The 144,179-nt window shown below is 38.5% G+C and overlaps 1 protein-coding gene, 1 long non-coding RNA gene and 1 other non-coding gene across 3 annotated transcripts; 1 reads left to right on the top strand and 2 right to left on the bottom strand.

The window, feature by feature from the left end:
* Nucleotides 1–39,012: 39,012 nt before the first annotated feature.
* MOXD1 (monooxygenase DBH like 1) lies at nucleotides 39,013–121,942 on the bottom strand. The gene is made up of 12 exons (XM_004263819.4): nucleotides 121,053–121,942; nucleotides 96,543–96,689; nucleotides 94,740–94,907; nucleotides 94,535–94,618; nucleotides 60,580–60,759; nucleotides 59,837–59,939; nucleotides 58,201–58,367; nucleotides 56,912–57,103; nucleotides 55,299–55,358; nucleotides 51,316–51,458; nucleotides 41,009–41,177; nucleotides 39,013–40,475 (listed from the first exon to the last, which is right to left on the bottom strand). Exons 1-12 carry the CDS (start codon nucleotides 121,539–121,541, stop codon nucleotides 40,314–40,316), a joined length of 2,064 nt encoding a protein of 687 aa, XP_004263867.2. The 5' UTR covers nucleotides 121,542–121,942; the 3' UTR covers nucleotides 39,013–40,313.
* On the top strand, nucleotides 109,823–143,368 carry LOC125960722 (uncharacterized). Its single transcript, XR_007470693.1, has 3 exons — nucleotides 109,823–109,885; nucleotides 119,975–120,128; nucleotides 143,359–143,368. It is a non-coding gene; the product is annotated as an uncharacterized LOC125960722 (long non-coding RNA).
* Nucleotides 127,931–128,093, bottom strand: LOC117197195 (U1 spliceosomal RNA). Its single transcript, XR_004477734.1, has one exon. It is a non-coding gene; the product is annotated as a U1 spliceosomal RNA (small nuclear RNA).
* Nucleotides 143,369–144,179: the final 811 nt, after the last annotated feature.

Raw genomic sequence — 144,179 nt, 5'->3', positions numbered from 1 at the left:
CCCTGCTATGGACAAGTACTAGTTTCCCAAGTACATTGACCGAGCATGAGAAGCCAACACCACGGGAAGTCATTCTGCGCCTACACTCCATGGGACATCTTCATCCTGTAATCCTTTTGATTTTATTAAATTACATCTTTTTTTTTTTTAAACATCTTTATTGGAGTATAATTGCTTTACAATGGTATGTTAGTTTCAGCTTCACAACAAAATGAATCAGTTATATATATACATATGTTCCCATATCTCTTCCCGCTTGCGTCTCCCTCCCTCCCACCCTCCCTATCCCACCCCTCCAGGCGGTCACAAAGCACCGAGCTGATCTCCCTGTGCTATGCGGCTGCTTCCCACTAGCTATCTACCTTATGTTTGGTAGTGTATATATGTTCATGCCTCTTTATCGCTTTGTCACCGTTTACCCTTCCCCCTCCCCATAGCCTCAAGTCCATTCTCTAGTAAGTCTGTGTTTTTATTCCTGTTTCACCCCTAGGTTTTTCATGACATTTTTTTTTTCTTAAATTCCATATATATGTGTTAGCATACGGTATTTGTCTCTCTCTTTCTGACTTACTTCACTCTGTATGACAGACTCTAGGTCTATCCACCTCATCTTATACGGCTTGTTTTGGTATCACAGAAGACTTCAAGAAAGAAGAGACACGATGGTCCAGAGTACATGGGATAAGAGGCAAGAAAGTCAGTCAACGAGGGGATGGAGTAGGGCAGGTAGAGTAGCCAGCAGGACAGGAGAGAGCTGTGTGTAGGTGGTTCATTGGAGAGGTTCTGCAGAGAAGAGGAGAAAGTGTCCAAATTCCATGGTGATTTGTATGGTAGATTCTTCCCAAAGGGAGAGATGCCAGTATTTCTTTGTCACTAGCTTGTTGAATATAACGAGAATCAGACACAGGCAACAGTGCAATAATAAGAAAACCAAGAATGTGCAGTATCCTGGAGCCCAACTGAAGAAAGTCTAAAGGGACGATCATTCATGTCAAATGCTGGTGATAGGTCCGATGGGATGTAGCCTGAGTGGTAGCCTGAGATTTATAGCTGCTATATTTAAATAAAGCCAATTCATAATTAATATAAACATCTGTTTTATGCCCAGAGAGTGCTAGGCACTCAGGCACCTAATGAAGACCATAACTTGTACTTGATATTTTTCCCTCTCTTAATTGTGACTGGGGGTGGCAATGAACCAAACTTTCACTTTCACTTGTATTATTCACTCACTCCCACCCTATTACTCCTCACCTCATGGAGGATCTACTCCGATCGCTCTTTGCTTTTTTCCAAACAATTCCCTCACGTGTAATTTTCTACTTCGTGCTCCTCTGTCGTCACCCTTGTCCACCTAGCCATTCTTCAACCAAACTCAAGTGTCTCTTCCTCGACTGGAATAGCCCTCTTCTTTCTTGATTTTTGGCTGACATTTATTAGAGGCAACTCTATGCTGGTACTGAGCTCTCATTTTCTATGCATGGTCTCATTTAATGCTCAAAACAACCCAAGGAGGAAGGTCCTGTTATTATTCCCATGTTACAGGAAAGGCACATTGAAGATAAACAATTTGCTTAAGGTTCCCTTACTAGGAAGTCATAAGGCTAGGTTTACAATCCAGGTCTGCTGGCTGAATTCAGAACTGGGGATCTTACTTCTATATCACCCTCCCCTCCCATTGTCCCCTTGTTCCCCTCCCTCCCCACTTCCTGCCCAGAGAGCCACTTGCTTCCTCTCCATGTACCTGAGCTCCTTCTTTCCTGGCAGTAGGGTACCTGTAGTTACTTCCTGTGTTGTTAGGCAGTTGAACACGTATCTGACTCACTGGACTCCGAACCTACACCTTTTCTCTTTTCCTCACTAGTGTATTCTCTGTGCATGGTGTAGGGTTGTATATATAGTAGGATCTACAGTAGGGCCTTAGTGTTTGTTGATATCTTTCCCTTCTCCAGAGAAGAAAAACCTTCTATGTATTCTAGACTTAATACTCAGCTTAACAGCAAAGTTTTTTGGTTGTCACATTAAAAACAAATATATTAATAAGAAGTTTCTTCCTAATTCTAATTTTACCACATAAGCTCCCCAGGGTGACATCATTTAACTGTTGTGTTTCTTTTTTTTAACTGGAGAGTTATGATAGCAAAAAGCAGAAGAAAACAGATTTTTGATGGGTATTTTGATGCAATTGATGCTGTTTATAAAGAAGTGCTCATTTTCCAAAACCTGAGTGTTCAGAGTATGTGAAATAAAGCTGAATATTAAGGGAATGTTTTTCACATGTTTGCTTCCTATGTCATAGTAGATACACTACTAAAAGCATCAGTTCTATACTAGGATAGTGGTTTTTAAAGTAATGAAGAGAAAGGTGCTTGTATATTTTTGCTTCTCAGGCTGAGACCTCTAGTCCATTATTAAGACAGTCAGCATTTTAATGAAAACTTTATCAGGTGTTGGCAAGACAGGTCTGAACTCTGAGTCTTAAACCAAAGAATAAGTTATGCACATTTGTTTGCTAATATGTGAATCACATTCATTTTTTTTTTTTTTACATCTATCATGGTAAATAAACTACTTTGAAGTCCTGTAGACAGAAATGCCACCTCCCATCAGCCCTGCCTCCTGACTGGATCTTCAAAGCTGGTCTTACCCTAAAAGGTCTCTTCCTGCTGGCAGCCCCACGCTGTGAGATGGCCCTCCGTGCCCAGCAGGCACCAGCTCTACCCGTGCAAGGTCATGATGCTCAGGCCCTTTGTTTCAGGAGGTTTGCTATCTTACAGAAGTGAAAAATGCAATCAACCTTCACCACATGGACCCTGCAGGGAACGTTGCTGTGGATAGATGTGCTTTGGTTCTAGCAGGGTATTTACTCCCTGAAATATTATATGTCAGTTGCAAAAGTAACTAATTTGAATAGAAGTCTTTCTCAACAGCTTTTTATGTTTTCTTCTTCTTGAACCAGTAATCAAATGTCACTTGAGATTTTCTTCATCACTTAGTATCACCCACAGGGACATTTCTTAATGAGCTCTGTTGCAAGGATATGATGGTTCTGGGGTTTATTAAAATTGATAAGGATTTGGACCCTTACACGAAACTTATAAACATGTTTTTTTTTTTTCCATTTAGCTCTTTTCTCATCATTTCCTGTGAACTCACTCTCTTCTGTGAATATAGAAGTCAACGACTGCAGATCTGAATTGCCTTGGATTTGGAAACAATTTACATCTATAGTAACCATAAATAAGTTGTGTGATATGGTAATAATTGTGATGTATGTGTGATGATAGTAAATACAGTTGAAGTGAGGCCAGCTATGCCCACCCAAGGATATGGTAACTGTGCCTTAGTGCCTTGATTGAGTGTGTTTTTAGCAGCTCGCAGCTGCTGTATTTTTTTTATTCCTGGTTTGCAATTATACTCCAAATATATAAGGTTGCCAAGTCGATGGGTTCCTTAACAGACCAGGTACTAAAGCAGTGAGCTCATTTCTCTCATTCCTGTACTATTATGTTCATCTGTAGAGTTCAAAACAGAGCTTGTACCATGTGGTGGGTAAGAGACTGGGCTCTGTAACCTGGCCTGGCAGCTTGCATATCCTTTCTCAACCACTTATCAGCTGTGTGACTTTAGGCAGGTTGTTTAACTTTTCTGTGCCACGATTGTCTTCTTATAAAATAAAGGTAATGAAAGTGCCTAACTAAGGGGCTAGTGTGAAGAATAAATATGTGGCATCCATAGCGCCATGCTCGGTACATAGTAAGCATTCAGTGAATGCTGGCTTTTGTTAACATTGTTATGGCAAACCGGACCTGTAGATACTTGGTATTTCCTTGAGTCACTACAGGTGCTCCATATACATGATCCATCTTTAATTCTACTTCCTGCAAAGACATTTTCCAAGTGTAACAGACCCTGTCTTTAAAATACCAGGGGAACTTTGATCTGCTTTTCTTTTGGTGCTTATCTTGCTGTACCTGCCATTGCAGTTATGGAAAAAAGCTCAGAAGAGAGCAAGAACCACTCTATTGATCACCAGGACCTAAAGCACCCAAGACCGATCAAATACTAATTTTGAACTGACAATAGACATATATTTATATATCAGGCAGCTCTTTCACTCAACAGTCATATATCAATTACTTCTTGAGGAATATCCCCAATTAATAATATTCCCACAGAGGAACACTTGCCTTGAGGGTGAGTAATGTTTACCAGAAAAATAAAATTTTCCAAGTGCTTTTTTGGGCTGCTAAATCTCAGCTACGCACATCAGTAGAAAAACCAACCACCTCAAAGAATGCGATTCAATAATAGCAACAGGACTTTCCTCTCATGCCCAGACCTTTTGCTGGGAAAAGGAAAACCAATACCCCACAGGGAATCCTCCAGGTTGACTTCCTCCGGGGTTGCCCTGCTCTGCCAATGTGAGTGGACAGCCCAGATGGAACATGTTGAAACACCTGGATGCTCTTCCAACAACGTCAAGCTGAAGCCTGCGGAACATCTCTCTGATATAACTACCCTTTCACATACTCTCCCAGTTCCCTCAAGTGAAGAGGGAGGAATGTGGATTAAAGGCATGACACCTGATCAGTGGTAACTAGTCTCTCTGGATCATTGGTTATAGGTTACAGTACCGGGCAGTTCACAGTCTATGAAAATATTCATGGACTCCACTCAAAAATGTGTTATGACTAAAGAAGAAAAGTTGCGCTCCATAGGGTATATATTATATGTGGTCACTTCTAAAGACAAAAATCATCTTTGAGGGAGGTTTAGAAAGAAAAAGAGAGATTCATGTTAGTTAGGAGGTGACCTGAAGAGAAGCATGACTGTCCTGAGAAGAGGGGGGAACTCGGCCTCGGGAGAAAGCACTACAGGCAGGACCCAAGTTTCCTGATTTGCAAATAAACTTACCACCACTTCCCCCCGCCCACTCCAACACCAGCACCCCCAGTTCCAGCTGCTCCACTGCCCTGCTTTACCTCTTCTGAGGGGGACTCTTTCCCCCTTTAACCTCCCTTAGCCTCTCCTTGCTGCAAGACAACCAGGCTAGACTGGACTCTTTACACCATCTTCTGGCAACACCTAAAAACGTTTTAAAAGGGTGTGTTTTTGTTTCTTTTACTCAGAAGTATTCCCAAAGGTTTCACTTAGCTCTTCCTTTCCTAATTAAATAAGCTTTAAAAAAGAAAAAAAACATTTAAGATAACTAGAAATTGGTTTCATATTATTAAATAGTGTAACATATACTATTTTGTACTCTAGTAGCATAAGCTGTTGTTAAGGATCCTTTATTACCATTCTTATTTGTGTATTCTTAGTTTTGTGCTACTGATTAGCAATGAACTTCTATGATGTAAGCTTCTTTTTTTCAGTTGAAAAAAAGCAGAACTACCACTGAAACAATGAAGCAATAGTAATATGAAATATATGAAATAAAAATAATAAATAAAATTTTAATGTCAGGAAGGATATAGGGACAGAATCATATTCCGGTCTTGGTGAGCTCTGTTGAGGGTTTCAGAACTTCATTCTCAGATGTCACTGAGAAGCACGAGATAACTGGCTGCACTTCTGCTTTCCCAAGCAAAGCCCTCCTCAAATCGTCTACAACAATCATAGACTGCTATTATTCCCCTCCCTTCCAATAAAATCTCTACAAATTATTGCTATCTCTCAGACCCTCCTTTGTTCCCAAAGTTCAGTAACTTGGAAAATACATGGTGTGCCCTACTTAAAGACTAAAGCTTCCATACAAGAGAACGGCTGAATTTGAAGAAGCCTCATTAGAGTGTTTGGATTGTTCAAGATAGAAGGGATGTGAACAAATAGCTAAAGTCACGGAGGTGTCCATGGATGAAAAGAAATGTCGACATAAAAGAAAGTAACAAAAAAGAGGGTTTTAGATTTAGAAAGAAATTTCCAAACTCTCATTCATTGGCTGGAGAAATAAAGAGACATAACCAAGGTCATACATGGCTTACTGGTAGCCGTGTGGGACAAGAGCCAAGAATCTCTGATTCCAGCTCATTGGACCTTCCTACAACAGAGAAGGAGATTCGGGCCATGTTGAAGTAATGCCAGTGAAGCTAAACAGGACAGTGACAGCAGTGGTCCCCGTCTCAATCTAGACTTATCTGGATGCATTGTTCTAGGCTGCAAGCAATATACAGAATTCTATGTAGAAGAAGGGGAAGATCTAATCATAATTGGATGTACATCAAACCGCCTTGCCCACAGTTTTGGATAACTCCATGAATAAAGAGACAAGGCCTTTTATCTCTTCTTCTTAAAGTTTGATATATATACACAATGGAATATTACTCAGCCATAAAAAAGAATGAAATATTGCCATTTGCAGCAACAGGCTGGACCTAGAGATTATCATACTGAGTGAAGTAAGTCAGATAAAGACAAATATTGTATGATATCACTTATATGTGGAATCTAAAAAAATAATACAAATGAATCTATTTACAAAACAGAAACAGACTCACAGACATAGAAAACAAACTTATGGTGACCAAAAGGGAAAGGGGGAGGATAAATTAGGGGTATAGGATTAACGGATACACTACTGTATATAAAATGGACAAGCAACAAGGATTTACTGTATAATACAGGGAATAATATTCAATATTGTATAATAACCTATAATAGAAAATAATCTGAAAATAATATATATATATATATACAACCGAATCACTTTGCTGTATATCTGAAACTAACACAATACTGTAATCAACTATACTTCAATTAAAAAAAAAGAAACAAGGGCTACTTTTGGACTTCTTGCCAATCACAGAAACAGATTTCAGCAGGTTGTTACACTAAACGTTAATTAGGTGAATTCTGAAGCTGTTTTACTCTTGGACATGTAGCAGCTGCAGACATGGTCCTCCAGTTTGCACAAGGAACCTCTGGTGCAGGCTTCAAATGAGGCAGCTGATGGGTAACATCCCTCTTGCATATCTCAGTTCCAGCAAAGCCAAACTTCTGTGTAACCGTTGTCTGTTCTAATCTCTCTCAGGCAAGGATTTCGATGAAAGTTCTCCTTCTGTAAATAGGAAAACATCACATCTGATTTTTATCATATTGAGCTAAGGAGAATTTCCTTCTTGTAATGGTTCTCTCATTAAAACTAGGACACTCTTACTATTTTTCAAATGACTTTTGCATCTGCACTTGAGGAGTAAGCGAGGAGGAAGACCCATGGCTGTCTGGAATCCAGCATGCTTCCCCAGCATAGAAGGTACTGTGCTCAATGGTACTCTTGTTGAACACATTAGAGGCAGACATGCTGGGACATCCTCAGTCGTGTGAAGTCAAAGAAGCGTTTGCTGCAGGATTTGGCTTGACAAGCTTTGAAACATTCCCCAGCTTTTCGGAGGTATTATTATATTCTCCACACTTAATGGATCCACTTTTTTATGCTGCCAAAATGTGGTATCTGGGAAGGACAAGATGGAAAGTTGCCTATGTTTACAGAATTCTAGTTACTGTATGTTTCTGTGATCTACACACACAAGTTAGGACCTGGGCTCAGTCAGGAGAGCAATTACCGCTGACATATCACATTACTGAGCCACTAATTGGTATATGAAATGGGGTATCTAGGCATTCAGAGAACAAAGCATAAGTAGTACAAAATAGTGGCTAAGTATGTGACCTCAGACGCATTGTTGCCAACATATGAAATAGAACATTTATCCTTTGGATTTGTTGCGAGTATTAAATGGTATAATGCAAGTACAGCAGTACAGGTGCGGTATTCTAAAAATGTTACCTACCATCAGCATTACATGATGCTAGAATCCTGGGTTGAAAGTGGGAACAAGACATTAATCCAGACTTTATTTAAATGATTAGGAATATGAAAATATTTGAAATCATTTGATCAACTGATCTTTTAAAGATTTGAAATACCACTGGCTTATCCTTAAATTGCCTTCTTTAAAGAGTTCATTTCACAGCAGTGCCTAGCATAGTGTTTTGCATGTAGTATTGGTACAATAATTGTCTGTCAAATAAATGACTTTTAAAATGAATGAACAAATGTATTGTTATCCATCACATAGTATATGATTTGTTCTTTCATGAAAAAGTTGTGTAGAAATTTATCTTTACCCTCCATTTGTCTGAGCATATATGAGAGCTGTAGAAAGATTTGAATACAAGTCCATGAATTTCTGGCCCTCATTTATATGAATATGTTCATTTCTAGCGATAATATGTTAGTCATAATAATAATATCTTACTATTGTAGGGTAACTCAACAGTTTTCAAAGCACTCTCACATAGACTTCATGGGAGAAGTAGATGGGGATCATTGTCATTATTTTACAGAAAATAAAAAATGTTCAACCAGATTGTAAATTAAATGAGTAAATGAAAGAAAGGGAAGAGTGTCCGCACATGACTAGCTCTCAATACATGTTTCTTGGATGGATGGAATACATCTTTCACCATAACAAAGCCAGTTATACACATTCTAAACCTACTGCTTTTTCTACTACATCAAAACAAAGAGATTAAAGAACTATATCTTAGTGCTTGTATCTATTTCTAATTTTAACATCTTTTTATAAGTTTATGGCAAAATTATTTACCATATTTGAAAAGCAAGTTAATCCGTGCACAAATAATTATCAGTACCTACTAAGTATTAGATATTGGTGATATAAATGTGGAAAGGAAGAACTTCTTCAAGGAGTTCATATTCTATTTGGGAGTTGGAGAACACTGACGGGAAACACTACAACAGAAGCATAAATGTAACCTTTTCCATTATTGCTAATTTATGGAGAAGATAAAATGGAATAATATGATAGAGTCTAGAATATAGGACACGGTGTTGGGGAAGGTTAATGTTTTGCACAGTTAATTGAGAAGTCTTTTCTGAAGAGGCGAATGGGAAGAAGGCTGTTGTGAAGATGTTGCGAAAGAGTATTAGTTTTTCTTTCAATAAACCTTTGTTTGTAAATGGCTTTAAGATATCTATATTTATATACTTCTTCATATATTATTCAACATGATTACAGAAGCCTATTAATGTATAAAATCTTCATACCTTATTATTATTACTTATAAGCATTCTATATTAATTTTTAAAACACTGCTAATTCTCAGTACTTTTAAAGCTACTTAATAATTATATTTTACAGTGAGATTGTTTATGCATATATTTTAAAATCTCTTTTGTCTCTTTCTATTTCTTGCTCTAATTGGATTAAGTCAAATTTTAGGAACTAAAATTTCCTTTTCTCCTTTTTAAAAAATTCCATTCGGATCAAAACAGTCTGATAAAAATATTGGTACCAAACGATTTCAGACCAGCTGGAGTAAGATAAGATCAGGAAGGCAGGAACAAATGACTGTGCCTTTTTTCCAAGATTTTGATTGGATACTCTTTATTAGTTTTTTTTGTTGTTTTTTGGTTTTTTTTTTTTTGCGGTACGCGGGTCTCTCACTGCTGTGGCCTCTCCCATTGCGGAGCACAGGCTCCAGACGCACAGGCTCAGCGGCCATGGCTCACGGGCCCAGCCGCTCCGCGGCATGTGGGATCTTCCCGGACCAGGGCACGAACCCGTGTCCCCTGCATTGTCAGGCGGACTCCCAACCACTGTGTCACCAGGGAAGCCCCTCGTTATTAGTTTTGATGTAAATAATGGTTAGTGAAATCATGATTCAAGCAAAGCTCAAGAGATCTGGCATCTTTCACCACAACAAGACTATATAGTAAATCTGAAATAGAACCCCAAGGAAAGTCTTACAAAGAGCCTGTAATTTTACAGTTGTTGAAGATTTTTGCAATGAAAATAACACAAAACAAAACAAATTGTAGCAGGGGATCGTCTCCTGACCAGCTTGATGCCCCTCGGTGGATGCATCATGATGGCAAGTTAGGGGACAGAATCCGTGGCCTGCTATCTGCTGTGTATTTCAGGCAGAGGAGCAACCTGCAGACGAGAGAACCCAGTCTGTCCAGTCCACTGATTCAATGGCAAATTTTAAGAATTCTGTTTGCAATATTCAAACATACATACAATATAATGCCTAAATTGACAGTAAAAACTTAAACTATGGTGTTTCTGTGTTCAGGAATAAACAAGGTAAAAAATATACAACAAGGATAATAAGAAGTGATAAAAGCAGCATGGTGGGAGTGGGGGGTAGGGGCTGTGAAGATACAGACATTTATTCACTATATAACTTGAGAATTTTAAGCCACCAAACTCAGTCTTCTCAAAGGCATTTAATGCAATTCAACTCAATTCAATATAATATTGAGCGTTTAGTATGTGCCAGAACTTGGATGCAGGTCAATTTTAGCCATACCTCCAAAACCAAGCCTAATGCCTAGTATATGCACCGTAAATACTTCTGAATAAATGAAAGAATGAGTGAATAAAACTGCATGGCCCATTCAAGGATCTGATTCCAAAACTAAAATCAACCATGCTTTTTTTTTTTTTTATCTGATTCCGTCTTTTATGTTCACTATCTCACTTAAAGATGGTCGTATGTTTCCAGTCACCCAAGTTGACTTTAGCTATTTCCTCACCTGGATTGGTTTTCCCATTACTGTTACAACACTTGACCACAAACTTATTGGCTTATAACAAAACCCATCTATTATTCCACTGTTCTGTAGGTCAAAAGTCCCAGTGAGCTCATCTGAATTCTCAGCTCAGGGTCTCGCAAGGTTGAAATCAAGGTACTCGCTGGGTCGACTCTTTTTGGAGGTTCTGGGTGAAGAATCGCCGTCCAACCTCATTCAAGTTGTTGGCTGAATTTCGTTGCTTACAGCTGCAGGATAGAGGTCGTCATTCTCTTGCTGGCTGATAGCTGGGAGTCACTTGCAGCTTCTAGAGGCAGTCTCAGCTCTGCCATTCCATCATCAACCAGCAGTGACCAGTCATCCAGTCCTTCTCATGGGTGACTTGAGTGCTTCTCATTCTTTAAATCTTTCTGCCTTTCTCCTCTGCTCCCAGGCAGAGAAAACTGTTTTTCAAGGGCTTATGTGATTAGACTAGCCCTATCTGGACAATCTCCCCTTTGTCTTACAGCAAGACATAATCACAGGAACAGTATCAGGGGGTGAGGGTTGTGAAGGCCATCCTGAAATTCTGCTTACTATACTCCCTATAACTTCTCACTTTGAATTGTCAAGCGTTACAGATTCTCACATTCAATTCCTTGCGTTACTACTACGTACAAATGAAGGAAGTGGTCTCATGTATTTGCCAGGAAGTGGTAGGAACTAAAGAACAGATGTCTCCCCTAAGCAGTAGCCCAATGTTAGGTTTTAACTAAAAGCCTAAAAATCAAAATTTGGAGAGAAAAGTATCTATTTTAGCTATATCAATAGAATTTTTAAAATCTATACAGATCAAAACAAACATTTTTGCTGGCTCTATCTAACCCTGGTTTATCATGTTATAATTTCCACACTAGACTCTGCACAGATTTTTAGCGCTTCTCAAAACAGGGGCTGTAAATGCATATCTCCAACATCTGGAATTTCTCTGACACCTGTTAGGTGCTCAATTAATGTGTATTCAATGAATTAATGGCAACGTTAATCTTTTAGTTAAAATAGGGTAATGGTGTATGTCATCTGCCTCTCTCACAGGAATGTAATGAGAATCAGATATTTTTTTATCTCCTTAGATAATAGACACTGCACCTGATTTACGATCACAAGAGTTATTTTAATAAATGAGGAGTATGGTGTGTTTCAATGTACAACTCTACCACTGAAATTGAGATTGCTCAAGAAAATTAATTAGGCCTTTGACAATATTTATATCCACATTATTTAGAGATTGCCCAAAAGCATTTATTCTGTGTATGAAGCCATACTTTAAATACCCACAACCCCCAAGCTAGTTTATTGGATACTTTACAAATGGTCTTTTTACTCTACCTGAGGCCCAGCGTTTTGAGTACGTTATCAATCCCTGCTACACCAAGAATTTCTCACATGGCTCTTTCCCAGTGTAATAGTCTTACCTAATATTATATTTAGCAGCAACTTTGATGTCTCTTCCAAAATTGAAATGTTATGTTTTCAAAAAATAAAACAGCCCAAATGATTGAGTGGGTGCTGGGTAGGAAAGGATTAAGAGCATGAACGAGGACTTCACTGAGCTATCTCAGTCAATGACATAGATAAAAGGTCCATCAACAAAGCAACATGCAATAAATTTTGAACTCCTGGGACAATTATCATGCTTCATTTCCTTGGACCCTCATGCTATTTGTTTCCATAGCAAAGAAAACGCATCGTTGAGCTCAGAAGCTATCAACGAGGAAAGGTAGAAGAACTGCCAATGTTATTGCTACTGTTCAAAGATTAATGGCATCTGCTGGATTAGCCTGAAAATTAACTCGGAGCTAGAATGTTGTCACAGTGTCACTTACTGTCAAAATTAAAGTATATGGGCTTAGATAAAAGACTAAAAACAAAAGCTTGCTCTGGGTTCATCAATAAATATGTGGTTTCACAGATGTTGTCTCCCAGCAGATACATAAAAGTGTTATTATTCTCTCTTTAATACCCAAATAGTACGTTCCAAAGGGGCAAGGCACTGGATTCAGATAAATCATTAGCCATTTTCAGTAGGCAAGTCTTAATTTTTCATTTGAAGTTTTATGTGCTTTATGAAAAGAATGACATCTATAAACTGAAAGGAAACCTGGCATTCTTAAAAATTGTGGAGAAAGTTAACCTATACTTTGAAATAGAACATTCTGATTTTTCTTTTATGATTACCTGTACAAAACTAAATTTAGTTATCCCACCAATAATGTCTAGTATGCTATGCCAATTGAATTAATACTGAGTTCTCAGAAAAATTAATGAAACGAAATGTGTTATTTTAAGGGAAATAAATCTCAATCATATAAGATAGCTGCTTTTCAAATAATATCAGTTGGAATTTTAATAAAACTTATGAGAATTTTGTTTTCTTCCTTTTGGAGTGGATGTTTTAAGTCAAATATAGTAACCAAAATCTACAGTTTGGCTTTCTTCCCTCCAGGCATTCTTATGTTCAATTCCCACTATTTTTAGCTTTCGGCAGTTGTTCCAAGAACATACCTTTTCTCAGAAAGCAATATTTTCTCCATTGAACGAGAAAAATTCAGGAGAAGTTCAGAAAATGCAGACGCCCTAAAAATGTACTTGGCCTGCTTCTTCTTAGAAATGAAAAACAATTGGGTCTCTTCAGTTCAGCCTCCCTAAAGAACAAAGGCAACAGCAGAATTTGTTGTAACTAACTTGACCAACGATAATCTATTAAACTTAGACTTCAATACCTTCAAACCACTTATGTCCCCTACTGTTAGCTGACTTACCTTATTGTCACTGATTCTGACAGTCAAGACTGGTCTTGATAGTCTACAACATTTTAGCCCAAAAGGCTCCACTGCCTTTTTAGTTTTTCTGTTTAAGAAAATTGGGAGCTTGGCAGTATAATCATATCTGACTACCATGTGATGATCAGGCAGGGTACGCAGTAATTACATTTATATCTTATTGTAGGGATGTGACATAATGATATATTATAGAGATGTGATATAACATGGTATGTGCTATAATGAATAACAAATAAACAAGAACAGGTGATACTAGTATAAAAATACCTAGAAAAGTATGAGGTCGGGTGTCAAGTATAATTCATAGGAATGAAAATGATTAAAAATGAAAACTGGTGATTTCTACTTTCTAGGGGGTAGAGTAGTTGTTTGGATAATTAATAGTGAAAAAATAAATTTCTATTCTGTTCCCTTCCACGTACAGAAGCTGTTGCAGGGCCATGGGTGGGGGAGTGGGGGAACGTTTTAAAGCCTCCACTGTATGATGATGTGGTTAGGTGGATCTTTGTTGATTGCTGTGTATCAGTGAGTCCTTTGGAGGTAAGAGGAGGCTCAGAGGTGAGTGGATCATGGAGGGTTAACTTGAAAGACACTATAAGGTGTTGGGCCAAAAAACAAAGGAGTAGAGTGTGGTAGGGGAGACCTTAAGAAAGGGATGGATCTAAGTACCATGACTACAGTAGTAAAGGCAACCAGAAGACTTAAGAACAGGGATGGGCAATAATTAATTTTGAGTTACATGCATTCCACAGCGGTAAAAAAGTCACTGTGTCGTACATAAACTTGGGTACAATCTGAACTAAACACAGTGCCACCAGTCTGGTGAATGCAATCATTTTCAAGCATTAGCTCAAACGTCATTCTCTCTTTGTGACTTCACCTGACCCACCCATCTCCTGGGAAGTCCATCAGAGAAAATTAACTGTTTCTCTTTTTTTTAATCAATGTTCATTGAAATATAGTTCATTTACAATGTTGTGTTTAGTTTCAGGTGTACAGCAAAGTGATTCAGTTATATATATTCTTTCTTAGGTTCTTTTCCATTATAGGTTATTACAAGATATTGAGTATGGTTCCCTGTGCTATACAGTAGGTCCTTGTTGCTTATCTGTTTTATATATAGCAGTGTTTATATTTTAGTCCCAAACTCCTAATTTATCCCTCCCTCACCCCCTTTCCCCTTTGGTAACCACAAGTTTGTTTCTACGTTTGTGAGTCTATTTCTGTTTTGTAAATAAGTTCTTTGGTATCATGTTTTAGATTCCACATATAAGAGATATCATATGATACTTGTCTTTCTCTGGCTGACTTACTTCACTTAGTATGATAGATCTCTAAGTCCATCCATGTTGCTGCAAATGGCATTATTCTTTCCTTTTTATGGCTGAGTAATATTCCTTTGTATATAGGTGCCACATCTTCTTTATCCATTCCTCTGTTGCTGGACACTTAGGTTGCTTCTATGTCCTGGCTACTGTAAATAGTGCTGCTGTGAACATTGGAGTGCATGTATCTTTTTGAATTAGAGTTTTCTCTGAAAAGTAACCTTTTCTTGCTCTGTGTTCTCATAGTACCTCATCCATAACTTCTAGAACTTACCTGCCTGAATTATATGGTATTGCTTTGAAAATCTGTCTCATCCATAATACCATGAACTATTTTAAGTCAGGGGCCCTTTCTAGTCATCTGTGTAACCCTGAAATCCTAGCACTATGCCTGGCTGGCACATAATAACCATCCAACACATCGTGGCAATCTTCTACAAGTGAACTTTTTAAAAAGAGAGAAAAGGTAAAAAATAAAAATCTTCAAAAACCACTTATTGGGCTTCCCTGGTGGCGCAGTGGTTGAGAGTCCGCCTGCCGACACAGGGCACACGGGTTCGTGCCCCGGTCCGGGAAGATCCCACATGCTGCGGAGCGACTGGGCCCGTGAGCCACGCTGAGCCTGCGTGTCCGGAGCCTGTGCTCCGCAACGGGAGAGGCCACAACAGTGAGAGGTCCGCGTACCGCAAAAACAAAAAAAACCAAATAAAACAAAACAAAGAAAACCCACTTATTGATCAGATAGATAAATTAGCTTAAAAAGAGAGAGAGAGATAAAAATTGTATTGTATTGTATTGGTACTTTAATTGTATTAAAGTACCAATTAGTGTGGACCTCTAATGTTTGGCAGGTCATTGTCTAGGACACATGTCACTTTGTACATGAGTCCCTTGTAGTATTTAGAAGGTTGTATTGCTACTAATTGTTTTCAAATCTTTCACTAGACTGTAAACCCTGTTGATGCCAAGACTGTTTTATATACCTGTATACATCCCCAGCAGCACAGTACCTGACATATATAATAAGGGTCTAGAAAAGTTTGAGAAAGGAAGAAGGAAAGGGAAGAAAGAAAAGGGAAACGTTTAAAAGGGTGGGGAAAAAAAAGACAAAGAGTGAACCCTTAAAACTGTAGTACAAAAATATTACAAAAGAATTTTTTGCCAGGTTGGGGGTGTCTAGGCCAAATAAGGCTCTCAGACATGTAAGAGATTCCAAGTTGACAGTGACTGAGCCAAAAGAAAATCTGATTCTTTCCCGTCTCCTCTTTGTTCCTCAGGTGCCACATGTGTATCTGACAAACGTCAAAACAGAAAGCTGGACTCCTTGTACAAAAATGTGCTGGCGAGCCATCCAGTGACCTTTAAGAATCAATCATTGCAAACGAGCATCGGAGCAAGAGGAAATGATCTTCAGCTGGGCCATTTCTCTTCTGCACACACTGGCTGGCGAAGAGGCAAGCATACAGTTGCAAGGAGCACAACTTTTGTTTTCAAACTGCCTGCCCAAACCTTCCAGTATTTTCCATAGCTTTACTGCAAAAAATAACACAAGTCTAACAGGATGTGAAAACTCCCTCCATGTCTTGAGACAATTCCCCTCCCCTCAGCTCAGCCTACTGGCCTCTTCTTAGCCAGTGTGATCTGCGTCAATTGTTTTAGCAGCCAGATACTGAGAACAAATATTGGCCTTTCTCCTTCCTGTGTCCCTGAGTTCTCCCTTTATCCACGTGCACCTGGCAATTCCCCAGAGTCAGGAGGTATTGCCTAGTTCGTATTTGCTAGCTCAGTGTGGATAAACACAGCTCATCAGTAGCTACCAGCCCTACTTCCTTCCTCAACCCTCCTCTTTCTTTCCCAGTGTAGGGTCCAGCTGCCTACCTGAAGCTCTTACCTGGGCCTCTTTTTAAAATAACTTGTAGAGTGGGATGGTAGGCTCATACCTTTCCAGACCTCTAAAAACAGGTAGAAAATATTGTTTGTAGAATAATATTACGCCTTTGACGTTTGTCAAAGTTCTGGCTCACAAGCTTATACATTGTTTGCCATTGAATAGTTAATGGGAATCGTCAGTTCCTGTTATTCTTCTAATGAAGACACAAGTGCGTGCAGGAAATGTGTTTTGTTTATTTCTTTGTTTCTCTGTTGTTTGCTTTTGAAACAGAAGGAGGAGGTGAGGAAAGGAAGTTGCTTTGTTTTTTAGAATACATTCTTTTAAGGTTAAAAAAACTCTGGTACATCAGCTTTCAAAAATCATACTGTATCAGTCAGAACTTTGGATATAGGTCATTTTTTCCTAAAAGATAAATTTCTAGTTTAAGGAGGTCAATCAGAAATGAAGGTAAGCTGCTTCTGCTACTGCTAACATTTAAGAAGCAATGTTATATTAGAATAATTCGACTTTGGATATAAGATTTTGTCAACAGCTGATGATAAGTAACTGCCTACCTGAAGAAGTTTACATGATGTTCAGAAGTGAATCTAATATTGTAGGCACAATACTGTTGATTAAAACTATTTTTCCATTTTGAACAAATCTGTAGACTATAGTACTTGTAATAGTCACTGTATATCTAGCTGTGAATAAAATGTGAAGATGTAAATGCTTGTGAAAAAAATTCGTATTATATCCCCTGCTAAAAAACTTTACTAGCGTTGTCTTCTCTTTTTCAGATATCATATGGGAATACATTTCAAAATCTCTTCATCTTTGTCCTCCGCTGTTCTTATTTCTTCTTAGAAATTTTCTGGGAATGCGTCTTTTGAGCTTTAAGAATGCATTCCTATGAGCTCAAAGCCTACCTAAGCAGAGGCAGAGGCTTCTTTTCAACAAGCTGGTATAAAACTAGGTTTGTCCTACGATACAGTTGACATCATTCCACTGGTAGGAGACATCATTAATTAAGGAAGCTACTTTCTCCTGCAGAGTACAGATGAGACTCAACCCTGCCAAATACAGAGCTCACACAGCTAAGGAAACCTAGCCCCTGGACTGGTTATAGAGCTGGAGGAGGTCAGTTCGATTCTCTAAATTCCTTCTTAATGCCTTATACCAGCATATTTTGTTTTATTCCACTTCACGGATACTGCATTTTTACAAATTGAAGGTTTGTGGCAACACAGCAAAGCTATTCAGCACCATTTTCCCAACAGCATTATTTATTTATTTATTTATTTCCATTGAGATGAGACAAGCTCTTTATTATGACTCGTGTACAAGCTCATATATTTATATTTCCACACTGTGAGCAGATCTGAATACTTCAGAAAATCAAAGAGGGAATAATAAACCCAAGATTAAAGTATTGAAATCTAATAAAATTAATTTTTTCACAGTTTGTACACGCACGGAAGATTTTGAATACTTAAAGTCTAAGTACATTAAGCTAAGCAGGATGGGTTTACACATCAATTTATATTTTTGAATGTTGATGTTGAATTCAGTGGCGCTGTATTACTGAAATACAATATCATATATCCCACATAAAAGAGACTGAGAATCACATGGCAATATATGCTTGTGATCTTCATGACCCCATTACATGATGTTGCTAGATGGCAAATGGCATATGTCTATACTCTATTTTCTTTTTTTAATTAATTAATTTATTTTTAACATCTTTATTGGAGTATAACTGCTTTACAATGGTGTGTTAGTTTCTGCTTTATAACAAAGTGAATCAGTTATACATATACATATATCCTCATATCTCCTCCCTCTTGCATCTCCCTCACATCCTAATTATCCCACCCCTCTAGGTGGACACAAAGCACCGAGCTGATCTCCCTGTGCAATGCAGCTGCTTCCCACTAGCTATCTGTTTTACATTTGGTAGTGTATATATGTCCATGCCACTCTCTCACTTCGTCCCAGCTTACCCTTCCCCCTCCCCATGTCCTCAAGTCCATTCTCTAGTAGGTCTGCGTCTTTATTCCTGTCCTGTGCCTAGGTTCTTCAGAACCATTTTTTTTTCTAGATTCCATATATATGTGTTAGCACACGGTATTTGTTTTCCTCTTTCTGACTTACTTCATTCTGTATGACAGACTCTAGGTCCATCCACCTCACTACAAATAACTCAATTTCATCTCTTTTTATGGATGAGTAATATTCCATTGTATATATGTGCCACATCTTCTTTATCCATTCATCTGTAGATGGACACTTAGTTTGCTTCCACGTCCTGGCTATTGTAAATAGTGCTGCAATGAACATTGTGGTACATGACTCTTTTTGAATTATGGTTTTCTCAGGGTATATGCCCAGTAGTGGGATTGCTGGGTCATACGATAATTCTATTTTTAGTATTTTAAGGAACCTCCATACTGTTCTCCATAGTGACTGTATCAATTTACATTCCCACCAACAGTGCAAGAGGGTTCCCTTTTCTCCACACCCTCTCCAGCATTTGTTGTTTGTAGATGTTTTGATGATGGCCATTCTGACCAATGTGAGGTGATACCTCATTGTAGTTTTGATTTGCATTTCTCTAATGATTAGTGACATTGAGGATCCTTTCAGGTGTTTGTTGGCAATCTGTATATCTTCTTTGGAGAAATGTCTGTTTAGGTCTTCTGCCCATTTTTGGATTGGGTTGTTTGTTTTATTTATATTGACCTGCATGAGCTGCTTGTAAATTTTGGAGATTAATCCTTTGCCAGTTGCTTCATTTACAAATATTTTCTCCCATCCTGAAGGTTGTCTTTTCATCATGTTTATGGTTTCCTTTGCTGTGCAAAAGATTTCAGTTTCATTAGGTCCATTTGTTTATTTTTGTTTTTATTTCTATTTCTCTAGGAGGTGGGTCAAAAAGGATCTTGCTGTGATTTATGTCATAGAGTGTTCTGCCTATGTTTTCCTTTAAGAGTTTTATAGTGTCTGGCCTTACATTTAGGTCTTTAATCCATTTTGAGTTTATTTTTCTGTATGGTGTTAGAGAGTGTTCTAATTTCATTCTGTTACATGTATCTGTCCAGTTTACCCAGCACCACTTAATGAAGAGGCTGTCTTTTCTCCACTGTATATTCTTGCCTCATTTATCAAAAATAAGGTGACCATATGTGCGTGGGTTTATCTCTGGGCTTTCTATCCTGTTCCATTGATCTATATTTCTGTTTTTGTGCCAGTACCATACTGTCTTGATTACTGTAGCTTTGTAGTATAGTCTGAATTCCGGGAGCCTGATTGCTCTGGCTCCATTTTTCTTTCTCAAGATTGCTTTGGCTATTCGGGGTCTTTTATGTTTCCATACAAATTGTGCAACTTTTTGTTCTAGTTCTGTGAAAAATGCGATTGGTAGTTTGATAAGGATTGCATTGAATCTGTAGATCGTTTTGGGTAGTATAGTCATTTTCACAATGTTGATTCTTCCAATCCCAGAACATGGTATATCTCTCCGTCTGTTTGTATCATCTTTAATTTCTTTCATCAGTGTCTTATAGTTTTCTGCATAAGGAGTCTTTTGTCTCCTTAGGTACGTTTATTCCTAGGTATTTTATTCTTTTTGTTGCAGTGGTAAATGAGAGTCTTTCTTTAATTTGTCTTTCAGATTTTTCATCATTAGTGTATAGGAATGCAAGAGATTTCCCAACAGCATTATTTTTTAATTAAAGTGTATGCATCGTGTTGTTAGACATAATACTATCACACACTTAACAGACTACAGTATAGTGTCAACAGAGCTTTTATATACATTGGGAAGCCAAAAATTTGGTGTGACTCCTACTATATTTAAATATGTAACCAATAAAGACCTACTCTATAGCTTAGGGAACTCTGCTTAATATTCTGTAATAACCTAAATGGGAAAAGAATTTTAAAAAGAATAAATACTTGTATATGTATACCTGAATCACTTTGCTCTACACCTGAAACTAACCCAACATTGCTAATCAGCTATACTCTAACATAAAATTAAAATTTTCAGGGCTTCCCTGGTGGCGCAGTGGTTGCGAGTCCCCCTGCCGATGCACAGGACGCGGGTTCGTGCCCCGGTCCGGGAGGATCCCACGTGCCGCGGAGCAGCTGGGCCCGTGAGCCATGGCAGCTGAGCCTGCGCATCCGGAGCCTGTGCTCCGCAACGGGAGAGGCCACAACAGTGAAAGACCCGCGTAACGCAAAAAAAAAAAAAAATTAAAACTTTCAAATAAAATAAAAAGCAAAGAATATAAATAAACCACAAAAGAATTGATGTGACTCACTTTACTGTGATATCTGCTTTATTGCGGTGATCTGGAACCAAACCCATGATGTCTCCAAGGTCTGCCTGTTATTGTGGTTTCTTATCTCTTACAATCACTCTGGGCATTCCTCATGGCCAATTTGAGAAATATGGTCATATTATGATTACCTACAGCTTTTCTACAGTACTGTAATGGATAGAAAAGGGTTTCTGACCTCTCCAGTGTTACGAGTCAGAGAACTTTCCAGAATATTAATAATGCTAGACAAGACCTTCTCCTGGAGCAGCAAATGCCACGACAGGAGGGTCCTGCAGCTGTGGAAGGAGCACATTCCGTTCCTTTCCTTGATCAGCCAGATTAAACTAGAGCAGGGCTCCCCTCATCTCTGCAACTGCGTTCCAGCGTGGACTGGAGAGGTGCCCCTGACACACGGTGTTTCCAACTAAGAAATGTGCTAAAATTACCCAGAAGTTCCTCAAGTCCTGGCTCAGAGGATGCCACACAATCAGCATCACTTCCTTCTCCTCTTCAGCACTGTTTTCCTTGCTATTTCTGGAGCAAGTTACCTTTGGCATTTTGGAGGATTTATCATTGTTGGTCTTAAACTTGGAACTCTCCAGTAATGACCAAATAGTGGAAATTTCAGTGAACACAATTTTTGACTATATGAATTCCAGACATGAGCTGCTGGATTCTGTTTGTGGATTTTTCCTCCACAGGCCCTACCTGGCGTTTGAAGCCTGAGTCCAAGGAAACCTCATGAAATAAAAGCTCCTGCTGGTCACATGTGTTATCTATTGGGCCACCCCTTTAGTATTGTCTCTTTGGGACAAAGGTGCCATTCTTTCTAATAAACCATCTGGGGGTGAGGGGTGAGGGGGTCTGCTCCTCTAAGACCAAGTCAGAGGCATCACACACAACATGGCCTCATGCAGCTGAGGCAGGGAGCCTGCTCCCTGTGAGAGCAGCCACGCTTGTGCCAGCCCCCAAGCCCTCCAAGTGAATGTTACCTAGTCTCCTTGTTACTGAGTCTAAGCCCTTACCCCACAACAGGCCAATCAATGGAGAGACAAGGTGTGGAGGCAAGGAATGGCAACTTTATTCAGAAAGCCACCAGACCTAGAAGATGGTGGACTAATGTCCTAAAGAACCATCTTGCCTGGGTTTGGATACTACTTTCTTTTATGATACAGAAAGACGGAAGTAAGGAGGTAAAGTAAAAAAGGCCATAAGTTGCTGCAGCTATTTCCTGGTTCTGGCCAGACTCCAGAGGGAATGTGTTAAAATTCTTCTTTCCTGCAGTTCTTCGCAGGTGGACCTGGTCAGGATGTTTCCTGTGAGCTAAACAAAGGCATTTTAGCTTAACATTCAGGCATGGTGGGCAGGGTTCCCAGAGATGGATTATTACGTATGTTTTAAGCTACAGGCAAACTTTCTTCAGGGATTCACTTGCAGCAAAGGCAATAGAAAACAAAGGCTGAAGTCAAAGCAACAGATCTAATATGGAGTCAGATTTGCTGTTTCCTATTATAGCCTCATGGAGGTGGTCCAGGCCAAGGGAGACAGCTGAGGGCTTCCCCTACCTATCCCAGGCTGACTCCACACCCCAACACAAACACTTGTTGGATTGCTCACCCCACCCCCTCTAGCTCTCACTTCGGCCTGACGTTTCTTCCCACCCTCCACTCCAGCCTGCTTGGTGCCCTCACCTCGCCATGACTAGCTTCTCTTCTGTGTCCCTCACAGACCTACAGTCCTGCCTTCCTGCTAACAAGATAGACCTCTGTTCCAGGGCCCTTTCTCTCCAGGTCTCTAGTGTCTGTCTGGAACCTTCAAATCAAGATTCTGCTTCCCAGAAAGCAGGAAGTTGGGACAGAGCCCAGAAGAATGGCTGCTCGTGGGGTGAGGGGCAAGGGAGGAGTATGGTGCTGGGTGATGAGCACAGCCTGGAGAGCATGAACTCCTTGGCTCCCAACCGTATGCAGGTCTCTTACCTGCTCTGCGGCTTGGCTTTTACATCCTAAAAACGTGACCTTACTAACAGGCAAGGATGAATTAAACAATCTCTTCAAAGCCTTGAGTCCTGGCTTGGTACATGGTGCCTCTCCGAATTAGTTTTTATTATTACAGGGGTATTTACCAATGCATCTCCTAAAGAAAGCAGTCTTCTGATTGGCCACACCAAAACATGTTCCAAGTTCAAATATGCCTGGGAAATGGTATGAACTGAAACTTACCCAAGGTCAAGGGAGATTTGTAAACTTCAGAGTCAGTTCTTCCACAGAGGAGCCTGGATAAGTTTCTTAACTGCTCTGCTTCCATAAAACGGGGCCAGTAATAGTCTCTTCTTCCTATTATTTTGTTAGCATGAAATCAGGGGCCATATATTAAACATTTAGCAAAATACTTGACAAATCATATGTGCTCAATACATGTTAACAGGGAATATTAAAATTATTACTATTACTACAACTATTTAATGATACTGAGAATTCCTCAAGTTAAAAAAAAACAAAACAACTTGTATATGTTGTTGAACCAAGTGTTTCCCAAACTTACTTGACCACATGGATCTTCTTTCTGGTGACAAGTAGAAAACACAGGCTAAAGAACTGAACCCTTTAGACATGTGTGGTTTTCAACAAGAACCTCTGGACCCAAAGAACATTTCAGGCTACAGTAATATTCACTGAACTCTTCTTGGCATGGATGGTTCATGCTGCAGAAGGAGAAATGTTGAAGAGGGCACAGTAGTGGCAAAATTATGAGCTTCAGAGCCCAGATGTGAGAGCATCCCAGCAGAGTGCCAGGAGCATGAGCCTATGACTCAGCTGGAACTGACTCTAAATCCTCAGTGAGCCATTTTTTATTCTTTTGGGGGTAATAAAGGGGAATTACTTAATCTCCCTAAACTTCAGTTTTCTCACCTGCAAAATAAGAATGATTGTGCCTACTTCACAGACCTGTTATCTAGTATAATAAATGATATATAACTGAACCTCAAAAAAACTATATCTTCGGCTTCCCTGGTGGTGCAGTGGTTAAGAATCCACCTGCCAATGCAGGGGACACGGGTTCGAGCCCTGGTCGGGGAAAATCCCACATGCTGCGGAGCAACTAAGCCCGCGAGCCACAACTACTGAGCCCGTGTGCCCCAACTACTGAAGCTTGCATGCCTAGAGCCCGTGCTCTGCAACAAGAGAAGCCACCGCAATGAGAAGCCCGTGCACCACAATGAAGAGTAGCCCCGCTCGCCACAACTAGAGAAAGCCTGGGCTCAGCAACAAAGACCCAACAGCCAAAAATAAATAAAATAGAGTAAATAAATGTATTAAAAAAAACACAACTATATCTTCTTGTTATAAAAATTGTATTATTTTTATCTTTGTTATTTGTACCCCAGGTTCTCTACAGAGCTAGTGTATGACCTTTGGCATGAAATATTTTTGTTAGGGAACCATTCACCGAAACTGCCTGCCTTGGCCAGGCATGATGATAACGACTTGCCTGAGTTGTCTCACAGCAGGAGGTCCTGAGAAGGAACATGGTGCTGCCGAAAACTAATCAGGAGATTTCAGGAGTGGCCAAAAGGAGAGAGGAGACACCAGCCCATAATATGTCCTACCAACCTCCCAGAACCCTTCGCACTGGAATCCATCTTGTCTGAGAGATGCATGTGCCACTGGGAAGGACCCTAAGTCAGACCAAATATGGGCCAAGCAGGATGACTGGCCAGAGACAACCCAGAAACTAACCTCATCACCATAAAACCTGAGACTGCAAGCCACGAGGCAGAGCAGCTCTCCTGGGTTCCCTTACTTTGCTGCTCTCAGCCATGGGCACCCCTTCCCAATAAAGTCTTTTGCTTTGTCAGTATGTGTGTCTCCTCAGACATTTCATTTCCAAGTGTTAGACAAGAGCCCACTCTCTTGGTCCCCCTTTCTATAACACTTTTATGTGTTGACTTTTGAGGGTTAAGTGAGAAAATGTGCATGAAGACGGTGGCACTGGGAAAGTACTGACTATAACTCTGATCCTTCCCCCTGCCTGTACCTTCCTGTGACACTGATTTTCATTTTCTGCTGGTCTCCATTGTTTCTTTTCTTTTTTTTTTTGCGGTACTCGGGCCTCTCGCTGTTGTGGCCTCTCCCGTTGCTGAGCACAGGCTCCGGACGCGCAGGCTCAGCGGCCATGGCTCACAGCCCTAGCCGCTCCGCGGCATGTGGGATCTTCCCGGACCGGGACACGAACCCGTGTCCCCTGAATCGGCAGGGAGACTCTCAACCACTGCGCCACCAGGGAAGCCCCCCATTTTTTCTTATATTGAGACTTTTTTTTTTTGGACCAGACTATAGATCCTGAAAAGCAAATTGTAAATTCTCTCCCCTCACTCTACTCTTTTCTAAGTGCTTAGAATGTGCTAAGCATATAGGAAAGTGTCTGTGATTCTCTGTGTGAAAGGAATAATGGAATGTCAGGCATTAGACCAGACCAGTGTGGAAGAATTTTTCAAAGTAGCATCTTTTTAGAACACTGCAAATCAAAACCAAGGAGAAAATACCTTTTCTAGTTTTGTGTTCCAAAGTGAACAGGCATCACCTCTCCTGTGGAAAAGAGCAAACATAACTCTTGGTGTACTTTATTCTTCCTGAATTAAAGTATTATTATGTTGGATATGCCTTAAGTTCAGTCGCAGAGTCCCCAAGTTGAGAGAAAAAAAATCTGATAAGCATTTTATTCCGCAGAATCCTACCTTCCCAGAACTAGTCTGCTCATTTCCAGGCCTTCTGCAGCTTCCAGAAAGCTGCAGAATGGTTACCCCTAGGGTAGGGTCAGTGGCCCCTACTTTGTTCTGAAGGGTTTGTGCTAAGGTAATTATATGGAAAAGGGAAACTCTTCTATCTGAATGTCTTGTGATCTCAAGTTTCTGTGTTCTATAACTATTCAAAAGGCAAGAATGGGCCTTGTTCATTTTATGTGTCAACGTGACTGGGCTAAGGGATATCCAGACAGCTGGTAAAACATTTTGTACTTCTGGGCGTGTCCGTGAGGGTGTGTAGGGAGGAGATTAGCATTTGAATCGGTGAACTGAGCAAAGCAAGTTTTCTTCACCAATGCTGCAGGTCATCCAATCCACTGAGGGCCTGAATAGAACAAAAAGGCAAAGGAAGGATGAACTTGATCTCTGTCTATGTCTCTGTCTCTCTTTATGTCTGTCTCTCTCTGTTCCTCTCTCTCTCTCTCTCTCTCTCTCTCTCTCTCTACCTCTCTCTCAGCTAAGACCTCCATCTTCTTCTGTCCTTGGGCCATCGATGTTCCTGGTTCTTGGGCCTTGGATTCAGTAGGGACTTACACCAACCTCCAATTCTCAGGCCTTCAGACTCAGACTGAATTACACCAGCAGCTTTCCGGCTTCTCTAGCCTGCAGACAGTCCTCTCCACTCCCATAACCCTGTGAGCCATTTCCTATAATAAATTTCCTTTTATAAATATCTATATATATCTTATTCGTTCTGTTACTCTGGAGAACCTTGACTTATACAGGCCTCATAGGATGGCCATATTGTGCAAACAGTTTCATATTAAAATTTTATTTTCACTCTATTTTGGAAGTTTAAAAAATAGAAAAATCAGCCATAAAAGTATACTTTTTGGGGGGAGAAACTAAATTAATAAACAAATCTGTGATTTGTTTAAAAACAAACATTCATTTTTTAAAAAGTAAAACATAGTGGGTAGTTATTTGCTTCATTGGTCAGTGCACTCCTTAAAAAGTAAGGACTTTTTCTTTTCTCTCTATACTCTCTATACTTTTCTCTCTATACAATTTGTATGCAGTACAATTCTGACATGTAGCAGGCACTAAATACATGTTTAACACAATAAACTCCTTTCAAGTGCATTTAAAATATAAAAGTTGGGGCTTCCCTGGTGGCGCAGTGGTTGAGAGTCCGCCTGCCGATGCAGGGGACACGGGTTTGTGCCCTGGTCCGGGAAGATCCCACATGCCGCGGAGCGGCTGGGCCCATGAGCCATGGCCGCTGAGCCTGCGCGTACGGAGCCTGTGCTCCGCAACGGGAGAGGCCACAGCGGTGAGAGGCCCACGTATCACAAAAAAAAAAAAAAATATATATATATATATATATATATATAAAAGTTAATTTACACAGCTTTCTTTGCCCAACCCGTCTATTTCATGAGAAAGCTGGCATCTGAATTCTAGCAGACAGGTAATATAATGTGAGGCTTTCCATTTATTCATTAAACAAATTCAATGAAACCAGTATGTTTTTATTATGCCAGACCCCTGCTAAACATTCAGATTCTTGAGATAGAAAATTTTAATTTAGTAGCATTTCTCACAAATAAATATTGACAATAAATTTGGGGAAGTTTTATTGTTTGTTTCTATTTGAAGTAGCTAGAAACACTTAGCCATGTCACTATTTTTAATGAACACCAGATGAGAGAAGACAAGGGAAGGAAACATTGAGTTCAAAACCAATACTTTACAACAAATGTTTTTTAACAGGCTGTATTAAGATGAACTTTCTTGTTCTTCTTACGTAATGCTAATAGGAAATGTGAAATTCTATTAGGATTGCATTCAAGGTATCTATGCATTTCCTCAAATGCCCACCCGCCCTTTTGGCAATATTTAAATTCTTACGTTGGGAGTCCGTTCAGAGAAATTTATCACTCTCTTTGCAAAGTGACATATCTACCACAAGAGGGCAGTGTCCTCCTAATTCAATCTAAAAGAGGCTAAAATTCGAAACAGCACTCTGTCCTAGGTTACCGGAGAAGGTTTCAGCTGTTGCAAAAGAAACACTTGCATGTGTCTATTGTATTTGAATGGAGATAAAAGAGAGAAGTCATTATTAGCTCAATAGTTCCAAAGGCAAGAAAACAAGTGGAATGAGAACTGTTGGTTTGTCAGCGCTTCTGGTCATTTTTATTCATGCTACAAGAGGGCGCCTCTTCCCCCATCACAGCTGTGCTGCCAGCCCTGAGCCAGTCAGTTTCTTTTTCAAAACTCTGGGTTGGCAATCAGCGCTGTCATTTGAAGAAAGAATATTTCTTGTAAGTAGAAGCTTAATTAAGAAACTTTAGAATTTTTTTTCATCTACTTATGAAAATTTTCTATTTTTCAAGGATGGGTTTCTGTCAAAGATGATTAAATGTTAGAACAATGAAATGAAGAGATATTTTCACTCGAGGGATTTTCTCCAGCCCCTGAGCACAGCCTCATTTAATTCAGGTAATGCTGGGTTTCACATGGTCCTTAGCTTCCAGTACAAGGTTAAAACCCTCTCACCAAAACCAACAGAAATACTTTGTTTAAACAATAGCAATTCATCCATGAAAAAGATAAATTATTTTTTGAGGAAAATGATTTCATTATTTAGTGTTACAATTAGGTTTTCAATTCTTCTGAGTTTAGCTGGATAATTTTCTAGCTGGAATGTCTGCCTTCATTGTGCCTTTTGACTTGCAGGGTCCATTATTAAAGTCCTCAAGCCTGAGGCACTTCTGGGCTCTACAGCAGCACCTGGGACTATGGTTTCTCTTTGTCACATTAGGGTGCTGCCTGGTCTTTAGGAAGAGGAATAAAGAGAGCAGCATGGCTGCCAATGGTTTCAGTAAGAAGTATAGACTGATGATATAACAGTAAGAATATTGATGAGCATTTTTAAGTCACTGCATTGCTTTAATGAACCAACTGTGAATGTTCTAGGCCCATCCCTGAGATTACGCTTCAGTAGGTATGACGTGGCGACCGGGACTAGGGATCTTTATTTTTACAAAATTCCGCAGGTGATTCTGACACACATCCAGGTTTTGGAATCACTGACAAGGAGACTATGGCAAAAAGATCAAATGAGAGATAATAAGGACTTGAGTTAAACTCCTAACAGTGAGAATGGCAGAGAGCATTCAAGGGTCTACAAGACATAGGGACAGACAGACCATGAGGATTGAAGAAATGGGTGAAATTGATGATGAGTTCAAATTCCAGTTCAGGTGAATGAGAGGACTGTGTGGCCAGTTCACAAAAAAGGAAATAGATAAGAACATAGACGTTTTGGGGCAAGAGGAGTTCTATCTGGGGTATAATAAATTTGAGATTTGAAATTAGAAATATATAATTACATATACCATAATATATATTATATATAATTAGCATATAGATAATATGTAGATATTATATATAATTATAATTGTATAACATAATTGTGTACATATATTTCTGTTGCTATGTCTAGTCCAATATGTTTGAGGCCAGGAATTATCATAATACTCGTGAACACCAGGGAAGACAGAGCCCTAAAGAGCAGGAAGGTGCTAGATCACATAAATGCATTTTGTAAGGTCTGTTCAACACTTTTTTAATTAAAAAAAAAAAATCAAAACCTTCAGTTGAGTTTTGTGTTCTCCGATTTGGACACAGACCTCTTCATTCCACATTTTCTTACGATCATCAAGTAAAATCCTTATTTAAATTACTCACTTCGTCACCATAGTTATGGCATTTCCCTCCTCAATTCAAGGACTGTGTAGGATTTAAGAAAAGATAAAAGTCCAGGAAAGAACAAAGAGAGAATTGTAATGCACAGCCAAGGGGGGGAAATATGAAGAAGACAGAAGGAGACCACTGTGTTAAATACAGCAGAGACGTTAGATGAGATTGATCTCAGAAGCAACCTGACTTTTCATCTGATAATTTATGATAGAATGCATTTATGCAACAAATGTTTATTGAGCATTTTCTCCATACCTGGTAGTATGTTAGGAACAAGTGAGACAACAAAGTTATAATTCTTGTCTTCATGGAATTCACAGGCCAGAGGACATAGAAAAATATATAAGGAACAATAAATCCCCCAATGATGACATCTTATATAATCATAGTATATTGTCAAAAGTGGTAAATCAATATTGTTACAATACAATTAACTCAACTATAGACAATGTTTACATTTCACCAGTATTTGCATGTACTTTTTTTTTTTTAAGGAGAGGGGTGCATAGTTCTATGAAATCTTATTACCGGTACGTATTTGTGTAACTATCACAATTAAGGGACAGAACTATTCCATCACCACAAAGAAACTTCCTCGTTTTACCCCTTTACAGTCAAACCCTACACCCAGCCCTAATTTCCGGCAACCACTGGTCTGTCCTCCATCGCTATAATTGTGTCATTTTGATAATATTTTATAAATGGAATCATACATTATATAATCTTTTGAGATTTTCTTTTTCACTTGGCATATGACATTGAGAAGTATCCAAGTCCTTGTATCAATAGTTCACTCCTTTTTACTGCTGGAGTGGTAATTCATAAGTTGCATGTACCCAGTTTATTTTTCCATTCGCCCATTTAAGAACATTTGGTTTGTTTCCAGCTTTTAGTTATTATAAATAAAGCTTCTACAAACATTCATGTAGGGCTTTATGTGAACATGAGGTTTCCTTTCTCTAGTGTAAACACCCAGGAATGTGATGGCTCCATGAATGAGTTGTAGGCTAAATGAATGCTTTTCTTTATAAGAAACTGCAACCTTTGATCAAAGTGGCTGTACCACTTTACATTCCCACCAGCAATGTGTAAGTTTATATATTTTTGTTTCAGATCCTCATCAGCATTTTTTTCTGTGTTTTTGACTTCAGCCATTCTAATATCTGAACAGTGGTATTTGCGTGATGGTTGTTCATGGTACTGCTTTCCCTTGAGGCTGTCAATTCCACAAAATCAGGAAATTTGTCTTGTTGATAACCCGGCCAAGTTTGGTGCTCAGTAAATGTGTGCCGTCTAGCTGAGAGTTTGCAAGACAGAATGAAGACAGGAGGGGAGAAATGGAAGGTGGAAGGGAGGGTGGGGAGAGAACACGGAGGAAAGGAAGAAGAAAGATGAGAAATCTGCGGGACCACAGTGTCTGCTCAAACCTCAGACTATTGTTCTGTCTGCAAGAGCGGACTGCTGGACCCTCCAGGATCGAGAATATTTCTGTAGCTGCCTGGGCATCTGTCCCCACAGTGGCACCCATGTCCTTTAAAACCAAATGGGGACTTCGACGATGTGTTATTCCTTCTATTCTTTGGGAAGGTCACACCTACCACAAAAAGGGGAGAAGGAACACTGTTATCCTTTGACATTTCACCCCATAACGTTTTTTCTTGATTAATTAAGGCCCTTTCTACTCACAGAAGCCTGAAAGAAAATGTAGCTGTTGTATATGGGGACCCATTTTAAACTTTGCCTTAGACTTTTCCTCATGTTAAACCACAGGCTCCTATTTTATACTGAAGTAAATATCTTGCTGCTTTTACGGATGACAGGAGAGAATGCATTAAATGCAAATTACCTTGACAAACCCTGGTTGTGTGGCTTAGGCACACATATAGTGCTAACTACAGAAATTGGACAGAAGGTTGTCTTAGATTCTGTTTACTGGCCATTATTTTTTTTTGCAGGTAGTCTTGGTCATTCTTTCATCTGAATACTCGACCCACTTCATCTCCTCCAACCTTCTTACCTCCACCACATTCCATTAAGTTCCTTCTTTCTGGGCTTCCCTGGTGGCGCAATGGTTGAGAGTCCGCCTGCCGATGCAGGGGACATGGGTTCCTGCCCCAGTCTGGGAAGATCCCACATGCCGCGGAGCGGCTGGGCCCATGAGCCATGGCCGCTGAGCCTGCACGTCCGGAGCCTGTGCTCCGCAAAGGGAGAGGCCACAACAGTGAGAGGCCCGCGGACCGCAAAAAAAAAAAAAAAAAAATTCCTTCTTTCTTAGGAAGGAATAATATTTAATATATTAGCTTTCCAATGACCAAACAATAATGTTCTATTTTTGAAATTTTAGGCAGTAGCCAGCTAGGCAGACTTTTTCTATTCATCCTCTAAGTATCCGAATTCATAAAGCTAGATCACATGATGGTTACCCTTTGGCCTATTTACAAAGCAAGCCCTGCGTACCAGACATGGCCTCAAGCTAGTCTCATAGTTCTGGTTACTGTGTTTTTCTACCAACAGTAAGATATCCCATAAAAGAACTTTATATGAAAAAGTTTGATTTACTTAGTCTGACATTACGTGCTTTATATCACTTCTGGTACAAAAAAATTCAAAATTTTTTAAGTTTTAAATATTAAACATATTTAGCCTACTGGAAATTAGCAACCTACTTTTTTCTTTTAATTTTATTTATTTATTTATTTACTTATGGTTGTGTTGGCTCTTCGTTTCTGTGCGAGGGCTTTCTCTAGTTGCGGGGAGTGGGGGCCATTCTTCATCACGGTGCGCGGGCCCCTCACTGTCGTGGCCTCTCTTGTTGCGGAGCACAGGCTCCAGACGCGCAGGCTCAGCAGTTGTGGCTCACGGGCCTAGTTGCTCCGCGGCCTGTGAGAGCTTCCCAGTCCAGTGCTCGAACCCGTGTCCGCTGCACTGGCAGGCAGATTCTCAACCAGTGTGCCACCAGGGAAGCCCAACCTACTTTTAAAAAACTTTAAAAGCATAATTGGAGATACTCTAAAACTACATATTTCAGAATTCTTTAACTAATACTTATAATGAAATTACTATAGGCAGTTCACTGTGCTAAACTGTATCGGGGTTACAAAGGAAAATGAAAATTTTTCAGTTAAATCCCATTAGACAGTCTAACGGACATGAATTTTAAAACGATGATTTGAAGAGGATTTTAGAAAATTTAATATCTTACTCTAGCTTCTTCATTGTACTTGGGTCAACTTTAAATCAATCTTATGTTCATTGTAATGAAGTAAGGCAAAGATTTAATGTCAAGTCATCACATCAGAATAAGTACTAAAAGCTGCTATGACCCGGAGACTAAGCATTCTGTAACAGTTCCAAGCAAAAGTGTTTTTCTGTAGGTATGGAATATGAGCCACAGAACACAACCCGAGCTCTCCTCCTCTGAGAGCTCTCTGCTCACTCCTCCTACCCTTCTTACTCTTGTAAGCAGAGTGCTCACACGTATAATTTATAAATTAAAGCTGAATGGATCCACATCACATGAAAAGTAATATTCATATTAGAGATGCAGGCATATCTTACTTAAAGGAAACCCTCTTAACTGTTAAATAAACTCATCTGTAAATAATACAGAAAATAAGTTAACAGTCCCAAAAATATCATTAACATTGACAGTAAATACAACACTTAATTGTAAGCAATATATAGGTCAAACATTACGATAAGTAAAGCTGTAAACTATATGTAAAAAAAAACCTATGTCCCATGGCTATCAGAATTGATGCTGTATTAGCTATGTAAAGAAAAGTTAAAAAGAAAAGATTTGTTTAAAGCCGTACCTACAATCTTTTTCTCCTGAGATTTGAACTTGAGCTTTCTTGTTCACCAGTGTATTTCAAGTCTGTAGCAGCATGTCTGGCTGAAGGGTAAATGATGGATGAAAAGTTAAAATTGTTTAAAGGCTGCACACGGACTTCCTGCAGAGCTCATATGTACAACCACATCTCAATTATGCAAAGGACAGACTGCAGGAAATCTTTGTTAATTGTAAAAATGGACGATTTTAATATAGAAAAAAAGAAAATTTCTCCAGCTCATTAGCAATCACAAAAAGTGACAGAAAAAAACAGGCAACCCCAGGAGTAGGCCTAGTTACCATATTTGCTCATTTCTCCAAGTGCACTGCCCATATACGTCTCCTGGCTAGGGGAATGAAAGTGTCATAGTTTACTCCAAATCCTGTGCTTTTATAATTTGGAGACTATGGAGTTGTAAAGAACAGAGTATTTCATTCGAGCACTAAATGGTCTGTAAAAAGTAACACTATCCTTGCAAATCCAGTGTGTCATCTGAGCGATAGGGTTTATGACTCTAGAAAGATTAACCAATGACTTCAAGCACTGAAGACAGCCTCATCTGCCCTGGGAAACCCTGTACAGGGAGCCAGTGATGTAGATGCAGAGAGTTTGGGGCAAAATTTCCTCCACTTTTCCTTGTTTATAGAGTGTGTTCTCACTACTGCTCACAATCCCACTTAAGGGCATCAAGCTATTATTAAAGAAGTCTATATATATATATATATATTTTTTTTTTTGATGGAGAACTAATGGACTTAATAATAAAGAGATTGGGAAGAAATGATTAAGATGGTTAGATCAGAATTGAAACTGGGAATTAAATTTAAAAAACGAAAAGAAAACAGTGAGAGATAAGACAACAGAAAGTTGAAGATCTAAATAATCCAAAATCGAAGGTGAAAGTATAAAACACAAGCTACAGTAAAATGACAATTTGGAAATTTTAGAAAGAGGCTTAGAATCATCACAGTAAAATGTTAAGAAACTTAAGATTGACCTTCGAGCTAAACCCTCAGAAAGAAAGCTTAAACTTTAGGTAACTGAATTTAGAATTAGCAAGAATAAAGGTAATATGGAAGGAAGTAGGAAGAGTCCAACATGTGAAGCCTCAGAGCAGCTGGACGAATCCAGCATGTTTAAATCCTGCTCCAGAGCTGACAGGATTGACGAGAGATACACAAAGCGCCCTCTAGTGGCGAATGTTTACTATGGCTCTCTCTCTCACCCCACTCTTATTTCCCCCATCTTTCCTTATTTTTGGTTAACAGAGTATCATTATATTTAGTAGGATTATTTAGAAGAGTCCATTTTTCCAGAAATATCTTAATAAGAGAAGACAACTTGTAAAATAATTTCTCAAGGTGAGGTGAAGTTACTGTAATCAAATGTGGAAGAAAAAGTCTCATGAAGCAATAAAAAATAGAGAACTTTAAAGCTATTCACATAAAAACTAATCACATAAAAGACAAGAACCATAGTTCATTTGAACTCTGAAATATCATTAGTTTCAATGAGAACAGATTATTTTCAAGAGGAAATAAAAGAGCAAAACAGTATTTTACCTCTTTGGAAACATAAAACATAACAAGTAGACAGTCATTAAAGATTTTTTTTTTTTGAGGGCGTGATTGCCAAATTCACTCAGACTAATGTTCATTTGATTACGTATCATTCACTCAGCAAAAGTGGTTTGGTTAAAGTCAAATTTCAGTTGATTATGTCTGTAAGGTAGGAGAGAAAATCTGCATCTGTTATCAGATACTGTGCACCTGAAATGTGAGAGCTTGCAAAGCGAGGACAAAAACTAATATTGACAACTCATTGTGCCAGGTGCTATACCTTCATTATCACATTTAATCCACAAGCAATTTTATTAGGTTAGAAATTATTATCCCTACTTTACCAATGGGTAACAGAAGCTTAGTAAATCCAAGTAATTTGGATCTAATTTATACACGTGTAGTTTGTAAAGTGATTGAAACTGAGGTCTGCTATGATTACTGCAGTACAACGCGCTGTCTGCTTAGCTTTTCTGAATACAAATACTCACTTGTAAAAGCAGTTTTAAACACTGAGAAATGTGAAAGCACTTTGCAAATTCCAAAGCATTGTATAAAATATATGGAATTATTTTGGTTGTCAAGATTTAATGGGCTTATTTAAAAATATTAAGGGAGAAATTGGTTCAATTCAGGATTGCATTCTACATTTGTAGATGGTTATTCCCAATTTTAATTTTTTTCATTACATCAATTCCACACCATTAGTCTGTGTCTATAGGTCTGAAACTTTCCAAAAATATAGTCTTGTCAACACTTCTCAGATACCTTATTCATGCCATGTAATTCATTTTAGTGTATTTTTTTAATTAAAAAAAGTAAATTCCCTTTTCTTTGTTCTCCATAAATTGTACTAACTCTAGATTAATAAAAAATAGTGTTTGTTGGCAAAAAGAACAGCAAATAAGGAATAGACCAATGAACACACGTGGAAGGCCCTTGTCTTTTAGGCTATGCTTTGCAGCTAGCCATGAACACGTTGCAATCTTCAGAAAAATTGTTCCATAAACCTGGACATGCTCTGCGGGGAAAAGTATGTGCCCCAAAGTTTGTTCCTTAGGGAACATTGCTCCACTACAACGTGGTAGAGTGGTCAATGAGTTCGGGAAATGTTTCATACTATATAGCTTGGACTTTCAAATGTACATTCATATATTTGAAACTCTGAAAAGTGCAACAGTAACCCTCTTTAACTTTGTATCAATTTTCCACCGCTATTCATATTTTCCATGGAACACACCTCTCGCCAGGGGGGTAGGGGATGCTGCCATAAGTCTATTCAATTGACCATTTTCTTCTCATAAACTACCAGTTTGACTATGCTGGATTTGGATACAACTGTCAATCAAGATCTTGTAAGGCTAAGATGACCAAACATAGATAAAACTATATAAACTATGTTTGTGGTCCAAATAATCTATGGAAAAGGGATGGTTCAGGATGGTGAATAAGCATTTCATAAAGCTAAATTTATTCAGTTTGAAGGACTGACACTTATTCTGAATCCTTCCATTTAAAAAATAAATAAATAAAGATAGGAGATTTTATTTGGTTCAGCTATGAGCTTTACCATGCGGCTATAATCTCCATCATGGCAGAGACAATATCTGTTTTTACTCACAATCATAAGCTCAACATTCTAGTAAGAGCCTGGTTCCAAGTAGGCTTTCAAAAAAATTGTTAAATAAATACTAATTATCCTGTTTAGTGACCTACTTGACAAATATATATACAGTTGACAACACTATACTGGTCTGATAATTGTCTCTAAAACTCAAAACTCTTGGAATTTACTGGATTAGATGGAAGTCAATTTTGCTAAAAATATCTATTGCATCAGAGCTTCTCTTCTGTAGTGCTATCATTAGGAGGCAGCTATCCAAACAGACATTACGTTCCCAGCCACTTTCACATTCCAGTGAAGCCACGTGACTAATTTTAATCAGCAAAGTGAAAGTGGTCATTTATGTCACTCTAGTTCAGGTCATTCTCTGTTAGCTGGCTGAACGCATAGGACCCCTAGGCTCTAGGAATGATGGAACCGTAGGATCTTGGGTCTCTGAATCACCACAAAAAGGAAAGCCCAGGGAGATCTGCTCAGTGCTTTGTGACCACCTAGAGGAGTGGGATAGGGAGGGTGGGAGGGAGGGAGACGCAAGAGGGAGGAGATATGGGGATATATGTATATGTATAGCTGATTCATTTTGTTATAAAGCAGAAACTAACAAGCCATTGTAAAGCAATTATACTCCCATAAAGACGTTTAAAAAAAAAAAAAAGGAAAGCCAATTAGCAAATGAACCACACACATCAAACTAGTAAATGAATATGAATAAACTTTATTCCGTTAAGCCATTGATATTTTGGAATTTGTTTCGGAAGCTAGTGTTATCTAATATTAAATATGGATTCACATAAATATATACCTTCACAGACATATACTAGAAGCATATGAACCAAAAAGTTAGAGTTGGTAGTCGCTAGGTAATAGGATTAACAGATTTGGGTTTTGTCTATTTTTTAAGTTACCATGTTTTCTAAATTTTCTTCAGTGAATAGGCATTACTACACATTAGATTTATAATCAGGGGAAAAAACATGAAATAAATGATACATATTTTTAATGATTTCCAGCTCCAAAACCTCTTCCTTTTTTGTTCTGGGATCCTTTCCAAATCCCTAAATTTTTCAAGCCCTTTGTTCTGGACCTCTAAACTGGGAATATATTCCATCCTTAGTCAGAACTGGCAAATTGCCAGTCATCCCTGCACTTACCCATGGGCATCTGAGGCATAATCATGTTCCAACTTCTCTCTTCGCCACTGTCTAGGGAAGGTCACCTGCCTGGATCACTTTACTATAGGTGGATTTTTCATTATTGCATTTGTAACTTTTTATTCTGAAATAATTTCAAATTTTAAAAAATTGCAAGAATAGTATTAAAAAACTCCTATATCTTTCACCCACAGTCCTCAATTGGTATCATTTTACCATATTGAATTATTATTCTCTCCCTGTGGACAGATGATAGATAGATGATAGATAGAGCGATAGATAGATAGGATTCTTCTTTGAACCATTTGAGAATAATCTGAACAACAAGTTGAAGGCACCTGGCAGTATTCATCAAAATTCTCAAAAATATGCAATTATTAATATGTAATTCCACTTCTAGTAACTTATAAGGCAATACTTATAGAAATGAGAGTTTTAATTATAAGAACGTTAATCACAGCAATGTTTATCATACTGAAAAACTGGAAATGGCCTGTACGTCCAACAATAAGAGTTTAGTTGAGCAGATTGTACAGTGCAGTTATATCCTGCTTCCAAATGTCCTGCTATTTGCTATTCATCGTTGGCCTCCATAGCCGTTAAGATAAAGTCCGGAGCTCTTAATTCATCTGCCTCTATTGACTGCATCACTCGAATCACTCTTTTCACCCTTGACCCTGCCTGAGACTACTCCAGAGGAAATGATCACCCAAGATACTTTCAACCTCACATGGCCTGGATGAAGTTTGGTTTTATCACACGGAGGCTCAAACCAGGGACCATTGTACATGGAGACTCTGTCCTCCCTTGAGTCTCAGGCACTCCTCCCTGACAGCCTAGGAAACAGGTACTGTGACCTGATCCAGGGCAGCAGTTAAAAGCCTGGGCTGTTCAGGAAGGTCTGCTCAACTAAAGAGCAAACTAACTTAGAATATAATCAGAATCCTACCAAATATTCAACAGATAACCTATCCCAATTTCAAAGAAAGAGTCAATGCCTCAAAATTATATATATTCATGAGAATTCCTACCAGAAGAATGTCAGCTTTATTCTTAGCAACATTAAGTAGAAAAATAGATTCCCCTGGCTCCAAAGATTTGAGTTTCCAAAAGCTGTGTATCCTTTTCGAGCCAGTATGTGCACCTTCCTTACTAAGAACAATGAAAACAAATATAATATTACACAATTTCCAAAGGAAATCATTTTACTTTGATATCTCAGATCCAGAAATTCTGAAGTAAAAATAAACATGAAATTTCAAATAGGGAGTGTTTGAGATGATCATATTTCTTACATAAATATTTAGAAGGAAAATAATAGAATCTGATATAACTCTTATGAAATAAAAAGAATTAAAGTTAACAATAAAATATTCCTCAAAAACATTACAAGTATTTCATTAGATGGACAAATTCTGAGAATCAAGAAGGAAAAACTCCGAAACATAATATTTATTTAAAAGACAATACGGTTTGTGTTGAAGACATTGTTTGCTAGGGAGAAATGGCTTAAAAATGGAATGGAAAAATGCAACATTCTTAATTGACTGGACTGGCAAATCAAGCGGTATTGAACCACTTGATTCTCTCAAGGAGTATGCAAGATACCACACAAAAATTTAATTTTATTTAGTTTATTAATATGATCCAAACAGACTTAGTTTAAGAAATGAGCAAAAGACACAAAACAAGATTTGGCTAATCTATACTATACCAAGAGAACCAAAAAAGGTGACAAGATTTTCAGTTGGTGACAATTTTACGATGGAAAGTTAGTTTATTATCTAATATAAAAATACATCTACAATAGCAACTGTGACTCAGACTGAGCCAGTATGCAACACGTGTGACACCCACCATGGTCAGGGAGGGACCTCACACCCTCCTCAGCTGGTTCACACTATCTGGCCTTTGCCCTGGAGCCCCACAAAACACCCCTCACAGCACAGAGTTTGCGGCCAATTACATTTTCTCCTCAGCCTACAATCAGTTATGTACCATTTCTATGTTTCCCACAGCCTCTTTCTTTTTAGATAGTGACAGAGCTCAAGGAAAAAACTCACCTGGCCAGTGCTGAGCAGGGAAAGGGGAAAAAAAAGTACTTTGAGATGGATTCAGGGTAGTTTGGGACTCAGACTCAGAATGGGCACCATCAGAAAGCATTGAGGTCCGTGGGTAATGCACAGAAAAGGACAGAACCAGGTAACGCGGAAAGGTAGGAAGGACCACCATTACATCTGGGAAGTCACACCAGAGAGCAATAAAGAGGAAGACAACTGGAAGGGAGAGTACTTCCTTTTACACCTTTAAGATGAAAACATTAAAAAAAAAAAAAAAAAGGAATATAGAAACCGAATCAACAATTTTAAAAAGTAAAATAACAAGGAGTATTTCAATAAAATGAAATACAGAAGGAGATAAAGAATTCTTTTACTTCCACTTGACTTTATCCATAGTTTTTAAGAGGTTATATTAAGTCAGGCCAGCTTTGCTCTATTTGGGGGTCGATACATTTTATCAGATGTTTCTGAGGAAAAGACGAGAACCCGACTGACATCTCTCAGGCAGCCTGGGAAGAGGGGGAGGGGAGGAAGGGAACATGTGAAAGGAAAGTCTCCAAGAGCTTCACCCTCACCCTTCACGCCCAAAGTGTCTTTAACCTGCACTTTCGGATCTCGGAAAACCATGGTGACGGAGCACAACAGGATTACGTGCTTAGCGGTGCACGTAATTACAAGCTCGCGGTGCTTAGTGTGCCGCCCAGAACCATGAAGCACAGGAGCAGCTCGAGAGACACACTTCCACGCAGAGAAGTGGAAGAAGCTCCACACATCAAAGGCTCCTCTTTATAGGGTCTTTCTATATCTGGAGGTAATGCTGTCATCCCTTGAATCTGCAAAGGAAAGAGCAGACATTGCCACTGAGTGTGTGATTTAAGAGCAGGACTGCGGCCAAGCTTGCTCAGCCTTTGCGCTTCTGCAGGGCTTAAAGGGGTGGCGGTATGGATGCTGAAGCTGTGCACCGTCCGGGTGTCGGAACCTTAAGGATTCCCAGCGAGGGGGCGAAGAGGGCCGGACACGCCCTTGGGAAAGAAGAGATAGAAAACACGCTCTGTCTTTTTTTGAAGCTCTCATCCCATTTTATTCCTTCTTCACCCCAACTTTAGTTTTAGAATAGATTGCCTTCTTCAAAGGAAGTGGAATCAGGAGTTTGGGGCCAATCTAAGTAATCACTGAATAAATTCGCAGACATATCAAAAGACAAGATTTGGCTAATCTATACTATACCAAGAGAACCAAAAAAGGTGACAAGAGCCGGACCACTGGGTTTACGGATATCTGTCTGTTCCTTTGATTGTACCTGTTGTGGATTCAGGTAAGATGTAACATCTGATTTCCCCGAAGATTAAAACAAAGTGGGGCTTACCGACCACTCTGCGTTGTCTGTCTTGGAACACCTCACGTTCACCGGCAGGTTAAGGACAATCTTATTGAAGGCAAGACCTTCCTTTTTAGTCCATTTAAACTTATTCATTGCATCCATGAAAGAAAGGTTTTTATACTGCTTGGGGCTTTTAATAATGAAAGGCCAGGTCCTGAATTTAAAATAAATAACCATAATTAGTCATATTCAGAACAAAAGCATTACATGTTTCCATCACTTTTCAACATTCTAAAATAGACTTCATACTTGTTCATTTTTACACACACAGATAACCTAATGCAAAGCACTGATGAACTCTTAAGCAGTTGCTAGAAGAAATACATATAAAATAAGGAGTCTTTTAAAAAAAAACAAAATTCCTCGGTTTAGTAACAGATGGGTATTACTTTTAAACAAATCGTTTTGGCTTAGAAAGCTTCCCCAGAGCCTCCTAATTCCTCACGTACTTGTTTTGGTTCTAGTTAACAATATAGCTGGTAAGCATTCAGTTCTGACGAGTATAATGCTAATGGTGTAATGAAGAAACGTACAGAATCTCAAAAGGTACTGAACAACGTTGGAAATTTCAATTCCATGATGTTGAAAAGCCTGACCGCTGCTGGCTGCCCTGTTTTAGCTTGCCTAAGTGACAAAAAGTTTTGAAAAATTTGAAATGGAACCAGTGTTTTTATTTTTTATTTATTTTTATTTTTTATTTTTGGAACCAGTGTTTTTAATATTCCACTGAGAAAAAAATACTCTACAGATGATACCTTCTGCTTCTACTTGCTGCTCTAAAAAAACATATGTTAAATGTCCAAGAAAGAAGGACGAAAGCACAGAAGAATGACATGACCAGCTTCAAGATGTGCTCTTCAGGTGACGTCTTTCATTAAATATAAGTTTGATATTATTGATTCTTGAAAGAAGGAAAAGTGTAAGTGTTGGCATAGCTCAGAAATTTATATAAACTACTCCATGGACCTTCCAGGAGATTATCATGGGTAACCAGTAGGTATTTGGCTCCCTTGACACCCCAAGAGGAAGTTCCAGTGATTTTCAGTAATTAACAATGAATTAACCTCCAGCTGAGGAATCTATAATTTTAATATTTGATCTTCACCATTTCTTCATTTAATTATGTCACTACCGACTCTCTCTCTTACACACATAACATACTCAGGCACATTGAATATTATCTTTTAAATTAAATTAAACATCCTTTATTAATCTTTTACAGTTACGAAGATAAATTTTTAATGTTTAAAACAAAATCATTTCCTCTGTACTCTAATAAGACAATGAATAATACAATAGGTCATATATGAGAATCTTTATATTCTTTATTCCTAACCTTCTTTTTCCTTTAATTAAAGTCAATATATCTTTGTTGAGTTTTAAATGTACTATTTTGCACAGAGACCTTAAAGTACCATAGACAGCAATCACCATCATACTACATTAAACATATCTAGCAATGACCTTAGATCTATAACACTGTAAATTAAATACACTGTGAAGACTTGCAGAGATACAATCCAGAATTAGTATAAAATAAAACTTGTACATGTAAAAACTTGCATAAAGTAAAAATTTGACTTGAAAGAGGCCCATTATATTCACATACAATGTCCTTTTAAATACACTAAAAGCTTTATATTTCATTAAATATAAAATAACTTTAAATCAAATATTAAAAATCAAATTTACTTTTCAAAGAGCTAAGGTATTTGTCTTGAAAAAAGGAAAATCAACTTCATCACCAGGGAAATGCTGGGGGTTAGCGGGGTGGGAGTCGGGGGGTGTGGAGATCATCAGCCTGTAATCACCTAAAACACCACAAGGTGGCAATGGAATCTCTGCTAAAGCACTAAGGTGGACGAAGGGCCCTAAATTTTCCGCAGCCTTGCTGGTAAGAGTGAATAGTGTATTATATACGTAGATGAAATCTTAAAAAGTTTTACTGCTAAAACAAATTAGTAAACTAGTATCTGTTTGAGATTTCACAGTATAAAATGACAGAAGAGGTATAAACACATTTATTTACTTACTATAAATATATGGGAAAGGATGTAGGAAAGGGTAGACCCAATGAATCCTGTGTTGGAGCCAGCATGACAGGCTGGGTGAGGAGAAGCACGTCACAACCTCCCTGACCTGGCATCTTGTCTCATTTTTATTGTCTCCTTTCCCTTCCTACTAAATTTGTTCAGGCTCCTACTCTGTAACATCACACCAACTAATTTCCTAACGTTTCCAGCCTGTCCTACACCACACTTCCAGATTACCACTGGAGAAAAGAGAAGGAAAAGACAGAATGAGGAGAAATCCTGAAAAAGTAAATATTTATCCTGAGTATTTTTCCTTAAAAGACTAAGCTGTAAACCAGAAACAGGTAATGCTGAAGTAGCAAGTTCTTCTGCTCTCACTGGGACTGGGACTTAGTTATTAGAAACATTAGGAATGTTCTAGAAAGTAAAACAGTTACATTTCTGCACATCTGGGCAGTGTCCAAATGACTACCCAGATATACATATAAATAGAAGGGTATTATTTATATATCACTATAGTTGATAAAAAGGAAGGATTTAATATTGATGAGTAATTTTCCTTTGTAAGCTTAATTTAATTGACTAGTTGATTTAAAAATACACAAATATGGAATAAACTTAGACTATCCAAAATAATTTTGGAAAAAGAAAAAATTTGACAAGTTTGGAGACTTACACGTTACACACTGTTATTTCAAGATTTACTATAAAACTGTAATAATAATCGAGTGTGGTATTATAGTAAAGCTAAATATGTACCACAATGAAACAGAACTCAGAGTCCAGAAATTGTCAGTATATGGTGAAATGATTTTCAGCAAACCTTCCAGAGTAATTATATAGGAAAAGGGTAGTTTTTTTCATCAAATGGTTCTTGTACAAGTTGATATCTGTGTGAAATACAATGAACCTCAGCGTATACAACACACAAAAAATTATTCAAAATGGATCATCAACCTAAAGCTAAAACTATAAAGTTTTTGGGAAAAAAAACAGGAGAAAATCTTTACAACCTTGGGCAGGCAGCAATTTCTTACGTGGGATATCAAAAGCACAAAACAAACCAAAAATGATAAAACAGACTTCAAAAAATACAGTTGAAAAAGTAAAATCAAGCCAGACTGGGAAAAATTATTTGCAAACGTATACCTGACAAAGATCTATATCCAAAGTATAAAGAACTCTTTAAAATTATGAAGGACTCTTACAACTCAATAATTTTTAAAAAAGTAACCCAATTAAATGGACAAGAATTTGAACCATTATGAAGGAACATATATAAATGACTAATAACCATGTGAAAAGAGGCTCTATATCATGCGTCACGGGGAAATGGAAAATAAAACTACAATAAGATACCACTGCATACACATTAAAATAGGTAAAATTTAAAATCTGGAAAATACAGAATACATTGGGAAGATTGTTAAGCAGTAGGAGATCTTATTAATCTGGTGAGAATGTAAGAAGGAACGCTATTCTGGAGAACATTTTGAGAGTCTTATGCAGTAAACATAAACTTAGTGTACAATCTAGGGATTCCACCACTAGGTGTTAACCCAGAAATTGAAAACATATGTCCATACAAGGATGAACACAATCATGTTCATAGCAACTTTCTTCATAATAGCCACAAACTGGAAAGAATCCAAATGTCTTTCAACTGGTGAATCGATAAATGAATTTGGGTATATACACACTGGAGAATACTACTCAGCAATAAAAAGGAAAGGACTGATGCTACATACATACATATATATTCATGTATATATATGAATCTCAGTATACATTCGTCAGTGTAGATGAATCTCAGAAACACTGTAAGTTAAAGAAGCCAGGCACAAAATAGTATATACCATCTTATCCTATTTTCATAAAATCTAGAAAAGATCAAAGCCAATAGATAGTGACAAAGCAGTTTCCTGGTTTCCTGGAGCTTTGTGTGGAGGGGGGATTGTCTCCAGAGGTGTGAGAGAAGTTTTGGCGGTGATGAAAATGCTCTATATCTCATTTGTGATGTGGTTAAACAGGGGTACACATCTGAGAAAACTTTAGAACAGTATACTTAACCATAGGGGCATTTTATTGTATGTATGTTCTACCTCAAGCAATTTGACTTAAAAAAAAATAAAAACATAACAAACCAACAGAAAAGACACAGTATATACTTTACCAATCAAATTGCTAAAGAAGGAAACCAGGAAATCTGACTTAACGAGGCACAACTCCTAATCCTCTGGACACTCCCTGAGCCAGTGAACGTTGGGAAGCACCCAGTAAAGCTGAATCTCCCTGATGGAAGCAAAAGCTTGAGAGCTGCAACAGATTAGACAGCATGATATAAGGCCTGGGACATTCCGTTATGGAAAGGCATTCAGCCCTAACCACTTAGTAAACATCCTCTAATAGATTTTTAATAAAATCTGAGGAAGGAATAACCCATGCATTGTGATATAGAGTCCCACCTCTACACACACAGCCCTTTACCCTCAAAATACAGAAAAGGAAGTACATAAAAACACATCACCCAAACGTCAAACTGTGGTGTGGAGAGAAAGAAAGCTGTCTCAGATTTGCTTAGAAGGTAGTAAAAATTCACCTATATTTAACCAGAGCAAAGAGAAGTTTTAAACAGAACTGGCTCAGCGTAAGCAAGAAATGACAAACAACCATGCAAACTTAGGGTGAAAGGAAATTATATCACATTTCATATAAGGAGACAGAAAAAATCAACTCTAGAGGAAGATATAAATCAATTATACTGGAGAGAATTCCCTCAAGTGTTTCACGCTGTAAGTTTATTTAATAAGAACATGAATTCAATTAAACAAGAGCTCAAATACAAGATGATAAAACAACACAATGAGATGAAAAGAGGGATAGCAGACTAAAGGAAATAAACTTAAGACAAAAAAATTAGTACCAAATAAGTGAGAAAAAACAGAGAGCAGAAGAGCACTTCTGAAAAATTATGGGAAGAAGCTTGAGAAAAATCCCAAATAGATTAGAAAAAAGTTTGTAGATATAAGATAAAATTCCCTTGAAATGAAAAAAAAAGAAGTGAATATATGTACTGAAAGAACACTTGGTGTTTCGGGAAAATTTGATTCATATGCTCAACACTGAAATATGTTCAATTTAACTTATGAATTCTCCAGGTAGAGGAAGAATGAGCCCATTCATCCAAAGACATCTCCAAAGGGGGAAAAAAACCCTAAGACTCCAAAATATTATATGCTGCCCAAATATAAATGCAGAAATTTTCAAATATAAAAGAGCTCAGGGCACATGGAAGCCCTTCTTGATTAAGCAACTTGAGGACAAAACCCTGAGGAATCAAATTAAAGAACTCAGAAATGCAGAAATCATATAAAGATTAGGGATTATCACTGAATCTATAAAAGTTGCATTAAATATTGTGGAAATTATGTTTTAGAATTAAATGTGAAAATTTAAAATCTTGAGAATACAAAAATTCTAATATAAATAATACATATTTGGAGGTACAAAAGGGAGGTTGGGAGAAAATGTGAAAGTGTGAATGTCCTCATCTTTATGATCTAAAACTGAAACATGTTTTTTAAAAAAATGTGTTAATATCTTTTATGATCTATTTTCTCAACATTTGAGAGCTCCTTTATACAATATCATCTCTTGTAGTTAAAAACAATAGCAATGTTTATTTGTTCAACAGTTATTCAATTTTGATTTAGTTTCTTTTTCTTCTGATAAATTAAAACAAAATTAAATTTTAATATTTTTGTTTAAAGCAGTGTACAAATTATAATCTTTCTAATGCTACTCTATTCATCTTCATATCAATACCTACATAGAAAAATGTCTGTAATGACATTCCATTAATGTTAGTGTTGCTTATTTCTAACAGAATTTGGGGTGATTGCTTTCGTCCTCTTTTTTTTTTCAATTTATTTATTTTTGGCTGTGTTGGGTCTTTGCTGTGCATGGGCTTTCTCTAGTTGCGGTGAGCGACGGCTACTCTTCATTGAGGTGCGCGGGTTTCTCACTGCGGTGGCTTCTGTTGCTGTGGAGCATGGGCTCTAGGCGCGTGGGCTTCAGTAGTTGTGGCATGTGGGCTCACTAGTTGTGGCTCGCGGGCTCTAGAGTGCTGGCTCAGTAGTTGCGGTGCATGGGCTTAGTTGCTCCGCAGCATGTGGGATCTTCCCGGACCAGGGCTCGAACCCCTGTCCCCTGCCCTGGCAGGTGGATTCTCAACCACTGCGCCACCAGGGAAGCCCCGTCCTCTTTTTTAAAACCTTTTCCCACATTACCTAAACTCTATAATAAAGCCTGTGTGACTTTTACACCTTATCAACATAAAGTAATTTTTTTCCTGCAAAGAAAAATACAAACACCTCTCTTATTTTTTTTTTTTTTTAAGAAATAGAACAACTAAGGCAGGAACTTTCCATCACATAAACCTCACTGGAACCACACAGACAGTGGTGATGTATGGTGCAGCAGAGAATACAAATTTATCTGAGCTCATTGTCTACTCTGTTATCTGATCTTTGGGAGTTTTTTGTTTTTCCTTAAGCCTTGCCAGATCTGTAGGAGGCAGAGAAAAACTGCATCCCCCAAAACAGACCATTCCTGAGACAGGATGTACTTGTCTCTATCTTTCCGCCAATGCATCCTTTAATCCGAGAATTGTTACAGAATGTTTAAAAAAAAACTGGACACCTAAATAGTCCTTATATTAAAAGCAAAAATAGGAGATTCTAGGTTATATGTTATATAATATTCCTGTTTAGTATTGTGTCCTAAAACCAAATTAGCGATATTCTTATAAGCAAAACAGAAAAAAAGCACTCAAACCATTTCTCTCTTTCTGACCTTTTCACCAGAACCTTGTTGGTTTGGCCTTTAATGATATTTATGTCAATGTGATGACGAACTAGACTTGAAAGTCTGATTTAAAGTCCAAACATGTATTCTATAACAGAGGCTCTTTTTCACTCATATTTTTGAAGAATAACTATATTTAACCATGTAGTTAAATGGTTTTATGCGGGCAATAACATCTCAAAACTGGCCTTGTTCTTTGAAGCAACCCTCCCTGTCCTTAGAAGTGATGAAAACCCCAACTTCAATATTTCCTGAAGGAGACCAAACGTGAGGACACTGACAGAGCTCGTTGGGACACAGGAGCTGAGTGTTTCAGAGACTTCACACAAGTTGAACACAAAAGAAAATAACTGGACCACAGAACACATTTCATTCATCTTGTAAATACACGGTTTTGAATGTTCATCCAACATTCACTCCAACATTCTCTTGATTAGGAAAAGTTTCTAGTCAATACGTTAAAAATATTCTAAAGGGAAAAAAAAACTACTTAAGTCTTAGTAAGAAACAATATAATCTCAATATTTTAAAGACAAGACTACATCCTATTGTTTTTAGAATGATGTTTTATGTGCTGTTTTGATTTTTATTGATATTTTATTTACTTATTTGCAATGTAGTTATTGATTGTGAACAAAAAGGCACATATATCAGCAACCACAATACAAACCCCAGCTCCCCCATTTAGTATGTACTCTATGAGGTTGAACAGATTTTTAATCTCATAGCTTCCATTTCCTCCTCTAAACTGGGATTGCAAATACTGCTCTACCTATTGGAATTGTGTGAAAATAAATTAAATGAACTCATGTATGTGAAAATACTTCATAACCTACAACCTAATTTACACCAGCATTTTGTTATTTGTATTTTAGTAGATACAGACTTATTGTCTAGTGGTCATTGGGTTGTCTGGATAAGAACTCAGTAGAACATATCTATGACTAGCAGGTTTAATTTAAAAATAAAAGTGTTTTTAGTTCCTAATTTATAATCCCTATAAAATTTTGGAACAAAAAGGAGACCAGGGCTTCCCTGGTGGCGCAGTGGTTGAGAGTCCGCCTGCCGATGCAGGGGACACGGGTTTGTGCCCCGGTCTGGGAAGATCCCACATGCCGTGGAGCGGCTGGGCCCCTAAGCCATGGCTGCTGAGCCTGCGCGTCCGGAGCCTGTGCTCCGCAAAGGGAGAGGCCCCAACAGTGAGGGGCCCGCGTACCACAAAAAAAAAAAAAAAAAGGAGACCATAATTATATTCTCCTTCAGATCTGCATTTTACCACATCCTCATTAAGAGTTTATTTAAGCTCTCCTTAAATACACCCCCTCAAAACTCTATGTGTACCTTTTGCCTAATTACATCAGTCCTTTTCATTTTGAAAAATCCTAATCATTAGAAAATACTTCCTTATATTAAAATAAAATCTACACTTCAAAAGTTCTACCAGCCGCCCTAATTCTTTGTGGCACTACTAAGAATGGATAAAACCCTTTTATTCTACATTAACCTTAATATTAATAATAATAATTAATTAATAATAGTTTCCATTTCTTCTTCAAACATGTTTCCCTGCACCATTCACATATCCTTACTTTCCCTTTACTCTTCTCTTTCCCTCACCATCTCCCAGAGATGCAGTCAATCAAGTCCAGAGAGGGCTACCTTCAAAAGCTAACCTGATTGGAACCATTTCTCATAAACACTATTGGCACCATCCTGGTCCAAGGCACCCTCACCTCTCAACTGGACAATCACAAGTCTCCAGGTAGATATGATTCTTTCCAATCTTGCCCTCCTAGAGTCCCTTCTCAATGCAGTAGCTAAATTAACATTCATAATACCCTATACCCTATAATAGCTTCTCTTCACACTTAAAACCCAAAGTCCTTATGTTGCCTGAAAAGTTCTACACTATATGGTCCCACTTGCTCTTAGACCTCGTCACCTACTCTCTGCCAGATTTCACTCTGCTTCAGCCAAACTCACCTTCTTGCTGTTCTTTGAACATGCTAACCTCATACCCAACATCCATTATACTGGCTCTTCTCCCTGAAGAGTATACTTGCATATCTTTCTTTGACCGTCTCCTGATCGCTGAGGTCTCTGCTCAAACATCACCTCCTGCTATGGTCTGAATACCTGTGTTCCGCCACCCTCCGAAATTCACATGTTGAAATCTTAATGTCCAGGGTGACATTATTAGGAGGTGGGGCCTTTGGGAGGCTCTGTCCTCATAAATGGGGTTAGTGCCCTTATAGAAGCAGCTTGAGAAAGCTCCCTTGACCCTCTGCCACACGAGGTCACTGTGAGAAGATGGCTGTCTGTGAGGAAGTGGGTCCTCACCAGATGCTGAATCTGCCAGAATCTTGATCTTGGACTTCTCAGCCTCTGGAACAGTGACAGATACATTTTCTGTTGTTTATAAGCTACCCTGTCTATGGCAGTAATGAGTCCAAATGGACTAAGACACCTCCCAAGAGAAGCTCTCACCACCCTACTGAGAACAACTATACACTTCCTTCACTGTCTTGATTATTTTCGTAACATCTTTTAATATCTGAAATTTTATATTATGTTGTTTAGTTGCTTATTACCTCTTCCCCACTCTTGCACACAATCTCAAGGGAGCAGGAATAATATTTCTCTTGTTTATAATTTTATCCTAAGTCATTTCTATTATATGCAATTGTGCACAGAGTTAACACAGAAGGCGTGAGACTGCCATCCTTAGGAACACCTGCTTGGAAGGCTGACCTTTGGCTGGCATCAGGGAACTTAAATAGCAAACAATTTCCTATAGGACATAAAACTTTCTCCAAATGATAAGAGTAACTTACTGTACCTAGACTGTACGAATGATGCTGTTTATGTTGAACACTTGCTTTCCTTCTGGGAGTCTGGAATTTTGGTATTTGCTAAGCAGAGGGCACCTATGTGACCAGCCCCCAATAGAAACTCTCAGCACTGAGTCTCTAATGAGCTTCTCCAGTTGACAACACTTCATATATGTTGTCATAATTTGACGTGGCTGGAATTAAGCACACTCTGTGTGACTCCACTAGGAGAGGTCTCTTGGAAGCTTGCATTTGGTTTCCTGTGGACTTTACCTCATGTGCCTTTTCCTTTTGTTCATTTTTCTTTATATTCTTTCACTGTCATAAATATTAGTCATGAGTACAACTATAAGCTGAATCCTTTAGGTCTTCCTAGAAAACTACTGAACCTAAGAGTAGTCTCAAGGACCCTGGACATAACAAGCAAGAAGGTCCCTTGGACTCCCCAATTGAAAATAATCAAATAGAACAGCACATGAAGGAATCCCATACCATGGTGATGAATCTACTATGAAAATAAAGCCCATCCTTACCCCTACCATGAAATCTGTTTACTACTTACGTGACTGGCCTGTAGATCTCCTTAACACCAATGAACTGAAGTTGCTCCATAATGTCTGGGATACTCGCACATCGAGTAAGGTTAATTCGTGGGTAATAAAGAAGGTATGAGAGACACATTTCATTCCTGGTGCTTAATCCTCCCTGAAAATGGAGATACTTTATTTAGAAACGTATATGTTCCACCAACTCTGACACTTATAGAACACAAGCTGCAAATGTTATGCAGTTTCTTCCCGTATTGAAACGTCATAAACCTTAAAGCTGAAAAATCATCACTTAAAGGCCAATTTGGTTTTTCAAAAGAAAGTGGCACAGTTAAAAATTAATAAAGTTATTTCCATCTGTTTAAAAGCTGCCTTTCTTAAATAACTTAATAATGTCCTCAAAGTTCAGAGTATGTGATGTAAACTTCTCACCACAGTGAACATTTCAGAGGATGTTCAGTAACAAGATACCGATCGGTCAGTGTGATGGAATCTTTGCCTGATTGCACTGAGTTTTCCATAATCTTGCTGTCATGTGTATAAACATCAGCAGCTGCATACCACATACCACAGGGGAGGCACAGTTCACAGTTTGAATCTAAGTAGTAAATTAGGTACTAATTAAAAAAGAAGAACGGCATCTGGAGTTGCTACAACAATGTCCAATTCTCAACTAAAAGTTATTAAACATGAAAAGAAACAGGAAACTATGATCTGTATTCAGGACAAAAAGTTAGTAGAAATAAATTGTGAGAGGACATGGATGCTGGATTCAGCAAAGACTTAAAAACAGACATAAATATATTTAAAGAGCTAAAGAAAGATGTTCAAATAATTAAAGGTAAATATGTGAAAAATGAGTGAACAAATAAGGAATGGCATCAGACAAAGGAAAACATTAGAAAAAAGAACCGAATAGAAATTCTAGAGTTGAAAGGTACTATAACTAAATTAAAAATTCACAGGATGAGCTGGAGAGCAACTTGACATGGCAGAGGAAGGAAGCCGTGAACTTGAAGATCAATCAATAGCAATTTCCCAACCCAAAGAACAGAGGAAAAAAGACTAAAGAAAGTGAAAACACCTCAGAGATCTGTAAGATAATATTAAATGTTCCATGTATGTAATTTGAATTCCAGAATGAGAGGGAAGAGAAAAAAAGAATAGAAAAAAATATTTGAAAAAAATGGTGGAAATCCTCCCAAATTTAGTGAAAAACATTAACTTACAGACCCAAGAAGCTCAATAAATGCCAAAGATAATTATGAAGACAGCCATACCTAGACACATCATAGTCATATTGCTAAAAGACAAAGAGAAAATCTTGAAAGCGGCAAAGAAAAACGATACATTGCATATAGGGGAACAGTAATACAGTGAACAACTGACATTTCATCATAAATGATGGAAGTAATAAAACAATATTGGAATCACATTCTCAAGTGCTCCAGGGAAAAAGAAATTAATCAAAAATTCTGTATCCAGCAAATCATCTATCTTTCAAAAGTGAAGGTGAAAAACATAGTAGTGTTGTTCACAGTTATACATTAATGTAGTGGTTAATATGCAATGATTTTACAAACTGCAAAACAGAATGCTTTGCACTTGATGCAGTATTGGGCAAAAGGAGAAGCTGATCTCCTCAGTGCAGCTGACACCTCAGTAAATATATTTAATTTGTTCCTGAGCTGGGTTGGCTATTCAGAGTTATACCAAATTGTAGGAAGGGAATTGGGCTTTTGTATTCTCTCATCAACCAGTCATTGGCTGCTGGCTGCCCCACTGAAGAGAGTATAACTTTAAGTGGGTCATTCCTTGACACCGATGGCAATGTCCAGTGAGGGACACACTTCTGCTTTTTTTCTATTGTATGTTTGTCTTATGTTATGGATTTATAGAATTTATTTTATATGCTGGATACTAATGCTTTGTGTATTGCAATTTTTTTTTTTCAGTTTACAACTTATCTTTTCACTTAATAGTGTTTTTTGGGTAACCAAAAGTGTTAAGGTAATCAAGTTCATCAATCTTCTAATTTATAGTTTGCACTTTTTATGTTCTGTTTAATAAGTTCTTACCCCAAAGTACTAAAGTTATATTTATATATATTTCTCCTAGTGGTTTTAATATTTTGCTTTTCACATTTTAATGTTTAATCTACCTAGAAATTATTTTTTTGTGCATTGTGGGAGATAAAGATGTAATTTTATTTTTGTCATCTGGATACCCAACTGTGCCAGTAATTCTTTAATGAAAAAGTCCATCCTTTGCCACTTATCTGAATGCCATTTCTATCTTAAACCAAGTTTCCATACAGGGGGTTTGTAGGTCTGTTTCCAGGATCCCTATTCCGGTCCACTCTTCCAACTCTGGACCCAAACCACACTATTAATCACCATAGCTTTAAAATAAGTCATCAAATCTAGTAGCTTGTTTCCCATCTTGTTCTTTTTAGTAGTGTCTTGCCAATTCTTAACGCTTTGCTCTTTTATGTAGATTTTACAATAAACTTGCTCCGTGTAAAAGCGAAAACTGTAACATTTTTAGAAATTTTTTTTAAAAAAATAGGAGAAAACCTTTGGCTAGGTGAAGATTTCTTAGTTAGACACCAAAACCCCAAATCATAAAATCTCTCTGATCTTTCTTTACTGGAATTATATCAAATTTATAAACCAATTTAAAAAGAAAAAAAAAGAAAAAGAAAAAGAAAGATTATCTTTGTTTCACTGAGCTTTTCTATCCATGAACACAGTATCTCTTAATTTCTTTAGGTGATCTTTAATGTCTTACATAATGACTAATAATTTTCTCCATAGAGATCAAACACATCTAATGTTATTTTATTTCTATAGGATTTATAGCCTTAAATTGAATTTTCTTGAGATAATTTATCGTACACTAAAATACAATTAACTTTAGATTTATCAGTTTGGGGGAGGTTTTGATGTGGAAAATTACAATATCTGTAAATAATGTTTTATTTCTTCGCTTCTTCCTTTCTGATCTTTATCTCATTTTTTTCTTTTCTACTATGATATTGAATAAAACCAGTGATAATAAACATCCTTGTCTTCTTCCTGACTTTAAAGAATTACTTCTAGCATTTCACTTAGTTTGATATTTGTTATAGATTTTTCACAGCTAATGTTTATCTGGTTAAGGTAATTCTCTCCTATTCCTAGTTTGCTAAATGTCCTTTATTCCCCCCATGACTGACAAATTTTATGAATGCTTTTTCTGCCCCTATTGAAGTGATCATAAGTCTTTTTCCTTCGATCTCTTAATGTATAATGGCATTAGTGTATTTTCTAATTTGAACCAATTTTACATTCCTTAGTTAAGCCCAAATCAGTCCTAACGTTACAGTTTTATATAATGCTGGATTTGGTTTGTCGATACTTTGTCAAAGTTACTTCCCTCTGGTGCATGTTGTGGACCTTTCTCGTATTGCCCATATCAAGTTTCAGTATTAAGCTTATGCTAACTTCCTAAAATGAGTTGGTAGAAGGTGTTCCCCCTTTTTTTGTGCTCCCTGGAAGAGACCGAGGAAGGCATGAGTGATTTATTTCTTGAATGTGTGGCAGAACTCCCCAGTAAATCTGTTGGGACCAGATTTCTCTTTGGGTCAGAAGCGCTAAGGTCATGGAATTTATTCTTCCTTTTGAAGTCTCGATTCATCTAAGTCCAGACTCACGCGCATGGTCATTAGTGACCACAGGTCTTTATAATAATATTTGGTGAGGAAAAACTGAAAGACTAAGGATAGCTTTTCCTGAAGGGGTCACTAAATTATACTGCAAATATTACCAAAGTATCATTAGTTAATCTGATAAAATGCTAAAACAGCTCTGATTTTACTTTTATGATGATTCATGTTCAAGACATTCAGGAATTTTGCTTCCAAATGTGAATGCTTTTCACTTATTTCTCTTCTAAGATCAAAGTTTATTCCTCCTCCTCCACAAATAAATTTTAATAATAATAAAATTCTTCTTACCCAAGTCATCCGGGCTCTATCTTTTGTGTTGTAGCGACACTCAGTAATTAGATTATCTCCCTAAAACATAAAAGTAGAAGCTTTCAGATTGGAGTTTCATGTTGTTCTATTTATCTAATACATTTGTAGACCAACAGTTTAATTTGCTATATGAATGCATGCATTAAGTACTTTGATTCATAAGAAGACCTTTGATCTATTAAATTCTAGGTTTGCTCATATAATAAGCAAACAAAGAAACAAATAAGGCTCTCTTTGTTCAAGCCAGACTCCACCATGTTCTAGCTGCATGACCTAGGTAAGGAAATGACTCAACTGGGCACAATTTGTTCATCTAAAAAATAATGATAAAAATAGCACTTATCTTGCACAGCTGTTGGGAGATTACATGACAGAGCACACATTTAGCTCTTAGTACAGATAAAACATTTCATAAAAGTTAGCCACAGATACTAGTTATTGTGATTATCTCCTCATTTACGTTATTTTCTTTAAAGGTCCTTAGGTATTCATTTTCTTAAAACAGATTTATGAGGCAAATTACTAGTAATTTATTTTTCCCGTACTTTCCAACCTTTTGAACAGTTCCGCACATAATGAAAATAATTTTTTATGGCTCCCCAGTCAGGTGAGTGGACAGGCTATTCATCAGAGGGAGTGAGCTCTGGGTAATGGCCCCCAGATTTGTCCTCCCTGCCTAGATATTCAGAGAGCCCAGAGATCAGTAGCTCAACATATTTACACCCTACTTATGGCACACCAGTTATGTGTCACAAGGAGTTCTGAGATAACCCAATAAAACTGGTTGGAGAGTCCCAAGACAAGACAACACCATAAAATGGAGGGTAGTCCTTAAGAATCTTGAGATCACTGTTTCTCAAATTTCATCTTCCTACTCTCAGGGTGTATCAGGGAATTTCTGCATGTAGAAAAGATATTGCTATTACTCTCACTTCATAACTAGTATAAGTATCTGACTTTTAAGAAGAGAATAAGGGTAGGAATTTATATAACTATTGAGCTTGATGGCCATTAAACAAAAAATTTGACAAAATGAAGCATCATAAAATTTTTTAAATTCTTCATTATTATAAAACATAAAATCCTCTTCTGTGTCCTTCCACTAGAACCCCAAGTACTGTTGCAAGCTGGATTACACACAATAGAATAATTAGCTATGTCCAAATATCTTTGTCAAATGAAAGAATCACCTTATATTCATTTTTACTGAAATGAAACTTCCAAAAACTATCTTATGGTGAAAGCAAACTTCTGATCTTACCGTTACCTGAACTGCAAGCCAAAGGATTGTTAACTGGGGAGTCAAGTAAAAAAAAAAAAAAAAAAAAATGATGCTTACGCACAAAACCCAAGTTTTTATTTTCTTTGTAAATCAACAACTTGAGTTGCCCCTGGGAATAGTAAGAAAAACGAGTTTCAGTTTGGGAAAACAGAGCAAACACATTCCATGTGGCTTGTGCGACAGCCACGTGGGTGGCTTTGAAGATATGGATGAGCGAGTCATTTCACCAGTAGAAACCTGGCTAATTCTCAGCAGACCTATGTCTCAGGACTTTGATGACATTCAGTGAAAAAGAACAAAACAATCATACTGGTAAGATTGTTCGTTCTTCCTTTAGGTACTGAAACTCCTGGAAATTGAAGTCAAAATCATCATCATAAGCAAGTAATCTCATTTCCTCCCCTTTGCGAAAATGACGCAGCCGGATGCCTCTGCCTGCCAGGTGAGCGTGGAGCAGAACAGCAAACACGTGGATGCCACTTGGCTTTTCAACTTCCAAAGCCTACAGGGGACACAGGGGAGGCCTGATTAGCCCAAATAAGCTCAGACAGTTCACCTTAAAACAGACTTGTAGAGACAACTGAGAAGAAATGCTTACACAATTTGAGTGAATGCATGAACTGCCAGACATTTTGAATTTGGATTTTTCCTGACTTATACCTAGCAGTGATATCTTTGTGAAGCAATACTGGCTGGGAGAAAAGAAAAGGAACTAATGCTTGCTGAGGACCAACTGGACCACTTCTAAATATTATCTTTCTTCTTTCTTCTTTTAGTAGGTAAGAAAGCAGGCAAAGCTCCTGGCAGAAAGATTCCAGTATGTTGGTAGCTTGCACATTGAAACTCTTAAAAGGAGAATCTATTCCCACTTTTCCGGATAAGAAAACTGAACTGGGAGAGTGAAATTAAATGAAATGCTCATGGTCCTACAGCTAGTGGTTGATGTCATGGCAATTTAATTCAGGTCTAAATGGCTTAAATAACTCAGAAGAGCACAATCTTTCCACTCCACCAGTCTGCCACACTGTCTACAACCACAATATCCTATAATTCATAAGGAATACTAACCATGTCGAAATACTTTAATTCAAGGAAAAAGAACTATAAATGGAAGCAGCCATTATGAAATACTTATATATGGTTTTCTCTTATCCAATATGTATTTTTATATTAGTTTTCTGGCTCTTTGGTTAAAGAAGAGAAGGCAACTACAAATCAGAGAAAATGAGAAAAAAAATGAAAATGAATCATGGAAAAAACAAATATGGATAAAAGATAAAGTTGAGAAAGGAAAAGGGAACTACACAAACAAAGGTCAAAATTGTAAAAGAGAAAGTGAAGTATCCACTATGAAACAATCAAAGGAGGGGAAAGGAAGGAAAACACCCTGAAAATTATTCCTGTCTTTAGAATTCTACACCTGTAGTCTTCAAGATTTAAAAAAGCAATAAAGGTCTTGCTAAAATTGTAAATGATTGTTTTACAGCATGACAACAAGAAAAAGATTAATAATAAACTAACTTGGAATTTTCCAAACATAGTTTCTAAGAGCATAGATTAATCTGGAAACAGCAGCTCATAGACTCAGACATAGCATACCTCTTCCAGGCATTCCAGGGTGCAGTGACCCTCAGACCGGAAATCAGGCAGGCCTGGAGGGATTGTGTGGAAGAGGCTTACCCAGAGGCCAGCCTCAATCACCCCAGCGTCATATTTCCTTATATCTGTCGTGTGAAATAGCCTCAATCCAGAATTATCTAATAAGCCTGGAACGAGCATTTAAACAAGAATAATTAAAAGTGAGTTTAAGTTCTTAAAAAAGAAAAAGTTTTCCAGATTCAGTTGAAATGGGTTCATTGGCTTTTCTTAAAAATCTCACAAGGGAAAGGAGTACAAGCAAAGATTAATGGATGGCAACATTCAGCTTCACAAAGAGGTTTTAAAAGACAAGTCGCCATATGGTCTGCAACCATTCTTGACTTACACAGCATACCACAGGAGACACATTTGTGTTGACTAGCTGATATATTCCACAATTACCTAACATGAAGACAGAACGAAAATTCTAAAGTCATTCATTAGATTATAGAATAACTCAACAGGAGTTTCATTTTACATTGTTTTGAGGTGAAGTTCAGTACCATTTACATAGAGGTGAAAACCCCTTGGTCTAGAAACCACCTGGTGATGGAGAAAAGTATTAATGGTTAACTTTCTTTATAGTTTATTACCAGTGTTTTAATAATTCGTCAGTCGTTCGATCAACAAACAGTTATTAAGAATCTATTATGTGAACAGCACAACAACAGGCACAGTGGGGAGGAAAGATGAATAAGACACATCTCTTTCTGTGACATAAGTTATCATAAGGACGGACAGTATGAGCCCCAACACTTCATAAATCCGTTCCACTATAAAATTAATTGCTTCTTCTCTGCAGTGGTGACTTACCTACCTGTGACTACTGAACTGACCTTTGGATCAATTAACATATATATAATTTTGTATTAATTGTTGTGATTATTTTATTGTTTCTCTTTTCCCCTACACTATAATGTCCATGAAGGTGGGGACATTATGTTGTTAAACACAGATCCAGCACATCACTGGTGCTCAGTATTTGCTGAAAAATTGCACCAATCAGTGTAAAATAATAACTTTAAGTTTCTTCTGTTGATAATTTCATATTAAATCCTTCAATTTTTTGGCTTTGGAATATTACATAGTAAATTCAGGTGTAAATACTTACCTCTCTTCATTTCAACATCATATTACACAGTGTCACTGCATAAATATTTTTGAGTATATTTATGGTTTGCCTATCACACAACAAAATGCTTAATATTTTCTAGTGTGATGAATGATAGTTTTTTATATATGCTTTTAGAAAGAAAATATTTTGTAAGCACCATATATTTGGGACTAATTTACATCATAAAGGGAAAAGTCTATTATTCTACTTCCTGGTAAGTAATATGCAAATTGCTTTTTAAAATTAGTGATCACATGTGCCCATTTGCCTGGTTCATCGCTGGTTAATGACTGTTGTCCCAGTGTAACTACTAATAGTGCCCTTTTTCATTCTAAAAAAAGTATCCTAATTGGATGACAAATGCATAGGTTAATTCTTTCTACCACTGGATGTTATTTTATTTTAAGTCTGTTTAACTCTGTTAAAATAAAAAGTTACAAAACTTTTAAAATCATAGGTAGAATGTATAAAGAATACACTCACCTTCCTTATATGTTGGATTGTCGTAATGGACTTCCAGGAGCACATAATGAGGGTCTAACGGAGTACCGAGGGATAATCCAACATGAGGTGGATAGGAAAAACCCTAAACAAGCAAAATTCCATGACATACTGTCCTGTGAAAGTCCCTCAGAGCTCTGTTCCACCCAAAAGCCAGCCATTCTCAACGATATTTCAACGTTTTTCAACTCCATTCATCTATAGTTGATCAAATAAAATGGCTTAAGGAAAGAATTACTTCCTATGGAAAGAAAAATAAACCACCCTCATATCAAAAATACTATATAGGGCCTCCCTGGTGGCACAGTGGTTAAGAATCTGCCTGCTAATGCGGTGGACACGGGTTCGAGCCCTGGTCCGGGAAGATCCCACATGCCACGGAGCAACTAAGCCCATGCACCACAACTACTGAGCCTGTGCTCTAGAGCCCGTGAGCCACAACTACTGAGCCCACGTGCCACAACTAATGAAGCCCGGGCACTTAGAGCCCATGCTCCGCGACAAGAGAAGCCACCGCAATGAGAAAGCCCGTGCACCGCAATGAAGAGTAGCTCCCCGCTCGCAGCAACCAGAGAAAGCCCACGCACAGCAATGAAGACCCAACGCAGCCAAAAATAAATAAATACATTAAAAAGAAAGTATATAGAGTTTTACATGTAAGTGTTAGACTCGTAGGGGAAAAAAGGTCAATTAACTTCGTTACATCTCAGTAATCACTGGCCCACCTCTCCACCAATGGCCCACGCAAAAATGACAGTCTCGCACGTGAGGAAGGCATCGGGCATGTTAGGGTGGTAGCACTCGTGGCCGTGGTCCAGGACGCTGTCGCTGAAGTTGCTGCTGCACTGATAGAGCAGGATGTGATGGACCAGACTCTCGTGGCCTCTCTGTATCACGGGCTTAACCTAAGCAAGCACAGGTGAATGCAATGAATAAAAACACCCTACCACACCCTACGATAAGCATGAAATGAGCATAAATGATTATTAGGTTTTCAAAGGAATAGTTTTCTCATCTATGTAATGGTTATGTGGCTGCAGCATAATTTGTTCTGGAGACGATGACAGTGATGATGATGATGGTGCTGACAGTGATGGCAGTGGCAAAGACAATGGCAACAGCAAAGATGCGATAACTATTTACTCCTCCGAGAATCCTAGGACTTCACTAATCTGTTGTTTGCTTTTTTAACTCACTGTTGTTTCCCTTAACATTCTGCATAGCAGCTGTTTCAAAACTTGCTTGCTCTCTTCCAGGTTTTACTTTGCCCTGGCACTCTGTCTCTCTCTGTCTCTCTCTCCATCTCTCTGTCTCTGTCTCGCTGTCTCTCTCTTTTTCACATAGAAAAAAAAAAATCACACAGGCATAAACGCCTTCAGTCTCCCTCTCTACCACCTCAAAATGTTATCTTTACTCAACCCTACTGGCAGTAATAGATCATGTATCACCTATCTATCTATCTTTCTATCATCTATCATCTATCTATATGGTACAGACCATAGTGCTAGGCACAAAGGAGGGCTCAGTAAAGGATATTTTTATTTTAGTGATTAAAATCAAATTCTAACAAGAATGTTACCACTAGAACTTAGGAGAGAAAAAGTCACTGTAGCGATGCACTCCTGTGACACTGCTCAAATTAGAAGAAGAAAACTGGTGAAAATAGAATGAGTGGTAAAGTTGGTCCTGAAAGCGTGATTTAGGTGACTATGCTCCTTCCATTGGCCCTTCTGTAAGTCCCTTCAGAACATTGTCCAGGAACCCAGAATGAGCTAAAAGCACATTCTAACAACCCAAAGAGCCTTATATCCAGAGGAAGTGGACGAGCCCTGTACTTAGCTTAGCTGGGCTATAGGTGTTGCCATTAGTTACAGGGTTCTTTGAACCTTCTGTTCATCTGCCAAAGAAGGCCTGGTGTGTTCCTAAATTTCCAAGAGTTTAGCTGTCTTAGAGCTCATCCACATTTGTGCTTTTAGCCCTAACTACTCAAATGCAAAAAATTCATAAAGGTGAAGTGTTTTCAGCTATTTTCTCCTAAGTCTCTCCATTTTGATTTTCTAGTTTTCTTTATATATATGTGTTTACATATATATATGTTTATATATATATATGTTTATACATATATGTGTTTATATATATGTATATATATGTCTCTCTATATATGTTTATATATATATGTTTATATATATGTTTATATATATATGTTTTTATATATATATGTTTATATATATATATGAAAACCTCAGCAGCCAAAGAGAGAAGCAGTAGGCAGTGAGTAGGGATCTGAACGGGCCGTCAGAGGTTCAAGTTTTTAAATCCAGCTTTTCTTTTGTGTTGCATAGAGTCCTGCCACACCTAACCCACACGTACATTTTTAACATCACATTCACAGAAAATGACGCTGCACGTGGTTGTGTTTGCACTCGCCTCATCTCTAGAGGATCGTGTGCCCTGAAGACAGAAACTATTTTCTATTTTGCTTGAAAATGACAGTTATTGTTCAGGCATGATTGTGTAATATATAACGAGTACACAGAAGGACAGCCCAGGATTTCTACGAGGTTGTAGTTTGCACATTTAGTTTGAGCTGTTTTGCGAGTACTTATTTGGGCACCTCAGTACTCCAAGGGGGACAGGAAACTGCTAATATGTCCATAGTAAAATATTCAGGCACATGTGAGGTTTTTGCTATGTGCCTTCTAAGGCAGAACCTGTAGGTTGTACCGAGCTCTACAAGGTAGGTCCTGGATAGGAGCCCTTAGGGCAAATGAGGGTTGGCTGTTGCCAAGGCAGCTACGTAAACTAGAGGCCTTCATAATGGCGCAGCAAGAGGGCGCTAAGAGAGGGTAGGGGCAGAGTATGTGAGGCTGGGTGGTGCCTGTCTTAGAGGAGCTTCAAATAAACTTCTTAAAAAAAAAAATTCTTTAAGAACAAGTGCCTTTGTATGTACAAAGGAAGTGCTGAAGCCAACACCAAGTTGCCAAGCTAACAATGCATTCTAGGAACAATAACAGTAACGTCTGTCTTTTATTTAGCACCTACTAACTACCAGCCACTATTGAGTCATTTCACATATTTCATTTACTATTTATAACAAATCTATAAGGTAAATGTTATTGTCTCCATTTTGCAGATGAGAAAACTAAGACTCAGAGGTTTAGGCAGCAAGTTCAAAGTACCATGGCTAGGAAGTGGTGGATGGGGATTTGAAACTAGGCTGGTCTGACCCCAAGGTCAGTACTCTTCTGCTGCAAAACATTTTTGAAGGAAGATGCGTTGGAGATGCACCAATGACCTTGGAGGTTGCTCCCAGTGAGCGGGCGGATGAAGGGTTTCACATAAGGCAAGTTGCCGACAGCTGTCAGGCAGATGTCAATGCCAGGAGGTGCTTTCAGAGCCACTATGAAAATCCCCATGCCATACTGCCATCAGGGGAGCAGTGCCAGACTGGGAGGGAGCGTCATGCCTGGGGAGTCTCCTGCCCTCCTTGCCACCCAGTCCAAGTACCCTTAGCCTCTAGGGAGAGGAGACAGACTGTGACCTTTAACTGTGCTCTCTCCTAAGGAGAGCAAATAACAAGGTGTCTCCTCAAAACTCAGTGAAGGCTTTAAGGAGAATTAAATTGCAATCCAAGCCCCAGGTTACAAATGGATAGTACAGCCTAGAAAATGAGGATTTCCTAAGAAAAATACACTCATAAAACAAGAAGGAAACTTACTGCAGGCAAACCTAGGTACTGATCATAAGAAAATATAGGAAGCCTTGGAAGAAGTGAAGCCCTTGGAAAAAAAGAATTTTTTTCTACTGTGAGACGAAAGAGACAAAGAAAGAGAAGTGCCTGAGGATGACAGGTAAGGATAACTACTGAATGAAGAGGCCACGGACGGAGGAAAAATACGAGTCAGCAAACTCCTGAAAAGAGGAGAATTTCTTGATAGAGAATTTTAAGTTGACCATGGGGGATAATTAAGTGAGACACCAAGAATATCCCCACGGATGCGAATAACCCGACAGTGTAGGGTCCAAGTTCCAGGGAACGTGAGCTCCTTGATGAGAGCGGGACAGGGCCCTTGGCTTACGGTGCCCAGCACAGGAGAGAATTTCCCACAAAGCTTCCTGCCATGCTTAAGAGGCTAGTGACACCAGTGCATGGCTACCAATCACCAAATGACAGCTGCAGGTTATCTTCTGCTGCCGCAACCTGTTCCACGAACACCTGAAGCAGTCACAGCACTTAGTTTTATCCCCTGTGGTGATATCCTTCTTTTCTCCCGAGTAAGGCTGAGGCAGAGACCCGTGAGTACATCTGAGGAAGGAGAGTGAGGTGCACCAGGGGTCCATGACGCACACTGCTTGTTGGCTGAATGCAAACATCAACACTACTCTTTCTCGTGCTCTTGGTAACAGTCCACAGGAAAGAATTTTCCTTTTGCATCACTGCCTTGTTTGAAACAACGGTGGAGTGCTATACTTTTGTATTTAAATATTTCGGAGACAAATAAGGCTGTAAGGCTTATTTGTCTATCAGGCAGCACTTACAAAGGATTTCCTATTTTGATTACTACTTCATAGGTGTCACATTATTATCACAATCAAAATGGGAATGCCAAAAGTTGCCCCTGTTCAGAAAAGTATTACAATGTTAGAAATTGTCACAGAAGGTCATGGCAAGATAAAGTACACAAATATAAATAAACTGGCATTCCTGAGACTGTCATGAACATTTAATTGAATTTTGCTTTTAGTTGGCTATATGCCAGCAGAAGAAATAAATAAAAAGAAATATTTTTTAAAAGTGCCTATGGAAGTGGGTGGCAATGACACCCACCTCATGACATATTAAACTGTGTGACTGACCACTGTGTTCTTGCACATAGCTGGAATTTACAGACCTAGAGCAGATGGTAGGCCTGTACGCCCACCTTCGTATGCAACAGAAGCCAGGGAAGGACGGCCTGGCAGCCACGGGTTATCTGTTAGCATGGGTGCAAACTAAAACACAGCCGGAGAGCAAAAACGCAGATGAAAAAGAGAAGGAAGTCTTCAACCTGAAGGATTTTAGCAGGTAAAACAACCCCTCCAGTTAGTTCAAGAAACTGGAACTTTGGGATACTCTTGAGAGGACTTAGCAGTAAAGAGAAGAAGAAGAAAAAATAAAAGCTGCTAAGCATAGGCAAGACAAAGATGAAAATTAACATCGATGGTAAAATGACCTAGACATTGAAAAGCCCCAGATATTTATACTGTTTCTCATGACCCCATCTTTTCTTGACCTCTTTAGTCAGGTCAAAGCAAAGTCTCTGCAACACCCAGACTGCTTAATAACTACTTATTGAATGGAAATGAAGTGACTACTCCCTTTTTCATGAAGCCAACATTAAGGAGGTTGAGTCATCAAATGCAATGCCTCCTAACTTCCTGACCATCTCAACTCCAGTGACTTATGCTGCATCCCACTTCCCTCACCATCTCCCAGAGATGCAGTCGACCAACAAGTCCAGTGAGTGCTACCTTTAAAAGGTAGCCTGATGCCAAGGAGCAACAAAGCCTGTGCGCCACAACTACCGAGCCTGCGCTGTAGAGCCCGCGAGCCACAACTACTGAGCCCACGTGCCACAACTACTGGAGCCCACGTGCCACAACTTCTGAAGCCCATGTGCCTAGAGCCCGTGCTCCGCAATGAGAGAAACCACTGCAATGAGAAGCCCGCGCACCACAACGAAGAGTAGCCCCTGCTCGCCACAACTAGAGAGAGCCCGCGCACAGCAACAAAGACCCAACACAGCCAAAATAAATAAATAAAATAAATATATTTATTTTTTTAAAAAAAAGGTAGCCTGAATGTAACCATGTTTTCTCAACTTTCAAATATCAATTACCTTAGTACTAACACTTGCAGAAAGAAACCTATTTTTTGCTTAATTCCCCTACACTGGGTTGAGCAATGTTCCTCCAAAATTCATGTCCACCTGGAACCTCAGAATGTAACCTTGTTTGGAAATAGGGTCTTTGCAGATGTAATTAGTTAAGATGAGTTTCCACTGGCTTAGGATGGGTCCAAAATCCAATGACTAGTGTCTTAATAGAAGAGAGAGGAGAAGGAGATTCAGACTCAGACACACACACACACACACACACACACACACACACGCGCGCGCACACACACACACACACACACACACACACACACGGAGATGGCCACGTGAAGACAGAGGCAGAGACTGAAGTCAAGTTGCCACAAGCCAAGTAACCCCAGAAGGCAGCAGAAGCTGGAAGGGCCAAGGAAGGTTTCTCCCTTAGAGCCTTCTGAGAAAGCATGGCCCGGTCAACACCTTGATTTTGGACTTCCGGCTGCCAGAGCTCTGAGAGAATCAATTTCTGCTGTTTCAAGTTACCCAGCTTGTGGTCATTTATTATGGAAGCTCTAGGAATCTAATACAGACCCCAATCTCAATTTTTTAAAATAAAAAACTAACAATTCTCAGATTTTTACACCTGTACCCAGGCCATGGTTGTCTCTGCATTTGTTTGTGATGTGAACTTATCACAAATGTACATTGTTTCCTCTTATTTGAATAGATCTGTAGATTAGTTAATAATATTGTATCAAGGGTAATTTCCTGGTTTTGATAGTCAAACTAAGTAAATGTAAGATGCTAGCATTTAGGGAACTCTACTATTTTTACAACTCTTTTTGTAAGTCTGATATTATTTCAAAATAAAAAGTGTAAAATGTAAAAACAAATAAGATTCATTATCTATAGCTAAATATATGTGTTATCTTGCTTTTGTTTTTATTTTTGGCGGGTAAAAAAGAGGGGGATAAAATGCCCTTCTTGACTGATCTAAGTATACTGAGCTCAGTGAGAAAAACAGGAGGTGATTAGAGCTCTTATGAGCAATTTTCCTATACTTATTCTTCCAAGTCTACCCATTTAAGATGTGACTTGCTGGAACATGAGTGGAACATAGCTCTCCAAAACCAACTTGCAGTCTAATAAATTAAAAATTAAAACAAAAGGAAAGAGGTGATGGGTGGAATCTGTAATGAGCTGGAAATTTTGTAAATCCCCATCACCACTTTTCTCCCTGCCCGTTCTTGTTCCTGGCATCCCTCTTTACATACGCACCTGAAGCACAAGTTGCTGTCCATGTAATATCAGGTAAACCAGCTCTGACAAAGGTTATCCAAAGGGCACCTGGCTCCTAAAGTGATGCAGCCTATGAGAACATTTCAGCCAGAACTAGTAGTATAGATAGATGATTATAAGGTCATGTGACTATTTGCTTCCCTCTCTCCCTTTCTCCCTCTTTATCTCCATCCCTGATGGGGAGAGCTCTTTGAGAATGACAATATATCTGACTTTTAAGAGGCACCCAAATTGAGCAAGAGAATGATATCACTGTCCCACAGGTAATCCACTCTGAGAAAGTTCAGGGTTCAAAGCAAAACCCGACTTATTGATATGGCATTAAGAGATCACAGCTTGAATGGACTTGGCAGCTAAAGCCCAGGAAATCATGTTCAAATCAGATGGAGGTGACTAAAAGGAATGAAGAAAAGGGAAAAACCGAGGGAAAGGAGATCGCTGGGAAATAATTCACTCCCTACTGCAATCCTGAATTCTCCTAGGAACTACCGTCTTCATGCATGACCATGCCCGTGCAGCCACAACTGACCAGTCCAGGGATGGGTGCCCAATGCATCCATCCTTTCTGGGGATTTTCAAACTATGAAAAAGAACCCACTGCCTTCTAGAAGGTGGAGATTGTGGAAGAAGCCAGCATGTGGTGAGATACAATAAAGTCAGCACACAGGAAAGTGCCAAAGCCAAGGCAGTCTTTGAATACCTAACTTAGGCCGTTCCTGAGACCAGCTGCATCTCTGCCATTCTGTGGCTTACTTATTCAACCTTTCCTCTTATTTCATGAATCAGTACATTCCTTTCTATTTCCTAAGCTAGTTCAAGTTGGGTTTCTGTTACTTGCAACCAAGAGCCCTGATTAATAATCACACAACTATATATCATCAACTTATCAATATGTGTGTGCATTTAGGTATGTGCTATCTGAAAATATCTTTTTTTCTCTTAGGAAACTTGCCATATAAAACTGCTTTGCTTTTGTTTTACTCTTTTATCTTAATTATTATTCTTAACTGGATCTGGGTAAGTTAATAACAAAGTTACTTCAATAAAATGCCCTTAATAGGCAATATGGGGGAAAAAAATCACCCCCTCTAACACACATAAATGTCTCTCTCCCTTGCTTATTGATTTCTGAAATTCCACATAGGCACTTAGTACTAAGGCTGTTTTACTTGGTGAACATGCAAATACCCTTGAGAAAGGTAAAACATTATGATTTACAGTCATTAATTTCTGCATGTGAATGAATGAGGTACTTTTGCCAAACACTTCAAGCATATTAAAAAAAAAAAACAAACAGAAAATTACCTTTAAGAAAGTTCATAACAGCATGCTCAGTGTATGTATTGTTTTTTGAATTTTTAATAGACTATTCATGAACTCTAAGATAGCTTCTGGCCCTATATTTATATATTAATTTTTGGTTAACTGAGATATTTAATAAGCTAGAGATCACCTACCTACTCTAAGAAAATTTAAATTAACACCTATATGGCTAGCAAGGAGTAGTGGAATAACCTGGAGGTTTGGAGACCAAGTTCACTTCCTGCTGTGCCACTAACTGGCTGTGCGACATGACCTTGAGCAAGTCCCATCACACTAGTTCTTACTTTCCATCAGGCTCTAAGGCTCTAGTCTATATACAGACTAGACATATAAACATAAATATTACATGCATTAATCCTCAAAACAACCTGATGAGCTTAGGTAATAGCATTTTCACACATTTTATAGAAACGGAAAGTAAAACACATATAAGTTAAGAAACTTGCCCAAGTGTCAGAGCCCTGGTTTGACCTCCGGCGGCCTGGACTGGGAGTCCGTGTTCCTAACCACCACACTGATGTACTGGCCTCTTTACTGGCAGGGTAGTAGATGGGGCAGCGTCTCCTCCACCAAGATCACTTCAGTTCCCTGTAGCCTTTACTGTGTACCCATCACCCAGCTTCTGGTGCCTAATTTCTAGGCACCAGAGGCATGATTCTGGATTCACTTTGCAAACAGCAAGAAATACCAGAAAATGTACATTCCTCTAGGGAAGGTGAAAGGTAAGAGAATATGAATGTCTGGTAATCTTGTGTTAAATAGGACAACTCTAAACACACTTTATATTCTTCATGGGTGCTATGGACTGAATATTGGTGCCCCTGCCCCCCCACATGGATATATTAAAATCCTAACCCCCAAGCTGATGGTATTACATGTGAGACCTTTGGGAGGTGATCAGGTCATGAGGGCAGATCCTCATGAATGGGATTAGTGCCCTTATAAGAGACCCCAGAGAGCTCCCCTGCCCCTTCTTCCATGTGAGGTCACAGTGAAAAGACAGCTATCTCTGAGGAAAAGGTTCTCATCAGATAGCAGAGCTGCCAGCACCTTGATCTTGGCCTTCCCAGCCTCCAGAACTGTGAGAAATAAATTTCTGTTGTTTAGAAGCCGCCTAGTCTATGGTGTTCTGTTAGAGGAGACCAAACGGGCTAAGACAATGGGATTAAATTAAACCTGGAACTACAAGGCAGTCACACACTTGCTTGGCTTCTTCCCTTTCCCTAGCCTTACTCTGCCCCCTACTGTTTTCTCCTGGTACTTCCTTAATCAATCCTTGTACATAAAACCTTGTCTTAAAGGACTGAATCTGGGAACCCAACCTAAAGCAAGTAGCATAATGGAAGAGCATTTTTGGACCACATTTTCTTGGGTTTGAATCTTGCTCCATTACTTTCATATTTATTTATTTTCCTTGAAATATATTTGACATATAACATTGTGTAAATTTAAGGTGTACAACATGCTGATTTGATACATTTATACACCGTAATATAATTGCATCAAACTTGTTAAAGACTAGATTTTAATTATTCCCACCACAAAAAAAAGAATTGATAATTACGTGACTTTCTATCTCTGTTTCCTCGTTGCTCTGTTTCTCTATCTCAGTTTCTTTATCAGAAAATCAGTGATAATGAGAGTTACTCACAAGATTACTTGAGAATCAAATGGCTGGTACATATAAAGCAACAGACACCTTGTAGGTGCTCAAAAAGTGATGTATTATTATAAATTGGGTTCTGGGTTTTTAAATACATTTTTAACACTGTGCCCACATAGATAACAAGCAAAACTATGCAAATAATTTATTCACAAACGCCAGTATTTCAAAATCAAATTTTAAGGCTTTATGTTATAAATATTTTAAGGCTTTATGTTATAAATATTCAAACAAAAAAATATCACCATGGTCAAATGTTTTATTGCAAAATATGTCATCATATAAAATACAAATTTATATGTGCCTTGTCAATTTATTTAGGATTTGAGTTTCAAATTTGTAGACATAAGACTGAGCCGTATTTTCTTGACAGAGATCTTTTTCTGAATTATGACCACCCTCCTTTCTCCAAAAGAAACTTAGCTACATTGACACTTATGTGTGTTGATGTATAATTTTGAATATAAATGTTCCTTATCATTTTGCTCTGAAAATCTTTTCTCTTAAATGCCCTCCATTCACGCACTCAACTAATCAACCAGAAAACAAAAAAAAAACAACAACCCCCCCACACACACCTATATCTACTCTACTGTTTGCTCTTTGTTAGGTGCCAAGGGGGGAAACAAAGATGCATCGTACATGAATCTGACAGTCACATGGCTCATATTCTAGAACGGTAGAGAAGCAAAGGCCAGAGAATGATCATTTTTGGTTGCCTTCCAGCACTGATTTTCCTACCAGAATCCTGAACTGCTTAACTACACCATTGGGCTAAGAATGATTCCTACTTCCCCTGAGTGGCCTAAACCCATTTATGTGATCCCATCCTTGACATGAACTTAAATTGGTCAAATCACAGGGACTTTTCCATGGTGGCTGACAGAAGAGCTGTCCTCTCCCTTCCTCAAGATGTGAAAGAGAAAGTGTTACATCAGGAATTGAGGCTGCCATTTCCCTACCATGAGGGAAAACAGCCTAAGCATGAAGACAACACAATGGTAAAGGCCAAACTCAAAATGAAGCTGCAGCTCTTGAAACATCACAAACCACCAGACTAACAGATTTGCCTGAAATAAATGCAAGCAATGCTCAGTTGAAATAAAAATGGATTTGATGCTGACAGTAATTATCAATGACAATTATTTTCTCCAGTTACCCTTCATTTGTTTCTTCCCTCTCTTTAGACAAACAATGCAAACTGAGACAAGCACCCAAATCTGGATAAAGTTAGAAGCTTTGTTAATTAAGACTTCTGAAAAAAAAAAAAAAGAGTTCCCCAAATATTAGCTAATGGCTGCGTCTCTGGTTCTATAACATATTTGAAAGCCGATCTTTTTTCATGAGAACACTGACTATTTAGAATATGCCAAAGCAATGTGGCTCATCCTATTTCATATTTCTCGTCTTCAAAATATCCTTCAAGCTACTTTCCAGTCACAGCATTCATCCCACTCTACACCTCCTACACATCCTACCTGAATTATACCGATAGCCACATACTCATCTTCTTAAATGTTTAGGAGCTTGCTTTCTGGACCACACTCCATATCCCAGCCAAACCATCTTCACAGGTTACCACTTTGCACTTTGTGAATCTGAATAATATCCAACAGCTCCATACCAGCCATCTGGTAGCTGACCGAGTCCACACTTCTTTCTCTGACATCCGGGGCGCTCTGTCATTGGCTGCATGTTAGTTACAGAGCCCTATGTGCATGAATTTCCATCCATAAGAATCACTTGTCTTTATGCATCATGTTCGTTCTTACCTCCATGATTTCATCAGCACTGTTTTCTCCACCCAATACATGCCCCTTACTCAACTTTGCTTGCTAAAGTCTTACTCATTCTTGAAAGCCCAGCTTTTGTTTTCCCTGGATTCCTTCTCTGACTATTTTGGCTCACATTTGCCTTGTTTCTCTGAACTTCTTTTGGGAGGCAATACTCTGTGGTAGCTTGAAGCCAAAGACTTGGTTTAGAAGCCAATGTCTAGAAACAATAAATGCTGGAGAGGGTGTGGAGAAAAGGAACACTCTTGCACTGTTGGTGGGAATGTAAATTGATACAGCCACTATGGAGAACAGTATGGAGGTTCCTTAAAAAACTACAAAGAGAACTACCATATGACCCAGCAATCCCACTACCGGGCATATACCCTGAGAAAACCATAATTCAAAAAGAGTCATGTACCAAAATGGTCATTGCAGCACTATTTACAATAGCCAGGACATGGAAGCAACCTAAGTGTCCATCAACAGATGCATGGATAAAGAAGATGTGGCACATATATACAATGGAATATTACTCAGCCATAAAAGAAACAAAATTGAGTTATTTGCAGTGAGGTGGACGGACCTAGAGTTTGTCATACAGAGTGAAGTAAGTCAGAAAGAGAAAAACAAATACCATATGCTAACCCATATAGATGGAATCTAAGAAAAAAAAAAAGGTCATGAAGTACCTAGGGGTAAGACAGGAATAAAGACACAGACCTACTAGAGCATGGACTTGAGGATATGGGGAGGGGGAAGGGTAAGCTGTGACAAAGTGACAGAGTGGCATGGACATATATACACTACCAAACGTAAAATAGATAGCTAGTGGGAAGCAGCCGCATAGCACAGGGAGATCAGCTCAGTGCTTTGTGACCGCCTGGAGGGGTGGGATAGGAAGGGTGGGAGGGAGGGACACGCAAGAGGGAAGAGATCTGGGGACATATGTATATGTATAACTGATTCACTTTGTTATAAAGCAGAAACTAACACACCATTGTAAAGCAATTATACCCCAATAAAGATGTTAAAAAAAAAAGTAAACGAAAATGTGTCTAGCACATAATAATTCATAGTAAGAGGTTGAAAACTCTACTCAGTTCTGTATAACTTAGCACATCTATCATTTTTTCCTTATTGGATGCAATAATTTCATACATGAGTTTTTTTCTCCCTACTTGGAGTAGCAACTCATTGTCTTACCACTTGTTGACAATTCATTACATGGAGCAGACTTCTTCAAAGTCTTTATTATTTCTGTGCTTTAATTAAGAAAACAGAACATCAAGACTAGTTATTGCTAGTTATTCTCTGACATGCAATTTCTAACTTACTTGTAAGTGTGAGCTGTTTTTAAACAATGAATTGAAGTTTTAGGTAAACTTGCATTTAGATCCTAGCAATTCATGGAATCAAAAGTACATATTGTTTATAGATATGATTTGCTGTTTCATACTGCAGAAAAATGGTTCAGAGAACTTATCCAACAGTGCTATTAGTCAGTGCATGCTATTCAATGTAGCGATACATATATCAAAGGTATGAGTATAACTGGATTTTTGCCAATCCTATGCAGGGTACAGAGACACACGTGGACCAACATGTTTTATGAAGGATAAAAACTGCAGAAATGGGGGATATCTGATAGGAACATAGCTCAACATCACAGAATGACAGGGGAGACAGAACAGTGCAATAAAAATGCATGGACACTCCAACTTTATCTAAAGTGACCCAACCTCCTACTGTGGAGAAGTGGACTATAGGCTAATAGACGAAAGAACTGGAAGCAACACTCAGCTGAGCAAAGATAAGTAAACATTAAATTACCAAAATAATGAGGAAAATATTCATATTTATGTCAAGCAAAGCACCAATTCCCTTGATATAAAAAAGCTCTGATAAACAAAAAGACAATAGTAGAAACAGGCAAAGTTACATGAGTGAAAAGTATATCGCAAAGAGATACAAGTGGTTACAAATAGAGAAAAAGTTGTTAAAAGTCATTCATAACTACATAAATGGAAATGAAAACACGTACTCTTTCACCTATCAGATTGGCAACATGTTAGAAGTTTGTTAAAAGGCAATGTCGGAGAGTGGACTGAATGCTGTATCCCCCCAAATTTCATCCATTGAAGTCCCCATCCCCAAAGTGACTATATTTGGAGAGAGAGCCTTTATGGAGGTAATTAAGGTTAAATGAGGTCATAAGTGTGGGGCCCTAATCCAATAGGATTAGTGTCTTTATAAGAAGAGACAGGAGAGTGCTCTCTTTCTCTTTCTCTTTCTTTCTCTCTCTGCCATGGGAGGACACAATGAGAAAAGAGCCATCTACAACTCAAGAGAAGAGGCCTCAGAGTGAAACTTACCTTGCTAGCATCTTGATCTTGGACCTCGTAGCCTCTAGAACTGTGGGAAATAAATATCTGCTGTTTAAGCCACCCTAGTCTGATATTTTGTTATGGCAGCCTGAGCAAACAAATACAGACAGGAAGTATGTAACAGCAGAAAACTGAAAATATTTAATGCTATCAATTAAATTATATTAAATTCAGACAATGGACTACTACACAGTCATAAAAGAATTAAATAGATCTGTACATACTGAAGTGAAACATTTTCCAAGAGATAGTTAAATGTAAAAAGCAAGTGTCAAAATATATAGTTTAATTCCTTTGAAGTCTAAATATAAAAACAAGAAAAAATATATATGTAAAGAGAGAGGACTTAAAATGTAAACAGAAATAGACATAAAGGTGTATGATTGCATATGTATAGGAAATTTCAGAAAAATACAAGAAAACATTAATAATGGCTTATGAGAAGCAGAACTTGAATGGCAGAAATTAGAACTTTTTGCTTTTCATTGTAAGGCCTTCTGTATCTGAGTTGTTTACACTGAAGAAATATTAATTTTATAATATATTTTAAGAATTCTGGGTTCATCAATTATTAGCTGAATGGCCCCTGACAAGGTAATTAATTGAGTCTTTTTTTCCTACCTCGTAAGGTGATTGTGAGAATCACATGAGATATTAGAAACTCCTACAACAGTGCATGGTATATACAAACATCATCAAATATTAGTTCTCATATTTCCTATCCATAATCTATCTAGGATACTTCCTTGAATGTTACATATATACCTCATTTGTGTTATGCTATTACACTTGAATATATAATACAGTCCCCAAAAATGTAAAAAATGTTTATTTCCCTAATCTTGAGTCAATGCAACAATAGTCTGTTTCCTCTCATGATTTTTTAATTTAAAATTAGTTATTTACAGTAATAATTGACCAGGATGGAACAACATTCTGTTCCTCTGAAAACCCAATTATAGCGTCCAAATTTTTAAGCCCTTAGAATAAAAGAGTTTTCTTCCCCAAACCTGTTGTCAAGACTTTCCAGCCCACTGGCAGATGTCACTGAGTTGGCTTCACCTCTGAACAGACACAGCTCCTGCTGGGAGGGTCCCGGCAAAGACACCGAGACCTTTCCTTGGTTCTGCATCAAACATTTTCTGTCTCCCTGGATTGTTTTTGCTTCTTGGTCTCCTTTGAAGCTACAGTTGCTGGTCTGCTTTTTGTTTTTGTTGTTGTTGTGTGTGTGTGTTTTTTTTTTTTTAATGGTTTAAAGGCCTAATAATTCCATCCATGAAAGGACAGAACTCAATTACTAACAGATGATCCACAAGTTAAAATGCCATAGCCCCAAATTAGGGGAAAGAAAAAATTTAGTTTTTCATTTAGCCCAATACAACTTACATGTAAAAATAACTGATTTAATTCTGCATATTTTAAAACTAACTCTTCAAGACTTGTTTCCACATCCTGAAACTTCTAGTACCTGTGTTTATATATAATTTATCATAATAATTTTGGCACATTTAAGTAAAGTGTATTATTTTAGCATTGATTCATCATAATTTAAGGATTGTTTTTCCTGGAGAAATTTAATAGATGGGCCAACTTTTTTTTTCCTCTAGGAGTACAGAAATAAACATTACATGGCATTTTTTATTCCTTCACGCATAGTTTAAAGATTAGATGTAATTGTAAGCAATACAAATGAATAACACTGCCTCATGCAGAATTCTATGTTGGCTTTTATCCAGAGGTGTAGAATTCACTGCTCTTTAAATTTAAATTAAATTTAAGTTTAAGGCATAGTCTATGTTTTTATCCTGTAATGAAAGTAGGAGAAACTGATGTTAAGTATTTTTCTCTAAGATACAAAATAATGTCGCTTTAGAGCTGGTAGTAAATGCAGGTTTCCAAATCATAATTCACTTCATTGAATTTTGGCCCTTTCTATGAAGTGTCTACAAGTAACAGAGCAGAACTGTTCAGTTCAGCCCAGAAATTGGATACATAATCCACAGTACCACACATTCAAAGTTCATTTGTTTCAGGGATAAGAGATACTTTACTGAACATTGTTTATAATTCACCATCACTGACTTGAATTTAGATTTGAGTCATTCATCCAACAAGCATTCATTAAGCACCATTGTCAGGAACTGTACCCAGAACTGAAGGTCTAAGGATGAGCATGGCACAACTGTCCTGGGGCTTAACTTCTAAGGTTAGGTAAAAAGATGCATCCCATAGGAAATATATAGGTGCTATAGCCTCAGTAATGGCTATCAATTGTATTTATGTGTACCAAGCACATTACACATACTATCACATTTAATTTCATTTCATCTTCATACCATCCAGAGACAAGTATTATTGCCTCATTTCATAGACAAGGAAATTGAGGCACAGTTAAGTCAATGGAACAAACTCACACAGCTGCTGAGTAGCAGGCTTGAATTTGCACCCAGGGCTGACTAGCTTAAGTCCCATTCTCTGGGGGACAGTTCTTGTCTCCCTTTCTTATCCACACAGACTGCAGTGGGGATCTGAAGGGGAAGCTATGGTTAGAAAAAGAATTGGAATAAGGCTCAGAAATAATTTTGTACTTTAACACTACAGTACTGTTTCAAAGAGTCATTTGATTTTATTTATGGAACTTTGCCCTCTGGTTGGAAAAGGGATGATAAAAATAATGAAAAAGAAGGTGATCTCACAGAATTTGTGATTAGCCATTAGTACAATTAAGAAATACATATGGGGACTTCCCTGGCGGTCCAGTGGTTGAGACTCCGTGCTTCCACTGCAGGGGGCACGGGTTCCATCCCTGGTCAGGGAACTAAGATCCCGCATGCCATGTGGTCAAAAAAATTTTTTTTTAATTTTTAAATAAAAAAAAAAATTTTAAAGATTAAAAGAAATACGTACGTATAGTCTTTACATTTCAGGAAAATTAAACAAATACCAGCGAATGGCTTTTATAATTCTGGCTCCCCTCTTTGTTTCTTTCTTATTCTCTACATGTTTAAACATGAGGCCTCCATAAGAAGAAGTCCTCATTTATAGGGCAATTCCATGAAAAGGGGAAAACAACAAAAGGAAGAGTGTCTCACTCGGGCTATGGCTGAGTTAACACTGCTCTTCTGTGGGTGAACCTCCACTCTAGATGGATAACCCCTCCTCCACGAAGCCTTTGCTTAGCTTAGTAAACAGGATCACACTGAATTCACCTTTTCAAAGCCCTTCAGTCTCCTGCTGCCTTCTAGCTATTTGAATAAATGTCTTCTCTAGATGTAGGTTTCTGGAAAGCAAAGCAAGTATCTCATTAATCTTTTAAGTTATTTGCTTGTTTCTGATTTTAAAAAGTTTATGTCTATAGAAAATAACATCATTTATAATAGCAACCACCCAGAATTAATTAGCATATTGTCATTTTTACTTTGTTTTTCCTCTTTGCCCCCACTAAATCCAGCACATTTCTCTCTTCTCACCAGGCACTCAATGGTGACCTGAATGGCAAACTCAGGCATTCAGAGTCTCAAGGAATAACTCACGGGTCATTAGTCTTAACAGGTCTGATCTTCTTTTTCCTAAACATGGTCTCCATCTTCTTTAAATTAAATCTCAAATAACTTTTGCAATCAATACTTTTTATCAGAGCTTAAATATTCTTAGGTCTGCTGTTATAGTAATTACACAAAAAATGGATCTATTTATGAGAGAAACATAAAAAGCATGGGTGATTTATTCCATATTCTTCTCAATCAGATAAAAGCCACACTCAGTCTAAACTTCATTATTCACAACCTTCATAGGTATTCATATTACGAGAGAAATGTGCAGTTTCAGAAATGTGGCCAATCTCCTTTCTTGGCAGTTGAAAGAAGAAACCTAAAAATGATCTGATAAATCGAATTATGATAATGGTTCCAAGAAAGAACTCGTCATCTTCTCTTCCCCATGAACCATCTCTTCCTTTGGATTTTTATTAAAGTCTTAACCCTAATATCAAGTGTTTCAACTTCCACCTCTACAACAACACTTGTGTGTATTCTCTCCTTATTTCCCAAGCCACTCTCCCAGTGGAGGCTGTCTTTTCCTCTCACGTATACTTGTCCTAGATTAGAGGCTAAACTCCTATCTCTAATCTTCTGTATTCTAAAATCTCAACAACAAATCACGCCATTCCTCCAGTCAGAATGCAATAGTTCCGCTTTGCCTCAAGAGAAACTCACTTTTCAACCTCCTACCCATGCTGCATAGGATCATGTCACAAGACCCTCAAACATTACTAGGAAGATCTGTTCTCTGCGCCTGTGGTCATGGCATTCCAGCCTCCTCAATCCTGAATCTGGCAAAACTGGAATGTATCCATCACAGCTTGAGCTTTCAGTAGGATAGCTAGCTGTTTTAAACACCCCTCAGTTGGAAAACATCTGGATTCTCAAAACTTAAACATACCTTCAAATGTACTGATAAGCTCGGTAAGAAGTTAAGGGAAATTTCTCAAAGGTAAATTTATATGTATATATGTTTGAAATCAAAGTGATAAACAAAAACAGAAACTGAGGCTCCTATGAGAATGTATGTCTATACTATGATCCTAGAGTCTCCAGGAATAACGGTGACAGGATAGGCTAATTGAATGATAGGAGAGGGGAGACCGAACTTGACACATATCTCTTCCCCCTCCCCCATTTAGACATAGAACCTGGACCCCTCAATTTGATACAACTCTAGTGAAATGTAGGCTAGAAAAATCTAAATGCTACCAAAAGCAGCCAATGAGAAAATCTGCTTCTGTCACTAATCTGGGTTAATATGTCCTCCCCAAATTCATATGTTGAACTCCTAACCTCCAATGTGATGGTATTTGAAGATGGGGCTTTGGGGAGGTAATTAGGGTTAAGTAAAGTCACAGGGGTAGGACCCTCATATTGGAATTAAAGGCTTATAAGAAGAAACACCAGAGAGTTTGCTTTCTCTCTCTCTTTCTTCCTGTGCTTGCACAAAGAAGAGGTCATATGGGCACACAGTGAGATGGCCGCTGCCTACAAGCGAGAAGAAGAGGTCTGGGAATGAAATCCACATTACTGGCACCTTGATCTTGGATTTCCTAGCCTCCAGAACTATGAGAAATAAATTTCTGTTGTTTATCAGTTTTCTATCACACATCTATATGAATAGCTTAAAATTAAAGGGTTGGCAAGATGTGAAGTAACTGGAATTCTAATACACTGCTGATGGGAATATAAAATGGTACCACTACCTTGAAGAGCTATTTGGCTACTTCTTAAATAATTAAACATACACACCATGTAGTCCAGCTATTCCACTACTAGATATGTATCCAAGAGTAATAAAAACATATGTCCATACGAAGACTTGTAAAAGAGTATTCGTAGTAGCTTTATATGTGATAGCTAATCCCAGTGTGGTTTTAATTTGCACTTCCTTAATGAGTAACGATGTTGAGCAGTGTCTCAAGACATTGGACATCAATTATATCTCAGCAAACCTGTTAAAAATCACACCATGCAACACCACTATACTCCCTCTAGAATGGCTAAAAATGGAAAGCACTGGTAATATCAAGTATTTACAAGGATACAGAGCAACTAGAACCATTGCACACTTTGAAAAACTGTCCTGTATCTAGGTTGAAACTGTATTCTTGGGGCAAGAGTAATGGTATGCCAATCCCAAGGGCAGACATCAAACGGCCTTAGAGTTTCTACCTTCTTGTTTGGAACATTGCCACCATCTTTGAACAAGCTCAATCTAGACTTCTGGAGAACATGCTACTGTAAAGGAGAGCCCACTTCCCAGCTGAGGACGCCTAGACCAGCCTACAAAGAGCTGACTCCCAACCACATGCGACAGCCCAGCCACCATTAAAGAACCGCCTACACAACCCAAGCTTGTTACAGACCTATGAGTAAGCAAAGCAATAAACAGAAGAACACCTGCCAGCTGATCTGTAAACTATAATAAATGTGTATTTATTTAAAGCCTTTGAATTTCGGGGTGGTTTGGGACACAGCAATAGCTAACTGAGACAAACAAATAAAAAATCTGGAATGTACAGACAAACGCTATATCACACAAAGATGAAAATGAACACATGATTTTCTACACGCAAAAGCGTGGCTACTCACACAGCATGTTGAGGAAAAGAAGGCAGACACAAAAAGTCTGAATATCTGATTCTCTCTGCATGAAGTTCAAAACAGGCAAAGTTAATAAACAATGACTGAAGTCAGAATAGTGGTTATATCTGGAGAGAAACAGTACCTGGAAGGGATCTCAAGGGCCACTTCCAGGGGAGTGGTCATGTTCTGATTTCTTGATCTTGACTCTGATTCCATGAGTCAGTTCACCTTCTGAAAATCCAGTAAGTCATATACTAGTGTTTGTACACTTTTATATATCTAATTCAGTAAAAGGATTTTTTAAAAAGGAATCGGTAAGGAATTGAACAGCAAATTCACCAAAGAGGTAATACAAATAAAAAGAGCATCAGTCTCTCACTGAAAAAAGCAAGTTAAAGCACTCATAAATACTAGTTTTCATCCATTAGTAAGCAATGAACTTAAAAGACTGAAATATTCAGTACTTGAGAGGGAATGAGGAAATATCGGCACATTGCTAGTGTGTAAACTTTAGAAAGTAATCTAATGAATAAATTAAAATTTGTAATGCAGATAACCTTTACTCAAGGTTAAAGTTTATGAATCTATAAACTCATTTATTTAATCTATAAACTAATCTATAAAGTAGTTAAAATCTATAACTATTTAATCTATCTATAAACTATTTAATATGCAAACTCATTCATTTATGAATCTATCCTACAGAAATGAAATCACTAATACATAAGCATATGCTTACAAGAATATTTACTGAAGCACTGTTCATAGCAGCAGAAAAAATTTAAATCACCTTGAATGCACATCAATTGTGGATCGCTGCAAGAATTGTGGTTTATACGTAATAAGGAACTTAATTATATAAATATTAAAGCGTATGTATTATTATAGTTTGACCTGCAGTGATTAAGGGTGGTAATTTGAAAAAGCAAATTTCAAAGTAATATATATATATATATATATAGTTATCCTACTTTTGTTTCAAAAAAGAAGGGATATTAACTCAATAAAATCCTATATAATTCTGTAATTTTTTCCTTGAGCATAAAGTTATAGAAATTAACAAATAAGTCTGTTAACATTGGTTACCCCAGAGAAGTGGAATTTGGAAGAAGGGGGACACCGCTATTGTTTCTTTTATACAGTTAACTTTTTTCTTGTTGTAACAAGTTTTCATTACATTGAAAATGAAATATGTACACACGTTAGAAAATACTTTTTTAAAAAACTCCCAGCATTTAAATTAAAAATAAGAACATCTAGTCACTTCACTAAATGCAGTTTTCAAATTTTATATCCAATCAGCACAGGTAGACAAAAACATTATACAAAATAGACCCCAAAAAAGAAGAAAAAACTAAAGCATTCTCTTGAGAAACAGTGCACAGAACAAACTCCTTAATCTTTCAACTAATGAGGGATAAAATTTCAACAGTTGTGATCTCTTTTCAAGATTGTTAAAGGTCAGTCCTGGAGGACATCATATCATATACAAATTTCATATGATTATTAATTCAAGCTGAAGAAGAAATAAAGTAGTCTTTAAAATATCTTTTAGCACTTGGAACAAATACACTTTGAAATAAAGTGACCAACCCAAAACTCCATTGGAATTATTTGCTATATGAGTGGAAAATATTACTCAGAGTACTGACATTTCCTGTTTATCATTTAAAAAAAGAACTTAGTTCTCTAACCTTGTAAATTTAATTCAGTTGTGAATCCTACAACTTCTTGCAATGAGAGCTTGCCTTACATAACAAATAAGATACGTTTGGCAGGCTAGTTCTTAGAGGAACCAAGCTTTATCTAAAAAGTGAATATAGAAACAAAAAGCAAAGATAGTAGAAAGAGTGAACGGCAAATTATAAAGAGCTAATATACCATATGAAATCCAGTTGGATATAAATATATTTCAATGTTTCCCTCTTTTTAATGTCTCATAAAAGTCAATGAAATCAAAGTGAGTTTCACAACTGCTCTAAATTACTGGATAGTTACATTTAAGTAATTTAGAGCTTTTCCAAAAGCTCTAAAAATTCTTTCATTAGAGATTATTAAAAGATGACCGAGTAGAAAGGGATATAACTCTTGGGTATATTTTTTACCTTAAAATTGTTTTGTATTTCATATACTGAAGACACAGATAAATAACAGCAATTTGGGATTTATGACCTAAATTTGAATCACAGTTTCAATTAATTAATTGGATGAGGAAGGCAGTTTTGTTTTTCATGAGACTTCATTTTCTGCAACCATGAAATAAATGATGACAAAAGCAAACAGAAGGTTTAGAGTGTCAGAGTAAAATATAAGTATATCAGATGCCTTTAGAGCAGATGCTCTACAAGCATCTTCAAATAATTAATCTGTGAATAGGTAGTGTCTCCATTTTGCCAATGAGGAAAGTGACATCCAGAGATGTTTAAGTTACCCAAGGTCACACAAGTGGCAAATGGGAGAGCCAGGATTTGAAACCAGCTCTAAGTGACCGTGAAAACAAGGTCCTCGATACTTAGGTTCATATAAGTTCAATAAATTGGGTAAGCTCCCACTGCTAGACTACAGGGATATGTTTTATAATATTAAATCCTCTGTGACATTCGGAAAGTCATCTAATTTTTCTGAGCCTCAGTTTCCTCATCTGCAAAATGACATAAGTAGTAAGTAAAGCACAGTGCCTGGTACCTAAAGAACAATCAACAAATATTTGTTTTTGAAAACTCAATATTCTTAAAGCACTTTCAGAGTAATCTTGAGAAGACAGGAATTATTACTTCCATTTTGCAGATGGGTACATACTGATACCAAGATCATAAAAGGTAAGAGGGGCATATTCAATAAGAGACCATGGTATATACTGCTGTGATGAAACTGTGTTCAGTTTCCATTCAAAAGGACTAATTTGCCTTGAAGTCATGAAGTTAAAATCGGCTATTATGGAGAAAATATCCAATTTCATTAATAAAGATAAATTTGGAAAGTCTATGGAATATTTTAATAATTATGAGAAACATTCATCTTTGGAGGGTGGTTTTAAAGAAATATTTCTTCAAAGCTCAGGCAATAAATAAATAAACTATCTCGAGATCTTCTAGGTCCATGATTCAACAAAATGAACAGCTAAGTGATACAAACCTCTTGTATAAAGAAGCCCACACATTACATACTTGTAAACTACTGAGAAAACTCGACTGATGTTGACAATGCGAGTGGATGTCCAACAAACTCAATAGTCAAGTCACCCTACAGTGACTGGAGCTCTGGGGAAGACCTCTCACTTCCATAAGAACTGAAAGGCCATCACTCTCTTCTGAGGAACTGTCTGCAGCTTTTCTTTAAAGAACTAAATGGTTATATGCATATGTGTGCAATTAAGAGGTAGCCTTGGTTTCTATTTTAGAGTGTATGATGCAACTTGCCAGAGGTCTAACATTAAGTAAAACTATAAGTTCATGACTGGGGATAAAGCTACACAATGGTACCATTCAAGATAAAATCAGTGACCCCATTTAGGTAGTGAAGGCCACAGTCTACAGTCCCTTTCAATATTGGACACTAGGGGCTTTGGCGTAGTATGCCCAAGGCATTCTCTGATCAAAAAATGCAGTTACCCTGACAACAAGTAACTGCAGGGATTCTGCATTCTAATCTGACATGACTATGAATTTAAAGTTCAGCCAGCCCTGCTGGTTAGCTCTAGCACAGGCAGATGTTGGCCGGAGCATCAAGGATTCTTTGAGACATTTCTTCCTCAGGGAAAAGTATACGAACAGGAGAATTATCAGCAATGAGTAAGTTATGTAACTTCTCTAGGCTTCAGTTTCCTAAAATGAGGATAATACTACTACCTACTTTCCTAGAGTTTTTTTTTATGAGGATTGATGCCTCACAGAATGTACAGTGTTCTCAGTAAATGTTGTCTTTCATCTCGTTTTATGTTGGCGCTGAAGCACATAGACAGGGAGGTTGCCTCCTGGTCATCCTCACCACACCTGGATCCTTACCTAGGATCCATCTGGTTGTACTTTCCCCCAAATGATTCTTTCCATACAGCATGGGACTGTGCCCAAAACTTTACTGCTCTCTCCCTTCTTTTTGCCTCAGCTGCCCGTACTTTGTAGTTTGACACCATGTTCGCTTGCCGGCTCTGGGGTTTCTCTGTTATGCATGTGTGCATCTCTTCTCCTCATCTAGACTGGAACGTCATTGGGGTGAAAGGTTATGTCTTATATTGCCTTGTATCTGACAAAAGACATAGAATTTTCTGAAGTGGACACTCACTAGACACTCATTGATTCTTCTTTGCGATTTAGAGGATAGTATGAAGGTATATTTCTAGCTGATTAAGCATATTGTGTATGAAGTACACGTCTGATTTCTGAAACATATCACAAAGTGGCTCTCCTACATTCTCAGGACTTCTCACGCCAAGCTAAAAGGCTGAAAGGCTCTAGCACTTGTGTACTCAATAACAGTTATTTACGTGGTCTGACCATCAGTCAATATTTAAGATTCCACATAGAGCAATTCAGTGGGATTTCAGTGATGAAAAGATGTCTCTTTGTTGGTAATGGAATGCATTCAAAAGTCAGGAAGGTGGTCTTCCGTATACAGTTTCTAAAATGGATCCGTTACATTATAAGCATTAATGTATAGAGTTAACTTCAAGGTGTACATTTCCCTAGAACATAAGTCTTTTTTCCTTCGTAGGAGAAAGTATCCCATATATCTGAATTAGTTCATGTTGAAATTTTATAATGAATGTCAGCTGTGGCTCCAGGAAACAGCTGGTGTTTTCGCCTCTCCACTTGCACAAAAAATGTGCAATGCATCAGGAATAAACTATCTCCAAACCATAAATTGCTTAAATCTTCATGTGCAGACAACTAACAGTGCGGTTCAATAGTAGATGTTTGATGCGTGTTCAATTTTTACAACATTTGTTGAATAAAACAGTGTATTACTATGAAAATATGCACCGATGCTATGTAATATGAAGAGCATTTTACTAGGTGCTATAAAATATAATTTAAGTATGGTCTCCTGGGAAATTTTAATACATATAAAACAGTGATTCTCAACCACAGAGTTCATATCAAGATCGCTTAAAGAAATTTTCCAAATGACAGCAACAACTACCACTAACGTAAGGGCCTGGACTTCATCCTAAAGATTCTATCCACATGGTTCTAATGTGTACCCTAGGTTAGAAGTCAAGAAAAATATAATTATTCAATGAAGCAACACTCAGCCATAACTTTTTTGATATGTGAATGTAATATTCTTCTTCATAAAACAGATATATTTTTAAACTCTTAGGTATAATCTGAATTTCTGATGTAGAAATACATTCATTTTAAATGCACTGAGAGGCCTGATATTTTAAAGAACACAACTGTGCAGCCTTATAAACTTGAATAGTAAATAACTAATTTATTTAAACTAAGTTTCTACCACATATATACTTTTCTCTACTAATTACTAAAAGCTCCATTCATAAAAACTATAAGAAATTTCAGTGTTGCATTAAAAAGGAAATAATGGATGTCATCCTGTTTTGAAAAGTATAGAATTTTTTACATTGAAAATAGACATCAAAATAAAATTGGCATGTTATATCCCATGAGAACACACACACACACACACACACACACACACACACACAAATTATCTTCATTCCTTTTATAATTTTTAGTATAACTTTTTATTACAGTTTATTTTATAAATTGTATGAATGTGTCGATTTATTTTATACACTGCCAGTTTTATCAATTTCAATATTTCACTAAAGGCATAGAATTTTAAGGGTTAAAGATCACTTAGAACAACCTCTTGGTTATACAGATTTATAGTCTTTGGACTGTGTTTTTAACATGAGTTCAATCTCTTGAGAAGCACTGTGGTGCAGCCACATGAGTGATCACCTGACCAATGGTTACTGCAGGATTAGAACCCACACTCAGTCTGGTTCTTAGGCCACTCGGAGATATCAACACTTCAAGACCTCTCTCCAACAACATGGCTCTTCTCGTTTTTAGGGTACTTTTCTCTAGGCACTTTGCCATACATTTAACTTCCAAATGGAAATGTTAGTATTTTTTCTCACATTGCCAGTGAAGGGCAATAAAATAGGTCGTTGCCATTATTTTCACTTAACTCCAAAGAGGACTGTAACTCAGCTTATAGAGAAGGCTACGGGCTTGTTTCCAATGATCCTTATGCTACAAGACATGCCCAATCAGATTAGCAAGCTACCTTCTTTCCACTGAAGTTCCTGTCTCCCTAACATCATATCTGAGATCTAACGTTCCGTGCCCTTTGGTATCCATATGCCTAATCTTTCACCTAATCAGCCTAAATCGAATTGTATTTAAATGACTTCCTAAATCACAAATGAAACTTTATAGGTGTCATCTCTTGTTCGTGAGCATTTCCAATCCCCAAGAGTGAAAACAGTAGGCCTCTGTGTACTCAAATGCCATCCAACCAGGTCTAAGTCAGTTCCCAGGATCTTTATACTGATATTTCTGGAAGGTTCCAGTGGGATCTGCTCATGTAGCCCTCTGTCTATGCACTGATGCTATAGGACATAAAAGTAGCCTGGGTACTGAGTAACTTATTCACATTATGTTTCCTTGATATAGATCACCTAGAAAAATCCTAAGTCCTGGGCTAGTAGTATTGTAGAGAGAAAGACCCACTAGTTTTGCTATGAAGATCTGTGTTCAGATCTTGGCTCTGCTTCACAGAATTTGTGCAATGTTAAGCAAGTTACTTATGCCTGCCATGCCTCACTACGTTCATCTGGAAAGTGGTGGTAATTCAACTAACCTCAAGGGAGGCTGTGAAAAATTCAACAAGATAATGTATTTAAAGTAGCAAAAACATAGGTAAGTATTTTGCTTACATACTCAGCTTTATGTAAGTAAAAGTCATTCGTATCTTAATATTACCACACTTCTCAATCCTATAGTGCCATCAACATCTAGAATCCAACCTAAACATCTTAGTACTCTTTCAATAGAAGTGCTGTTAATTATTTACCAATTTTTATAGCCAATAATTATCAACAGATGGGCTAATGCTTTTCAATTTTGTCATCCAACCTTTTGAACTACTTAAAAAAAAAATAGGTGTACTAGATTGGGGGCAGAGTTGGGTGGTAGAAGAGCAACAAAGAATAACAACTATCTTTTAATGTCGGCTGAAGATTACTTAAGGCCATAGAGTGGAAGGCTAATGGGTGACCTAAGAATGTGAAAGAATATTTCCCAGAGGTTAGTCACCAGCTGGTTTTTATCCTTACTTAGCCAGAACAGGAGGAAATTAGCTTAAATTTCCTTCGGTTTAGAATAATGGAAACAAGCTATGAAATCTAATTCCCAGGGAATCTTTTCGTCAAAATAAAATAGAGACTTACTGCCTACCATGGTTTCAGTGCGGTCCTGACTTTAAGTATGAGAAAATACTAGATGAATTTATAGTCATCCATCTCTATAATCCCCATCAAGAGAAGAAAACAAGCAATTATGAGCCGATTATGCAACAGGTGTCTTCACTTGTAACCATTTCATCTTCACTGGAAATTGTTTTTCCTACCTCACAAGGGAAGATGCACACTGAGAGTTCAGTTTGCCCAGGGTCACTGAGCTAATGAAAAGCAGAGTTAGAACACAACCCCTACCTGTCTCTAGAGTCCACCCTGTGCGCTGTGCCAACCTAAAAGCCTTCCTCACCCTGGCACTCTTGATTCTATCCTTATTTTAAAAGGACATTATTCCCAAGATTTAGAGTTATTTAGTTGTTTGTCTGTTTATTTAGAGTTATTTTATTTGGATTATGTCCAAGATTTAGAGGTACCTGAAAACCAATGTAAATTGGGAACATAGCTAGTACTTATTGAGCTATCTAATATATGCCAAACATATAAGAACTCTACAGATATTATCTCATTTGATAATGACAGTTACCATTTGAGACGAGTACTATTATTAGCCCCATTTACAGATGGAAACCTAAGCCTCAGAATGTATGCTAAGAGAGCCTATGACCGAGGGACTAAAGAAGGAGACTTTTAACTTCAAGAAGGAGGGCTTTTAACTTTAAGGGAGGCAGTGGGGTCCTAAGCACTGTCACCCTGGCATGCCCAGGGATAGTGAGAATGAAGTGTATCAGGAAGTCACACCACAGGGCATCCAAACCCCAGCACAGATTTCACTTTTAGTTTTCAGCAAGTCGTAGATATTTAGAAGTAAAAAAGAGCCAACTGAAATCATCTGCTCCAATCCATTTATCTTACAGACAAGGAATTTGAGGATCATGGTGAGGTTAAGCACTTTCTCTAGGGTCAGAAAGCTAATTAGAGACAGAGTTAGCAATAAATCACTTCCATGAAAAGACATGCTTTCAAAGTGAATTCAATTACCTCCACTTTCAAGTGGCTATTAAGAACACCCATGTAGCTCGGCAATCTCCAATGTTTCCGTGAAGTCAGTATAACCCACGAGGATCTAGAAAGAACTTGGCAGCACTGAACAATCTAAGTCAGAAATTTTTTAAATGTGCTAATTTGAGTCAACTCATTATTGCTAGGGGCGGTGCTCTTACCAACTTCTCTTCTGTTCAAAGTTATAGTTTTAGCCACAGTAAATGCCCAAGTAATTTTGTCTCTTCTCTGGTAGATAAAATCTGTACAACATTTCAGATATTCTTAGATATACTTGGACATAAGGGTAAAATTATTTTGGTATTTACAAATTTTGGATGACAAATTCCCAAAGAAGAAGATTCTTATATTTTTACAGCATGATTTTTTTCTAGAAGGTCAAAAATCATCTGTTTTGTCAATCAGTGATGAAATCCACAGGTGCCAGTGGTCATGCATTGGTATTAAGAATTTAATAACCACATATAGTGTTGCAAAGTATTTAAAAGGAATGGAAAGTATTTGTACGTGAAGCATACTTTGAAAGCTAATTTCTTTCAACATACTAAACAGATCTATCTGAAGAGCTAAAGTTTGCCTTTAGGAAATATGGTTGAATTAGGAAAAGATAAAAGGGAAACATCAGGAAACCCAAAAAAGTACTATAGAGTTGGACTGAAAATGGGTGAAAATACAAACAACTGTTCAGTCAACAGTCAATAACAAACACCTACTAGTCTGCCACAGAGCAAAGTGAAACACACAATCAAAGAATGAGAACTAAAGCATGGAGTCTGTGAAAATGCATCGTGATGACAAACCAAAATGCTATTTCCATCAGGGGGCAAAAGATCACATGAACGAAAGTATATTTTGAAATATCATTTCAGGGAAAAAAGGAAGATACACTGACTGAGAAGAGATCATTCTAATAGTTGTCAAATCATGTAGTTTGACACTGAGAATTTCCAAGTTTTACTAAATTTAATCCTTTACTAAATTTACTAAATTTAATCTTACACATTTTCAGAAATAGAAACCCACTATCACACTTGACGTTTCAGAATGTGTTAATTCTAAATTTCTCCAGTTGATGGCATCTTTCTATTTCAAAAAGAAGAAGGAATGAACATAATAGGGAAACTGGACGGCAGTGTTCATTTAATTTAGTATATAAAGTCAAAGGTTCATGCCGTGTGTCTAGCATAGGAAAATCAATTTTTGAGTGACTATTTCATGGCTATACAGTACTCTGGCTTCAAGGACATTTCATGGTTATTCGGTGTCAATTGTGCTTAGATTTTCTTATCCTAGGAAACATTCCCCAAATTAAATCACTCAGATTTATGAATGCCAGCAATGGAAAAGAACAGCGGCATCTGATTTCATGGCAAGAAAGATGTTCTGTCCAGTAACAAGTATAAAGCACAGCATTTCACTTCTTGTGTAGACTGCTGAAGAGGAGAATGATGAGTGTTTTTTTCACTCAACTTCACGTTTCTCCTGAGCAGAGAGTTCTCAAGGTGGCCTTCCTAAATGAAATGAGCAACAATCTCTGTTTTATTTGGAACTCTGACTGTGTAGAAAGGGTTGGCTGTTTTGGAATCCCTCAGAAACCCAGAAGCCTAACAAGATGTTTAACAGATTAGCAACTGTGTATCACTAGTGATCAACATAATTTTATTTAGTTACTTTATTTAACAAACACTATGTGCCAGGTCCTGTTCTAAATTACAGATATTAAATGCTTTTGATTCATTTAATGGTCATAACAACCCTATTAGGTGAGAACTATTATACCCATTTTTCCAGATGAGGAAACCGAAGTACAGAACAGTAAATTCTTTGCCCATGATCACACAACTAGTGAAAGTAATCCTCTCTTAAAACTCAGCAATAGTCAACCTTCTAGCATGATGTTTGTCCTTTTCTGGGCCTTCACACAAAATAGTAGTTTTCAGTGAAAAGTCATTCAGAGAGCAAAACTGAAAATAAATGGACTGATAAGAGTAGTTGAATTTATTAAGACTCTTCTGTGTTAGATACTGTACTAAGTGCTAATAAAATTTTTTTTAAACCTGCTATTTAATCTTTAGTCTAAACAATCCCATCAGGAAAGTATCATTCCCATGTAAAACTGAGTTGTACGAGATTAATAACTTTCCCGCCTTTTAGTGACTAGTAGAAAGAAGGAATTCAACCCTGGCCCAACAAAGCCTGGAACCCGCCTACTGCCTCCCTATTAGGGAGTCATCTCTTTTAAGGGGAGATGACTAAGGATGGTGACTCAACCTGGCTGTTTTTCTTTTTCCTCCTCTTTAACATAATAAGCCATCAACAACTATTTATTAAACTGATTAAGACACATCCGATTTAAACAGATGAATTAGAAGGTTAGTTCATCTATGGGGAAAATCCCCTGACGCTGAAAGCGCCTCAAGAAAAATAAAAAGTGTGTTAAACCAACTGACAGCCCCAGCTTCTAGCAGAGTACATCCAAGCATTACTATAAGTTGGGATAATGATAGTATATTGACTAAAGAGAGTGGAAAGAATCACTTTCTCTAAAAATTTTAAATTTGGGGTAATATCACATATTTGGCAAAGCTCAAATAGGGTCATGCTTAAATATGAGGAGATGGGCTGGAGGGTGGGTCTCAAGAGGGATCACAGAGATGATCTCATATGAGAAGTGTGGTTTTAATATAATTTACCAAGAATTTTCTTTTTCACAATCTCCATATCTGTCATCTGACAACATCAACATTTTCAGGTCATAATTTTAGACATTTTTTGCAAGCATCAAAATACAAATCAATAAACTGGAGTCACAAGTAAATTGGAACGACCAATAATTTATATCATAATCCCACCTTTCCTATGGATAAAATTATTTATCTTTGTTATAATTTTAGAAATTATTTACCTTATTATTTTGTACTTTAGTAGTAAATCATTTTTATCATTATATGATTAAAATTTAAGCTGTAATTAGTATTTTGAATTTTAGTCATTTCTATTAAATGTATTCATTGGCCAAATCACCGATATATTTTATTTACCTGCTTAGTTTTATAGTTATTACAACTACTAAATGTATACTAGGCAATACTATCAATGTTTAAACTTCAATTATAAACATTTGCTTTGAAATAGAGTCCAGAGAATACAACTGATTTCTCATAATACTAGTGTAATCAATATGTTCTTAAAACTCATTGCAAATGACACACAACATAATACGATATAAAAGCAATGTTCTTTTTTCTGAGAAAGCACTTTTTGTTTGTATCAGAGAAGGACTGAGGCTTTTTCATGCAGCCAATGTGTGGGATATAAAATAAGGAATAAGGAGAAGCACCTAGCCAATGGATTTTTGAAATATAGGAGTCTTTGGTTCTATGAAAAGAAGATACACTTTCTTAAATTATTAGAAATCATCTCTGCTAAGGAAAAGAGAATGGAAATTAGATAACTTCTTAAGGTAAATTAGAAATCTATGAATTCTACTTTAAATATTTATTAAAATTTTGTTGTAAACTGCAAATTAAAACCGTTTTTGAAAGACTATCTCAAAATTTATACAACCTAAATATTTTCAATTTATTTTCCCAATAGAGCTCTCTCTTGTTTTTGTGTTTGTTGTTTTTTGTATATTATCCTATTTGAGTTCATTTGCGACTTAAATGTTTCATAATACTTAATGACTTAAAATATTTTAGGGATTACCAACAAGCTCAGGAATCTGGTCTATAAGTGGTATTCATGAGTAATAAGAGTTTAAAATTTTAGCTACCAACCCTCTGCCCTGAAACAACGAAAGTCTGTATAAGCCTTGCTCTCCAACCTGCCGCCCCTCCCTCAAATCCCCTCTTGTTCAGGGTAAAGAATTTTTGTCATCTTACAGATCTCCAACCACTGCAAAAACACCCAAAGCAAAACAAAACAAAAAAAACTGCTCCAAAGCCTTTCCAGTCACTGAGATCCCTCTTGATACCTATGAAGACAGCAATGTGAACCCGAAAGTACTTAATTCAAAGCACACCCTTAGATAATAGATGCACACATATCTGAGTTTTACTATGATATGCTTGTGACGGGAAAGCTAGCTAAGACTTCTTGGATGAGGTACTAAGCAAATACCCTACATAGAGGGTCAGAACATATACTGCCATCCCTTAAGTATAGACAACTGTTTTTATTTCATTCAACTTAATTATCAGCATTAATAAAAACAAGAATAAAAATGCATTCATGTAAGTGGTTAAGGACTTTACATCCTATCAATTAACATTTGCTGAAAAATGAATCAAGAACCTGGTTTGTGAAACATTTGCTTAACCTATAGTTTTACATTTGACCCTTAAGCCAGGTTCCAGTTAAATTTACTGCAAATGACACATAGTAATGTATGACACGCAGTATGCATAAATATACCATTCTCTTTTCTGAGAAAGACTTTTCATTGGTTTAAGGGAAGGACTCAGGCACTATATTAAGTATGTAAGAATAGAATTTGCATTCCCCTTTCACACGCAAGAAATAGAAACTAACATTGCATGGAGGTCACACTGTTGGTAAGTCTTCTGATTGTAAAAATAACCTACAAATATTTAGGACTACTTATTAATTCAATAAACATTTCCTCAACCTACCCCTCTTGCTTCTCTAAGTAGTTATGAATCATTCTGTAAACAAAAGGCAGATCTGTGCCACTGGAGAAATACATTAGAAATTAACACATTTAAATCACTTTATAGAATGTGCTCAGTGTTTCCATCTTTGCCAGAATGGTTTGAGGTTGGTAGGAAAAGTGGGACGAATAACCCTCTTTTACAGATGAGGAAATGGGGCCTGCAGCGCTACCCCAGAGTGACTTATCTGAGACCACATAGTTAAAGAGCCAACTTGCTATTTGAACCCTCATATTTCCCTCTAGATTTCAGAATCTAGAAGTTTCTCCCTTTCTCACGTCCACACTACTTCATTACATAGTCTGGGGGAGGACAAAAAGTAGGCAATGTCTGGCCTTCTGAATGTCTGCAGTATTTTGTGTGCACTATTTAATTCTATCTTATTCTTTCTTGTGTCTTGGTCACGTCTCCTACAATCTCACTGTAGGTTCTTTGAAAGCATGAAACATGTATTCAGCCTCCGTGGAACTGCCCAAACAATTCCTAGCACAGAGCCAAGGACTTGTAAATTTTTAAAAATACTTGTTCAGTCACTAACTAGACGCAAAAGATTTGGGAGACCTATCCCTAGAGGAGGTGGGAGGGAATTAGATGCCACCGGCAAATTAGGCTTTATTTATTCCCCATTCTGTGTTTTACAACTCTGTAGAAATTCACTACAATTTTCTTGTTTTCCTGTTTTCAAAAATATACTGTAACAGTTATTTTTATGACAATATCCAGTATTTTCAATGAAGCAGATACTCTCAAACAATATTGGGGAATGTGAACTTCCCAGATAGAATTTATTGATACATAAATATATGATTTTAAATTGCAATTCCAATCATTCCAAATGTTGAATTGTTGCCTACGAAATAACCAGAGGTGTACAAATGCATCCCAAAACTTTAACCTTTAAACATATAAAATTAGGAGACAAAACACAAAATACTAGCTACAATCCGAGTTTCTCACTAAATTCAGTGACTTTTAGGACAGTGTGTGGGTCAGATAAGCCAGTTCCTTGTTCTCTAGGTAACTTTTAAATAACTGAAAATCACTTCTATAAATTTGATATTATTTTCGTTTTAAGAACAACAATTTGTCCTCTGTTCATACAAACTAAGTTTAGCCTGTGAGTGAGTCACATACCTTTACTACATGATGCTTTTCCTGGAGCGTAGGAATCTTAAACATTTGGCACCAATATGTTGTACCTTTGTTTGGGATGGGAACCTGTCTTCAAAAAAAAGGAGAGGGGGACAAAAGTCACATTCTCTTGACATTCTATTAAAAACAATAAAACATTTTCAATAAACCCACCCCTAGAACCATAAAAACCTGAAAAAATACTTACGTCCTGATTTACCAGGTCAAAGTATGGTACGGCTGTAGACAACACATTGGTTTTCTCAGGATTCAATAACCGCAGACTCTTGGTACCACGACTGGATTCGTGGTACTTAGGACCCGATTCTCCCACATCTTCGTGGTGGTAGGCCCAGATCACCCTCACCGTGCTCTCCTGGTGATCAGACAGGGGCATGATTATGTCTCATGAGAGCACTTTCCTTACCATTGAATTGCGTTTAAAGAACTCTATTCAAAGCAGGATATAGAAGCTCAAAAAAGAGAATAATGACATTTGGAGTTATCAATATGGTCTCTCACATGAACTGTGTAAATCTGATTAAGTCATTAACAATCCAAGTAGATGAGTTCCTTTTTGGAAGAAATCATCTCCCCCATGCAAGATTATGTGTTCCAAAACAGAATGAAGGACAACTGATTTAGTAGTTATGCTTTCATGCTTACGGCAACGGTAAATCATTGTCACGCTAAACCTCCAAACTATCAAACTAGTAGTTACCGAGCAAATACTCTTGTTAAACAGCAGGGGTTTGGGAAAATTACAACCTATTTTTATGCAATGGAACATTTTAGGGAAAACAAATAAATAAAATGAAAATTAAAATGACTTCCCAGGTCAGGATTTTTATTTTCACAATAGATTTTTCCCAGACACTAGCCCACTCACATGTATGTATTTACAGAAAGTGGAAATACAGCAGGAACTTCTGATTTTAGGTTTGTTTATTATCCTAGAATCTATCTATGGTCATTTTATGAATCCTGGGAATTTCCTAGGGACTGGGGTATCCCAACTAGGGAAAGCACTGTCAAGTGAAATCGGTTTCCATTTAGTAAATGAGAGATTGCCCAAAGGGCAGCAGGGCAGTGGGGAGGGTTTGCTGGGGTATAAACAGTTCAGTGCCCCAAAGATAAAGATGACTTTGCCAGATCTTTGTAATAAGAACTCTGAAAATAAATAATAAAACAAAAGCTATTTATTTTAAAAGCTATATTCTTTCTTAAGTCAAACAACTATAATTGTTACTCCAATTAAAGTATAATTGCACTGTATATTACATAAAAAAGTGGCCCATGTCTTTGCATGTGTTTTTTTTCTTCCTCTTTTACCCTTTATGCTGAATGTTAATCAAATTTGCTTCAGATTTTTACATTCCCATTTTTAAAGCTTTGACTCAGCAAATAAAAACGATAATTTTGTTGGTCTGTACAAAATGAAATTGATTCAAGAAATTCATGGAAACCTTCAAAGTACCACATGAATTTTAGATCCTCTAAATGCCTAATTTGCATATGCACAAAGATGTTAATTTTTGCATGGCGTCTGACAATAAGAAATCTTGTATAATATGTTGACAGGCAATTTTCAACAGTCTACTACTCATCTTGACTTTAGAAATTTACAAAAATGAATCAGTTACAATTCAGATGAATTACAGCCTAATATTCAGTATCATAATTCTCTCTTGTGTAATACAATTTTTCCAACCTTTATCTATTACCTATTTTAAAACTTTATAAAGAAGCTAAAACCTTTTATAGGTAAAAATCTCACACACTTTAAACAGCTCTTCAAAATTTTAGATTCACACAAAAATTGCCTTCACTGAAATTTATAGCCTTAGATTTTTTTGTGGCTTCTAAAAAGAATTCAAAAATATTCCAAAGACTATGTGACTCTGTTGTTAACGGTTATTTTAAAATATTTGTTTCTTTTTATTCTGTAAAGTGTTTCCCAATTGCAAATGTACACTCTATTCATGCCTGCATTCACTGATAGACTCCTTACCGTTATACTCTTGTCATTTATGTCACATGTATGCAGTTCTCTGGTAAACTCAATTATTGTGTGTGTACTATTTTCCATGGCATATTCTAGGTGGTAATCTTGCTGAACATCTTTTTTCAATTCTCTATTTGCATTTGTAAAATAATCCTGTGGAAAATATGAAAAAGAAAAATTAGGATGTCCTAAATTCAGGGTGAAAATAATTTAGATTAAGAGTATACATATATCACCTTAAAAAATTAATTCTCAGTTTGCTTATTACAAAACCCTGTATTTATAGTTATTTTTTAAGTCCTGGGAATTTCCAAGGGGCTGGAGTATGGGATACTCCATAGTTGGGACTAGGGACAGTTCCCTAGGAAACTGGTCCATATTTTGAACTTCTGGCCCTTCAGGAAAAGGCAGTAATGGATTTATAGTATCACAGAGCACTGAAAGAGATGGAATGAATGAATATTCACAATTGCTGAGTACTTTTTCCTCATTCTGCAAATGAAAAGAACTTCAACACTGTGAAATGGCTTGCTCCAAATGAAATAACTAGTTCATGGCAACACCAGGACCAGGGCCCAGGGTCAGCACTTTTCCACTGTTATACCTTGTGGTGCTTCCCTTCTGCACTCCTAAAAGCAAGGAGACCCATCCTGAGATTATAGGTTGTTTTAGTAGGAGCTTCAATGGCATATGTTTATTAAAATGAAATGCAATGAGAAAATATGGAAAGAAATGACACTAGCTGAATTATAAGATATTGAAGGGACGTTTTGTTTTGGTGGTTTATTAAAATGAAATGCAATGGGAAAATATGGAAAGAAATGACACTAGTTGAATTATAAGATATTGAAAAGCTAGGGACGTTTTGTTTTGGTGGTTCAGCTATAATTTTCATACTAAGCTTGTTCAGTGGTGTAAGACCACTTCTGGGAGGCAGACAGATGCAATGGAGAGGGCGTGGGCTTTGAGATCAAATGACTAGGATCTGACCCACAGCTCTACTCTGAAATGTCTTGATGAATTGTTGAAGTCAAACTCTGAACTTCTGTTCTAACATTAATAAAATTGAGATGACACATACTTATTTTGTGGATTTTGAAAGATAAATAAGTGAAATAGTATATGAGGGAAAAAACTGCCAACCATGGTTAGAGCTCATTCAATGCCAGTCTCCTTCCCTCTTCTGCAATTAGAGTTTGGTTTTTCCCGAAAATATTCTCCATGCTTTTTACCATTAGCTTTCTATGTTTAGAGTTATAAAAATCACGTTGTTAATTTTTATCACTAACAGAAGACACAAAATTTGCCATAATTATACTGGTTTTTCAGTACATAAGGATATTTTATTTTTGATGATCACAAAGACTTGATTTAGAATAAACATGTTGAAACATAATTATAATTAGTTTTTCTAACACTAAAATTAACATTTGAAGAAACGATTGCATGCTTGACAGAGAAAATACAGTGTACAAGAGAAGAACCTTAAATTGTCTATAACTGTCATACTCAAATGGATGGTATTTGGCATTTCTATTCCTAGCATCTATTTTCTTCTTTTTGGCCGTGCGGCATGTGGGATCTTAGTTCCCCAACCAGGGATCATACGCGTGCCCCCTGCAGTGGAAGCGCAGAATCTTAACCGCTGGACCACCAGAGAATTCCCTCCTAGCACCTTTTTAAATTAGCTATCAAGTGTGTGTAAATTTGATACCCAGGGTACCAGATCTAGATGCTGTTCAGACCCCACATTATCAGTAATGCACAGAGCCTAACTAACCTCTTTCACTCTGGTAACAACTACAACTTACTGTGTACATTCTATAGTTTAATCATGTTACACGTATTAACTCATTTAATCTTCAGATCAAGTGTATGAGATAAAATGAAGCACAAAGAGGTTAGCATCTTGCCCAGGGTCACACAGCTGGTAAGTGGTAAAGCCAGTATTGAAACCGAGGCAGTCAGATCCTAGGTTATCCTTCTTTACTGTTCTACATCATAGTGGCCACTGCTGGAAAAGGACGGGTTAGTTTCTATCTTTCTGGCTACAAAATCATCTTATCAAGTTTTTTTCACATAAAATGTTACTTCTTCTACTGCTGAAGTCAGGGTTTGTCCAACATTTTTTCCTGAGAACCAGCTGTAATTGTGGAAGCAATTCAAATGAAATATTCCTATGATACTATGGTTTTCCCACTTTTGATCACATAGATTTCAGTATGTAAATGAAATAACAATGTCTGTGGACAACAAGGGATTTAGATAAACTGACTGTGCCTTTACACCAAGCTCACATTTCATTACGTGATTCAAGTAGTCACAGTTTTTGCAAACAGAAGGAATACAGTACAAAATGTAATCAGTTCAAAGAGTAGAATAATTATCCCAGTCTTGCAAATATGTTTCCAAAACCTTAGTCCCACAAAATATCCAGCTGGCTTGCCAATTTTCCATTTGTTTTATTTCCACTCACCAAAACCAATTCCTTTCAGCTATTCCACCTTTTTCTGGCTTTTCAGATAACTTAGCTATGACAAAGCAGGAGAAACTTCATTCAGGACTTACTGAAAATCCCTTGAGCTCATCTGCCTCATGTAAACCACTGAGTTTTCAATATTCAGAAAATTGATACATGAGAGAATTTCAGTTATGATACATGACAGCTCACATCTTGCCTTCTTTCTAGTATAAATAATATTACTTAATGGAATCATTAAAAAATCAATCTAAAATAAGGCAGGAATAATTCAAAAAGAGTCATGTACCAAAATGGTCATTGCAGCTCTATTTACGATAGCCCAGAGATGGAGACAACCTAAGTGCCCATCATCGGATGAATGGATAAAGAAGATGTGGCACATACATACAATGGAATATTACTTAGCCATAAAAAGAAATGAAATTGAGCTATTTGTAATGAGGTGGATAGACCTAGAGTCTGTCATACAGAGTGAAGTAAGTCAGAAAGAGAAAGACAAATACCGTATGCTAACACATACATATGGAATTTAAGAAAAATAAATGTCATGAAGAACCTAGGGGTAAGACAGGAATAAAGACACAGACCTACTAGAGAACGGACTTGAGGATATGGGGAGGGGTAAGGGTGAGCTGTGACAAAGTGAGAGAGAGGCATGGACATATATACACTACCAAACGTAAGGTAGATAGCTAGTGGGAAGCAGCCGCATAGCACAGGGATATCAGCTTGGTGCTTTGTGACTGCCTGGAGGGGTGGGATAGGGAGGGTGTGAGGGAGGGAGATGCAAGAGGGAAGAGATATGGGAACATATGTACATGTATAACTGATTCACTTTGTTATAAAGCAGAAACTAACACACCATTGTAAAGCAATTATACCCCAATAAAGATGTTAAAAAAAATAAATTAAAAAAATAAGGCAGGAAAAGAGAAATATAAAACAAAGAGTAAATGGGACCAGCAGAAAACAAATAGATGTAGTTGAAATGAACAAGAAATATTACAACAGATCCTACAAACATTAAGAGGTTAACAATTTTATACACACTTTGATGTAAAAAGCTTGAATAAATTAGATGAGAAATGGGCAAAATACCTGAAGGACACAAACCAGCAAAACCTAGTGAAACAGATACTTTGAATAGCCCTATAGTCTACCTATGGGTAAAAATCTTCCTACAAAGAAAATTCTAAGTCAAAGTGTTTTCACTTGGAATTTCACCAAATATTTAAGGAAGAGGTAATATCAATTCTTCACAAACTGCCAGAAGATAAAAGAGGAGGGAATACTTCCTAACTCGTTTTTTGATGCCAGCATTAATCTGATACCAAAATCAAAGACACTACAAAAAAGATCAAAATCTCTCATGGGCCTAACTGCAAATTTTCTTAAAAATACGTAGTAGCAAATAGAACCCAATAACGTTAAAAAAAAAAAAAAGAAATAAAGATATTATGACCATGCAAAGTTGATTTAACGTTAGAAAATCAATCAATGCAATTTATTATACTAAAGTCTAAAAAGGAAAAAAATCATACAATCACCTCAAAAATGTAGAAAATCCATTTAAAACATTTATTCATGGCAAAATCTGTCAGTAAACTAGCAACAGAAGGTACTTCCTTAACCTTATAAAAGGAATCTATAAAAACCTATAGCTAATATTACACTTAACAGTGAAAGGCTGAATTCTTCCCCACTAAGTTTGGCAACAAGTAAGTCCTGGAAATAAGGCAAGGATGGCCCTACTCCCCACTTCCAGAAGGTTCCATTGTTGGTTGTCCGCCTGTGACAGATTGTCTGTTATTCCCATTCCCTAATTACAGTCATGGAACTTCTGTCCTTGACATTATACTACACTGTCTTCATCTTTCATCCTTTGGGAATCTCATCTACTCCAGGAGTTTCCAATCATCACCTTTATTCAGGATTACATACCCAAAAAGTCCATTGGATACCCTCACTTGGAAGTCTTACCGTCTTTTCACGTGCAATGTATCCAAAATTGTATTCACCCTTTATCTATAAGGATTTTTATTTCCTGGTACTGCCATTCTCCCAACCATCCAAATTCAAAACCACAGTTTTATTAACTTCTTCCTTTACTACTCACACCTCCACAGATAATCTCTGCTCCTATCAGTTCCTCCTTTAAAAAAATAACCCAGCTTTTACTTCTGCTCCATGCAGCTTCTCCTACCTCAGTTCAGATTCTATCACCTCATACTTTTGTCAAGGTCTTCCTTGAAAATCACTCTCAACGTGTCATTACATTTTATTCAACAGTATAGAGTGAAAAGTTCTATAATTTAGATTCAAGTTTCTCTAGAATTTAGCCTAACCTGGTTTTCCAGAGTGTCTATCATTAATCTCATCACATGGGACTTCCCTGGTGGTCCAGTGGTTAAGACCTCACCTTCCAATGCAGGGGATGCAGGTTCGATCCCTGGTTGGGGAGCTAAGATCCCATATGCCTTGTGGCCAAGAAACCAAAAACATAAAAACAGAAGATATATTGTAACAAATTCAATAAAGACTTAAAAAAAAATCTCACCACATGATCTCTATTATCTATTTATTATTCCCCTCAAATAATCTATCTTCTTCAAGCCCTTTGCTTTTGTTCATTCTTCCTCTTTATCTCCCCACTCTCTTCACCCCACTGAGATATCCACTCCACTACCTCCACCCACTGAAACAACTCCACTGAAATGCTTCCTTCTCTCCAAGACTCATGATTCTCTCTCCTCTACGAAGTTTTCTTTGAGCATTCCAACTGGAAGTGATCATTCCCTCTCTGAATTTTTATTCCTCTATTTCCATGCCCGTGTTGCATGCAATATATTCTACACACAACATTATCTTCTCAACCAGTGGTAATTGCCTAGAAATAGACAGCAAGTCCTGTTAATCCAGTTATAAATTTATACCTTTAGAAAAGTTGTTTACATTGTAAATGGAACAAAAAAAGGGAAAAATAGATTATTTTCCCATTTGCTCTCAAGTATATTTACATATGGTTAAGACCTGGTGTGGAAGGTGTTTAACCAGATGCTAGAATGAGTTTGGGTCTGCATGACGTGTGATGCAGACACATCTGGCACTGAAATTTGGGAACGCTGTTATGACCTTTTAGCCCCTAAATGGACATGAATCTTACGAAACTGACATCAACATTTAGAAAAAGAGTTTATACATGCCACAGCTCTTTGAAATCCTTTAACACTAGGATGGTATTCCCTACCTACTTTAAAGAAAATTTTTTAAAAAACATATCTGAGAAAGGGAAACCCTATTTTAGAATGTTTTCTGATGTTAATTTATATCCTCAGTGCCTAATGGAGGGACTTGCATATTCAGAGCCTCATTAAATATGTGCAATTTTGAAAGAAGAATCCTGCCTTTCCTTTTGCTAAATCTAAATGCGGGGATAATCTTGAAACTAAAAGATAAGGACCCATAACCTATCCTCCGATATTCACATCTTTGTGGTAAAGGAACAGTTTAACTTGGTGGGAGCAAAATATCCCGCAGTAGCACCTACTTTCTTCCTTCAGCCTGTATTAAGAAGATACATGAACTATAATCAAACACAGGACTGATGGTGTCAATATTATACCGTAAGAAATGGCATATTGGCAAACCTTAAAAGCACAGTTAAATGAGGCAAGAGGAGAGAAAAAGGCAAAAAAAATCTGGGTCTCAAATTTCTTATCATTCAATTATTCTCCCTGGGAGGAAGGAGAGACGGGAGGGAGGAAAAAAGGAAGAAGGAAGGAGGAAAATAAAGCGAGTCACTCAGAGAACAATCTTGAGAATTTATCCTGCGGATTGGCCAAACCAAAAAAAAGTATATTTAGCGAGTTTAAGAGTTTCCTGACAGTCTGACAAAGAGATAAATGTTATACAAGGGGATAATTAAATGGTATTCCAGGACTTATAAAATAAAAATAGAGGGCTTCCCTGGTGGCGCAGTGGTTGAGAGTCCGCCTGCCGATGCAGGGGACACGGGTTCGTGCCCCGGTCTGGGAAGATCCCACATGCCGCGGAGCGGCTGGGCGCGTGAGCCATGGCCGCTGAGCCTGCGCATCCGGAGCCTGTGCTCCGCAACGGGAGAGGCCACAACAGTGAGAGGCCCGCGTACCGAAAAAAAAATAAAAAATAAATAAATAAAAAATAAATAAATAAAAATAAATAAAAATAAAAAAAATAGAAATATTGATCACCGTGTACTCTCATTGTCATGGTCTCATTATAAAAATAACAGCCATTATAAAAATCTCATTGTATATGTATTAAATATATTTATAAATTATAAATATAACATAAAATGCTGATAAATAAAAGTAGGTTCCGATTAAGTATCATTAAAAATTGACTTTATGAGGGCAAGAGGGTTGAGGAGGATTCAGAGAATCATGATCCTATAGAGATTTTGTAAGTATTTAAGAATAAAAATATGTAGATGTTTTAATTGTGTAAATATAAAAGCTGGTATGCAGAAGTCATTCTTCTTTGTACTTATTCATTTTTAATGTTCTATGAAGTGAAATGTGAAGTAACATTTCCCTAGATAAATGGTTTTATGTGGATTTCAATCATATTCTAACTCAAATATCTGCATAAATATCAGCTTCAATATGAATTGTCATTGAGGTATTATTTTTTGTTTTTATTGCGGATTATTATATTAATCATGTATTAACCTTGTTTATACTTTTTAAAGATAAAATATTAGCTTTTACCTTTGAAAATTGAGTTGATAATTAGACTCTGGTAATAAAATTAACCTGCAGTTGTGTCATAAAAATATTACTTCTAGATGAACCGGTTTGCAAAGCAGAAATAGAGACACAGATGTAGAGAACAAATGATGGACACCAGGGGGAAAGTTGGGGTGGTGGTGGTGGTGGGATGAACCAGGAGATTGGGATTGACATGTATACACTGATGTGTATAAAATGGATAACTAATAAGAACCTGCTGTATAAATAAATAAATAACTAAATAAAATTCAAAATAAATAAAATATTACTTCTGAAGCATATTCTCACAGGATATTTTTCCTTTTGAACATATTATGCTTTGAAATAAATGATAAAGTGTATTACTGAGGTTTCAAAACGCTGTGTGTCAATAGTAAAGACAGCATCAGCAGAAGTTGGCATTAGCATTTCGCATGGTAGCCAGAGTACGGACTGCCACCTTCAAACTAAGATAACAAACCAAAAACACTAGCTTTGATAATCCACAAGATTGCTATGACCTCTCGTTAAAAAACATGATTACACAGATGTGAAACTGGTTCTCACTCATTGTCAGTCTTTTTTTTCCTCTCTTGAATAAAATCTCTGTTAACAGAAAAGAGCTTTGACCGGTGCTGTGTTAAACAGGATGAAGTGAAAACTCTTTATGGGTGTAATAAAAGATATGAATAAACCCCGGTTCAGCCTGGGGAACTGAATGTAAGCACAGCTGCAGAGGGACCCTTGAGAAAAATGTTACCATCCGTCATCATTTTCTTCAACAGGTGCTTGTAGTTTTTCTTTTTCTAAATCACAAAAGCCTTGTTACTTCCAACATTCCTGTTTGTAATATCCATTTCTATAATAAGTGTTATGGTAGTTTAATAATACCGATAGTATAATAATAGATATTTTTGTGTTCAAGAGAATCCTTGATCCTAAAAAACCATAAAACCGTATAAACAAACTATATAAACATAATCTTCAGATTTCAGTATAAGCTGATTTTAATGTTATTTCTTCGCTAATCTTGGAAATTTGAGAGGAATGTCAAAACAGAAGGGGCTTGCCTTCCAGAAACCACTTCAGATAAAACTGAAACTCTCTAGCTCTAAGAAGGGATCTGTTAAATGCTGCCAGAACGCCTAAATGTGCGCCCTATTGGCTTGCGTTCCATGGGGGGCCCACCTGAGCAATCTGTCCTTTAAGTGCCACCTTCTGGAAATACACATCCTGAATTTTCTCCCACAGCCAATCATCTCATTTTAGTTTTCATATAGGTCATTTAAGACTTTGCTATAATTACAGAATTATCAGATAAAGTGTAAAATGAAAACTTTGACTCAATCTCTAACAATAGGCTTCAATGGAAAAAACAATTCCAAATCTTACCATTGACATAAGATGTTACTTTACTTTCACCATATTCCATCACTTTAATTTTTAAAAAAATTTAGATGACTTCTCTTAATTTTCCATGACCAGTTTATGAAAGGAATAAATTTTGAAGAGAAGGCCCCTTCCTTCCTGCCTTCCCTCCTCTGTCCCTTCCTCCCTTCCTTCTTCCTCTCCTTTTTCCAACACATATTTCATTGCATTACTATTCCTCATCCCTGATGTAGGGCTGAGAGCACACGACTGTACAGTATAGACAGTATAAGACAAAGTCCTTATTATAATCAAACTGATAGTGGAGTTGCAGGATAAGCAGACAATTTTTTAAACTTAAATAACAATATAACCAAAAATATTTTGATAAGTGCTTATAGGAAAATAAAACAGAGATTCTAGACACAGATTCGAAAGCCTTTGGGTTGAGGGATCAGAAAAGTCACCACTGAGACACAAACTTACTTTGAGAAATAAACTACAGCTAGGAGCCAGCCATGGAAAGTGAGGAGGAAGTAGGTCCAGGAAGAGAGGGCAGCTATTGGAAAGGACCTAGAAGGGGGCAAGGCAAGGTTTATCCAGTTTGGTGAAGCAAATAAAAACCAGGGTGACTGAACTGTAGTGCCCGGAACAGAAAAATGAGGTCAACAGAGATCACATGAGGCCCCAGATGCTGTGAACGCCTTATGGGTCAGTATAGGGAGTTCAGATTTAATACTAAACTTATATGGAAGTTATTTGAGCTTGAAGCAGAAAGTGACATATTCTGATTGATATGAAAAAATATATATACGTGTGTGTGTGTGTGTGTGTGTATTACTGTGGCTACCGTGTGGAGAATGAAAAGAAGAAAAAAGAAGAGCCATGATCAGAAGGCAGGAGTCACACAGTGGTCCCAGGGGTTCAAGCTTGAGTGGTAGTAGTAAAACTGAAGGGATGTGGGCAGGTTTCAGATTTAGTTTGGAGGAAGAGTCAATAGAATCTGAAGAGGTGGGTTTTATGTGTGGGAAGAAGGAAGGAGAAGAAACAAGGATGACCCCTAATTTTTGACCGGAGGTACCCAGAGGCGCCGTTTACTGAGATGGGGAAGGCTGGGGAAGAAGCAGATTTAAGATGCTACCTAGACATCCAGGTGAGAAGGTCAGGAGGCAGAGAATATGTAGACTGCTCTTAGATCAAAAAAATGCATCAACCAAGCTTCCGAAACTTACCAACTGTTATTCATCCTTGAATATAAAGGCTCCTGAAGCCCTCCAAATTCTTTTGAGTATATACAAGTCATAAGACATTCTTTTTTTCATTTTTTCGGTTTCAAAACTAATACATATTCACTATATATGATTAACATATATTCACTAATATAATTCAAATATACTGAAATATATAGTAGGGAAAGAAATGAAATACTCTCACAACTAATGTAAAGATTCAATGCATAGCTATCCACAGAGACAGCAGACCTTCTTGAGGCAGGTTAAAAAACAACATAGACAGTTTCATAGTTGCTAATGTCTTCCCTTCTGTTAATTTCTAGAATAACCTAAAAGCAAGATTGTGGAGTAAATTTCTTTTCAGCATCACACTCAAGTTGGAAGACAGCCTGAAGGGTACCTAATCCTAGCTCCTATCGAGAGGATTTCTCTCAAAAATGTTTTTAAGAGAGGATCACACAGTATTCAATATCTCCAGTGACAAAGCTCATGAGTTTACAATCTCACAAGACAACTCATTCAATTTTAACACCTCTGATGGTCAGAAATGTATTTCTTACACTAACCTAAAATAGAGTATACTAATTGGGTCTTTTTTCTTCCTTCTGGAACTTAATAGGTAGCATCTAATCCATATTTCTTGAGGAAGACTGTCCACTATTTCATGGGCAATGATCATGTCTTTTCTAATTGTTCTTTTTCCAAGCAAACATTGCCAGTGGTCTCCCATTACTCAAGTACCCCAATTTCCAGAGATTTCAATCATCCTTGGAATTCTCCTTTAGAATGATCCAGTTCACCCACACATCCTTTAAAGAAGTTATTCAAGAAGGTATCTTCTGTTACGGTTAGCCTAGTACAGATTACAATGTCAGTATTACTTCCCTTGATGTAAACGTAGAGTTTATAGGCTAATATTGCATATTTGTGTTCAACAAGCACAGCTTTTGAGCTTAAGAAGAACTAATATTTAGACCTTTTTCATATGAATTCCAATTAAGTCCAATTTTACACATTTTGTACATACACAACTAATCTTTAAACCAAGCGTTTAACTTTATTTGTATTCTCAGTGAATTTTTAACTTTTAGTTTCCTTCCGTTATTTTAATATACCACTATCCTTTTTTTTTTTACAACTTTATTGGAGTATAATTGCTTTACAATGGTGTGTTAGTTTCTGCATTATAACAAAGTGAATCAGTTATACATATACATATGTTCCCATATGTCTTCCCTCTTGCGTCTCCCTCCCTCCCACCCTCCCTATCCCACCCCTCCAGGTGGTCACAAAGAACGGAGCTGATCTCCCTGTGCTATGCGGCTGCTTCCCACTAGCTATCTACCTTATGTTTGGTAGTGTATATATGTCCATGCCTCTCTCTCGATTTGTGACAGCTTACCCTTCCCCCTCCCCATATCCTCAAGTCCATTCTCTAGTAGGTCTGTCTTTTTTTTTTTTTTGTAGTTGAATTTTTAAATTAATTTTTTTAACATCTTTATTGGGGTATAATTACTTTACAATGGTGTGTTAGTTTCTGCTTTATAACAAAGTGAATCAGTTATACATATACATATGTTCCCATATCTCTTCCCTCTTGCGTCTCCCTCCCTCCCACCCTCCCTATCCCACCACTCCAGGAGGTCACAAAGCACCGAGCCTGTGTCATGCGGCTGCTTCCCACTAGCTATCTACCTTACGTTTGGTAGTGTATATATGTCCATGCCTCTCTCTTGCCCTGTCACAGCTCACCCTTCCCCCTCCCCATATATCACTATCTTTTGAGTCCTTATTCTGTGGACTAATGTAGGCAGTCTGTTATCAACATGTTGTGACATCCTAAGAGACCTGCCAATTACTTTAGAATCATTCAGACACACCATTGATTTATTACCACAACTACAGGTTGGTTCAGCAAATCAAATGCAAAAGCAAATGCAGTCTTGTGAGTATAACTTGTGTTTATTGAAACCATGCTGACCTCTAGTCACAAACCAATTGCTTAGGGCCAAGCATTCACAAACCAGTTGCTTAAAGTTTGTCCTTGAATTTCCTCAAAAATTATTATCGGGCTTCCCTGGTGGCGCAGTGGTTGACAGTCCGCCTGCCGATGCAGGGGACACGGGTTCGTGCCCCTGTCCGGGAAGATCCCACATGCCACGGAGTGGCTGGGCCCGTGAGCCATGGCCGCTGAGCCTGCGCGTCCGGAGCCTGTGCTCCGCAACGGGAGAGGCCACAACAGTGAGAGGCCCGTGTACCACAAAAAAAAAAAAAAAAAAAAAAAATTACCATGACTCTCCCCCATCTACTCCTTCAGTAGATATTTTTCCCCAAGTTGAAAATCTGGGACGTTTCTCTCCATGTAATCATCTGACAATTCTGATATTTCACTGAGCGACTCATTATAATAATACTTTGTATTTATTGAGTACTTTTAATGTGCCACATACTCTGCTAAGAGCTTTACATGCCTATTTCATTTAATCCTCACAAAAGCCCCATGCGTTAGATATAATTCCCTTCTTCATAAAGGGAACTGTCGTTTTAGAGACGTTAAGGAGTTTGCCAAGGGCCACACAAGGAGTAAGTAGCGAGCAGTGCTGGGATTCAGAGCAGGGCTTCCTGCTTTTAGCTGCTCAGCAGGTATTTCTTGAGGACCCGCCAGGCACATGGACTCTTTCCTGGTCCCTCAGGAAGACTGTGGCAGCACGGCCATACTCATCCACCTGTAAATGTTGCATCCCCACCCTAATAAAACACGAATCATCCACCACTCCTGCTTCTTTTCCTCCTCTCCCTACTGCAACTATAGCTTTAGGGCATTTCACTTCTTATTAGCAACCTTGGAAAATGAAGGAGGGAAGGAAAAGAAGATCTATTTACGTAACTAGAAAGACAGTTCAGAATTTTTCCAAATACAAAGGGAGTCCATTTTGTCACTGGTAATTCTAAAAAAAGATTTTAGAGCAGAACACGCCTCTTGAACAGGCTGAGAAATTAGTTAAGACTTTCATTTATTAATATTCCTTTAATGCCCTGTGGCCATATATAACTTATGAATTTTAGACTCTGTGTGGGCAGATATTCCTGTTGCTTAGAAATACAGCAGCTAGTACCGACTGACAAAAGGTGTGTAGGAATGGTAGAGGGCTATGAGGAGGAGGGAGATTTCTGGCTCAGCATGTTTTAAAATACACCACTACCCACAATTCTTCCATTGCTGCTCTCGTTTCAGCATGTACTTTCGAGAAAATACTTAGAAGTATCACCAAATCTGTTGAACATTTCAGAAGTGTTTCAATTCTAGAAAAACCCACTTTATTTTTCTACTTTACAAAATAATCTTAACTATCTAAGAATATGTTTGCCCTTGCTTCAAACATCAAGTGGTCACTCTGAATTGCTTTGTCCAGAATCCTGCTATGCGTCCCCATGCCCGGTGCCTGGAATCTTCCAAGCTTCTATAGGTGGACCACACAGGGGTCACCCGATTCTGATCAAAGAGCCTAACCACATAAGGTCAGTAGTTCCCGAACTCGTCTGCACATTTCAGAATTGCCTTCACAGAGTCAATTAAGAAACTTTAAAATATATTAATGCCTGTGTCCACCACCCCACAGAGATTGTGATTTAATGGGTATTAAGGAGGGATGGGGGTTGCCTGGATGGTGAAAGTTTTAAAAGATGCCCTGGTGATTCTAATGCGCAAATGTGGGAATTTCTGATGAAGGAAGCATCTTTCCCAGTTCTCAGTCTTCCATGAGCTCTGCCTGCTCACCACTGGATTCCAATCCACCGTAGCACAGATCCACCTCGGCCCTGCCCAAAGGGATCTGGATGTCCAAAGTACCAGAGGCCTTGCTTCTACATGGTTTCATCTACCAAGAACTTCCTTGTATGAGTGGGTTTCTGTGCATGAAGTTTGCAGGGGGAAAAATGGTAGCAATTTAGCTGTATCTAAGAAACTGAGACTTCCAAGTTTTAGTCTAAAAATTGCCTGAAAGATGGAAATCTTCCCCAGACGCGTGTGGTTTGGTTGCTCTAGCTTCTCAAAGTCTTTTAGCTCCTCAAAGTCCTTCAGCTCTCTCATATTATTGAAGACGAGAAAGGACACAGAGTATAAGAGGAAAACATTCATACCTGGTATTAAGAAAGAAACTCCTATAAAATCACTGAGTCTGGGCTTCCCTGGTGACGCAGTGGTTGAGAGTCCCCCTGCCGATGCAGGGGACACGGGTTCGTGCCCCGGTCCGGGAAGATCCCACATGCCCCGCGGAGCGGCTGGGCCCGTGAGCCATGGCCGCTGAGTCTGCACGTCCGGAGCCTGTGCTCCGCAACGGGAGAGGCCACGGCAGTGAGAGGCCCGCGTACCGCAAAATAAAATAAAATAAAATAAAATAAAATCACCGAGTCTCTAGATCAAAGCCTGAAAGACTCTAGTTGAGCTTACTAAACATCTGTGTAACAATGCCACAGAAATAGAAAAGAGAGCTCATGCGGTTCAGACACGTTAATTATATTTCCTCCAGGTAGGCAGTCTCCTATATTCAAGGTCTACGGAGTCCTTTGATGCCCATGCCAGATAATCTTCTTCATAGTATATGATATTTTGAATTGTAAACACTATGGTTAATCTTGAAAGACAACCTTTAAACTTGGGATGTTTGTTTTCCTTCGTGTTTTGATTCTAAGCATCCAGTCTAAAACAGCCCCACTGTTGTTCCTTATCACATCACCCTATTTTAATTCTCTGCACAGCAGTTACCACTTTCTGATATTTTTGTTGCTTGTTTATTTGTTTATCCCCCATCAAAATGTGAGCCCCCTGATACCACTGATTTCCTCCCACGAAATGCTATATCCCCAGCATCTAGAACTGTTCAATAAACCTTCCATAAATATTGGTCAAGTGAACGAATGAACATTCTAACATTCTCTGCCTATGGGTGAGTACTTTACTAACAGTCATATGCAAGTCCCAAATGATTCTCATGCTGTGTGGCCTGGAGCCTCAGGCTTATACATCTACAAAATGGGAGAAATAAGATATTAACCTTATAGGGCTATTGTGAGAATTACATGAGATAACACACTTTAAGGACTTATCATAATGTATGGCATATATTAAGAACTCCACGAGGGACTTCCCTGGTGGTCCAGTAGTAAAGAATCCGCCTTCCAGTGCAGGGGACAAGGGTTCCATCCCTGGTCTGGGAACTAATATCCCACACGCTGCGGGCCAACTAAGCCCGTGCACCTCAACTAGAGCCCACGTGCCACCAACTACAGAGCCCACGCACCCTGGAGCCTGTGCGCCACAACTAGAGAAGAGAAAACCCGCACGTCACAACTAGAGAGAAGGCCGCTACCACAACGAAAGATCCCACACACCTCAACGAAGACCCCGCATGCCGCAACTAAGACCCTACACAGCCGAAAAACAACCCAAGAACTCCATGAATGAAAAATCACATCATAGAAATGTATATCTATGACATTCATAGTACAACAAAAGTAGTGAGAGAGATACTATGATTTTATCACTTTTTAAGAAAGTGAACGGTGGTTTATTAATTCATCATTTGTAATAGAGCCTTATTAAAATAAAGTTGCTGGCAAAAGGAATGAATTCATTATATATCATGTTTCTGGAAATGTTTGATCCATACGTAAAAACAAAAAACAAACCAAAAAACACCTCTGTCTATGGATGCCTCACAATGCTGCTTATTGTAACTTTTTATTTTATTTTATTTATTTTTTTTTTGGCAGTACGCGGGCCTCTCCCGTTGCGGAGCACAGGCTCCGGACGCGCAGGCTCAGCGGCCATGGCTCACAGGCCCAGCCGCTCCGCGGCACGTGGGATCTTCCCGGACCGGGACACGAACCCGTGTCCCCTGCATCGGCAGGCAGACTCTCAACCACTGTGCCACCGGGGAAGCCCTGCTTATTGTAACTTTTAAAAAATAATTAGTACAGAACTTTTTTTTTTGTGGTAAATATTTTTTGTTTATTGAAGTATCGTTGATTTACAATATTGTGTTAGTTTCAGGTGTAAAGGGATGCAGTTATATATACATTCTTTTTTTATATTCTTTTCCATTATGGTTTATCACAGGATATTGAATATGGTTCCCTGTGCTCTACAGTAGGACCTTGTTGTTTATCCATCCTGTCTATAATGGTTTACACCTGCTGACCCCAGCCTCCCACTCCATCCCTCCCTGCAACCCCCCCCACCTTGGCAACCATAAGTCTGTTCTCTGTGTCCATGAGTCTGTTTCTGTTTTGTAGGTAAGTTCGTTTGTGTCATATTTTAGATGCCACATAAAAGTGGTATCATATGGTATTTGTCTTTGTCTGACTTACTTTACTTTGTATGATAATCTCTGGGTTCATCCATGTTGCTGCAGATGGCATTATTTCATTCATTTTTAAGGCCGAGTAATATTCCATTGTATCTGTATATACCACATTTTCTTTATCCATTCATCTATCAATGGATATTTAGGTTGCTTCCATGTCTTGGCTATTGTAAATGGTGCTGCTATGAACACAGGGGTGCATGTATCTTTTCAAATTATAGTTTTGTCCGGGTATATGCTCAGGAGTGGGATTGCTGGATCATATGGTAGTTCTATTTTTAGTTGTTTAAGGATCCTCCGTACTGTTCTCCATAATGGCTGCACCAACTTACATCCCCACCAAGAGTGTAGGAGGGTTCCCTTTTCTCCACACCCTCTCCAGCATTTGTTATTTGTAGACGTTTTAACGATGGCCATTCTGACGGGTGTGAGGTGGTAGCTCATTGTAGTTTTGATTTGCATTTCTCTAGGAATTAGTGACGTTGAGCATCTTTTCACGTGCCTGTTGGCCATCTGTATGTCTTCTTTGGAGAAATGTCTATTTAGGTCTTCTGCCCATTTTTTGATTGGGATGTTTGTTTTGTTGTTGGTGGCAGTATGATAAAAACTGAGCTGTAACCCAAGTGAACTCTTTGGGGTCCTCAAAAAAATGTTCAGATTGTACAGGGGTCCCGAGATGGAAATGCTGGCATGTCACTGGTGTCTGTCAGTCAGGCAAGGGATGCGTGATGAGCCGAGTGGCTCATCCAGTGAAAGTGCCCCACGCACAGTTCAGTTCAACCTCTTTTTCCCCTATTGTTATTTTTTTCCTTTGTGTGGGTTCCCGGGAGTGGAGTTTCCAGATTAAGAAGCAAAAAGGTTTTGGAAGCTCCCCACTCCAACTTATAATTACATATTTAAACATTTTAAAATTTTATTTTAATTTTTTTCTGGCCATGCTGCAGAGCTTATGGGATCTTAGTTCCCCAATCAGGGATTGAACCTGGGCCCTCAGCAGTGAAAGCACCGAGTCCTAACCACTGGACCGCCAGGGAATTCCCTAAACATTTTTTTTTAAACTGTGGTAAATTATATGTAACATAAAATTTACTGTCTTAACCATTTTTAATCGTATCTTCCCAAACTGAAACTCCGTCCCCATTAACCACTCAGCCCCCCATCCCCCTCCCCAGCCCCAGGCAACCACGAACCCATGCTCTGTGTCTGTGGATCTGCCAGTTCTGGACGTTTCCCATCAATGGAATCACACACTCTGTGTCTGGCTTCTCTCACTGAGCATCGTGTTCTCAGGGTCCATCCATGTGGTAGCAAGGGTCAGGGCTTCACCCTTTCCGTGGCTGAGGGACGTCCCCGTGTGTGGAGGGACACGGTGTGTTTCTCCGTCATCTGGTGAGGGACACTCAGGCTGTTTCCACCTTCTGTGCTGCTGTGCACACACACGTACAGGTTCGCTTTGGAAGTTTGTAGGTTTGTGTTGCTAAGCCCCTTCCCCTGGCTGGTCCCCACTGGCACGCTCTTCAGCAAAACTGCCTCATTGGTCCCGGGTCCCGAGGATGATCCTGTTGCTGAACGAGGGGGAAGGGCTGCCTGTGTTTGGGTTCCTGCAGGTCCTTTCCCTTCTGCTCCCACTGACCATTTACTCTTCCAGGGCCACGGCGGTGAAGACCAGGTCCTCGGCGGGTGCGCCCCGCACGTCTTCCAGGATCTGCTCCACCGTGGGGGGCGCCAGGCGGGTGGGCAGCACCACGCGCTTCTTGGCCTTGGGGCCCATCCCTGGCGGCAAGACTTCAGCCACAACCGCGGCCCAGTGGCCACTAGTACAGAACTTTTAAACACAGAATATTTCTCCAGGAAACCTCTTCCCAATCTATGTCTTTTTAACTTGTTAAATTTTAAAATAGACTGGGGAAAAAAAGCTTCACGTTAGGACAACATACAGCACACACATAAGCAGAGAATTCTACAAAAATAAAAATAACTTCAAATATATCACTTTTTGTTAACTGTAAAAATGGGATTATATATGGGTGCTGTGCAAATAATGTATAGACCAAATTAAATTTACTACTGAGGCCTTTTGTCGTCATCTAATGTAGCCAAAAATTATGAGAAAATCTTTAAACAATGTTTGCTTTTACAAGTTAAATGTTGATGTTTTGGGCATTTACTTGCTGCTCGTAAGAGCTCAGAGTTCAGTTGATTCCCCTTAAATTTCCTAAACCACCCCCGCCCCAATTTTACGGTTAAGAAACTAAGCCTTAGGTACCTATTAAACGACTTGTTGGAGGCCATACAGATCAGTAGCCTGGATTCATTTCCTCTCAGTCCTGGTTTGGTGGTCTTTCTTCTCCTACAAGCAACTGGTAGCTTACATAAAAACATATTAACAGTTTTCTTCCTCAATAGTGAAAAACATGTTAATAAAATGCATTTTTATTTGAAGTGGATTCTTGCCTCTCCTTCCAAGAATCCAGAAATAGGCTGTTGGTTGCCTGAAGTCTTAAACCTTGATGGTCAATTCAGGTGCACTGTTCTCTTCGCTCTTACTCTGCCCTTTCCTCAGGCTGGCGCTATGAAATCATCTGCTCTTCCAGGGAGAACCACACAGCTGAAGAGTATCCTGGTGTGTTGCTGTTCCAGCTTACATTGGTGCATGTGTACTTATTACTAATGCACAAAGCATGAAGCTTGGAGAGGTCCCTTCATCATCTGGAAATTGATGGTGGGGGGGGAGAGGACATAATTTGAAGATTTATAAATATCTCTTAACAAAGCCCCAGCTGAGCTGTGTCAGGGTTGCACACTCTCTTCGCCTTTCCCTTACAGCTTTTCAATTTGCTTTCCAAACATTTCTTTGTTGCCGTTGGCCCCGGTGCACTTAAAAGGAGCACATCGTTAACCACAAAGAATGCTCACTGTTTTCTGTGATTTCAAATCACAGCATAATTTCCGAACATTTCCTCAGGGAGCAGCCCTGCAGCAATTACCCTGCTGCTGAAGACTTCCTTCTCATCACAGAAAAGTTTCAGTCCTAGCGACGGCCAACCAGCAAGGCTGTAACAAATGATGACATAGGTTTCAGCCTCCATTCCCCAGCGATTTACACCCCCAAAGGAAGAGTGAATCCATTTTTGTGCAAATTCAACAGGCACATCTGACAATGCTGCCCTCTTCTCCAACTCACACAAGCTAGGCATTCATCAACCCGGATTACTTCCCCCAAATGGGGACTCACAGTTGCTAAGTGGCTTGGGTCGGGGTGGGATCACTCTGTGTCAAAAAGGGGCAAAGTACAAGGAAAGGACACGAATCTGAGTGCATCAGGGAAGTGAGAGTTGAGTTAATTCATTGAGACAAAATAGTGAGGCTTTCCAAAGCGGAGGCAAGAGGAAAGACCGCTTCCCACCCCCACCCCTGGCTGTTCTGTGAAACACACTGTCTCTGAAACTGACCTCAGCAGCATCCCAGGGGTAATGTGTCCCCAAGTGTAACCCGATCCAGAGCAACTTACCCAACAGGGCACACTGGGACGGGCTTTACTTCACAACCGCGTTTCTCTCTTTTCTTTACCATTTTGATGGTACCTGGTTATACAACATTTGAAGAAATATCTCCAGACGGGGTCGGAGGGTTACAAAACGGGCAGGGCAAATTTCCACAATACCTCATCTCTGGGTGTGGTTTTAAGGATGTCCAAGCCAGTATACTGCCTTGAGGCAAGGAAATCAAAATCTGATTTTTCACTCCACGACTCTACAAGCAAATGTCGCGCTGCCCTCCGGAGACAGTCTCATTGGGTCCAGCCCTGAATTAGTGATGGGCAACCACTGAAAAATGTGGGTTTGTGGAGGTTTAGAACTCTTTTTCTGGGGGGAGGGGTGGGAGGAATGGGGACTGGGAGGCTAACCATTCACTAACTTCTTGTGAGTCACGCAGGTGCGGGCGCACGCGCGCGCGCGTGTGTGTGTGTGTGTGTGTGTGTGTGTGAAGGGGGGGAGGGTAAGGAAAGAGGTGAAAAAGTAAGCACTTGCCTCCCAAACCGAGCAGTGTCAAGAGAGGGTGACTACATGGTGACAGGTACTCAGAAGCGGTGGTGGAAGGGAACTGGCAAGTTGGTGACGATGGGTGTGGCTGCGTGGACTTTCCGAAGATGGCCACACTAATATCTTCCCCTCCCATGTGACCTCCTCCCAGCATGAGGTTGAGGTGGCATCTACATTCTCTCTTCAATCCAGTGGGGCTGTGACTACAGCAGAAGACACAGTCCGTCATTCCATGGCTAAATTATAAAGGGCCATCCAGTTTCCACCTGGGCCTCTCCAGATGTTCACTCTTGGGACCCAGCCACTCTGCTGGGAGGAAGCCAGGCAGCTACATGGAGAGGCCACGTTCCCGACACAGTACCGGCGGAGGTCCAGCCAACAGCCAGCATCCATTGCCTGTCAGACAAACCAGTGAGAGAGCCTCCAGGTGACTCAAGCACTCACCTTGGAGCTGACACCACGTGGAGCAAAGAAGACCTGTCACCACCAAGTCCTGCTCAGATTGCAGCTTTGTGAGCAAAATAAGCCACTGTGGTACGGGGTGCTTCGTTACACAATGACAGACAACCAAAAGAAGGGGCAAGGTCCCCGCTGGACGTTTCTTGACACAGAATAAATCTGGCCTGAAGAGAAATGGGACCTGCCTCTCTGCCTTTTCTGGATTTTCATAATTTGGGTTGATTCTTTATTAACTTTAGCTTCTTTTCCTTTTGGTCCCAGATGAAGCTGTCCATGGGATATATCTCAACTGAAATTGTGTATGTACGTGCGCACTACAGGGTGCTTTGTACAACTTTGAATTGTGGCTGCTATTTACCAATCAGAAGGTTTTACTTACACACACACACAGACTAAAAATCTTTCTTCTCTTGGGACTTCCCTGGTGGTGCAGGGGTTAAGAATCTGCCTGCCAATGCAGGGGACACAGGTTCAAGCCGTGGTCCGGGAAGATCCCACATGCCGCGGAGCAGCTAAGCCCGTGCGCCACAACTACTGAGCCTGCGCTCTAGAGCCCGTGAGCCACAACAACTGAGTCTGCATGCTACAACTACTGAAGCCCGCGCGCCTAGAGCCCGGGTTGCGCAACAAGAAAAGCCACCACAATAAGAAGCCTGCGTACCTCAAGGAAGAGCAGCCCCCGCTCACCGCAACTAGAGAAAGTCCACGCGCAGCAATGAAGACCGCAGCCAAGAATAAATAAGTTAAATAAATAAATTTTTAAAAAAAGTTTCTTCTCTCAAAAAAACAAAAACAAACGGAAGATCTGGCAATACTCGATTTGCATTTCTACATAACAGTAATTCACATGCAAAAACTTGGGTTTCTTCTCTCCCCTCTACTCTGCTGCATTACAATCCTCCCTGTTCCACTCAAGACTTGTCACTCTTACATTTGCTGCTTGACCTCTACATGAATTTGGGTTTATGACATCTGTTTCAACGACAATTCTCTGCCTGGCTGGTTAGGATTTATTCTTAAATAGTTATCCAGGAGTTAACATTCTATTGAAAAGAGGAGTTTAAGGTCACCAGTTTAATAATAAACTGAGTTTAATAATCATCATTATTAAAAGTCATAATACTAAAAGAATAAAAAATATGTAAAGGTCAAGTTTTTTTTAATTAAATAAGAAAGGATGAAATAAAATATATAGAAAATAGCCACAAGGGGAGGTGACTAGGATGTCAACTTAGGTTGTTATCATACACTCTGATGCCATCCTACATTGTGCCCCAGAAGCCAATGCTTTTTGTTGTATTGTTTCATGCAAAATTTGTTCTTTTTTTTTTTTTTGCGGTACGTGGGCCTCTCACTGTTGTGGCCTCTCCCGTTGCGGAGCACAGGCTCCGGACGCGCAGGCTCAGCGGCCATGGCTCACGGGCCCAGCCGCTCTGCAGCATGCGGGATCTTCCCGGACCGGGGCACGAACCCGTGTCCCCTGCATCGGCAGGCGGACTCTCAACCACTGCGCCACCAGGGAAGCCCCAAAATTTGTTCTTATTGGGAGTAAAATTACACAAAATTCAGTCTACTAGTGGAATCACATACACAATGTTTAACAACCCTATTTACCTTTTGGTATAGTTGCTGAGGATACCCTTATCACACCATTGCATGAAGAATCTCAAATCAATAGTTTCTAGGGGGAAGATACAATTTCAAGAGTTGGGAAATGGAATCACCCAGACTGGATGATCCGGCTGGAACTGATACATTTCTTTTTATTTTTAGTGTCTGGGGTCTTTCATTTTATTGAAGAAGTTTTTAATAAATTTTCTTTCTCCTTAACTGATAAGCATAATTTTTATTGTATATTATATGTCCTAAAATGAATGGGATGCTTAAAAACATGGAATAGTAAAGGATGTCAGTCAACTATGAAAATGGTGATCCTTTATACACGAAAATAAAGATTTCATCTCCTTAGGAATAAAAACAGAGGGGAAAGTCCTACTTCGTGCTCATTAAATATATTGGGAAAGGATCCATTTCCAAGGCTTATTTCATAGTGATATGTGTTCAGTAATCACTTTAAGAAAAGTTCTATGTTTCAAAACCCATCTAAAGAGCACTTAATTAATTCTTATGTGATCTTTATGAAGAACCACCAGCAGTGTGAAAATACTGTAGTTTAACAAACCCTGTGTTTGTGGTGTGCCCATTATGGCATGTTGAAACAGAATTCTACTCTTAGTCTTTCATTTGATATCAAATTGGATGGGCTTTCTAGAACTGCTACTCTTCTGGGGAAATCAATATCAAGTTATCTTTTAAAGTATACATGCTCTGTTTTATGATATCACTATAGTAAGACTTGCGCCCTTCAACAAAACTTGCAAGGATAGTTAAGGGGCATTTGACTCTCCCCACCCTAAAAAAACAAACAGACAAACGAACAAAAAGATGTGGCTCAACAGGTGTTTAAATAAGGTATTGTCTACTTCATATCAGAAGAGAGCTAAGTTATTCAGCTAGTGAGGCCTGTGTTTGGGGTCAAATTCTTGGTTTACAAATTTAATGTCTGAGGTGCTCCAGAAGGAGAATATTTATACATCAATGACTTCAACAGAGTGTAATCCTCATATAACTTTACTTTCTTGGAGTTGTCCTTATTTGGGGAGGAAAGGACTAATTTATGAAAATATAGACAACAGAATGGTTTTAAAGTTTTTATTGCTGTCATTTTTTAAAATTTCTAGCCGGAGTTAAAAGGCCAATGCCAAAATCAGCGTTAAAAATCAATTGCAGAATGTTGTGGAAATCAAACTTAGAAGTCAGAAATAAAATTACTGCGAAATGCTCTTTGAAATCCATCGTGCACATCGATTTTAACATCATCAAAGCCTTAACACAGTGCCAGAGCAACTAGTTTTCATCTGCATCAAGAGACTTTTGGCAATGGTCAGCATTTTTGGATGAACTTTGATAAGCAACACTATATTTACCACGATGTTATGTCGTCGTGGAGAAGTGTCCAAATGTCGGTCAAGATCGAACAGACAAAGATGTCCAGAAAACCTACCTACCTAATCATTCTGATCATCTCATAATTTTAAAAAAAATTTTCCTATTCATAAAAACATCTGTGAACAGGCAACGACTCTACTCGGGCTCTTTCAAAGCAAAACTGTAGCTGTCAAATTGATTTTGTTTGCTATCAAAGTAAGTGAAAAGTTTTGCCACTTAATAGGGGGTTTTGCCTGGGGACTCCAGGTTTTGTAGGTTTTGCGGCTTCCTAAACGGCTCTCAGAATAGCAAGCTCCTAGCGATTCTTGGGGACCTTTCATTCATCTCTCGGGTAAGGTAGCTGACCCAGCCCGCGAGCCAGGAGGCTTCAGAATAGCCGAGATGTGGGAAGTTCTGAGATCCCCGACCCTCGATAGCAAGACAGCAAATGCTACAGCTCTCTGGTCCCTTCAACCCTGAGAGCTGTCTCGTTAGGCCCCCAAAGCCGGGGTCCCTCTCCTTTCCTGTGAGGGATGAAGGGGGGGTGCGTGGCAGGTGTGTACCTGGGGGATGTATTAAATGGGGCGCTGGGGACAGGAAAGTGCTCAGAGACGAAAAGCTGCCTGGCGTCACCGTGCTCAGCGGTGAAACCTGGGCGCCGGAGGCTACAGGAGCGGACGGCGAAGGCAAACGGGTGCCGGGCAGGGGCGGCGGGGCGGTGGGGCGGCGGGGCGCGACGGCGTCCAGTCTCGGCCGGAGGGAAATCCGGGTGGCCCGGGGTCAGGACCGGCCGGGGCGCGGCGGGGCGGCTCCGAGAGGGGACGCGCTTACCTGGAGGTAGGGCCGCCCGCGGAGCACGCCGCCCACGACGATGTCGGCCGCGGCCATGGTCCCGGTGGGCGAGAAGCCGAAGCCCACGTAGCCGCCGGTGCGCACCTCGAGGCGGAAGGCTAGCCGGCCGCCCCGCGGGCCCCAGCTCAGCCAGTACTTGCCCTCCGAGTCGAGGAGGGTGCGGTGCGGGAAGGGCCGGCCCGAGCCCCCCGCCGCCGCGCCGGGCAGCAGGCCGCACAGCAGGAGCAGCGGCCAGCGGCACATCCTCGGGCGCGTCCCGCCTGGCGGCACCTGGGCTCCCGCCGCCTGGAACACGGTGGTCGCACGCCGAGCGGCGGCCGAGAGCCGGCGGCTGGGCACCGCCCCCCGTCCCGCCCGCCGGGAGGGGCCGGACCGTCCCGCTCTCCCTCCCAGGCCCGGGCGGCCCGCCAGCCCGTCGGCCCGGGTCCCGCCGATTCCAGCTGCGTCCCGCCCTTGCCGCCCATCCATCTGCCACCCCGCGCCCCTGCTTTGGTCCCCGAGGTGGGATTCAGTGGGGAGTGGAGCGACGGACGTCCTGGAAGGAGAAAGGAGGAGGTGGAAGCCGAGGCAAGGGGGTCGGGGGCAGAGGGAAAAGGAGCGGGGAGAGTGAGCACGTCTTGGGGACCAGGGGGTGGGGATCCCAGGGGAAAGAATAAGGAATTGCCGACAGAGGGTAAGTTTAGCTTAACCGAGGAGGGGAGGACCCGAGTAATCAAAGGGATAACACTGGGTTTGCTGGAGGGCAAGTAAGAGAAAGTCCCGTCCAGGGTTAACCGCTTAATATTTCGGTATTCGCTGCTGTCGATTTTCCGAAACCACTGTACACAGCGATGCCTCTACCCCGCCGGGAACACGGTTCACCTCGTCCAGCGCATCTCTCTCACCCTTTCATCGAGTCTGGGGAGATCTGGTTCCTGACGGCAGGAGTCAGCACCTTCAGGCTTGCCTCCTTCTGCCTGGTTTTTGTTTGATTTGGTTTGGTCTTGAGGGGACAAAATTCTGCCAAACCACTCTGCCATCAGCAAATAGGTCAGGGTTGAAGCATCATTTGGGAGTTAGATTTTAATTTGATATCCTCGTTTCCTGCTCTTTCAAGTTCTGGCCATAGTCATGTTTATCAAAAAGTGTTTTTGTCTCTACCTTTGACCACATCACTCCTGTCTTCAGAATGCTAATTACTCCGTGTGGCAACTGCAAATTACCTTCTTTATTTATTCATTTATTTATATTCTGCCATGTTTCAAAAGAGTTCTAAAGTGGCTTATAAAATACAAATAATACAAAATATAAAAATAAGAGGATATCAGATTAAAAAATATGGGTAAGAAGAATACTACAAATATGTACTATTTACTTTGGATTTGGAGGCTCCACACAAGCTGCTTATATTAATTCTCTCTCTTCGAGTCACGTTTCAGCCTGTTTTTTCCTGCTCCTATTTTCTCTTGCCGTTCCTTTTCCCATAACTTTTCCAGAGTTGCCACCATGCATCAAAACTGTGGTCTCCCAAAGATTCGGGCATATTTGACTAATTCTGGAAAGCAACCTTCCACCGGATCTGTTTACCAGGGAGTTCAGGGAGTTGCTTGAGAAGGGACTCATCCCAAGCAGAGAGGGGACTGAAGTCTACAGGTTTAGTCAATGACAACAGACCACCATCAGAGTAGAGCAATGTTGAAACCTTGGGATAAGGCAAGAAATAAAAGAGCCTGTGAAGCCTTTAAAGAACTGAGGCATTGAGAGTATGAACTCAGCCGCCACAGGGCTCCCTGGGCAGACATCAACTTCAGCAAACTAAGAATCGCATCCTTAGAACTGCATTTATACAAGCACAGGGGCATGGCTACTGCTGTTGCTCTGGCCAGGAAGAGAAAGGGAATGTGGAGAGAGGGCAACAAAATGGTGGACATGGAGGCCAAGAAGAGTGGGTCTTGATACCATGTGAGGCACAGGCATTTCAGGGGAGTTACATTACTGCAGAGTGATCAAAGGCAAACTTCCTGTTTTGTGACCCCACTTTTATCCCTAGCATAGAGGAGCCTGGAATACATGGTTACATCTGCTTCCTGGGGTTTGTTATATAAATCCCAAATTCACATCTGGAATCTGACCCCTGTTTACTGTTCTAGCTTTACCTTCCATCACTGCCATGTCACTCACCCACTTCCAACCGGACACATAAAAGCTGCCTCTAGAATCCTCAAAAGAGAGCCCTGCTGTTTCCCATCACTGTGCCTTTTCAGATTGCTCACACTCTGCCACACTTGCCTTTTCTTCCCTCCATTCTTCGAAGTATTTTCTGATCCTTCTTCCCACGTGTCCGTCAGATTGCATTGACCCCTCCACAGTGGTACCCATGCCCATAGAATGTTCTGTCCAGACCTCATGATGGCGCCCCTAACATTTCAGTGTCTGTCCATATGCTTGTTTTCCTCCAGGAGCCTTTTAAGTCAGGAACAGATTCTGGTTCCTTGTTCTAGCACATTGCCTAGAATATGGCTGAACATGCAATAGTGCTTAATAAATACTTGTAGGAAGAATAAATAGATGCATTTTCAGATCCTCCCGGAAGCATCCTCTTAACAAAGATGGGCTGTGGAGGGAAAGCTTGGCCCCCAGATATGATTGAATGTTCTGCTCTGCCCTGGTATTGAGGCAAAAATAGAAAAGGAGACCATACATGAATACACAAAAGAGAAAGTCTTAAATGGTCTTTATTCTTTCATAAAGTCAGCATGTTGAGGGTGAAGTTATTGTCCTTTGCTTGTCTGTAACTGGCATTGCATCCAAAACACCCTGAGTGCTTAAGAACTATTAAAACTAATATAATCGTGTTGAGATTAGGTCAACAAACAGAACATCATTAGCATAATTCATCCTCAAGAGACCCATTCTGCCTTGGCTTGAATCACCCCAGTAAATGAAGACAAAAGAGACAATTTTATCTAAGTGTGCTTTATAAGCTGCCTGAGTTCCCTAGATCAATACCATCTCCCCGCTCAGTTGCATCAAGTCGCAGTTTCCCAGCTGGGAAATTAATTACTGTACAACTGCTTGTCTTAAATCTGTAAGGAAAGCAGGAAGAAATCACAGGTCCATCAAAAACTCAGGGTATAGAGCCGAGAAGAGAATGAAATCAGTGGCAAGAGGTTTCAAATTTACTTTTTTAACTATTGTTTTTGTAAAAATGATAGTTGCTCCTTATTTAAAGCACAAGATCAGGAAATGCAAAAAATATGAATAAGAAAGTAAACTTAAAAAATCACCTGAAATTCCACCATCCAAAAATAACACTTGTATGAATTCCGAGAACATCATTCCAGAACCTAGTGCCATTAAAACCTTGAAGGAAGAGCCTGTTGAATAAGAATTTGCAAAGAAACAGGTGAATTACTTTTGTAAAACTCCTCTTGAAATAAACAGAGTGACTCTAAACCTGCTGGTTACAATCACATTTTTTAGGTTTCTTCTCTACACATGTATCTAAAAAAGAAACAAAATACAAAACTAGAGATTCAGTGAGGTCCTTCTTGAGTTCAGAACATTCAACCAAATTACTCATTCTTAAAAAATGAATCATTTTTTCACACTTTTCAATCAGGAATTCTAAATGTGATGTGTATTTTGAATCCTTACCCATTCTGATACACAGCTTGCCATCAGCCAGCGTGTCTGCATCCATGCTGGGCTTCCTTACCTTGGAACCCTCGCTGCTGTGGAAGGTTTATTTATATTTCCACGTTTGTCAACTGCAAGGGCGGAGGAGGATGGAAAAAAAGAAAGCTCAAGAGACCCTAACAAGCCAATGCAAAGTCCTTGGTATGAACCAGGATTATCTGAAATAGGTTATTTCTTAAGTATGGGAGTATAATTTCCCGTCTACTTGTACCTAAGGTGCAACAATAAAACTAAATATTTATAAAGTTCCTGTCTTCTAGGGAGCTCAAAGAAAAATATTTATATAAGTGATCTCAGCAGTTCTCCAGCATTCAAAGAGGGAAGCTGAAGCATTTCTCATTTCATCTGTTAACTAAGCCTCTTGTGTGGATAGGCTTAGTTAGTAGACGAAAGTTGGCCACTGGTTCAAGTTAATACTGTGAGTCAGTGGCAGAAAAGCCAAAAATAGAACTTTGGTTTCTTTCTTCTTTTTTTTTTTTTTGACTACATACTTTCCTTAGCTCTCACCTCATATCCACTAAAAAAAAAAGTAATTTTTAAAGCTACCAGGTCATCATCATGAAACTTTCAGCCGGGCTGTTAATTTTCACACGAGCCAGATGCCGTGATCCGCTATTAGCCCAATATTATACTCCTTATTTTAATAACGGATGATACCAATGATGATGGTGGCACGGACGAAGAAGTGCATTTATTTTTATTATTAAAAAACTGAAATGGGCTTAACTGAGTTCTTGAGGTTACTTTGAAAATATGTGCCAGTTGGCCTTGAAAATCCCTCCATATGAAGATAACAACAAGCAAAGCACTTTCTCTGTGCAAAACCTGCACTTCGGTATTATCTATAAACCGCGCTCTGAAATCAAACTGTTTCAACTAGAAAAAGTAATAAAATTTTCTTAGAGGAAAAAAATAATACTGTTTTATTTTTTATCACTAGTTAGAATTTCCGTTTACAAGTAACTATGATGTGTATCAATACCGTGGTAGGGAAGAAATTGATTTATACCAGCACTCAGCCTATAGCATTGTAAAGCCTTTTTAAAAAGTTGTTTGGGCGCCGATGAGAGCAACAGACCCCGGAATTGTTCTCTTTATCAGAGTGATCTTTAGAGGAAGAAAAATAACCATGTTCTCTAAATTTAGTTTCTATGGCAGTGAAGCAACTGAAGCTGTCAGTGATTATGGGAGGAGAAATGAGGGGTGATAAAATGTGCTGAGTTAGTCCTAGGAATATCCTAGGACTTGCCTTGAAAGGAACCTCAAGGACCCTGCAGTCCATACTCTCATCTTGCAGCTGAAGCTAGCAAGTCCTAGAGAGAAGTGAATTGTTATTCAAAGTTACAATTTTTTAATAGATACAAGTAGGAAAGGTGGTTGCCTGACAAAATTAACAATGTTTGGCTCTTCCCACATCCTCCTCTTAACAGTTATTCTTTTGGATGTCTCATGTCCACCACTGGTATTGGTTTACCAAATTTTAACCTCTGTGAACATGTTGGGAGAAAGAAGTCATTGTGAGTACAGTAATATTCTCCTTAGATATTACCCTTCTGGTTATACAGTAGATTTGGTATTTTAAATGCTTGTGCTTCTATGGGCTTATGCTTCTATAACCATCAATTTCAAGAAAAGTCTACGTACTTAGTCGAAATGAGCAACCAGCATCAAGTTCAAAAACTGAACATGAATGAGACGATTCAGTACTACTTGATTCCAAAATTCCATATGAGGTTTTGGAAAAAAATTAAAGAAATCTATACTATAATGAAAAAACATAAAGACTAGAAATATAAAAATGTAATTATTAAAAAACATAATGGGGGACTTCCCTGGTGGTCCAGTGGTAAAGAATCCACCTTCCAATGCAGGGGACTCGGGTTCCATCCCTGGTAGGGGAACTAAGATCCCAAGCCCGCACGCCACAACTACTGAGCCCGCGCGCCACAACTACTGATCTCACGCGCCCTGGAGCCCGCAAGCCACAGCTAAAGAGAAGCCTGGGTGCCACCGCAACGAAAGATCCTGCGTGCCACAATGAAGACCCCACGTGCTGCAAATAAGACCCAAAGCAGCCTAAAACATAATAAATAAAAAATAATGAAAGTCATTACTAAGCATAATAAATAATGAAAAGAGGTTCCCTTAAATGCAAAACTGGAATAATTAGCAATTATTTTTCCATGTGGAAACTGGCAAATATAAGACATAGTCTGGGAATGAGTGTTAAACTAGGTTTCGAAGCTCTCTAATCAATTCTTGAATAAAAAAGGAAAAATGTGTGTGTTTATTTCCTATGCTGCAAGATTTTATTTCTTTTCATTTTTAAATCTAAGCTCTAGTCTCAGTTCTTTGGAAATTTCCACATTTACATATCCAAATTAGAAGTTAAAGAAATTAAAGATTAATTAACTTAGAAATTAAAGATTAATCGACTTAGCCTTACATAAACACAATTTGGTCTTCAAAAGGCATCTTTTTTTTCGTTAGGTAATTAAACAAATAAAACAAATAATCAGGTTGACTGTCACTGTTAATTGACTAGATAACTGCTGGTCAATCACCTCACTTACAGCAGAGTTTGCCCAAAAAGAGCCTATCAAAACCCCAGGCCATTACAAAAAAGCCTTAGGAGTAAAACCATTAATATTAATGAGAACACAGGAGCATGACCAGAGGGTAATTTCTAGGGAGCCCTACACTTGAGGAGAATTTCCCTGTATTCACGACCTCTTCATCTCTACTCTTCACCTTCCCATGTGTTTATGGAAGTTAATATTTGGTAAAACTAATGCCAAGAGTGAGCTTGACACACCAAAAGAATAAAGAATAACTGTTAAAATGAGGATATGGAGAGAGCCAAGTATTGATAGCCTTAGAAGTAAAATCATAATAATCATAACGATCATCACAATAATACCAATATGTTTATTAAAGTGACGCAGGCATGTTACATGAATTGTCACATTTAATCTTTAGAGTAACTTTATGAAGTCAGTGTTTTTTTTCTCCCTATTTGAAGGAAACTGGGGGAAAAACGTTTTTCAACTTCTATAAAAGCAAAGACAACAGGATCTTCTCTCAACTGTAAAGGAAGAAATTTCTTATAATATTAAATATTTATTAATAACCATAAACTGTTACATGTCTTAGAAACTTCTTTACACCTCTGTTTTTCTGCGGAAACCATAAACACAGTCCCCCAAATGCTACAAATTATGCAGTCAAGTTTCCCACACTTGGGGAAATCGCATGGGTCAGCACATCCAAAGGGCAATGGATAAACCTCCCCCTGGGAAAACTACCTTCGAGATCATGGTACCTCCCCTGCCAGGTATGTATTTTTTTTACATCTCTTATCAAACAACTCTACTGGTAGTATTTTTATTGAATATAAATAAAATAAACAAAAACTCACAGGTAATTTGCTACAAATATTTGGAGCTTTTCTTGACACAAGTTTCTAAAACTGTATGTGGTTACTGAGTTCCTTGAGGAGTGTCTATATACTAAGATTGGTTCAATGGCAATGGAACATATAAAAATTTAATGTTAAAAATTCATGGTGAGGGTGAAGAGGGGAAGTGAAATTTTGAATGAAATTGAAGAAAGTAAGCCATCTTTTTAAAATAGTATTTCTCTTTTATACTGTCTCCTCTCTCTCCACACGTACACTCAGACACAACTTAAAGTCACTCAGTTAATCTTGTTACGCAGAATGGTAATTGTCCATCCATTTTTTCCTCCACTTTTCAGATGTTAGGAGAGAAAAACTAAACATGTTGAAAATTTAAACTTCATGTGATATAAAATGAGAGTTGGTGTCTTGTAAGGAATAACTTAGAAAAGAAATGAGTAATCTCTCTTCCTCAAGTATATAATCAGTGTTTAGAATTCACAGCAGCAAAAAGTTATAGAGAAAATTGCCATGATCACATTTTGTTTTTCAAATTGTAGGTTAATTCTATGACCCCTAGTGACATTAGGGAGTGAAGGCTTTTAGGTAATTTAGACCATGATACAAACATTAACCAGTTAGTGGGTGTAAAATAGTTTGAAAACCTAATTTTAAAAAGAAAATTTATTTTCTTTTTAAAGAAGAACTGACAAATAATGTTTTATTATTGCTACTTATACTGCAGGACTGTTAAGTCAGGGAAAAAAAACCTAAGGGAGTTTTTAAAAAAATCATGATTTGGGATATAAACCAGAGAAATCAAAGTGTCATTTCTATATCTCCAATATTGTTAAAAATCTTTTTTGACTAGCATAACCAATGTTTTGATTTGAAAATATTTTTTAAAATATACCTTTGTAAGGTAGGTTTTTTTGTGTGAAGAATATTTAGGAGGCCTAAATATTCCCGGAAAGGGGTTTGACCTGACCTGTGGGATCAATTTGATCCGCCTCCTACAGAGAAGAGGCCAAATATCATCCAGACAGACCATCTCCTGCTCTATTTTTCCTTCCTCTTCCTCTTTTATTTTTTTTTAAGATTTTTTTTTTGATGTGGACCATTTTTAAAGCTTTTATTGAATTTGTCACAATACTGCTTCTGTTTTATGTTTTGGTTTTTTGGCCATGAGGCATGTGGGATCTTAACTCCCAGACCAGGGATCGAACCCGCACCCCCTGCACTGGAAGGCAAAGTCTTAACCACTGGACCACCAGGGAAGTCCCCATTCCTATTTAAAAATGATGTTTTAATTCAGTCTTGCAGATATTCCTGTAACAATATATTCCCCCAAGGAAATAATAAGTACTCCCAAGTAAAGAACATTAATTTTAATTTGATTCACTGTGAACAACAGCAAACACCATGTGATAAAATGCATGTTATCTGAGGGGGGCAAAGTTAGGCAAACTGTTAAACTATACGGTAGCCACTTCTTAAAGCATATTTATTGTCAATTCTGAATTACCTTTTATATGAAGGAATTACCTGAGAAGTGTTTGTCTAAGGTGGTGTGAATGCTGTATGTTTCTTTGGTGGCCAAGAATGCAAAAAGAGAGATTAGAAAAAGCAACAGACCGAATCCCACTGAGTGAGTCAGAAGAGTGAGAAATGTGTAAAAAAGGACAAGGGTGACAAGGGGCATATCAGAGTCCTGCCAACATCAGTCTCATGGCTTCAGCCCACATGATCGCCACCTCTGTTGGATCACCCATTTTAAGGTGACTCTCCATCAATTAGAGCCATTTCCCCGACTTGGCTAGTTGGCGGTATTTCACAACAGAGCTTCTAAACCAGGAGAGCCGAAGCTTGGAATGTTCCAACAGAAAACAGAAACTTAACTGGATGATGCAAGACAGCTCTGCCCAGCTAACATGAGCTGGTGCAAAGAGATGATTGTAGGAGTTGAGTTTATTTAAAGACCCGGCCTGAAAAGGAAAGTTAAAGATTAAGACAAAATTTAAGGTATGTATGATATATGACATCAGACTTGTGAAGAGTCTTCTATGAAGTTTTGGTTAGAAGAAAGATTTCCATCTATAGGAGAAATTTTAGGTTGGGGAGCACCAGACAAATCAGAAAGTTTAAGAATATTGTGATTTAAAAAAAAAAAAAGAACCTAACATGCCGCGGAGCGGCTGGGCCCGTGAGCCATGGCCGCTGAGCCTGTGCGTCCGGAGCCTGTGCTCTGCAACGGGAGAGGCCACAACAGTGAGAGGCCCGCGGACCGCAAAAAAAATAATAATAAATAAAAAAAAAAAAAGAATATTGTGATTTTTATGGAAGGAACATTTTAAAATTAAGAAATGCTACTCAAATATTTAATAGAAAGAAATGTTCACAGCACACATTCTCTAATGGAGAAGTTTGCTTTTTTTTACTCAGCCTTTTGTCAATAGCCACTAGAATTTACAAGTTTCTGGATTTTTACCAATGATTAAAAATTATCAGAGCAGCTGGAGTTCATGAGAACGTCTAAACAAGCACACATAAAGTTTTCACATGTATTGTGAAACAAAACCTTTCTAAGAAATCATCATGGTTACACAACCCTATGAAAGAATATGTCCTTAGTTTGTTGGGATTAATCCCTTTAAATATTTTTTTTATTTGAAATTTGTGAATTTTTTATTTAGATTGCATTCCAGGATGTTATTTTATTCATTTATTCATTATACTTTTGAGAACCTATTGTGTGCCTATACTTCTAGATGCTGGAGATATTGCTGAAAAAGCCCCATTTAAAAAAAAAAATCCATTCCCTCATGGAGCTTGCATTTTAGTGATTTAAGTAACTCAGGGAGCATTAGAAGAAGAATCAAATTACAGTTAGTCAAAAACCTGACAAGATTTCCTCTTTTGAGCTGGATACAGCACACATTTTTCTTTAATATAAAACCATTTTTGAAATATTGTCACTTTCTTATTTTGAGCTCCAACAAAAGAAAGAACAAAATGAGGGCCTCCATTCTGAATAAATAGTGTTGAAATGTTTTGCTCCATGTGGTAAGAATTATCGGAACATGGAGAGTAACTAAAACAAAGCAAAAATTGGGGGGAAGAGTATTTATATAAGAGAGAACTGCATCAAGATACTCTTAGTGGAGCCAAGACACAAAGTTTAAACCACCGTAAAGAAATAATGCATCCAGGCTCTAAAGAAACAAATGGAGATGTGCCATTCTGAGCAGGACTAGAGCAGAGAGAGGGTGAAAGGCCAATGCATTTCATTATGTGATGCTCCAAAGCAGAGCTGTTTCAACTCATCAAATTAATTTACTAGGAAGCAAATTCAGTCAACCAAATGAATGTTTAGGTAGGACATTTTGAATCATTAACTGTGTAATGTAAATATTTTTATCTCCTCCTGTCTTATATTTCCTCAGATTGCTTGACACACAATCACTCTTTGGATCCCACTCTTTCAGCTCACTTCTGAAGTCTTATTTCCTCTAGGTCCTGACATCACCCTCTAGACTTCTGCCCCTGCAACACACACGCACACACACACGCGCGATTAAAATACATCTCCAATTTCGTCATATATTTCATAACCACATGCTTAAGAATATCTGTATGCTGTGGGAGAGCTGTATTTGCCCAAAAAACACACATCTTTCTAATATCTATCTAATTAATTTATGCAAAAGTTAAAACTCAGTTATTGAATCTACATTTGAAAATACAATTTTTAGGAACACAGTAGAAATTGAAATCTTCCTTTTGATACCCATATTCTCCCTAGCCAGTTATTGTGAATCTTCTGAATACTCTGAAAAGTATGATGAAATAATCTCTTTATTCCCCTACAATCCTTGTCTACTTAGAAAATTGAAACGTTTGATTGAAAGCAGATTCAGATTTGAATGCACTATTTCAGTGTTTTCAAGTACAGGTACACTTGGCTTCGCAGCATATAGAAGATTACCTTGGAAGCATTTTCAAATGGCATGTACTCTAAATGTATGGTACTGAATTAAATAAACCCAGCTTGTGATGTAGTGATGAAAGTGACTAATCATTGTCATTTATGATTCTTTTTCACTCTGTCCTTCCTCCTTCTCCACACCTTTTGTCTCCCCCTCTCTCCCTTCCTTTCTTCCTTCCTTGTTTAATTTCTACAAGCAGAACACACCTGTAGGTAACAAGGTATGGTTTCAGTATTTTAGAAAAAGAAGAGCATAGACTTTGGAGCAGAGGACCACCTGGAGCTAAATCTCAGCCCTGCCACTTGCCAGCTGTGCAACCTTAAGGAAGTTAGTTAACTTCTCTGTGCCTCATTTTTTATCCCTTATAAAATGTGGATAAAATTAAAGATATCTCATAAGATTGTTAGGATTAAATGAGCTCATACTTATAAATTCCTTAAAGCTTGGCACTAGGAGGTCTTATTTAAGTACATGTTAAATAAAATAAATAAATAAGCCTAAAGACGAAACTGCTCTTCACTTAGAAATAACTTCTCTAGAAGAAAACTATGGAAAGTTAGTCAAGCCACCCAGTTTTTGTTTACCTCCTCCATCGCACCAACCTTGCCCAACAAATATATTCTATTTCAAGCAACTGAAATTGATTCCTTCTTGTCCATTTAATTCACATTTGTAAATAAAAATTCCAGAAGTTATTGTTTTCACTCCACTGGTCATTAATATAAGGCAGGATTCCTTCTGAAATTAAATGACTTTAGAGCAGCAGAGGGGAAAGAGAGAAAAGTATAGCAAAACTGACTAACAGTGAAATATAGGAGTGCAGAAGAAAACATTAAAAACAGCCTATAATTAAAAGCATGCAAAGAGTCCTGTTGCCCTTGGCTGACTCCAAAAACACGGTTCCAAGAGAAGTGGTCTGCTCTTAACCATAAATACAGAGGTGAAGAGCTCCAGGGCAAATCACATCAAAGGCAAAGGGAATGAGCTGGTGCGAAGGGGCCCCACCCAACCTCCCAGGATGGGCTGGGTTTAACGTCGTCCAGCAGACTAACCAAACCAGCAGCTTTGATCGTAAGTGCAAATTTTCACCAAATCTGGCAGATGAGCCTCTAAGTGGAGTTACCGGCAGTTACTCTTGAAGATCAAGGAGCACACTGAAATTAGACCTTGCATTCCCTTGTCTCTTGAGTGGTGACTGCTTGGGACCCTTGAGTTTGACTGGGATGAATAAAGCCCCTCTCAGACTTGCAGACTCTCCCTGAGGCTTTTGACATCACCCCACAAGCACTCGCTTTCTATGAGCTGCGTCATGTTGCCCTCTGACCTGATGGAAAGATCTAGTGCCTGAAAGTGTTCTGAGATAGCTATTCATTTGTAGGAAAGTTAAAATACAAATCTGTGGGCCTAGGAAATCGTTTTGAACCAGTCATTAATTCTGGAAATTTAAAATGTGAGTTTTGGGGGTTATTTTTTTATTGTTCCTTAATTTCCAATTTACTAAATCACTATTCAAATCTATGCTAAAAAAAAAAAAGTACAATATGTAGCAAGAAACAAGCCAGAAGTATTTTTTTATTTACATTTACCAAGAAAGGGATAGCAATTTCCTTTGAGGTCAGGAGAAATGTAATTTCTCTGTGTAGTAGAGAAAGCTGGTTCCTTAGGGTTCTGCTGACAATACAGTGCCTGTCATTCTTGGGATCAATCCCCTTAGCTATAATCAACCACCAGCTTTATTCTGAATGTACCTATTTCAGAGCAGAAAATTCTTCTAATTAATTTAAATTATGAAAACTTTCTGGCACAAAAAGACATAAAGAATAATATAACACACATTTAAGTAAAGATGGTTAACTGAACACTTGATTTGCCCGACCTCTCTCTCTCCTGAAATGCACTAACATGCACAGAAAACGCACAGAAAAAGAGAATGTTAGGGGAGAAAAGAACAGCGTACTTTTGGAAACCATAACGCATATGGATCGATGGTAACCAACTTAGCAAATCTGAAAAAACTAAATCCTAACCTGGCAATAGAGAAAGTCTATTTCTCTATTGAAAGGAGAAAAGTGACTTGAATCTAAGCATCTCCAAATGACCAAGCCAGTGAATTCCATATACCTCTGCAAGTGAAGGTGATGGGCTGGGGAGTACAGTGAAAATAGCAAGATTCTGAAAATTTAGGAAGTAGTTGGATAAAAAAATCCCCTCTCTTCTACTCACCTGCGTCAATGACCCTCATCTGTTCCAGCCCCAAACTGAAGGTTTATTCTCCAGAAAGGGTAACAGAGCAACTCGAATCGGGGAAGGAGGTGAGGGGACCAGGCGGCACTGAGGGCAACAGCCCTGGAAGGGAAGATGGGGAATACATAAAGTACAGACTGTCAGATTACAGTTTTGTCTCCACTAGCTTCTAGAACCCTGAGAGCTGACTTAAACTCACCAGACAGAAGATCATTCACTGGAGAATCTACTCAGCCTAAGGATGTGGATGTTGATGTTGGGCGCTTCCCAATAAAACTGCCGAGTCAGGTCACCCCACAGTATACATGTCCCACTAGACCCTAGAACTTCCCATTCACTCCCCAACTTTCAGTATGAATGAACTGCAAAAGATCACAAGGTATTTAAGGAAATTCTCTACTGTTCTAAAACGAAAGTCAGAGAGGGAGAAAAACAGAAAACAAATCATCAAAAAAATGCAACTTGAGGAAATGGAAGCTATCCTCAGAAAACAAAATAAAATAAAACTTTGTCTTTAATATCCTCAGAGAGCTAAGAAATAATATAGCATCTGTGAAAACTGGCAAGATGCCATAAGAGAAAACAATCAGATAATAAAAGGAAGCTGAGAGATTAAGAATAAAATACAGTAAATGAAAAGCTCAAAAGAAGGCATAGAGAATAATGTTAAAAAAAAACCCAAAACAAAAAACAACAAAAAACACACAAGAAAGCAAAGCAAAAAAAAGAGAGATGAAAATAAGATGCAAAATAGCTATTTTTAATAACACCAAATTAACAAAGAAGCTTCTATCCAAATAACAGAAGTTCCAGAAAAAGAAAGCAGAGTAACTTGACTGGAGAGGAGGGGAGAGTTATCAAATAATCCAAGAAAATCTCCCAGAACTGTAGAAATGGGTCCCCTGGGCCCAGGATGAAAATAAAATTATACCAAAGAACATCATCATGAAATCACTAAAACATGGGATGAAAACAATCTGAAAATTGCCTGAGAAGGGAAAAAAATTGTGTAAAAAAAGTGAGAATTGGATTGAGTCAAATTTCCCAGTAGCTCACTGGCATGAAGTCATTAGAGCAAAGCCATCAAATTTCTTAAGGAAAATTATTTCCAACCAAAAAATTTACACCCAGCCAAATGACCAATTAAGGATAAGGTGACCAATAAAGAATTTCCAGATTTGCAAAATCTCAAAAACTTATCTCCTATACATCTTTTCTCAAAAATATTCTGGAGGAAATAAAGCAAGAGCCATGAATCAGGGTCTTAGATATGGGAGAGACAAAGGGAGAGCCCTCCAAGAGTTGGATGGGGAGAGATTCAGAGGTGATGACTCTGTCATAGAAAGGAATCAGTCCACATGGGCATGGAACAGAACACTCCAGGAGAACTTCCAAAACTCTGAAACTGATGGGGTACCTGCTGTGTTGGAGGTTTTGAGAGAAAATTTAGACTTTAAGTTAGAGTTTAAAGATAGATATGTGCCACATACATAGAAAACTAAACGAATAACACACATAAAGCAAAAGTTAATTTTAGCTTTTACAGTTAGGTCTGTGATCGATCTGAATTAATTTTTGTATATGGTGTGAGATAAGGATCTAAATTCTTTTTTTTTTTTTTTTTTTTTTTTTAGTGTTTTGGCTGTGTTGGGTCTTAGTTGCAGCACGCGGGATCATCTGTGAGGCATGTGGGATCTTTTTTTTATGTTGTTGTGGCGCACGGGCTCCAGAGAGAGTGGGCTCTGTGGTTTGCGGCACGCAGGCTCTCTAGTTGAGGCACCCGGGCTTAGTAGTTGTGGTGCGTGGGCTTAGTTGCCCTGAGGCATGCGGGATCTTATTTCCCCGACCAGGGATCTAAACTGTGTCCCCTGCACTGGAAGGCAGATTCTTTACCACTGGACCACCAGGGAAGTCCTAAAATTCCTCTTCTTGCATGCAGATATTCAATTGTCCCAGTATTGTTTATTGAAAGGCCTAGCCTTTCTCCCCAAGGAATTGCCTTGGCACCTTTGTTGAAAATCAATTCACCATAAGTGTAAAGGATACTACATTATCTTGATTACTGCAGGCTGATACTACCTTTTGAAATCAAGAATTCTAAATTCTCCAATTTTCTTTTCTTTTTCTAAATTGTTCTAGCTATCCTGGTCTTTTGCATTTCCATATATATTTTAGGATCGGTTCATCAATTTTTGCAAATCTTCTGCTAGGGAGAATTGCCATCTTAATATTAAGTCTTTCAATCCATAAACATGAAATGTCTTTCCATTTATTTAGATCTTTTGTAAATTTTCTCAGCCAAGTTTTATATTTTTTCTTCTACCTATCTTGCTCTTCTTTCGTTAAGTTTATTCCTAAGTATTTAATTCTTTTTAATGAAATTATGAATGAAATTGTGTTAATTTTATTTGCAAATTGTTGGTAGTATATAAAAATAAAATCAATTTTTATGTATTGATGTTGTATCCAACGTTGCTGAACATGCTTATTAGTTCTAATGGAATCCTTGGGTTTTCTGAATACAGAGTCATGTCACCTGAATAAATAAAAGTTTACTTCTTTCTTTTCAAACTGGATGCCTTTCATTTTCTTGCTAGAACCTCCAATGCAATGATGAATAGAAGTAATAAGAGTGGATATCCTTGCCTTGTTCCTGATCACAAGGAAGGAACATTCAGTCTTTCATCATTAAGTACAATGTTAGCTATAGGTTTTTCACAGATGCCCTTTATCAAGTTGAGGAAGTTTCCTTCTATTTCTAATTTGTTGAGATATTTTTTTCATAAATGGTATTAATTTTGCCAAATATTTTTTCTGTAACTATTGAAATGACCATATGGTGTTTTCTCCAGGTTTATGGTTGCTTTTAGGGAGAGGATTTTTTTTTTTTTTTTGCGGTCCGCGTGCCTCTCACTGTTGTGGCCTCTCCGGTTGCGGAGCACAGGCTCCGGACACGCAGGCTCAGCGGCCATGGCTCACAGACTCAGCCGCTCCACGGCATATGGGATCTTCCCGGACCGGGGCACGAACCCGTGTCCCCTGCATCGGCAGGTGGACTCTCAACCACTGCGCCACCAGGGAAGCCCTCAGTTTAAAAAACTGTCTATATTCCAACTAGAACATATATTCTACTAAGAGCTAGGAATTTGTTCTGACTAGCTCACTGCTGTGACCCAAAGACAGCAGTTCATGTCCTGGCAAAAACTTAATGTCCAAGAAATATTTGTAGAATTCATAACGGAGTAGATGAAATTGTAGCCTGAGTTTCAGTCACATTATCTTGATAAGATCTTCCTCTATTACACTCTATCTCCCCAAAGCTTTCGTAATTCCCAGTAGTATGAAGCCTCAGTTCTCCATATTTGGAGGTGAAGTGTGCCATGCTCTCCCTCCAGTTCATTTCTATCCTTCTTAACGTCTATAGCACTATTCTAGCTCTTTATCATTAAAATTTTTGGCTAGTGAAATTCCCTGAGTTTCCCATTTTTCTAGAAATAGTTTGTTTTGGCCCAAGTTTGATCTCTTATTTACTTCTTAAATCTTATTTTGATAGAAAAAAATCCTCCAGGGGCTTCCCTGGTGGCGCAGTGGTTGAGAGTCCGCCTGCCGATACAGGGGACGTGGGTTCGTGCCCCGGTCTGGGAGAATCCCACATGCCGCGGAGCGGCTGGGCCCGTGAACCATGGCTGCTGAGCCTGCGCGTCCGGAGCCTATGCTCCGCAACGGGAGAGGCCACAACAGTGAGAGGCCCCCGTACCGCAAAAACAAAAAAAACAAAAAAAACAAACAAAAAAATCCTCCATATTGGAACTAACACTTTTCAGGTCTCTGAAACCAGAAAAGGGGTATAAATTTCACAACTTCACCCATTTATTTGGGCTCAGCATCTCCTCCATCACCTCACCTAATTTTTAAACTTAGGCATTGTAAACCCTGTTCCTTATAAAGTTAAACTTGAAAATACAGACTCCTACACCTAGTAACATTAGAAAACTCCAAAAAGAAAACTAAATACAAGGCTTTAAAAATTTTTATTCCTCCTTGCATATTTAGCCAAAATGGTCTTTTAATGTTAAAGTTCCACAAAAAGATTGTTTATTTGGCTATTCTTCATTAAAAAAGTGTTTTTTTATTATAAGTATTAAAGTGAAGAATGCTCATTTCCAAAAGCAAGAATGTGACCTAATTAGACTTATTCCTTGCTTTCGTCTTACAGATTTTTGTTGTGCCAGAGAACACCAATTAAAGCATGTCCATTTATTGTATTAAAAAGAATGCAAGGAACAGTTGGTTTTTCACGTAAGCAATATTGCCCTGAGAAATCCTACCAGGAAATATTTACTTGAACAGAGTATGGAGAAGAAGGTTATTTCTATCCCTGGAGCATAGGGATGTTTTAAATATGTCATGAGACTGCTATTTGGCTGACGAAAGTCAGATCTCCACATGACAAATGCACCAAGCCAACTGCACTAGAAAATGTTTGCTGGTTTTAGATTAATTCAGCTGTCAGGGTGGTGGAGAGATACAACAGAGAATCAAAAGTCACTTAGAATCAACAGTATGCCTACCAAAATAGAATAAATTTTTAGTTCTCCAGGGTTTTTTTTCATAATACAGAAAATATAAAAAGAAAATATGAACCCATTGCCCACAGTATATTCTAATGATGAGGATATTATTGTTATTGTCACTTTCAGTGAACAGTTAATATAATTCATAATTACATACAAAATATCCAAAATTCTCCTTTCCTGGAGATAGTCATACGTTGTTTTATTAAAACCAACTCACCCCTTCTGAAATGAGTTTAAACTGCTTTCAGTTCACTAGAGAGATTTTTCAGGTGCACACAGGGGCAAATGGAAACAGGTATGTAAACATACATGGAGGGAAGGGGGAGGAAGGGAGAGTAGATCAGCACACCTTTCATTCCTCCGTCTACCTGCAGCCCGGAGATCAAGCTGTCATGCGTGTATCTTTTCAGCACATGGAAGAGCTTTCACTAAGTTGGTACAAAACCTAAGTGCATGTAATTTTCCTGGAGGAAAGTTCCCCAGGGTACCTGTGCCTGCAGATGCCATTCCAGTAGGTTTTCAGGCTACTGTCCTCCAGGAAATATGAACTAAATTAATTTTAGATGAGCTAATGTAAGACTTATACAGAAACTAGAGCAATCAGCAATGTTTTGCGGGCCAGTAGGGTCAACAGCCACTGAGAAGACAGAGACTTCCAGGTCTCAGTGGAAGTTGAGGAGGGAAAGTCTGTGTTGATCTTTAGAGAATCCCTAAACTTGAAGGAGGAAGATGAACTTGGGTTGGTTTTCTTTACTTATGCATTTTATATATACTATACATATGTACGTATAGTATATAATGAGAGATAGCAAGGTTATTGAAGGAATGGATTATTGCAGCTGAAAAGGGAAAAAGGTCATAAGACAAGGCCAGGGACACAATAGGACCGTAAACCCTTTTACTGAGATATCCGAACACTTAGGTCCCTGGGCTCCTGCCTTCACCAAGCATAAGCCTGAGGGCATCGCAAGATGTTTTTTTCTTAGGGTATTTTTTTTTTTTTTTTTTTTTTTTTTGCCATACGCGGGCCTCTCACTGTTGTGGTCTCTTCCATTGCGGAGCACAGGCTCCGGGCGCGTAGGCTCAGCGGCCATGGCTCACGGGCCTAGCCGCTCCACGGCATGTGGGATCTTCCCGGACCGGAGCACGAACCCGTGTCCCCTGCATCGGCAGGCGGACTCTCAACCACTGCGCCACCAGGGAAGCCCTCTTAGAGTATCTTTTGACACACAAGAGAAAGGGGTTAATTTCCTGATCCAAGGGGTATAGTCCCTTACTCCTACTCATATTTGCGTCCAACAAATCTTTCTCCTAGCTCTGTCTCCCCTTTTAAACTGGGAGTCCTAGAACATGAGTGCCCGTTGAAAATCCTCCTTCACTAATTACACTCACTCAGCTGCTATCTTCGACCTGAAAATGATAAATATGTATCAACTGACTACATACTGGTCACTCAGTAAATGTTTTGGGGATGAAGAGTAAAGGGTGAAGGATAAAAATACAAACATGAAACTCAATCCCTAACTGAACAAACTCATTCTGTTTGGAATTTTTTAAATTCCAAATGTTTTTGACTGGTAAAATATCTATATCCATAATGTATGTTGTTGCGTATAGGATTTAATACCATATTCTGTATCAGAAAGCCAACAGATAACTGGGTAAAATTTTTTTCGTGTTTCTTTTCTTTCTTTTTTTTTGTATGTTCTGGATACAAATTCACAATCATTAGTTTCTCTATTCATAACTTGTTTTCCAATTATGAACCTACCAACTCTTTCACCTTTTGTTAGCTTTTAAATTTATTTATTTAGTTATTTATTTTTGGCTGTGTTGGGTCTTTATTGCTGTGCGAGGGCTTTCTCCAGTTGCGGCGAGCGGGGTCCACTCTTAATCGCGGTGCGCGGGCCTCTCACTATAGCGGCCTCTCTTGTTGTGGAGCACAGGCTCCAGACGCGCAGGCTCAGCGGCCATGGCTCACGGGCCTAGTTGCTCCGCGGCATGTGGGATCTTCCCAGACCAGGGCACGAACCTGTGTCCCCTGCATTGGCAGGCAGATTCTTAACCACTGCGCCACCAGGGAAGCCCTGTTAGCTTTTAAATCATTTGTAACTGGGGAAATGTCTTGAACTCAAGTATAATATAAAAGAATTATAATCAGTGCCTGCTCTGGACATATGGCTTCATTTAGAGTGTTTACAGTTATTAAACTTTATGAAAAATATAATTGAAGTAATATGAACATAGAATAAAGTTTATATGAGTGTTTGTAAATCTCTTTAAATTTATTAAAAACAACCTATAGTGATTTTCTCAAATGTAAACAACGTTGATTTTCAAATGTCAAAAGTTGCTCTTACAATCATGTTCTTTCTTCAAACGGAGCCAAATGGTGTAGTAATCAACACTGTGCAATATTATTTTAAACAAAATCTAAGGCTGCAAACAGAAAATATCTTATTATTTCTATTCTTCTTTAAAGGTTAAACGTCTCTCAACTCTGTCATTTATTGGTTTAAAGTATGCGTTTCAATATTTAGATATATTATTTCTTGGACTAGTTAACTGATTTTTTTTCCTGTGAAATCTCTTCTTTACACATCATCAACTGAATCAAATTAGATATCAAATAATGTGGCCTACAAAATTAAAAAAAGATATAATTCCGAGGGTGTTTTTACTAGGAATAAATAAGCACATCATTGAATGTTTGGGATTCTGCTTTAGAGAAAAAGCATGTTATTACATGTGAAACTAAAATATGTATTAGTTCTGTGTCAAGCTTATTCCATTTATCCTATATAAGCTTGCTTTTTAAACATAAATATATTTAAGAACAATAATACCAACAAATATCCTGAAAATTATAAACCACTTAAAACAGGTTTTCTAATCTACCAATGCTAAGATTTAAATGAATCTCTGTAAGCATGGCCAAACGTACCCATAGGCACATACTTCTACAGGAGCCAAAAAGCATAGCTCAAAGGGATTTAAAATGAAGGCGGGCATCATGGCACATAGGCTGTTGTACTGATGTCATCAGGCAGGTCTTAGGACTGAAAGATGAGTCATTCTACTCACTGAAGCTTTCCACTGAAACAATCACCTGTTTTCCTGAAAGGTCCTTTACTGAACTTACGAGGAAGCAATCCCTTTCTCTGCTGAACACATTGGGGAAAGCATGGTCCACAGAAGAAATTCCTGTTTTGAAGTTTTGGAGCCAAGAAAACCAGAGAAAAGCTGGAGCAGTCAGCAGGTGTAAACAGGAGGCAACACAAAGCAATAAGCAACTGAATTCACAATAGGATCCAGAGCAAGACGAATACGCAACCACTATATTAGCATCTTCCTCAGGAATCACTGAAACAACTGAAGAAAATGCTAGATTCCCCAAACGACCTAGGATGGGGACTCAAACTATTTTATTTAGAAAACATTCTGGAAGGGTGTAAACCAAACTGTTAAACACTTTTTATTGGGAAGGGGGATATTGTTTTTTACCTTCTATATTGTTACATCGTTTAAAAATAAGCATGAATTATCTTTATAAACATGAAAATCAGTAAAGATATTTTCATGATCATTATTTTTATGTATTGGTTTAAAATCATAACATAGTGAAAATTTAGCTGCTTGTGTTTATTTTTAACTATTTATTTGGTTGTGCCGGGTCTTAGTTGCAGCAGGCAGGCTCCGTAGATGCAGCTCATCAGCTCCTTAGTTGCAGCAAGCATGTGGGATCTAGTTCCCTGAACAGGGATCAGACCCGGGCCGCCTGCATTGGGAGTGCGGAGTTTTATCCACTGCGCCACCAGGGAAGTCCCGATGGTGTTGTTTAGAAGGTATAAACTGTCATTCTGACTCTCTCTGCTGGCTGGCCAACAGGACCAATGAAGCAACCTTCATCCCTGACACATATTCTAGGAGACTCTGGTGGGGAGCAGAACAACAGCCTCTCTTCATTAGAGACTGTCAGTTGCAGAGGAAGGACCATATTGCTGGTCATTTCTTGGTCTGGAGGGAATCAGGTGACTCTTGGTAAAGACGGTTCTTCCTGGAGAATTCTTAGTGTGAAGGCACTCAGAATATGTCACCCAATGTTCTCCTGAGGCCCATCAATGGTATCTCATGCATGGTTGTTTTTAACCTTACATTTGATAAATGGATTAAGAGCCTCAGTTTACCAAGCGACAAAGCCTCAGGTCTCCCTTCCTGTGTCTGTCTGGAATTTTCCAGGAAACAGGAGTGTGTTATGTGCAGTCAGAGCTAGCTCATTGGTCACTTACTACCAGTAAACGCTTTGCCTTCAGGAAAGGCATCTGCCCCACAGCCACGCTAGGAGACACACGGGGTGATACTGACTCCAGTGTGATCTTCTCGGGGCCCACTTTCCCCTGCAGATGCCAGAGCTCTTCTTTCCTGCCTCTTGGTCCATGGAGTTTCAGTGGTGCTGGCTGCCTCAGCTAAGGGATGCCCACAGCTGTGTGAATCAGAACCTGGCTTCTGCTAACCTGGGACAGATTTCATGCTCCCATTTCTGCCATCTCCCGTCTGAGATCTTCGCTCTCTGCAATATGCCTTCTGATACCCAGTGTTGACCGCTTTCTCTCTGCCATTTGGAAAGCACTGTCCTCTCCCCGTGTCCAGCTCTTTCAAAGAGAAGTTCTCACAGTCGAGAAATAGCCCCGGTGGCAATTTATACTGTTCTTCTCTTTTGTCCCTATGGCAGCCTCACGTTGTAAAATACACCAGTCAAGCACTGTTACTGAGTCTAACTGCCACACAGTTTACTACTGGATATTTTCCCCCAAAGGCTCCTCTTGTGCTTTCCTGCCATCTGTCTCCACTTCTACGCTCACCATCCCCCTCACCGTACTCCGTCTGTCCATTGGCATATCTCCACTCGACTAAACCCAAACTCTGAACTAATTGTAAGGTCTTTGGTAGGGGTGTTATGTAAATGAAAGCATGTGGCTAATTGCCTTCTAACATTCCGTGACAGAGAAGCTTTGAGGATCTGTTTGGCGATGTACAAACACACCCTCCAGAAAGATGTCAACTGTGGTCAGAGGTAGATTTACTATGTTGTTAATGAATCTTAATCTTTAGGGCCTCTCACTGTACCCGTTCTAAGGCTTGCTGTGTTCTCTGGATGACTAGAGAAGGAGTGGCCCTAGCCATGGACAGGAAGCAGGAAGTACTGCCCAGCCTGGTGGTCACC

The sequence above is a fragment of the Orcinus orca genome, chromosome 12 (assembly GCF_937001465.1).
Source record: "Orcinus orca chromosome 12, mOrcOrc1.1, whole genome shotgun sequence".
NCBI classification, from domain to species: domain Eukaryota; kingdom Metazoa; phylum Chordata; class Mammalia; order Artiodactyla; family Delphinidae; genus Orcinus; species Orcinus orca.
This window is presented reverse-complemented; position numbering and strand designations above follow the sequence as displayed.

Excerpts from the sequence above, each read along its gene's own strand:
- MOXD1 (XM_004263819.4), bottom strand. The coding sequence starts at position 121,541 with ATGGATGGGCGGCAAGGGCGGGACGCAGCTGGAATCGGCGGGACCCGG. Across the intron at positions 94,619-94,739 it reads TTGACCTGGTAAATCAGGAC|GTTCCCATCCCAAACAAAGG; the intron begins GTAAGTATTTTT and ends TTTTGAAGACAG. Across the intron at positions 59,940-60,579 it reads CGTGGGCCATTGGTGGAGAG|GGTTTTTCCTATCCACCTCA; the intron begins GTGGGCCAGTGA and ends TTGCTTGTTTAG.